Source organism: Sturnira hondurensis, unplaced genomic scaffold (assembly GCF_014824575.4).
Source record: "Sturnira hondurensis isolate 20B ecotype Veracruz unplaced genomic scaffold, ASM1482457v3 Scaffold0021354, whole genome shotgun sequence".
NCBI classification, from domain to species: Eukaryota; Metazoa; Chordata; class Mammalia; order Chiroptera; family Phyllostomidae; genus Sturnira; species Sturnira hondurensis.
Window position 1 is genome coordinate 6381433 of NW_028093985.1, and position 132351 is coordinate 6513783.

At 38.3% G+C, this 132351-nt stretch overlaps 1 protein-coding gene and 1 non-coding gene across 2 annotated transcripts; one reads left to right on the forward strand and one right to left on the reverse strand.

Annotated features, from left to right (window-relative positions):
• Positions 1-9456: 9456 nt before the first annotated feature.
• On the reverse strand, positions 9457-9639 carry LOC118977524 (U2 spliceosomal RNA). The gene has a single exon (XR_005064545.1). It is a non-coding gene; the product is annotated as a U2 spliceosomal RNA (small nuclear RNA).
• A 1346-nt stretch (positions 9640-10985) lies between these two features.
• JMY (junction mediating and regulatory protein, p53 cofactor) lies at positions 10986-118056 on the forward strand. The gene is made up of 11 exons (XM_037032409.1): positions 10986-12573; positions 44310-44483; positions 71832-71982; positions 79625-79794; positions 91731-91896; positions 92060-92247; positions 93850-93936; positions 105710-105805; positions 106948-107551; positions 108582-108892; positions 112766-118056. Exons 1-10 carry the CDS (start codon positions 11533-11535, stop codon positions 108887-108889), a joined length of 2985 nt encoding a protein of 994 aa, XP_036888304.1. The 5' UTR covers positions 10986-11532; the 3' UTR covers positions 108890-108892; positions 112766-118056.
• The last annotated feature ends 14295 nt before the right edge of the window (positions 118057-132351 follow it).

The following is a 132351-nucleotide window of genomic DNA, read 5'->3' on the forward strand; positions in this document are numbered from 1 at the left end:
ACACCTTTGAATGTGGGCAACTTCTAGAAGTGAGGAAGAGAATAGATTTTTCCCTAGAACTCCACAAGAAATGCAGCCTTGCCAACACCTTGACTTAAGTCCAATGAGACTCATTTTAGACTTCTGACCTCCTGAACTTCAAGATAATAAATTTGTGTTGTTTTAAGTCATGAAGTGGTAATTTTTTACATCAGCCACAGAAAACTAAAATATATATATAAATATATGTAAATATAAATACACATATATAAATGTAAATACATATATATATGTATATATATATATATAGGAATAATATAGGATACATTATAGGAAAGTAAGGAAAAATGTGTACCTGGGGATGTGTACACTCAAAAATATTTTTTTATTTTTTTTATAGATTTTATTTATTTTTAGAGAAAGGGGAAGGGAAGGAGAAAGAGGGAGAGAAACATCAATGATTGAGAGATACATCAATCGGATGCATGTCCCCAACTGGGGACCTGGCCTGCAACCCAGGCACGTGCACCAACTGGGAATCAAACCAGAGACCTTTCGGTTTGCAGGCTGGCACTCAGTCCACTGAGGCACACCAGCAGAGGCTCAAAAATATTTTTTAGAAATGCAGTTATTGTCTCATATCCTAGGGATTTTAATTCATTATGTTAAATTCACCCAGATTTTTTGTATTAGGTAAAATGAGTACAGGAATGAGTATTACTGAAAGAGGAAGAATACAAACCCCATCCTTAGAACTCACCTTAGAATCTGAAAAATCATTTCAAACAAAATAATGAAGCCATACTCTGAATATCTGCCTCAGGAGATTTTGGAAATCTATTTCTGTTTCTAATTTCTGAAACACTTATGATAATCCACTCAAAATGAAGCCAATTACTAGAATGTGAGCAGCACATCATCTTCTCATTTTGCCCTCAATGTGTTATGAATTAATGAATAAATAGTACCAAGGTTTTCTGTTTGTTTTTTAAAGCACAGATGGTGTTTGTGGAAGCCATGAGACTGCCTCTCAGATCTCTCAGCATAATACTGACACCCCAGCTGCTGCATTATGAACCCACCACACTTCCCACAGGTTGCTCCTAACCAAGAACTGAGTTGTGGCAGGGAGACTTAGGCAGGCTTGTTGCTGTCAAACACAAACCTCTGACAGGGGACTTTGGCTTGAAGACTCTCCATTGGCTTACCAAAAACTTTCTTACACTGCCTTGCATTCTAAGATGTGTTCCATTGAACACACCTTTCTCCTCCCCTTCACAATGTATCAGTGCTCTGCTTTCTTCTGGCTTTCTCTCCATTTTCCCTCACAGGTGTTTTTCCAAAAGAGCTCTTGAACATCTTATCTAATCCCATCTTGGTATCTGCTTCTTGGAGAATCTTAATTAACACAGTGGCTAAGAGTATGAGTCTCAGAATTCCCCACATAGAGCATTAAGAATGAAAGAGGAAAACTTTAAATTTAGGATATAAAGATTCTTTCAAAATAATATTAAAGATGCCTGTTACTCAAGATATATTATTAAGTAAAGAAGACAGTTTACAAAACAGTATTTATAATGGGATCCCTTTTTGTAAATAAGCATAAAAAAGTATGAAGAGATATACAAGGTTTTAAAAGTGGCTTCTTGGTACTATTTAAAGTTTCCTGTTTTAGTTTATCTACAGTTTCAAATATGTCTACAATGAACACAAATGACTTTTATTACAACACTTACAATTTTTTTTAAGCTTTAAAGAGATATTGATGTCCTTAATTAAGCATGCTACTCCTCTTAGTTCAGTCCAACATGAAAATTTTGTCTGATTTTTTAATCAGGCATAAATTTAGTTAACTTTCTCAGCTCTATTCGACTGCCTTTCTTTCTGAAGGTACTGCCTGTATCCCAAACCACCCACTGTTGCTGTCTTTGCAGAGCAGAGTGGCTCGCTCCTATCCGTGGATGGTTGTTGAATCTGCTGGTGCTGAGTTGCCCTCTATTTCCAGGTTTGGTTGAAATGCCACAGTCCAGGGCCCAAATTCTGGTTTCCTGAAGGGCTGGATAATGCAACTTAAAATAATGAGCTCCCCATGGAGTAAAACTTTCATTTTTTGGAAATGACAGATGAGAAGGAGCCAAGCAAACACATTTTCCCTTCTTTCTCCTTTCCTGTGATTCACTGAACATGGTGTTTTCTTGCATCCCTTCTGGAGAAGTTCCTCTTGCTGAGAGAGAACACGTTCCAAGTGACCTACTGTGTCTTATAAAGTGGTGGTAGAGCAGTCAGGCATCCCTTTGCAGGGCTTCACACTTTTCTTGAATCACTTTTTTCTTTTTCTCACTCTCACCAGTTTGTAGTTGTAAAATAAGAAAGCTTGGCCATAGTACATATAATGTAAAATACTAAAAAAGAGTAGTCATGAACATGCACTATTCAGAGCCCCTTTCAAGAAAATCCTTACTTTCTAGTTGCAAAAAGTGGCCTTAGTTGACAGCTCCCCACTGATTAGCACCTTCAGGATTCACCTTAGCTTTTGAAACTTGGTCAGACACTTCTCAAGGTGGACGCCAGCCTATGATGAATTGTGACAATGGCAGTTGAGATAATATTCTTATTGGTTCTTACCCAATGAGTGCATAAGGCTGTATATAGTATCAAGGTCTAGCCATTTTCATCCAGCTTGTACCTCATCTAATACTCCAGGTTTCCCATGGGGCTGGCAGATATTCCAGGCTGATGCCTCTCTACCCATCCTGTCTCCTCCCTTTTTCTTTCATGGATGTTCCTCTACATAAACCTTTTACATTCCTCATTCCCTTGGTGTCTGCTTCCCCAAAATCCCAGCTGGCACAGTTGGTAATAGAAGCAGTATGAGTAAGCAGGAAGATAAGGTTTGGAGACTAGATCACACCCCACCCGACTAGCTCTAAGCACTCCATTCCAAGTGATGGGTAGAGAACAGACAGCCCCAGCAAAAGGTGGAAGTTCTGTTTCTAAATTTTCACTGGTGGTGGGTTAGGACACTATACCAGTGGGGAAAAATGCATTGCCTGGTGCGTTTAACCACTTGAAATGTAAGGGGAATGTTAAATATAAGGATAATGGAATTGAAGGGTTGTTATGAAGTTTCATTGTCACCCTACAGACTGATAAAGAAAAGCTGTGGGTAACTAACATTGTGTATTGACATTGAGGTCACTCTCTCAGGACAAGAGAATTTAATATTTAAGCTAGAACCCTAGGGGATATTGTAACTTGCAGCCAGAGTGACTTCTAGAAATCTGGAAAAAGCAATAGCCATCACAAAGCCTGAACTGAAACACCATGACATACAGAAGAAGAAGAGAGTAAAAGACTCAGGGAAGTGGGAATGCTGGAATGGACATGTTACATGAAGCCAGAAATACTGTGTTTCCCAGGAAGGCCCAAAGAATAGACCCTTCATCAAGGGTGTTAGAAATGTGCTGGTAAGAGGGGCTGTCCTCTGCAGGCCAGGGTTAACAGCAGGAGAAGCAGTCACAGAATTTGACTCACTGAAAGCAATGGGGATAAGAAGGCCCAAGAGCAAGAGAGGCTGATGGTAGCATTTCACCATCAGAAGCCAGAGGGTCACAGTGTCCACAGTTAGGGGATGATTAATAGAACACAGCATCCCTAAGGGAAAAATAGCTGAGCAGCCAAAACGCACTGTTTAATACTTTATATAATCAAAATAGAGTAAGAGTGGATGAGCAGGAGGTTAAGGGAAGTTGCCACTAATGCCCACGCCCCTACCAACCTCTTGCCCAATTTCTGGACCTAATTGGTTTTTGACTGGGTCCCAATATGAAGAACCCTGAAATACATGATTTCCCCAGAGGGACCTGGGCCATGTACTTGAGTGACTGTTCACTGGAGAAAGGGAAGAACTCCGACATTTCAAGGACTGTTGAAGACATGGTCCAAGTTTACACTGATATCCAACTACCAGGAATTTCATCATAGGCTCTATGTTAGAGTAAGGGATACAGAAACCAGGTAATAAATGGAGTGGCCAAAGAAAGGGACCACTAGTGCTGTGAACTTACCTGGTACTCATTTTCCTTGTCCCTTAATATATCATTGACATTGACATATGTGGTAGTTGGAGTAACCCACACACTTGGGCCTGTTGGTGAGAGCTATAGTAGTTGGGGGGGGGGTCAAGTAGAAGCCTGTGAAACCGCATCCCTCAGACTATTCAGTATATCAAAGACAGCATAACCCTAGAGAGAAATGGAGAAATGGCAGAGATTTATGCCACTCTTAAAGATGCAGGCATGGTGGCCCCTGAGATATCTATTTAAGTCGCTGGTCTGTTTCTTGCAGAACCAAATAGATCCTGGAGACTACTGCTAGCTCAATCAAGAAATAGCCCTCATCTCAGCTGCCCAGCCAGATATAGTTTCTTTGCTACAGCAGATACTATGGTCTCTGGAAATGTACGCAGATTGATTTGGCAAATGCGTACTTTTCTGTCCCAATCAGGAAGATTAGAAACAGTTTCCTCCAGGGCCACGTTAACTCTTCCACCATCTGTTGTAATTTAGGCTGAAGACATCTGGACCACCTGGACACATTGCAAAACATCATATTGATTTTATTACATCATGAGTGATCATGTTGGTGACATCATGCTGATCTGGTAGCATGAGTAAGAGGGTGCTAGCATGATGGAAACTTTTGTAAGACACATGCACTGCAGAGGGAGAAAGATAAACTGTATAAAAATTGAAGTACTTGCCAACTCAGTAAAGTTTCTACACAGCCCATGGTCAGGTGCAAGCCAGGGCATTCCCTTCAAAGTAAAGATAGGTTGCTGCATCATGCATCTACTACTATAATGAAGGAAGTACAATGACTGTTAAGCCTCCTTAGCCTTTTTTGGAGGCTACATTCCACTCCTAGGAAAACTGCCCTAGTCTATATGGAATGTGCCAGCTTTCAGTAGGGCTCAGAGTACAGAATGGGTCTGTAGTAGGTCCTGGCTGAAGAGCAAGTAGTAAGTTTGCTTGGAACAAAAATCCCAGCATACTCTATAATATTTGAGATATCAATAATAGAAGATATGGCAAGTCCCAGTGGAAGAATCACAACCCAGGCACCTGTGGTTATGGAAGGTCACACCATCTGCAACCGAGGATTAGGCACCTTTTATAAAACAGCTCCTAGCATGCTATGGGGTCCTGATAGAATTGAAATGCTTCACCTTGGGATACCAAGTGCTCATCATGAGTTGGGAACAAATCATAAAATGAGATGGGTCCAGTAGCAATCCATCATAAAATGGAAATGGTACAGCTGAAACTGATCATGAACAGGAAGCAATGACACCTCTAGGGACATGAGCAGTGGATCCAGAACCCGTGGCATCCATTGTGTCTGGTCATGGCATCCACTATGTAGCAGTGTCTCTCCTCGGCTCACATGAATGACCACATAAGCCTCTCATTCAATCGGCTGAAGAAAGAGGAAAAACTCCTAGCTTAGTTTATGGATTGGCTGATTCAATATACGGTTGCAAAACCAAAAGTGGATGCTGTTTTCATTATAGACTTATTCAGAGGTGGCTGTGAAAGACAGTAATGAGAACCTGCATGAAAGACAAATCTTCCCAATGGGTAGAGCTTCAGGAGGTGAACCTGGTCATCTACTTTGTGCAAAAAGATAAGTGGCCTGAAATCAAAATGTACAAAGATTCATGGGCAATGGTGAATGATCATGGACCTTGAAGCAGAAAAATCAAAACATCACAGACAATGAAGTCTAGGGAAGAGATATGGACATGTGAGAGTGGGCCTAAGGTGCAAAGGTTTTTATTGCACATTAATGCCCAATGAAAGCACTGACATGGTATGGACACCAAATAACCAAGTGGATAAAATAACTTGATCAGCTGACATTCGCTGGTATGATAGGCAAGGAGATGACATGTCCACAATGTCAGAGGTGGAGGCTTTGCATGGATCAAAAACCATGGACTCCCACGTCCGAAGGCCAATCTAGTAACTGACTGCTTTGAATGTTCCACCTGCCAGCAACAGACAGCAATACTGAGCCCCCAGTGTGGCACTACTCCTTAAAAAGACTAACCAGTCACTTGGCAGCAAATGGTTTACATAAGAATTGACCAGAAAGAAACACTGATTTTTGTTACCAGAACAGATACTTAATCTGAGCAGAGGTTTGCCTTTCCCACCTACAGGGCCTCTACCAGCATCACTGTAAGGCCACTTACAGAATGCCTGATCTATAAACATGAAACAACTTAGTATCCAACCAGGGAATCCATTGTACAGATCTACTGGTTATGTCACATACTATATCATCTGGAAGCTGCTAGCTAAAAAAGTGTTGGCATGGTGTGCTGAATGAACAGCTAAAGCACCTGCTCAGAGGCAACACCTTGCAAGGATGGGGGTCCCACCCTCCAGAATATCTATAAATGTTGAATTACAGTTCTTTATATAGTACTATTTCTCCAAGAGAAAGAATACATAGGTCTAGGCACCAAGGGGTGAAAGCAGGAGTAGCTTCACTTACCACCACTTTCAGTGACACACTGGAGGCCCGCACAGCTCTGGATTCTGGAGGATTAAAGGTTTCCTGGTCCTCAAAATGGGTGCATTCTTGCCAGGAGATAGCAAAGATCCCATGGAACCATAAGCTACAGCTGTCACTTGTACCCTTTGGGAGCTATGTGGCCAGGAACCAGCAGGCAAGAAGAGGAATCACTATCTTGTCTGGGTAATTAATTCTGATCAGCAGGAGGTGGCAGAGATGCTTTTACATGAAGGGAGCAGGGAGGAATGTGTATGGAGCCCAGGTCACCTACTGGGTGCCTCTTGGTAGCTATTACCTATTGTGCGGCAAATGTAATGATACAGTAGGCCATACACAGGTAAAGTTACCAGGAGTTCAGACCCTTCAAAAGTGATGCTTTAGGAAACACCACCACACAAGCCACTGAGGGCAGCAGAAAATGAGGGATGCTAGAACAGATGAAGAGAGGAGGGATGAGTGTCAGTTGTGGCTGTGGAACCACTTACAGCCATGGAAGCTATAGTTCATCCCTCTAACCGCCCCCCCCACCATGTGCCAAGAGTTTCCCCTCAGGAAGAGAGGCCCACTAGAGCCCTGAAGGAACTGCTCCGTAAAGGTATTATGAAGTGGATCCCTCTGCATGGCACACAAAGTAAACTGTGGCAGATAGGAGGGGTATCAATCAGATCCTTCAAGAAAAGACTCATTCCTCAGCTTCAAAGGGTATGGCGGGCTGGCAGTCCCCAGCTATTTGTTACTTCAGAGTCAGCTTCAGATTTTCATCCTATGCTTTTCTCAGGGTGGTCTCCAGTCAGTCACTAAGTAAGGCCTAACAATTTCCATTAAATGGGGGAACTTCTTTAAGAAACAATTATTGCACCAGATAAATATAAATTAAAACAATGAGGTATCACTTCACACCCACCAGAATGGTTCTCGTCAATAAATGAACAAACAGAAAGTGTTGGCTAAGATGTGGAGATAAGGGAACTCTTGTGCACTGTTGGTGAAAATGCAGAATGATACAGCCACTATGGAAAACGGTATGGAAATTCTCCAAAATATTTAAAATGGAACTGCCTTATAACCAACGATTCCATTTCTGGGTATATATCCAAAGAAACCCAAAACATTAATTTGAAAGAACATACACATCCCTGGGTTCATTTCAGTATTATTTATAATAGCTGATTACCCATCAATGGACAAGTGCACCCTTGGCTGAATAGTTCAGTTGGTTAGAGTGTTAGCCCAATATGCCAAGGTTGTAGGTTCGATCCCTGGTCAGGGCACACACAAGAATCAACTAATGAATGTATATATAAGTAGAACAACAAATCAATGTTTCTTTCTCTCTCTCTCTCTCCCTCTTCTGCCCCACCCCTCCTGCCACCCCCTTCTCTCTAAAATCAATAAATTAAGAAAAAACCAAACAAGTGGATAAAAAAGCAGCATTACAAATGTATACAAGGGACTATTACTCAACCATAAAAAAGAATGAAATCTTACCATTTGTGACAGCATGGATGAATCTAGAGGACGTTACTGGTATGCTAAGTGAAATAAGTCAGTCAGAGAAAGACAAATACCATATAATTTCATTTACAAATGGAATCTAAAATAAATGAACAAATAAAATTAAAACAGATTCATAGATACAGAGAACAGACTGATGGTTGCCAGAGGGGAGGGCAATGGGGGACTGGGTGAAAAATGTGAAGGCATTAGGAAGTACAAATTGGCAGTGACAAAAATAGTCATGGGGATGTAAAGTACAGCATAGGGAATATAGTCAATAATATTACACTATGTATGGTACCAGGTAGGTACTTGAAATATTCAGGAAAATACTTTGTAAAGTATTTGACTATCTAATCACTATCTGTACACCTGGAAGTAATACAAAATAATATGGAATGTAAACTGTAATAGAAAAATAAAATTTAAAAAAAAGAAATAATTTTTGCTTTGAATCTCCAATCCTGCTTCGGCCCTTTCTCTTTCACAGGTGTTACACCACCCCCACCACCTTCCAGTAAATTTTGGCATTCCTGACTTCCTTTCAGTCTCTGCTTCTAACTGCTTTTTTCAGTCTCTGCTTTTCTATGAGAAAATCTAACTAGAACAGTTGTCCATCAGGGCCCTGAACTCAAGTTGTTCCCTGTTCCCAATCCTGAGATGTCTGACCTAATTAATCAGAACTATTTTCTCATATATAAAATTAAAGACATTTTTTTCATGCATACTTCATATGATTATTATAAAGATAGAATGAATATGGACAGGAAAATGCTATTTAATTTGAAAATTGTCATGTGAACTATTACAGTTTTTATTAAAAGTTCTAAAGATTTAAAGTATTTCCCAGATTACCTAACAATTCACAATAGTTTTAAAAAATTCAAACAGATAATCATTTTCAAGCCCTTTCAAAGCTAGTATGGTTATGTGGTTTTTCTGTAGCTTTACTTATTCCCAGGGAGTAATTTATACACTCAGACATCTTGTTCGACCATCAGATACAGACCTAAATAAAGAATTGTGGAGTACAACAGTAGCCTGCCATGGGAATTTTGGTTTGTTTCTTTTCATTTCTAGAGTAACAAGAACAATTGAAACAACCCTTTTGAGAAAACACAGCAACCAGAGTATTGGGGTGAAAATATTTAACACCAGTGTGTCCACCAACCAATTTCCTTTAGCACTACTGTGATAAGACATAATTTTATGTCTGTGGATAAATACTGCAACACATTTAAATAAAAAATATTTCCTCTACCCTTTTATTGTTCACTCTTATTCATACCTATCTGTAATGTATTACAAGAAGGTACTTCAAGATCCTGTCACCTCCCCAACCCCGCCAGCAGCCGCTTCCTCCTCCCTAATGTCATCATCACTTTGTTTTTGTCCCTGAGGTGCTGCACCGTGCCTGGAAGTAGTACAATACCAACATGGCATGGACAAAGTGAGCTCCTAGACCATCCCTCTGCTCTAAAAATCCATTTAATATGCTGTCCTCAATAGAGAACATATCAGATGTTAAACTGATAAGAACACATCTCTACACTCAATCTTAGCCAAAGGCCAAGAAGGGATCACGTCATCACTTTTTCTTAAAAAAAAAAAAAACTTTTAGTACTTTTCAGCAGAAAAGAAATTTTTTCCTAGTGTGCTATTGTTTGCTTAGATGGTGATACAGATTTCTGATGAGTTCTCTTTCTTCCTACCTTTTGAAAGGTGTATCTCTGATTTGGGTCTGAGAGTTGACACAGGTTTAGTTATAAGCTTTGAAAATGTGTGGTCCCCTATAAAGAACTCAAAAAGGTTTAAAAACCAGTCCTATTCCCTTTTTGGTCATCCTGCCCAATGTGCCCCTCCCTTTTTTTTTTTTTTTTTTTTTGTCAAAGCCGATCTATAGGTCTAAAATGCCCTGCTGAGCAACAGGGCTAAAATTTTGGGCTGTTTATTCAGAGATCAGGACAACATTGAAATAAAAGTAAGTGTAGCTGACAATGCACAGTTATTTCAAATGGTTTTGTATACATTTTAGAAACATGCATAAAAGTTAAATAACAAGTTCTTATTGTACTTAGTGTGGATGCAGAATACCTGCAATATGAATTGGACACTAATAGACAAAAATGCCAATGACATAGGCTGGACTATAAAATCCACCAGCCAGTTCTAACAATGTGTTTCAGAACAGTTCAGTAGGAATAACAAAATTCTTCAGGTTTACATGACTTTTTTTTGCATATGTTATTTTGGGAATTCTGATAATTGAATACAACTTCAAAAGGGCTCAAGACAGTGAGATTCACATAACTAGACAATGATGAAACCTGAAGCAATAAAACACCGATTAACTTAAGACATTCATACTTTAGGACATGACTGAAATTACTTTTAATTTTATTTTGTCTTGGGGTTTTATTGGGTTGTCAACAGACATTATCCTTTCATACACTGTGTCTCAAGAGTATTAGGGTAGAATCCAACAGTGTGGGGGAACCCAAACAGTTTAGCACATGGTTTGCATAATGTTCAGGGTATTACTGTATTTCTTTCCGAATGTAGGATTTATCGATCCCGACTCCTCCCCCCCCTCCCCTCAAGGGGGGCAATGGAGGCGAACTTACATTTGAGGGCCCCTCAGCCTTTGTTCCTTTTACCCCCCGGGGTTCGGGGGCCCGAAGCCCGTGGCCTGCAAGGCACACCTGTCACTCTCACCCCCTAAGACCCTGTGAGTCTCCACCTCCAGCCTGTGGGAGAAAAAAGCAGCTCGACAGAAGAAAAAAGACTGGAGCGCGGCTGCTCGTGTGGGAGGAGCCTGCAAGCGCCGAGGGGCGGAGCTGGCGCGCTTGTAGGCGGGGTGTGCGCGCCGCCGCTGTCGCGTCACCAGCGTGCGGCACGTGCCGGTGTTTACGTCCCTCCTGGAGCCGCCGACGTCAGCAACAGAATGGTAACATTGTGGCGATACTGAGGCTCGGAGTTTAGGAGACGCGTCCATCAGTCAGGCGGCCCTGGGCGGTCGGGAACAGGAGGAGGGATCTTGGCCTGAGCAACGGCAGAGACTCATACACAGCTGGCCCCAACCGCTCACCGGCCTGCCCGGCCCCGAGGGACCCACGCCTTACCTCCAGAGCGCCGTAGACGCAGCACCGCGGCCTCTCACGGGGGGCAGCCGGGGCGGGCTCGGGGCGCTGCCGCAGCGCTGGGCTTGTAAACAGATCCGGCCGCACGTGACCATGTGAACTACCTGGTCTAGGGACCTGTATTGTCTGTCTTTCCCGCGAGCCGCTCCACAAAGGAGTGCAGTGGATCTGACTGCGCAGGGACGGGCGAGCAAGCGAGGAGAGCCGGCTGGGACGCTAAGATGGCTGAAGGCGCCGGGCGAGGGTGAGCGGGGGGCGCGGCGCAGCCAGCCGGTGAGTCCTCAAGCGGGCAAGACCAGCGTCGCCTCTCCGGCGGCCTGGCGTCGGAGCCACCATGTCGTTCGCGCTGGAGGAGACGCTCGAGTCGGACTGGGTGGCCGTGCGGCCCCATGTGTTCGATGAGCGGGAGAAGCACAAGTTCGTGTTTATTGTGGCCTGGAACGAGATTGAGGGCAAGTTTGCCATAACCTGCCACAACCGGACGGCCCAGAGGCAGAGGAGCGGCTCCCGGGAGCAGGCGGGAGCACGAGGGGGCGCCGAGACCGGCGCAGCAGCGTCCGACGGGACTCGGGGTCTGGGCAGCCCCGCGGGCAAGGGGCGGCCAGAGGCCACTAGTTCTGCGACTCTGGGGAGGAGCCCAGGGCCCCGGAGGAGCCCAGCCTGGGCAGAGGGAGGTTCTCCCCGGAGCCCGCGCAATGTTCGGGGGGACTCACTGTTGCGGAACTCAGCTGGCAAAGGAGCAGAGAGCCCTCTCAGGAGCCCAGTGCGGGCCAAGTCCAGCCCTGTCCGGAAGGGATCTGAAGGCAGAGATGTGGTGGGCACCGCCACAGCGTCAACTCTGGCGGCGCCCAAGGAGGCCCCAGTGTCCTCTGTGCGGGTAGTGAGTGCCTGTGGGGCAGTTTCCGAGGAGATCGAGGTGCTGGAAATGGTGAGGGAGGACGAGGCAGCTCCGGCCTCCCAGTCACTTCCCGACACGGAGCTACAGCCACCCATCGGTGAACTGGAGTCTGCGGCCGAAGAGTGCAGCTGGGCCGGGCTCTTTTCCTTCCAGGATCTGCGCGCTGTACACCAGCAGCTGTGCTCGGTGAACTCGCAGCTGGAGCCATGCCTGCCCGTCTTTCCTGAGGAGCCCTCGGGCATGTGGACCGTGCTGTTTGGGGGGGCCCCTGAGATGACCGAACAGGAGATAGATACTCTTTGTTACCAGCTCCAGGTCTACCTCGGCCACGGCCTGGACACCTGCGGTTGGAAGATCCTCTCCCAGGTACTTTTCACTGAGACCGATGACCCCGAGGAGTATTACGAAAGCCTTAGCGAGCTTCGGCAGAAGGGCTATGAAGAAGTGCTTCAGCGAGCTAGAAAGCGCATCCAGGAGGTAAGTTTGGTCGGTCACACCTTTTCGTTATCCAGTACCGAAGGCTAGAATCTTGGTTTAGGCTGTGCACATTTGGGACACTCGTTTTTCTAGACCAGAGAAAAGAAAGACGATGGGTGCCTGTGACTTACCTCCCTCTTCATTCCTTTCAGTCAGTAGTAGGGAAACTGGCTTTCCTAAATTGGCCCTATGAAGGACCTTTGGTAAGTCTTTAGATTTCCTCTTTCATTAATTACATAGGTTTTATGTAATAAGTGCTCTGTTTACATACTGTCACTAAGATTAAAGCCACTTTGAAAAAAAAAAGATGGCTCGTAAAGGTAAGCTAAAGGAGCGTTTCTCTTTGCCCCTAAAGCTCTTTCCAGCAGTAACTGTCCAGGTATTAATTCTGGTGTCATTTCTTCGTGTCATGCTCATTTACTCAAAATAGTTTTACGGAGTAGAGTCTTCCTCTGTCTTTACCTCCAAACATAGTTTGGCAACTTGGGCAAGTTTTAAATACTTTGTTGTCCAAATAAGTGGCCTGTTCAAATGAAAAGGTACCAAGCGACAGTTGGATAGAAATGTATTTTTAAAGGTTTTATACCCACTTTAGAAATATCAAGTCTCTACAGATGTTTCATGTTTCACTCTTGTTTTAAGGAGAAAAAATGCTCTGGGCAGAAATGTTTAGTATACTGTTTACTTAAAAGCAGTGCAGTATGGTACAATATTGGGGAAAGGTTGGAATGAGTATACAAAAGCAGCTCTATCTACAATGTGTAAAATTTGTAAAATTTTTAACAGCCTACTTAACAGCTCTGAAAGAACTTCACTGAAACAGTATTTTCAGATATACTCAGTTTCCTCTAATGAACAGTAAAACATACTTATTCAGAGCAGCTTATTATTTTTAGTATTAGTACCAGTCTAGGTTGGACTTTGGGTGGGAAAATTCCCCTTTTTATGGTGTTTGTATTCTTGACATTGTGTTGTCATCTGTTAACTTTGCCTTTATTTATATAATATTTGAATCCTGCTATTAAGGTTAAGAAACTGGAGCCTTTTGGTTTCTAAGACCAGAAGGTCTAAGAAATACAGTTTTTCTTGCTAGATTTGAGAATTCGGAAATGAACTCTTTCTTACTTATTCCACAAGTGCTCTCTTAAAACTTCCGAATCCAGGTTTTCAACTCCTTCCAATTAGTTTATTTTATGTTAAACATCACGCACCTGTATATATGATCCTGGAGATTCAGAATGTTTTTATTTTCTTTTGGATCATCACCTTTCTGGAGTCTGTGTTCTATCTTAGATTGTTTTTGGAAGGAATTGACAGAAATCTTAAATGACCACATACATTTGCTGTGGAGTTTTGCTGATATTGCTCTGTATTTCATTGAAATTGGAAGGACAGAGTTAGTACTTCTTTCTTTTACTCCATTTACAGATACATATTATACTGTTGTTTTTTTAAACTTTGTATTTTTTTAATTCCTAAATCATGTAGGCAGGCGTGTCTGGTTTTAATTTGTTGATACTCAGAAAAAATTATTTTGTTTGAGTTTTTAAATTCAAATTGGGTTAAAAATTAGGGCTGCCAACAGTATAGTTTATTAGCAATTTTCTAGAAGTCTTTCATGGGGTGGTTACAATTTTAAAAAAATATCTTTTTCTAATTACGTTTATATTGACCATAATATTTTATTCTCTTTAACAGAGAAAAATTTAAAGTTTTAAACTGGATTTTGCATTTAGAGAAACACCTCAAAATAAATAAAATTTATTATAAATTCATTGAACATTAATTACATAAACTTTTGGTGCTTAATTTAGTTGACTTGATGGTATTTAAAAAAAAAATAGCTATCAAGGAAATCAACAGGTTCAGTTGTAATGCCCACCTTGATTTCTACTAGAAAGTTGTATTGAAATGATGAAGCTCAGTGTGGGCAAAGGATGATGTGATTAATTAGTGATGTCTGCCATGGACATGATAATGGAGGTATATAGCATACCAGGTGTGTATTTTTTTGTTCTCCAACTGCTTAAATTCTTTGCTATATTAATAGTTTTCAGTAACTTTTTTTTAGGTAAAATCTTCATAGAACTCATGTCATTTTCTATTACTGATTTTATTGAGTTTAAGAATTACATCTAACTGAATGATTTTATATTTCCAATTCTCAAGTTGACTTGTGAAATTGGCTATGGTTTTTTCAAGCTAGATATATTTAGTAAATCAAACACATTCTTAAGTCTATGATGCTTAAAAAATTAAGTTCAGTCATGTTTTTCCTTTAATTTCAATGAATCTATTTTCAGTGAATTCCCTTTTCCCATAGAGCTTCTTTTAAAGGCTTCAACTTAAAGACGACACCTGTTTTTGTTCAGAATGGTCAATCAGTTCTTGAGATGAGTTTTGCAGGTTTTTTTGTTTTGTTTTTTGTTTTTAATAGAACAGACTGCAAATAGAACTGGAACTTCTCAGGCACTGGCCTTGACAATATCTTGAATTTCTCTTCTTTGCCACCCCCTGGTTCGGGGCCACAGATTTTGTGAGCACTCTTAATATTAGTGGACAAAGTAACCAAACAAAAGGATCAGTTTGTTTTTAGTTATTGCAAGAATTTAAAGGGTTTGGAAAAAGTGTCCTTTTAATGTAAGGTTGCGGGTAAATAAGTTTTTATAAAATGATAAATGTAAATTACTCAAAGGACCATGCTATTGAAAAACTAGGAGAAGAATCTCTTAAAACTGTAAATGACTTCTTCAATAAGGAGTTTTTTTTATCAGGAGTTGGTGAATTCCCCATAAATTCCTACGAGAACTTTAATGAGCAAGTAAAGCTTTATATGCATAGGGATATTTGCATTTTTTTTTTTTGGATAGAAGGGCTTTTATCAAACTATTAAAGGTATTTTTTTCAAAAAGAGTTTTAAAACCACAATTGTAAATTACATGCTTTGTGAATTAGCAGCCTTGGCTGGTATGCTTTGTAAACCTTATTGGAGTTTAATTTTTGGAATATACTTATGATTAAATATAGATTAGGAAGTATTCCTATATTCTTATCTTAAGGAATGCTAAAGAATTAAACCTTAAGTTTTCTGCTAAAAGATTTGTTAATAACTCACAGATTTGGTCATCTGACTGTAAATAATAGTTTGTAAGGAGCTACAACTTACACAATACTGAGAAATTATTTTTAGGTTACGTAAGAATTATATACTACTTACTTAGGGCCTCAATCTTGAATGTAAATGAAATGTGAACTTTACTACAGGTTAGGTTTGTTTTGGACTTTTACAAGGGTTTGCTATAAGTAGTGCTATTTGTATAGGAGGCACTCAATCCCTAAATGAATCAGGTGCTACCAAGGCATCTTGGAATGGGTTCAGCAGTGGCCTTGGTTGTTGGTCAGAGTTGATGATTGTACAATAGTGTGTGTGCATGGGTGGCCCTACTGTGGCTTACCTTTGATGAGTAAAGTTTTGTAAATAATTATTTCTGTATAAGGATAACTATTTTTGAAATTTTTATTTATGGTCCTTTAGTAAACCTTAGTCACTGTGATTGTAGGCTTGATTGAGATTTGAAATCAGGGTTCACTTTGGAATTTATTATGTTTGTAAAACTGCCCTCAATTCTAACTTCTTTCCAGTTGAAACCACTGTTTGAGAATAGTGTGTATTTTCAAAAGTAGCCATCTACAAAAAGCACACAGTAACTAGAACCTGCCTAGGGTTTGGAGTCCAGAAGACTTGGATTTGAATACAGGCTTAATCACTTCTTTGACCTGCTTACTTATTTAAACTCTTTAAATCAGAGAAATTGGGAAAATGCTTAAAAGATATTTTAACATTTAATGAATAGAATATGAAAAGGTGCCTAACAAAGTGGCACTTATAAAGGAGATTTCAAAGGAGTGTTAATGATCTCGTCTGTCATGTAATAAGGATTCACCAGCATTTTCAACTGAATATACTTTTCAGGGAATGTATTGGGTTGGCCAGAAAGTTCATTTAGTTTTTCCCCTACAATGGCTCTAGTAGTGCTTAGTTGACTAACTTCATTCGAAACAATTTTGTTAGATTGTTTGGGGACAGGTGTTATATAAAAACTTAACCAAAATCAGTGAAATTTTATGCAGGCTTTTTAATGTTAAAGATGGAAGAAGATATGCAACATTTTCTGCCTATTATACTTTATTATTTCAAGGTAAAAATGCAGCTAAAAGTAAAAAAAAACATTTGCGCAGTGTATGGAGAAAGTGCTATGAGTGATCAAACGTGTCAAAAGTGGTTTGTGAAGTTTCTTGGCACCATTGACATTTTGGCCAAATCAGTCTCTGCTGTGGGGCTGTCTTAGGCATTGGAAGATGTTTAGCAGCACCGCCGGCCTCTCCCCACTAGAAGCCAATAGCGGGAGACAGCTGACATACTCAAAATATCCAAATCAATAAGTCAGTAACTTATTGACAATGTGAAAATAACAAATGTGTCTTATTTTACAGAAAAAACTGTAATGGACATTTTGGCCAACTCGGTAACTAATTTATTGGCTACTTAGGTATTGGGCGCTTTACATTACCTATCTCCTTCCTTCCTTCCTATTATCTTTTCAGCTAAGTGATGTTTTTTTTTATTGTTGTTGTTTTTGTTTTTTTTGACTATTTTGCTGAAGTAGGAGTTGAAACTTTAAGGTGTTACACAGATTTGATCAGCATTAAACAGTTAAAGAGTGACAAAACTGAAGATTCAAACCTAGATTTGTCTTAATCCAGATGTGCACCTTTTCTGCCAAGCATGGTTTCCCTGGACATTAGAAGGGATGTCAGTCTCCACTCCTGAGAATAGAGGAATGCCAGTATTTAAAAATTTTAATAAGTTGAATAATGACTTTTAAATTAAGTTGTCATTTGGTTTATTTCAAATTAATTAGGATAGGCATGGTGTGGGGCAGAGGCTGCATGTTGTGTTTTATTTTATTTTTTAAATATATTTTATTGATTATGCTATTACAGTTGTCCCATTCTTTTCTTCCCTTTATTTTCTTCTGCCTTGTACCCCCTCTCCCACCATCATTCCCCCACCTTAGTCCATGGGTCATATATATAAGTTCTTTGGCTTCTCCATTTCCCATACTGTTCTTAAACTCTCCCTATCTATTTTTTACTCGCAAATTATGCTTCTCGTTTCCTGTACCTTTTCCCTCATTCTCTCCCTCCCCCTCCCTGCTAGTAACCTTCCACATGATCTCTATTTCTGTGAATCTGTTCCTGTTCAAATTGTTTGCTTTGTTTTTGTTTTTTTAGGTTGGTTTGTTGATAGTTGTGAGTTTGTTATCATTTTACCATTTGTATTTTTTATCTTCTTTTTCTTAGGTAAGTTCCTTTAATATTTCATATAATAAGGGCTTGGTGATGATGAAGTCCTTGAACTTGACCTTATCTGGGAAGCACTTTATCTGCCCTTCCATTCTAGATGATAGCTTTGCTGGATAGAGTAATCTTGGATGTGGGTCCTTGCCTTTCCTGACTTGGAATACTTCTTTCCTGCCCCTTCTTGCCTGCAAGGTTTCTTTTGAGAAGTTAGCTGATAGTTTTATGGGAACTTCTCTGTAGGCAACTGTCTCCTTTTCTCTTGATGCTTTTAAGGAGCTTCTCTCCTTATCTCTCATCTTGGGTATTGTAATTAGGATGTACCTTGGTGTGTGCTTCCTTGGGTCTAGCTGCTTTGGGATTCTCTGAGCTTCCTGGACATCTACCATATTTTTTGGACTATAAGATGCCCTGCCCAATTTGGGAGGAAGGAGTGTGTGTCTTACGGTCTGAATGTAGCTTGACTGACTTGCTGTGGGTGGGGGAGGTGGTAGAGCAAGGTCACAGGTTATTAAATATTTTACCACATTTCTTGCTTCAAAATTTTTTTTTCTATTTTCCTCCTCTAAAACCTAGGTGAGTCTTATGGTCTGGTGCATCTTGTCCTAAAATATGATATTTCTTTTGCTCGATTAGGGAAGTTCTCCTTCATTATGTTTTCAAATAGTTTTTTATTTCTTGCTATTCCTCTTCTCCTTCTGGCACCCCTATGATTCGGATGTTGGAATGTTTAAAGTTATCCCAGAGGTCCCTAAGCCTTTCCTGATATTTTGAATTCTTTTTTCTTCATTGTGTTCCTGTTGAATGTTTCCTTCTCCCTTCTGGCTCCAAACTATTGATGTGAGTCCTGGTTTCCTTCCTGTCACTGTTCGTACCCTGTACATTTTCCTTTATTTCACTTTTCATAGGCTTCACTTTCTCCTCTACTTTGTAACGATACTCAACCATTTCCGTGAGCATCCTGATTACCAGTGTTTCGAACTCTGCATGTGATAGGTTGGCTGCTTCTTCATTGCTTAGTTCTATTTTTGGAGGTTTGATCTATTCTTTCATTTGTGCGATTTTTTTTTTTTTGTCTTGGTATACCTGTTACATAGTAAGGTCAGAGCCTTAGGTATTTGGCATGGCGGGGCAACCCACATCAATGCTTTGTGTTGTTGTATGTGGGGCAGGGGTCTGAAAGTTAACAATGCTGCTTGCTTAGCTTTCTGCCAGCTTTCAGTCACTTCCCCTGCTACCCACAAGCAAATTGGGCCCTTCTGGTGCTGATTCCTGGGTGGGTGAGTTTGTGTACATTCTAGGATCCTGTGGGTCTCTCCAACAAACTCTTCTCTGAGGCTGGGAGTTTCTCCTGCTGCCTCAATTGTTCCTCCTGGTTTATCCACACACAAATGTGGGACCTCCCGCTCTGCCAGCTGTCTCCTTTCCTGGTCTACCAGCCACTACTTTGCAGTGAGTCCTCTTTGCCCCAACTGCCTGTCTCGCCCGCGCACCCCACCCCCCTTGCTGGTCTGGGTGAATGTTTATTCTTTAACTTCTTGGTTATCCCACTTCCATACAATTTTCTGTCAGTTTTTAAATTTGTGGTTGTCCTTTTGGTTGTGCGAGGAGGGGCAATGGATCTGCCTGTGCCTGCATCTTGACCAAAGTCCTGCAAGTTGTATTTTAGAATAAAGCATTTGCCTAGGGGTGCAGGGATGGATTTATGGTAAGGCAAGAGTGCCCAATCACTTTTTTCTTTGTATTTTAAAATGATTCAGCGATAAATAACTCCTGAATTCTGGGATTATTTAACAGAAGGCTCAAGGGACTCTAGGAAGACTTTGCTTAATACCTCTCCTCCCAATTATGACTTCCCTAAGTTTTCTGGAAAACTAAGATTCATTATAAAACCCCAAAGCCTTGCTGAAACCCCAACTATATACATTAGAGAAATGACAGTCCTTTACGAGCCCTAGGATGCTGGTCTTTGATTGGGCCAGGGAGCCATGACCCCTGATATTAGGTAGGTGTGAATAGTAGAAGCAGGCCCAGGAAGGACATAATGTAGTTGCCGTGAAGAGAGCTGTTCTGCCTGTATATGCCTGTATAAAAATAGTACAAACTGCTCTCTTGCTGTAAAACACATTTAAGGAATAATGAAGCTAAGAGACTTTTGTGGGATTCTTGAGAATTATAAGTTTGATGAAAGACTTGAAAGCTGGGAGCTGTTAAAATAATGACTTAGGTACTACTCATTGTTTTCAATTCTGTGCTCAAGTAAACTTAGCCATTTTTCATATCACCAAAAAAAGAGATAAGTTTAGAAAAAAGATGAATATATGTCTCTAGGTTACTGCCTCTGTAAAGAAGGAAATGTGGAGGCTGGTGGCAGGATGGTAGTTTTCCTGATAACTAATTTATGTGGTGGTTTCTTTGCTTGCTGTTTACCATCACATGATGCCCAGTCCACCAGATACTTCACAGACATGAAATTGGGTGTGTTTCTTTCTTTCTAAAACAAGGTCAACTCGGATACTTTAGTAGTGTGAATACAAGGGGTGTCTGTGTGTTGAAGGGAGTTGAGTGAAAGGTTCGGTGTGTCAAACATAACAGCTGTGTTTAAATTTGCAATCTTCACTCCCATAATGTTCACGTAACTTTAATTAATCATTTTTTCACTGTTTTCCTTTGTTGCTTTACTTGACCTTTCATTGACTGTAGAATATTATTGCAAGTGGAACTCTAAAGCACAAGGTGGCCTTTATAGTTGGTTAAATGTATTTCTACTTATTTATTCACTTTTTTTTTGTAATGGGAAGTTTCCCATGGCTTGTTTTACTCTTTAATAGACCGGAATCTGCTCCCTCTGAATTTCACCTATTCCCTCAGTTGCTGATAGGAGAAAAATTAAGTTGCAAGGGTAAGAGGCATAGGCAGTGAAGGCTAAAAAATAATTCTTGGAGCTTTTTTGTTGGGGTGGGGTGGGTAGAGGTGGTAAAGTTCATTTGGTTTTTCACACTTCTTATGGGTAACTGTCAGTCAATATCAAGTAGCCTTAACATAGCATCTAAGTTATTAAAACCAGGGAAGATTTCATTCAGCAAAAAGCTAGAAAATTTTGTTTTCCTAAATGTTGAAATTGTCTTCTTATACTTGTCTTTGAATTTTAGATTTTATATGGTCATAATTGCATAATAGACTCTTTTCAGACCATAGTGAGGATTATGTAGACTAGGCTAGGAAATGAAAAGAAGCTTGATGTGCTATATATTTTATAGAGGAGAATAGTCTTAAGAATAAATGTATGAAGTTCCTTTAATGATTTGGGGTTTTATTTTTAACTTTAAGGTTTGAGGGTGATGGCTTGGAGCTTAGTTTATTCAGCAAATAGTGCCCTCATGTAATGTAGGCATTGGGAACAGACAGTGATGAACAAGAATGGTCATTTTCTGTGTGACAATAAAATTGGTTACCAGGTCATTCTGATGATAGACAGGCTTAGTCGAGGTAGAGTGCTTTTTAAGAAGCATCTCACTATATTGTCTTTAATTAATGCTTAGTGGAAAGAAAATTTTTTGGACATGGCTCAGGAAAATCTGTTTTTGTCCTAATTATGATATCTGTTGCTTGGTCTTAGGTTGTCTCTTAGCATCCTCTGGCCTTAGTTCCTTTTTGTTTTCTTTAAGGACTTTAGGGTAGTTTATAGACACAGTGTGCCAAGGGTTGGGACTTGAACCCCTTGTTTTATGTGTTTGTGTCCAAGTTTAGACTGACCTGCATTGATGTGATTATCGAAGTCATAGCACTTCTAATGTTGCTAGTTTTTAGGCTTTGAATGCAGAGGGCATTGGAAGAGGGAGGACTAGTGTTTCTTCCTGTTTGGGGGTTTGTTTTCTGTCCTCACTCTTTGTTCCTTAGCTGTACTTGAAGTTTTTTACGTGCTTTTTCCTATGGTTTTGGTATTAAAACTGCTTTTCCCATCAGTTTTTGATGACTTTTTGAAGTTACACTAATAAAATGAATGTTTAATTACTAACCTTTTCTTTTTCTTCCCCTTCCCTTTGTCCCCTAACTAAGAAGGTCATAACTGGAGTGATCTTTGTGTAGAAAGGTATGAAGGCTTTCACCTTTTTGAATGCTTCCTGTGGGTCAGGCACTGTGGGGAGGTCTTTAAATATATTATCTTGGTTAGCATGTAGATAGAAGTTAAGAGGTAGGGTTCAGGTGACTTTGAGCCAGGGCTTCTCTATTTAACAATGTTGTGAATTTCGGCCAGCCTAATTCTCTCAGTGCCTTAGCTTCCTCATCTATAAAGTGAGGAGAATAATACCACAGCCTCACAGTGATTTAAAAATAGGTTTTATGTAAAATAATTAGAATATTAAACACCTGGTAAATGTTAACTTTTATTTATATTAATCTTCACATCAAACTAAGAGGTAGGGATTTTGTAGTAGAGGAAATAGGTTCAAAGAAATTAGATAAATTTGCCAAATATAATATACCTAGTATATAGAATCTGATTCACATCTGAGCCTAACAGATTCCTGGCTCCTTTCTTAGCTGTTTGGACCATCTTCATCCCTATAGAAAGGGAATGAGGCTGATAAACTTAACCATTGTCAATTTGAAGTGCATGGTTAATGTCTCATCACTGGACAAAACATTTATGGTGGCTGGCTGTTTTTGATAAACTTTGATTATGTACATATATTATAATCATCAGTGTCTGTGATCAGAGAACCTTGTAATCCCAAAGGAAGCTAATTTAAATCTGTGTCTGCATTAAATTCCATTTTATATTAAGCTCCCTAAGGGTGAGTTGGTTTGGACTGTTTGATAATTTTCCTTAAAAGTCTTCATATATATTGGGTTGGCCAAAAAGTTCACTTATTTTTTTCTGTACAATGCCTCTAGTAGTGCTTGGTTGTCTTTAACTTCATTTGAAACAATTCTGTTAGATTGTTTTGGGACAGCTATTATATAAGATCACCAAAATTGATGAGTTTTTGTGCAGGCACTTCAATGTTGAAAATGGAAGGAGATACACAGCATTTTTGGCATATTATGGTTTATTATTTCAAGAAAGGTAAAAAACACAGCTAAAAGGCACAAAAAAGATTTGCACAGTGTATGGAGAAGGTGCTGTGAGTGATCAAACGTGTCAAAAGTGGTTTGTGAAGTTTCTTGGTACTGTTCACAGGTTGGCCAAATAATTCTTTGCTGTGGGGCTGTCTTAGGCATTGGAAGATGTTTAGCAGCACCCCCGGCCTCTAGAAGCCGATAGTGGGAGACAGCTGACATACTCAAAATATCCAAATCAATAAGTCAGTAACTTACAAATGTGAAAATGACAAATGTGCCTATTATTTTATGGGAAGAACTTAATGAACATTTTTGCCAACCCGATATATCTTAGTTTAAGGAAAACTTATTTTGTCCCCAAACATCTCTGAATCCTTTTTTCCACCCTACAGTAGGACTAGGGCATTTGGTGTACTCTGAGCTGACCTAAAATCTACCTCCTCCCTCTCACTCTTTATTTCCATTTGAAGTGATTAGTCTCCACCATTAAATAGATAATACTGTTCTCCCCTTCCTCTCATAACATTACTAAGTAATTGCCTTATTGACTAAAATTTTCTGGCTAGGTGGGCGAGGAAGACAGTTACGGATGTTAACTTCTCTTGTTTTATTTTCATTTGGAAATCCTGCCTCCTTTTTTTCCTTTTATATTAGGTCATGGGAATTTTGCTATTGGAGTTGCTAAAAGAAAATGGAAAGGTTATGACAAGTGGGATTAAAGAAAAGAAGAGAGAAAAGGGGCTAGAATTAACTTCGGAGTAGCAGTATTTAAACTTAAAATATTCATGGGAATGAATAGGACTCATTATTTCAGTAAAAGGAAATTATGTGCCAGCTCGTAGAGAAGCCTGTCTAGATTCTTGTAAATAATGTGTTGTGGAGTCTCTGGCTCCTGGGAAGGTGTTGGCTCATGAGCAGGTTTTACTCTATACATTGAGCCTTGTGAGACCTAAAATTTGAAATAAGACTTTTATTTGTTTTAAATGAAATTGCCTTTTTAAAAAAGTGCTGGCATTTGTTTTTTGTTTGCTCTTGCAAAATGTATTCTCATTTTTCACTGCACTTATACAAATTTATCTCTATTTTGGGTAGCCATTTTTGTGGGTTGTGTTTTTAAGGAGTTCGGCCACCACTTAAAATACTGTCTTTATGGGGAAAAACAAAAACACAAATGTGCCTTTAGGGTACAACTTGTTTAAAAATCAACTTTCCTCCATCTTTATTTATTTAGTATGTTTTTCAGAGGATTCAGAATTCTATTTCTTATGAAGAGAAATTAGGTATTTGTATATGCTGATTTTTTTTTCAAGTGAATTTATTTGAAATTTTCCATTCATGTTTGATTAAGAAAGAGTTGAAAATTAATCTGGTTTAGGACAGTTGGCACATATCTTCAGTATTTTTTTTAATAAATGTGATTAATTTTATCCTATAGATATAATATTGAATTTTATAAGTGTTCTTATCACAGGGAAGGTCAAGCATTTTAGGGTACAGGATCTAGATGGGTAATGTAGATTTTGCTTTATCTTGCCTCTGAATTATATACATAAATATAAGTACCCTGGCTAACTAAACCAGTCTTTCTGAAATGGGAAGCCATTTGTATAAAATATGTGCCAAGCTTACCCCAGTCTTGATCAAAGAACAGCACTGTCATTGCAAATGGTTTTTTCCTGGAGGTGATTCTAAACCTCTTTTCTAGCTTAATGACTTGAAAAGTGTAGCAGGGCTGGACATACTGAAATACTTGTAAGGTAAAGTAGCATCCTGGAAAGTACATAGTTGGAAAGAAATAGTTGGTAGATGGAGGGTTGTGCCACAGGTCATAGTTTTTGGAGTTGTTATAAATTGTTGATTTTTATTCATTTCCTATGTAATACATGGATAGGTTGTTTTTAAAACTGGTGTTTAATTCTGTATACATCTGTGTGTGTGTCCTCGGAGTCTTTTTTTTTTTTTTTCCTGGCGTCTTAAGATTTTAAGTTGTGTACTCTCTTTCTGCCCTGTGGTCATCTTTCATCCCAAAGCTCTAGTCCTGCATTTCCAGCTTTCCTTTGCACCTGGATATCCTGATGTTCTCCTATTCATTTCATTTATCCAGAGCACATACTCCACCTGCCCTCCCCGACTTGATCTGTGGCTCTGTCTGGTGCAGCCACTTTTAATCTGAGTCTTTGCCATTTCCCTGGAAATGCTTCACTCCCATCAGTTCTCAAAACTGTTCAGTTCTTCCAAATCTGGTGTTTGCTGGTTATTATTGATTATGTCAACTGATCAGTTTTACAACAGTTTTTTCAATGTGGGCAAAACAACACATTTTATGTACACTTTGATTTGTAAATGTATACCGATTCAGAAAAGTTAAATACAAATTTTAGAACTGAAGAACTGTGGAATCACACGTATTAGTTAACTGCTTCCCCATGTTGCTCCTGCAGCCATGTTAGCTTAATCTCTTACTCTCTCATCCCTAGACTCGTTTTAGCTTTCTTCCAGTGTCTTTGCAATGTAGACTTTCTATATTTTGCTCCCAAACACACACATGCACACCCAGTGAACGCTTCCATTCCTGTAGACAGAGTCCAAATTCCTAGCATTCAGGGTCATTTTGGTTAGCTAGCCAGTCTTATCTCTTCTCCATGTGAACCTTTTATTATCCTAGCCAAGCTTTTTTAACCATTGTTCACTGAACTCTTCATATGCCATGCTCTATTACAGGACCCTCCTCCTTCCCCCATGTCTTGAGTTTTTGATTGTCTAAGTTCCACCTATCTTTCAGGAGCTAGATAAGATGCATCTCCTGTAGAAACTCATTTCTGACCACTGTCAGAAATTCAGAAATCGAGAGGTCTTACGTTATATATCGTCTATGACTGCTGCCCTGTGGTTTTCTCTTTATGGAAGCTTCCTGCCATTTAAAATACATTGTAAGTCCCTAAGAGACAAAGATGTGTTTTGTTGTTGTAGGTTTCTAATGCCTCAAGTTCCTCAGTGCTTCTTTACACGGCAGATGTTCAGAATATATTCTTTGGTCTGTTTTAAAGTTGGTTTCTGTACATGACATGTTTGCATGTAGTTAACATTTTAACTAAAAGCATGTATTTCCCTGGGATTAAAATGAAGTCAAATTCACCACTTATCTATGAAGTAAAGAATCTGAAAATAAATAAATAAATATTTATTTATTTATTTAATTTTTTAGAAGATTTTATTTATTTAACTTTAGAGGGAAAGGGAAGGAGAGAGGGAGAGAAATACCAATGTGTGGTTGCCTCTCGTGCGTCCCCTGCTGGGAACCGGGAACTGGGAACTGGCCTGCAACCTAGGCATATGCCCTTTACTGGGAATCGAACCGTGATCGTGTGGTTCACAGGCCTGCGCTCAATCCACTGAGCTATACCAGCCAGGGCTGAAAATAAATATTTAGAATATCAGGATAAACCATTACTGTCAGTAGCCCTTACACTATGTAAAATTAGATTTTAGCATTTGTAGTTTTTAACAAATAATGATTAACATAGAAATAACATAAAAAGATTTTTTAACATATCCTCAAGCTTTTATTGTCACATAGTAAAACAAAATATGAAGCTTAGTACTGGCTCACTTGGCCCTTTCTCTCCTTATCTTCTCCCAGTTCAAAATGCTAGCATTTCTTAGTAGCCAGTATTATCTTAGGTATGAGTTGGGTGCCATGCATTTAAGCCTCAGCACAATCTTTGTAGTTTTAGTCTTTTTGTGGAAAATTGGCTTAGTCTGCTAACCACAGCCACTCTGCTTCCTGTCGTAATGCCACTCTCCCTGTGCATACAGAGAATCCTTGCCCGTCTTGTTCTGTTACTTCGTAGGGTTGATGCCTGCCATACTACTTACAGAAAGTCAGGCGGGTGTTAGGAACGTTTACCATTTTCGTGAGAAAGCTGTTGGCACGGAAAGCTGATTTAACACCTTTACAAAACAGTAACAGAGTTGAGCAGTGCTTTGTGAATGGAAAATTTGTGTGATATTAGTCCTTACTAGCCAGTTAAGGAAACAGGTAGATCACTACCTGTTTCTGGTAGATCTAAGGGATGGGGAGTTCCCAGGACCACACATCCAGCTTCACTGCTAGGATAGACCTATTCCTTTCGAGCTACCCCAGTGCTGGTCCTGAATCACCTCTTTTCATAATTATTTGCATGTCTTAATAATAATGTAATGGTGAAGATATTATTTGTGGAATATGTTGCTTCCTAAATACGGAGGCGTTCAGTTTTGGGTTTGACACATTAGAGATGGGAAGAAATTTATGAAGCTCTCCACAAAAGTGTCTAGCTTCTAAATTTTATATCTAGGACTTTGAAAATTATTCCAAGATCTTTGAGGATAGTAGCAGTTCTATAATCCTGAAGTCAGAGAGATGATCCTGGAAGTATGATGGGCAGTGTACAGGATGGGGACTCCTGAATCTAAGCACAGTAGGTGACTTCCTCTCCTATATTTGTAATGGGTTACTGGGTTAGAAACCAAGTTGACTAGCCCTAGGGAGAGGAGTAAGTGGCACAGGGTGGTTTTGCAGTTTTCTCTGTTGTAGTGATTATTTTAGGGTCATGAAAAAATGTTTTCAACCGTTATCAGCGACTCCTTTAAAGAGCCTGATAAAAGATGGGGGTCCTTGCCCTAGAGAAGTTTTGCAATAAGCTGAGCTTTATTTTAAGAATCAGAAATTGAGACCTCATAGGTTAAGAGCCTAGTATCAGGATTAAATCAGAGCCCCCCCCCAAAAAAAAAGGTATCCAGAGAACAAAATAACTTTCTGAAATTGCATGAGAGATGTGTCGGTTTTTGAAGCAGGAACTATCTAGGCCCCTGTCTTCAGCCTGCCCCTTCTTTCCTCTGCATCTCTGTATTGTACATCTTTTTGTTTGTTTGTTGTGAGTTCTGTTCTCTTTATTCTTTGTGTGTCCTTTTGTAGGTTTTTGGTTTGTAGTTACCATAAGGTTTTTGTATATCAGTCTATATCTATAGCAGTTTATTTTAAATGGTAGGTACTTAAATTTGAATATACTCTAAAAGTACTAAAAGTACCCCTTTCCACGCTTTAAGTTTTTGGTGTCATATTTTATTTTTATTTATTATTTATTTATTATTTAAAAATATATTTTATTGATTATGCCATTACAGTTGTCCTATTCCCCCCTTCACTCCCCTCCACCCTGCACACCCCTCCCCCACCATTCCCCCCCTTTCGTTCATGTCCGTGTGTCCCATGTTCTTTACATTCTGTATTTCCCACAGTATTCCTGCCCTCCCCGCTGTCTTGAAATGAAGGGAAATGCACAGGAAACCAATAGTGATGGAAGGGGGACTGGGACTCAAATCAAGGGAGTGGACCAGAAGGAAGAAACAGCCAAACAGAAAAGAAGGAAGAAACAAGAATTCAAAAAAATGAGGAGAGGCTTAGGAACCTCCAGGACATCTTTAAATGTTCCAACATCTGAATTATAGGGGTACCAGAAGGGGAAGAAGAACAGCCATGAGTGGAAAACTTATTTGAATAAATAATAAAGGAGAACTTCCCCAATCTGGCAAAGGAAATAGACTTCCAGGAAATTCAGGAAGCTCAGAGAGTCCCAAAGAAGTTGGACCCAAGAAGGAACACACCAAGGCATATCATAATTACATTAGCCAAGATTAAAATGGAGAGAATTCTAGAAGCAGCAAGAGGTAAAGGGACAGTCACCTACAAAGGAGTGCCCATCAGACTGCCAGGGGATTTCTCAAAAGAGACCTTACAGGCAAGAGGGGTTGGAAAGAAGTATTCCAAGTCATGAAATCCAAAGACCTGCATCCAAGCTTGCTCTATCCAGCCAAGCTTTCATTTAGAATGGAAGGGCAGATAAAGTGCTTCTCAGATAAGGTCAAATTTAAGGACTTCATCATCACCAAGCCCTTATTATATGAAATGTTAAAGGGACTTATGTAAGAAAAAGAAGATGAAAAATATGAACAGTGAAAGGACAGCAAACTCACAGTTATTAACAACCACACCTAAAACAAAAGCAAACTAAGAGGACAGCTAGATCAGGAGCAGAACCATAGAAATGGAGATCACATGGAGGGTTAGCAACAGGGGAGTGGAAGGAGGAGAAGCGGGGAGAAGGTAGAGAATAAGTAGCATAGACGGTAGGTAGAAAAAAAAATGATGTCATATTTTAGATGTTTTTGTGTTTTGTATCTTTTACTATGTACTGTAGTTTGAGTTGAGTTTAGTACCTTTGTTTTTTGGACCAAAATGCAGTAGCTTTTTAAATGTCTGATTTGCTGTATTTATTAACTGTTTGGCTTTATCTGTGATATTTTTCTTTTCTCATATTTTCTTATTTCTGGTTAGTGTATTGTGCTTTTTGATATTGTGTTGGTTGTACTTGAGTCCTCGTGAAGTCATCCTTTGAAGGCATGTTACATTCTCATTCACATCCACCTACATTCTGACTTGGTTTGTGTCCATCAGTGGGTTTTCTCAAATTGAGCAAACCTGCATTTTCCACATTTTAAATTCAGGCTTTACCTAACACCCCAAATATTCTTAATCCTAAATAATCCAACTCTCTCCATTTTTTCCTATTCTTTGTGTGTGCTATGCACACACATTTTGCAGTTTATATGACCTATAGATGCAGTAGCTTAAGTTTATTTCCTGGATTTTGTCAGTTTGGGTTAGCAAAATAGAAAAGCAAATTTTATTATAACAGGTTAGTGGTTAGGTTCTTTTACCAGTTGAATTCTCTCATCATGGGTTATAGGAAGTGGTTTAGACTAAAAAGTTTTAATCTTAGTAAACTGCATCTTTTAAAGTTTTAAAATGCATTTCCTTGACTTTAAGATTATTTGCAGGTATTTAGATTAAAATAGATTCCCAGTGGAAGCTGTAATTGGTTTTAAGGTAATCTAATGTTGGAAAAACATGAAACTTTATAGCAAAGAAGACAAATTAATAAATTAGCAGTGTTAGTTGAGATGCCTTGGGCTTCTCTGCAAGAGTATTAGGTTTAGTTGCTGCATAATAGCATTGTAAAGTACTATTCTGTTTGAGGATAAAAGGCATATGGGAAATAATATATAAATGTGTTTAAAATAACTGATTTTCTTTCTCTTTGAATGCACATAGTTGTGTACAGTGAAATTGTGACTTAAACATACAGTGACTTGATGTTTTTGTTGGCAGAAAGTTGTATCTGAACTGTTTGGAGAGTTAACATTTACTTCAGTGTCTGTAAGAAGAGCTCAAAGAAACCTAGTGTCTTGAGGATTATCTTACTGTTGAATCGTGGCATTTGATCACTTATAAATGACTGGGGAATTTTATTATTGACATGTTGCTGTTTTGGGTTTTTTCTCATTCTTTTAACAGTTCTGCTATTCCTAAAACTGTGTTGAAAATCATTTCAAAGAAAGTGTTCCTTTTTCTCCCCACCCCCCCCCAAGATTTGATTTTATTTATTTTTAGAGAGAGGGCAAGGGAAGGAGAAGAAAGAGAGAGAAAGAAGCATCAATGTGTGGTTGCCTCTCACATGCCCCCAACTGGGGACCTGGCCCACAACCCAGGCATGTGCCCCGAGTGAGAATCAAACTGGTGACCCTTGGGTTTGCAGGCCTGCACTGAATCCACTGAGTCACACCTGCCAGGACTGAAATTGCTCCTTTTTCATTCAAGTGGAATAAAAGCTAAAGAGCTTCTGTGAATGTACATTTTCTTGTAAGGAGAGAATTATTGCCTTTAAAACTATAAAAGAATAGCTTATAATTTATCATAAGGACTATCATTGTAGCTTTTTTTTTTTTTTTTTTTTTTTAGTTTTCTTGTTCTATCCTTCTTTAATTTGGTTATGATGTTTCTGATAATGCTGCAGTCTTAAGGTGGTAAAGCTGTGGTGGAAGTGAGTACCTTCACCACCAGTTAGAATTAATTTCTGGAACTTGAGAATAGTGTTGTCATTGTAAATTTAGCATTCACACAGATGCTATTACTTTCATAATCCTATTTTTCAACTGTAGCTTAACATAGCCGATTCAACACAAGATTTATCTATTTGTGAATAGTAGGCAGGTGGGCACAAAAAGAGAAGCATGTATTTTCTTATTTCTCACACCTTATCTTTTGGAAAAGTTGTGTAGTTTTGGAAATTGTGGCAAAGGGGATAACTTAAATTTTCTTTTCTTTGAAATTGTTCAGTTACACTTGTCCCAATCCCTCCCCTGCCCCACACACTACCACCACCACCACCCCTCAGTCAGTCCCCCTTTATACATGTTCCTTGTTAAATTTCCTTTTTTAAAAAATTTATAAGCCAGAAAAACCTTTCATTCAGGAAAGTAGAGGCGGAATAGATGCAGGGGTGTCCAACCTTTTGGTGTCTCTGTGCCACACTGGAAGAAGCAGAGTTGTCTTAGGCCACACATTAAGTACATTGCAACATGTAATCACAAAAAAGTCTCCTAGTGTTTTAAGTAAATTTACGATTTTGTGTTGGGCTACATTCATAGCCATCTGGAGCTGCATGTGGCTTGCAGGCCACAGGTTTGTTTCTAAAACCTTCCTTAAGACGTGCAGATGGCTAACAAACGTACAAAAAGATGTTCAGCATTACTAATTATTAGGGAAATGCAAGTCAAAACCACAATGATGGGCAGGGCTGGGAATACAAGAAAGAAAACTGTACTTGAACAAGAGTTAAATAAAAATAAAAAAACACAAATCACAATGAGATATCATTTCATACCTGTTAGAATGGCTATTATCAAAAAGATAAATAACATGTGTTGGAGAGGATGTGGGAGAAAGAGGAACCCCAGTACTTTGTTGGTGGGATTGTAAATTGCTACAGCCACTGTGGAAAACAGTATGGAGGTTCATCAAAGTATTAAGAAAGGAACTACCATATTATACAGCAATTCCTCTTCTGGGTATATATCTGAAAAACATGAAAACACTAATTTGAAAAGATACATGTACCCCTTTGTTCACTGCAGCATTGTTTATAATAGCTAAGATACGGAAACAATCAGTGTCCATGATGGACAAAATGGTTCAAGTTAAAGATGTGGTATATACAGTTAACCCTTGAACAAGTCAGGTTTGAGCTGCTCAGGAGGACTTTTCTCACCAAGGGTATATTCATTGATTTTAGAGAGAGATGATGGGGGTTGGGGTGGGGGAGAGTGAGTGAGCGAGTGCAAAACATTGGTGTGAGAGAGAAGCATTCATTGTTCAGCTGCCTCCCCTATGTGCCCCAACTGGGTTTGAATCCGCAGCCTAGGTTTGTGCCCTGACTGGGGAATCAAACCTGCAACCTTTTGGTGTATGGGAGGCACTCCAACCAACTTAGCTACCTGGCCAGGGCATAAACTTCTTTTGTTATACTTTAAAAAGTAAGCACACATAGTAAAATATAAAATTATGTCTTTTTTAAAAAATATTTTTTATTTATTTATCTTTAGAGGGGAAGGGAAGGAGAGAGGGAGAGAAATATCAATGTATGGTTGCCTCTTGTGTGTCCTCTGCTGGGAACTGGCCCGCAACCCAGGCATGTGCCCTGACTGGGAATCGAACCGCGATCATGTGGTTCACAGGCCTGCCCTCAATCCACTGAGCTACACCAGCCAGGGCTAAAATTATGTCTTTGTATAGGTTTATATCGTGGTTCAAAAATTGCTAGACTTTGATTTATATTAGCTTCAGGTTTACAGAAAAATTGATCCAAAAATACAGAGTTCCCATTTACTCCTTCATCCCTGTCTATTATTAACATTTTGTATTGGTGTGGTACATTTGATAGAGTTGATGAACCAATATTGATACATTACAACTAGTTCATGGTTTACGTTAGAGCTCATTCTTTGTGTTGTACAATTCTCTGGGTTTTAACAAATCAACAGTATTGTGTATCTACTATTTTACTATCATACAGAATAGTTTCACTGCTCTAAAAACCCTTGTTGCATCTATTCATTGGAATGTACCACCTCATCCAATCCCTGGTACCCAGTAATTTTTTTTACTGTGTCCATATTTTGCTTTTTCTAAAATGTCATATACTTAGAATCATACAGCATGTAGCCTTTTCGATTGGCTTCCTTTCACTTAGCAATGTGCATCTAAATTTTCTCCTCTTTTTGTCCTGATGGCTTATTTATTTTTATTGTTGGGTATTCTACTGTATGGGTGTACCACAGTATTATTTATTTATCTATTGAAGAACATTTTGGTTGCTTCCAAGTTCTGGCAGTTATGAATAAAGTTTTGTAACATTCATGGGCAGGTTTTTGTTTGGACATAGGTTTTCAACTCAGTTGAGTAAATATGAGGAGCATGAATGCTGGATCATATGGGAAGACTATGTTTAGTTTTGTTAAGAAAGATGATACGATGCCAATTCTAATGAAAAGAAGGCAGGGAGTAGCTCTATTTTCAGTCTAAGCAGACCTTTGGAACAAGGAAAATTGTCAAGGGATAGAGGGACATAAACAAGGGATAGAGGACATTACATAAAAATAGAAGGTTTAATTCTCTAAGAAGAGCCAATAATCCTTAATATGCCTGACAACAGACCATCAGAATATGTTCCCTCCTGCCAGCAGTCAGTGGGAGTTCCCTGCATTCTTGTTAGCATTTTGTCTTGTCAGGTGTGTAGTGACACATCATTGTTTTAATTTGCAATTCCTAAATGACAGTATGATGAGCATCTTCGCATATGCTTACTTAACAGCTGTATGTCTCCTTTGGTGATGTTTAGATCTTCTGAACATTTTAAAATTATGTTGTTTTCTTATTGCTGAATTTTAGGAGTATTTTGTATATTTTGTATAACAGTCCCTTGTCAGAAATGTGTTTTGCAAGTGTTTTCTTCCTCTTTTCATTTCTCTTGATTGTGTCTTTAATAGAGAGGTTATTAATTTTATGAACTCGAGTTTACCAGTTTTTTCTTTCATGGATCAGGCATTTGGTATTGTGTCTTTAAAGTCATTTTCAAACCCAAGGTCACCTAGATTTTGTCATGTATTCTTTTCTAGGAGTTTTGCATTTTACATGTAGATCTGTGACCCATTTTGAGTTAATTTTTGTGAAAGGTATAAGGTCTGTCTAGAGTAGATTTTTTTTGTGTGTAGATGGATGTCCCCTTGTTTCAGCCCATTTGTTGAAAAGACTGTCCTTTCTCCATTGAATTGTTTGTTCTTTTGACAAAGGTTACCTGACTAATCTTCTGTTGTATGGGTTTATTTTTAGACACACTGTCTCTCTATTATATATATAATATATATATATATATATATAAATATATATATATTTTTTTTACCAGTACCACACTGTCTTGATTACTATAGCTTTATAGTAGCTAATAAAGTTGCATAGTGTCAGTCTTCTGATTGTGTTCTTCAGTGTCCTGTTGGCTATTCTGGGTCTTTTGTCTTTCCATATAAACTTGAGCATTAGTTTGTTGATATTCACAAAAGAACTTAACCAAAATTTTGATTAACGTTACCTTGAGTCTGTAGATCAATTTAGGAAGAACTAACATCTTGATTATATTGACTCTTCCAATTCATATATATGGGATATCTGCCCATATAGTTATATCTTTGATTCCTTTTATCACAGTTGTATAATTTTCTTCATCTAGATCTTGTACATACATTAGTTTATACCTAAGGGTTTTTTTTTTGGGGGGGGGGGTGTTGCCTGAAAATATAAATGGCATTTGGAACGGTTTTTTTGGTCCACAGAGACAACAATGTCAGCTGGGAACAAAGCAGTTTTATTTCTCCCTTCCCAGTCTGTTTTTCCTTCCTTCCTTTTCTTGTTTTATCATATTAACTAGGACATCCAGTTTGGTGTTAAACAGGAGTGGTGAGAGAGGACCTCCTTGCCCTTGGTCCTCATTTTAGTAGGGGGAACGGGAACGTCTATTTTTTCACAGTTAAATGCGGTGTTGGCTCACGGTTTTTGTTGATACTTTTTATCAAGTCGAGGGAATTCCTAAGAATTCCTAGTTTGCTAAGTTTTTATCATGAATGACTTTTCCTTGCATCTTTTGATATGATCATGTGATTTTCCTCCAGCTTGTTGATACGGATTTCATTAATTGATTTTTGAACGTTGAACCAGCCTTCCATGCCCGGGATAAATCACATTTAGTTGTGATACATAATTATTTTTATACATTGTTGGATGTAATTTGCTAGTATTTTGTTGAGCCCTTTTGCGTCTTTGTTCATGAGAGATGTTGATTTGTAGTTTTCCTTTCTTTTAATGTCTTAGTTTTGGTATTAGGTCAATGCTGGCCTAATAGAATGAGCTAGAAAGTAATCCCTCTCATTCTGTTTTCTTGAAAGATTGTAGAAAATTGGCGTAATTTCTTCCTTAAACATATGGTGGAATTCACCAGTGAACAGCCTAGGCCTAATGCTTTTTATTTTGAAAGGCTATTAATTATTTATTCAGTTTCTTAAATAGATTTAGGCCTGTTCAGATCATCTGTTCTTCTTTGAGTTTCGTTAGATTTTTTTATCTTTTAGGGAATTGGTCCATTTCGCTTAAGTTGTCAAATTTGAGGGATAGAGTTGTTCGCAATATTCCTTTATTATCCTTTTAATGTCCATGGGATCAGTAATAATGTCCCCTTTTCCATGTCATGTATTGGTAATTTGTGTCTTCCCTCTCTTTCTCTTGCTAATAACCATGCTAGAGATTTATCAATTCTATTAATCTTTTCAAAGAACAAGACTTTTGGTTTTATTGATTTTTTTTCCTATTGATTTCTTTTCTACAGATTCATTGATCTATGCTCTAATTTTTATTTCATTCTTTCAGTTTCTTTGAATTTAGTTTGCTTTTTCTAATTTCTTAAGTTGGGAGATTATTTCTTAAACTTATTTTTTCCTAACATATGCATTTGGTGCTATCAGTATTTCTTTAAGTACTATTTTTACTGCATCCCAAATGTTTTTGAAAAGTTTTCATTTAGTTGACAATATTTTTAATATTTCTTTACTTTTTTTTGCCCATATATTATTTAAAAGTGTGTTTTTTATTCTCCAAGTATTTGGGGGTCTTTCCAGGAATCTTTGTTAATGATGTCTAATGTAATACCATTGTAGTTTTGAGAGTATATTTTGTATAATTTTAAAAAAAATTTTAAAGAATGTTATGGCCCATAATGTGGCTACTTTGGTGGATGTTCATGTGAACTTCAGAAGAAAGTATATTCTGCTATTGTCAGATGAAGTAATTAATAGATGTCAGTTATATCCAGTTGATTGCTATTGCTGGTCAGTTCAACTGTGTCCTTACTTGTTGTCTACCTGTTACATCTGTCCATTACTAGTGTAATTAGGATGTACCTTGGTGTGTGCTTCTTTGGGTCCAGTTTCTTTGTACTCTCTGAGCTTCCTGAATTTCCTGGAAGTCTGTTTATTTTGCTAGATTAGGGAAGTTCTCCTTTATTATATTTTCAATTTCTTCCTCTTCCTCTTCTCCTTCTGGCACCCGTATCATTTGGATGTTGGAATGTTTAAAGTTGTCCCAGAGGTTCCTTAGCCTCTCTTCACTTTTTCGAATTCTTGTTTCTTCATTCTGTTCTGGTTGAATGTTTCTTTCCTCTTGCTCCAAACCATTGATGTGAGTACCGGTTTCCTTCCCTTCACTGTTGGTTCCCTGTGTATTTTCCTTTATTTCACTTTTCATAGGCTTCACTTTCTCCTCTATTTTGTGATGATACTCAACCATTTCTGTGAGCATCCTGATTACCATTGTTTTGAACTCCGCATCTGATAGGTTGGCTATCACTTCATTGCTTAGTTGTATATTTTCTGGACCTTTGATCTGTTCTATCATTTGGGCCATATTTTTTTTTGTCTTGGTGCATTTATTATGTAGTAAGGGGTGGAGCCTTAGGTGTATTCACCAGGGACCCTGGTTGCTTAGTTGTGGTGCTGTATGTGGAGGAGGGGTCTGAGAGGGAACAATGCTCCTGTCTCAGCTCTTGGCCAGCTTTCACTCACTTCCCCTGCTACCCACAAGCAAATTTGGCCCTTCTGGCGCTGATTCCTGGCTGGATAAGTTTGTATACATTCTAGGATCCTGTGGGTCTCTCCAATGAACTCTCCTGTGAGGCTGGGAATTTCTCCTGCTGCCTCAACCCCCATAGGTTTTTTCAGTCTGAGGTTTTGAGCTTTATTTCTTTTTGCTAGAACCCGGGGTTGAGAAGTCTGTCTCGCTCCCCAGTTGTTCCTCCTAGTTTACTTGTACGCAAATGTGGACTTGCTGGTCCACCAGCTGCCACCTTGCCACTGCCTGTCTCCGTACCTCCTACAGGTCTGGATGAATGTTTCTCCTTTAATTCCTTGGTTGTTGGACTTCCACACAGTTTGATTTTTGGTCAGTTCTGGTTATTTTTTGTTTTTAAATTTGTTGTTGTCCTTCTTTTGGTTGTGCGAGGAGGCAAAGTGTATCTACCTACGCCTCCATCTTTGTCAGTTTCACCTAAGGTATTTTGATGCTCCATTATTAGGCACATATACATTAAGGATTATTATGTCTTCTTGAAGAGTTAACCTTTTTATTAAGAGATAATGCACCTCTCTGTCCTGATAATTTTTTCTTCTACAAAGCTGGCTTTTTATGAAATTGTTACAGCTACTCCAACTGTCTTCTGATTAATGTTAGCATGATATGTCTTTCTTCATCTCTTTCCTTTTAATATATATATGTGTCTTTGTATTTAAAGTGAGTTTCTTCTAAATAACATATATTTGGATCTTGTTTTTATATCCACTCTGACAGTCTCTGTCTTTTAATTGGTATATTTAGGTCATTGATGTTTAAAGTGATTATTGATAAAGTTGGATTAATAGCTGCTATACTTATTTTCTAGTCATCACCTCATTTTTTGTCTTTGTTTTTGTCTTCCACTCTTTTTCTGCCATTGGTTTTAATCAACCATTTAATATTATTTTTTCTTATTTAACATATCAATTATATTTTTAGTGGTTGCCCTTGAGTTTGCAATATATATTTGCAATTAATCCAAGCTTCCTTTCACATAATACTGTAGCACTTCATGTGTATTTGGTTAACCAAAAAGTTTATTTGGTTTGAGTAAAAGGACACATTTTTCTTTTTCACCAATAACTATATTGAGCAACATAGTCACCATTTTGTCCCACTACCTTTTGCCATCTTTTGGTCAACTTCATGAATCCGTCTTCCCCAAACTTTTTATCTTTTTGATCAAAGAACTGTTCCACGTATCTCTTGCAGTCTTCCAGGGAATTGGAATTTCTTCCATTAAGATAGTTTTGTGAACACTGAAAGAATGGAAATTCAAAGGCACCATGTCTGGTACATATGGTGGATGAATCAGAACTTCCCAGCCAAGTTATAACAGTTACTGCCTGATCATCAAAGAGATACACGGTCTTGGGTTATCCTGATGGAAGATTATACATTTTCTGTTGACTAATTCTGGACATTTTTGTCAAATGCTGCTTTAAGTTGCTCTAATTGGGAGCAGTACTTGTTTGGAATTAATTATTTGGTTTTCTGGGAGGAGCTCATAATAGAGAAATCCCTTCCAATCCCATCATGTACACAGCATCACCTTCTTTGGGTGAAGACCAGCCTTTGGTGCGGTTGCTGCTGGTTCATTTCGCTTGCACCATGATCTCTTCCTTCCCACATTATTGTAAAGTATCCACTTCCCACCATCTGTCACTATTTGAGAATCACATGTGGAAATGTGGTCACAGAGGTGGTTTTTTTGTTTTTGTGTTTTTTTTAACTTATGTGGAACCCAAAAGTCAAAGGAATTAACAAAAAAACTGGTGCAAAATACTTGATTTTTTTTTTTATATTGGTTATCTTCCACGTGGTGTAATGTTGCTTGTTCTCAATGTCCCCATTTGATCACTGTCAACTTCCACTGGTCTACCCGACTGTGGAGCATCGTCCAGTGAGAAATTTCCAGCACAAAACTTTGCAAAGCACTTTGACACATTTGATCAGTCATAGTACCCTCTTCACACACTGCATAAATCTTGTTTTGCATTCAGTTGTGTTTTTACCTTTCTTGAAATGAAGCATATGCTGAAAATGTTGCTTATTTTCTTCAACATTAAAATGGCTACACAAAAATTCACAAATTTGGACTTTTTTAAATGCACTGATGTGACAACTCTCACAGTACAGTCTAACAAAATCATTTCAAGTTAAGTTAAAGACAACTAAGCACTGCAATTGCCATTATGGAAAAAACCGACAGAACTTTTTGGCCAACCTGATAGTGCCAAGTTACTTTGTAAGTGTATTCCTGATTCTTCCCTCCTGTCCTTTTTTCACATTGCTGTGATTCATCTAATTTATCAATAAGCTATAATCATTCAGTGCATATGGCACTATTTTTAAAAAACTGTTATCTATTAGAGTTGTTAAAATAATAAGAAAATGTGTTGTTTTACCTTTATTTACTTCTCTAATGTTCTTTCTTTGTTATCTAGATTAAAGTTTCTTACCTACTGCGTCTTCTTTCTGACCAGTTTCTTTTAACATTTCTTGCAAGACAGGACTACTGACCACAAATTTTCTTGTTTTCTATCTGTTTAGGAAGTCTTTATTTCTCCTTCAGTTTGAAAATGATTTTGCTGGATACAGAATTGTAGATTGGTGAGGTTTTTCCTTTCAAACTCTAATTTCACTTTACTCTTGCTGGCATGGTTTCTAAAGGGAAGTTTGGTGTAATTCTCATCTTTCTATAGGCAATTGACTCATGCTTTTTGGATATTCTTTTTTTTTTATTCTCCTGGTATTTCAGTTTTGGGAGTTTCTTTTGCCATTTCTTCAAGTATATAGATTTTATTTCCTTTGCTTGTTTGCAATCTAATGATGAGCCCATCAGAGGAATCTTTAAATTTCTCTTATAGTGTTTTTGATTTCCAGCATATGCTTTTGATTATTTCTTAGTATTCCCAACTCTGTGCTTACATTACCTATCTGTTCTTGCATGTTGTCTATTTTTCCCATTAGATCCCTTAGCATATTAATCATAGCTCTTTTAAATTCCTAGTCTGATAAATTCTGCATCCCAGTTATATCTAAATCTGGTTCTTATGCTTGCTCTGTCCCTTCAAATTCTGCTTTTAAATATCCCTTGTTATTTAAATTGAAAACCGAACATGATGTACTAGGTAGAAAGAGCTTTTAGTGTGAGGTTTTGTTTATCTGGTTAGAGGTAGACTGTATTATTCTAGGCAGTAGCTGTAGGTGTGACAGGCTAACATTTCCTTTGGTGTGTTTTTATCTATCCTGTTGTTTTGGGTTTCCCTAGTTACTTTTTAAATAAATTCTAAGACACGTAGTTTTTAGTTTATATTGCCCTGTTACATTGTAGCCCTATTGGTGTAGTGGTTAAGTATTGGGCAGGGGGTAGGGAGGTGCTAATTATAGCTCTGTGATTACATTTCAGTCTTTTAGTGTACCCATGCCCTTGGGTTGTCTTCTCAGTCCCCTCTGCCGGCCTTTACCTCATTGGAGAGACAGAAAGGCTATAGGGAGGTCCATAGTTGGGCATTTCTCTTCCCTTAGGTCAGTTAGTCTCTGGTGACATAGTTTCTCTTGAGGGCAGTCCTTGTGCCTTGTTAAGAACAGATTGCCCCATGCACATTTCAAAATGGCTGCTTTATTTCTTACCCTGTCAGAAATACAAGGAGGTTTTCCTCCAGTTTCACTGTGAGAATCTGGTAGAGCTCATACAGGGTAAAATTCAAAACAAGTATAACCTGCCCAACCCCCCACCTCAACTCCTGGAGTCTTTAACTTTTCAAACTGTTAACAGTGAGACACTAACAAATTAACAATTACAGTTTAGTTTTCCCTACTCCAGTATTGGTTCCCACAGAGGTTTCTGTTACTTTGCTTCTACCCCAGTAATTGTGATTCTCTGTGTCTGCCTATACTGCCATCACAGGAGAAGCAGTTTGCCCTGTGACCTCAATTCTTTGATGGATCTAAGAGGGTTTGTTGATTTTCAGCTTGATTGACTTTGTTCTCTAAAAAAAAAAAAAAAAAGATTTTATTTATTTTTACAGGGGAAAGGAAGGAGAGAAACATCCATGTGCAAGAGAGACATCGATTGGTTGCCTCTTTCACACCCCTAACCTGGGACCTGACCTGCAACCCAGGCATGTGCCCTGACTGGGAATTGAACTGGCAACTTTGCAGTTTGCAGGCCAATGTCCAAACTATTGAGCCACACCAGTCAGGGCCACTTTGTTGTTAATGTGGATGGGAGTAATGATTTCCAGGCTCCTTACCTGATGGACAAAAAACTGTTCTATGAATTTTGAGAGGTTGTATTTTCATTATTAATCAGTTCAAAATATTTTCTTAATATCACATTTTTTAAGATTTTATTTATTTATCTTTAAAGGGGAAGAGAAGGAGAGAGGGAGAGAAATATCAATGTATGGTTGCCTCTTGTGTGTCCTCTGCTGGGAACTGGCCTGCAACCTAGGCATGTGCCCTGACTGGGAATCGAACCACGATAGTGTGGATCACAGAAAGTCACATACATTATTAACCCCACAGTATAGTATTAAAATGTTTTGCTTTAAATACTCATGCATTTTATAGAAATGAAGAAGGAAAAAAAGGCTTTTATATTTTCTTATTTATTTACCACTTCTAGTATTATTGATTCTCTTTTGGAAAATCCAGGTTTACATCTGTAATATGTCCCCTCAACCTGAACAACTTAAAAAAAAATTCTTAAAGTGTTAATCTGTTGATGAGGAGTTCTCTTAGTTTTTATTTATCCGGAAGTATGTCTACTTTGTCTTTATTCTTGAAGGGTATATTGTTTTGGGAATGGAATTATTGATTGACTTTTCTTCTTCTTCTCAACTGTAAGATGCCACACCTCTGTTCTTTGTTCTCCATCATTTTTTTCTAATTCAAAGTCATCATTCATATGTATGCTTGTTCCTCTTTATGCATTGTTATTTTTCTCTGGTTGTTTTAAAGATTTTCTCTTTCATCTTTGATTTTCAGTAGTTTGAGCCTAGTTTTGGGTTACTGCTTGGGGTTGTCAGATCTTCTTGAATATATAAATTTCACCAAACTTGGGGTTTTTTGGCCATTACTTTCTGAAATTTTTTTGGTCCCCTTTTTTTCCTCTTGAACTCCAACTAAATGTATCTTATACCTTTTAGTATTGTCCCATGGATCCTTAAGGTTTCGTTTCCCTTTTTTGTTATTTTTCAGATTGGATATTTTCTTTTAGTCTGTCTTCAAGATCACTGATTCTTTTTGTCTTTACTATTATACTGTATATCCATCAAGCAAGTTTTTCTAAAACTCAGGTATTGTATTTGTTTCTTTTTTGAGATTTTTCTATATGTTTATTCTTTACGAGCATATTCCCTTTGTGTCTATTAGTATTATTTTAGTAACCTCTTTAAAATCTTTGCTAAATCCAGATTTGTTTCATCTTGCAATTGGTCTTCATCGATTGCCCTTTGGGTATTAAGTTTTGTTTCCTATTTCTTTGTAGATCTGCTAATTGGGATTGAATTCTGGATGTTATAAATGATACCTTGCAGAGCCTCTGGACTGTGTTATATTCCTCCAGCAGGTGTTGATTTATACAGTTTTGTTTTCGCTTAAGCAGTTTCTTTAATTAGTTCAAAACTGCAAAATCTGCCTACCTTGCAAGGGCAGCAGCTAAAATATTAAGATTTTGTGTTTAGCTGCAGTGCTTTGAGCCTGTCCATGTGTGACAGTTTCAGTAATCAGCCTGAGATTTTAGTTTATTTATGTACATATTTGGGATTTTTCTCCTTTGGCTTTTTTCCTGTTCAGTATTTTCCTGTTAAGTATTTCATAGCTGCCGTAATTGCTCCCCAGCTCTGTTCTCTGATTCTCTTTGTGCCACCAAGGCTGTGGGTTCCTTTTCTGTGTTGTAGCCACACTCCTTTACTCCCTCAGCAGCCACTGGGAACTCTCTCCAAGCTAAAAGCCATAAATTTAAACTCAGGGCTTTCGCTTCTTCCAGTTATTGATAATTACTGATGGAGTAGGCAGAATATTAAATGCTCAGGTGCTGCTGGACTTTGGTCCAAGAATCTGTGCAGGAAGTGAATCCAAAGTATAGATTCTGCATAACATTGTATAGTACAAAATGTGATAGCCAAATCAAGAAGTTGGGGAAGGAAGATCGTAGTGGAAATTTTAGGTGTGAGAAAATAAAGCAGCATTTTGTGCCTCTGGGCAGATGACACTGTTACCAAGTAAATGGACACTAAGAGTAAGTATATAAAATATTTTTTTGCTACATGGTTCTTTTAGAGGTCCTTTGAATTTCAGCTTAAGCTTTCTCGGACAGCCTTCTGCTTACTCTAAAGTATTACAGGTCGCAGTTTATGTAACAGCACCTCCCTACCTCCAATTCTTTCTCATGGCACCCATTGTTTCATTGTGTCACTTTTATACTCTTAAAACATAAAATAACCTTCGTTACATGTATTAGTGTTCGTAATGTTTTTAAATAGTGTTACACTGTAAATTCCATGAGGAGAGGGACCATGTTTTTGTATGCGCAGCACCTAGCCCAGTGCCTAACGTGATACATGCTCAGTCCATATTTGTTGAAGAATGAATATGTAAATATACATACATGCATAGATACATACATGGGTGCCAAGTTATGCAAAGTAAGAGTTATACACATCTGTTATAGTCAATTTTAAACTCTTCAGTAGAGTTGAGGGTTTTTTTTTAACCTAGATTTTTAAGGAAGTAATAGGCATGAGTTTGAAGAAAGTTAATTCAGTTCCAAATTGGGAGGAGGAAAGGAGTGACAAGAAGATATGGAGAAATGAGTAAAATAATATTGGTAAGAGTTACTACTCTGTTGATTAGCAATAGAAATTAAAAAAATTTTTTTTAATATATAAATATGGAGAGAGGTATACTGGATGGTGGAGAAAGATTTTAAAGAGCTAACTAATTAGGCAAATAAGTGGTGTGGAGTCCTAGCAAATACAGAGAACAGGAGTAATATGGTGAAAGTTAGAAGAGGAGAATTGAGGCAGTGATCTTGAATGATAAGACACCTGAGGCATAGAGATGAGTGATAAAAAGAAATCAGTACTTTTTGTTCCCTCCTGCTTCTGTGTTTTAGGGTTCCCAGGTCCTCATGAAAGGGAGCAAAAAGCAAGTATTTATAGGCTTTTATAATCAGATTTCTTGGTAGTGAAACTTTCTTGTTCCACAGCTCTTGGATAAGCACAAGAATACAGAGAGCATGGTGGAGCTTCTGGACTTGTATCAGATGGAGGATGAAGCCTACAGCAGCCTTGCAGAAGCCACAACTGAACTCTATCAGTATTTACTGCAGCCATTCCGAGACATGAGAGAACTTGCCATGCTACGAAGACAGCAGATCAAGGTATTTTTTAAAACCTCTAAATAGTAGCCTGCCTGTTGTATAGTTCTCAATCTGGCTGGCCATGCATTTTAATTACTAGAGCAGCTTTTAAAAAATGTACATATCTCGTTTCTTATCCCCAAAGATTCTAGTTTCGTAGGTTTGGGTTATATACAGTGTGAACACACTGTCTTAAAGCATCTCAAAAGACAATTCTTCTGAATAGACAGGGAGAACAGACTAGAAAGTACAGTAAGAGATTCCCTTCCCTCTTTCCTATACTTCTCTCTCAACTCCTGTCTCCCTTATACTGTTTTGAGTACCATGTAGTCCTAGACTTCTTTACCAGCAGTTTTGGAACATTTGTTTTGGGAAAACCTTGTTTTGAAAGTTAAAAGGATTTAATGGTAGAGCTTTAAAATTCATGACATTTAATTTTCATATATAAAATAGACATTACATTATTTTGAAGCAAGTGTTTAAGGATTTGTTTTTATAGCTGACCTCAAATAATGATAACTCTGTTTAAATCCCATGGAATTTTTGTTGAACCAGGACATGAAAACTGTGTTTTTGCATAATGGGTTAAGTTGGAACAAATTACATAAGAAATGTGTGTTTGAGAAATTAAGCAGCAGGCTCTCTCTGAAGCACCTTTCTTCGCTCTCAGGTGTGTGGCTTAACTTAGGCCCTGACTTGGTAGCTCAGTTGATTAGAGCATCCTCACAATATGCCAAGGTTGAGGGTTCAGTCCCCATTTAGGGCACATAAAAGATGCAACCAATGAATGCATAAATAAGTGGAACAACAAATTGATCTTATTCTCCCTCTTTCCCCCTCCCTTCCTTGCCTCCTTTCTTCTCTGTCTCTAAAATCAAAACTTAAAAATTTGATTTTAGAGACAACAGGGTGGTGATTGCTGGGGGCAGGAGGATATAAGGGGACTAAATGGTAATGGAAAAAATACATAGTTAAGATTATAAGTTTAAAAGACTTTTTAAAAGAAAAGTTAGCAATTATTCTGGGAACTGTACAATTGGGAGCAAAGCAAGGTTGAATAGTATATTTGATAAGATAAGGCATGTCTTTGTATTTCCTTCCCTTCACTAGTGAATCAGGATATAGAGCAGCACAGGCTTAGTCACACAATTATTATACACTCTCCTATATTAATATTTCTGAATACTATTGGGTTGTCAGTCAGTTTATCATAAACTTGGCATTTTGGTTAAAATGGTAACTTGAAAATAAGCTACAATTTTTAGACACTAGAATATCCTCCAAATTTTTCAATGAATTGTGGATATTTGTCCATTGAGAATTTGAATGGGAGGCCAAGAATGAAGTGAATGACATGGAGGCCCCACCCACTTACAGACTAGGCAGGCATAATCTGTACAGCTCAGCACTATCAGAATCTATGTGCATTTTTACTTTCATATTAATTATGTCAAGATTTGTATTGAGTGTTAACGTTAGCAAATTGATTGACCCTACTTGTCCACTAGCATTACTTATTGCTCCATTTTTCCTGGGAAGCAGGACATTAGGTGAAGAGGGGTAGACAACATAATTTTTACATTTGTAACTTTTTTAAAGGTAAATATATTTTACTCTACTTTTATTTCTATGATATTACTCCTAAACGGCCACTTATCTATGACTCCTTTTTTGTTCTTTACCCTTCTTGTGAAGTTTTAAATAGACATACTAGATTTAGTTTGTGAGCTCGTTCAGTATGTCAGACAAGTGTGTTAAATGGTGCTATTATATAAAATATCTCATTTAATCCTTACAGCAACTATATAACTTAGGTGCTTTTATTGTCCCTACTAATGTTGGATTAGAATGATTTATGTAAGTTAGCTAGTTAGTAAGTGGCAGAACTGGTACAGTACTCAAATTTAAATCTCTTATCCCAAAGAATTTGTCTTTTGTTTGTTTTGTTTCTATTGCATTACTGACTACTAGTTACATTTAAGTTTGAAAATTCATACTCAGTAAAAAAGCAATTATAATTGATTCGGTAAAGTATTTGTTGTAAATAATACTAAAAACTATTACTTATTTTGTATGTTGTTATCCTGTGGATGTTTGCCATAGAAATACTTAGTTCTTATGAAGATTAACTTACAGCCAACTAACTTATAATTGGAGCATTTGTTTTTGTGTTTTAAAATGTATTTGTGTTACTAAATTGGGCTACTTCTATTAATAAAAATATCTGGTACAACCTGGCAAATTAATCTTCAAATCTTAATTTAGTAAGGTCAGTTTAATAGGTTTTGTGTTATCAAGGTATAGAATTGGTGCCTAAAGTAAAGGAAAATTTCATTCTGACAATAGTGCCATTGGTGTGGTGTGTTTTTTGTGCCCTGGCCTAATTTAAAAAGAAGAAAAAATAAGTGTAAAGTAGGGAAAGCAATTGAATGTGTATTTATATCAGCTGTAGTATTAATAGTATTCAGACTTACTCTAGTGGAATATTATTTTCTTAAGCTGCAGAAGAAAGGGGTGTGTGTTGAATTGACTATAAATGCTTTTTCTAAGTACTTACAGTGATTTTTACTTTCCAAAATTTCAGTGCTTCTATGTTTGAGGAACGATTTCTCTACACTTGCCCTGTGTAAAGCCTAATACAGTCTGGCAGGGCTAATAATTTTTGGAAGGACTTATTTCTTTCTGAGGTTTCTCTTTTCATGATTTTTTTCACCCTTTATAGAATAAGGGATGACACTAAAGCTGTGCTTATGGAGAAATTTATGACTTTAAGTGCTTATTAGAGAAGAAAGGTCTAAAATCAATCATCTAAGCCTCCGATTTTAAGTAAAAACAATTAAGAATGGGAATCAATGAAAAAGGAATCAAGTAATATATACAAATCAGTGAAACCAAAACCTGATTATTGGGGGGGGGGGGAGGGGGAATCCAATACATTTCATAAACCAGCTAAATTGATTTTTTTTAAAGAAGAGAACCACATGGCTGTATTAGTATTGACAGTATAGTTATTACTACCGATTTTGTCGATTTTAAATGGCTAACAAGAACATGAACAAATTTCTACCAAATTAAATTCTTAGATGAAATGGAACCTTTCTTTGAAAACTGTAAATTATCAATATGGATTCATGGAGAAATAGAAAAATTTGATAGCCCTTTATTAACAAAGTTGAACTCATAGCTTTTAAAACTTCCCTCAAAGAACCCCCCCCCAAAGAAAACCCCAACTCCAGATGACATCATTGGAGGAATCATCAAACATTTAAGAAATAATACCAGTTCTACACAAATTCTTACAAAAAACAAAGTAGGAAATATTTCCCAACTTATTTTTAAGGCCACTATTATGATAACAAAACCAAATGACATTTACAGAAAGAAAGATTACAGATAAATACCCCTTATGAATGCAAATGCAGTATTCATTAACATAATATTAAAATAGGATCCAGTACTCTATAAAAAGGAAGATATGCTCTGATTAGGGTTTATCTCAGAAATAGTATAACGTTGATTTAAGATTCAAAAATAAATCACTATAACTCACCATATACTCAGGATAAAGGGAAAAACAGTATATTATTTCAATAGCTGCAGAAAATCATTTGACAAATTTCAGTATATGTTCATCATAAAAACTCAACCAGTAGGAGAGAGCAACTTCTTCAACTTGATGAAGGGCATACATGAAAAATCTATGTAACATACATGACTGCTTTCCCCATAAGGTTGGGAATAAGGCAAGATCATCTACTTTTACCAGTTCAAGAACAGAAAAGACAAGGCATACAAATTAGAAAAGACAAACCTCTCTCTATTTGTACATGACATGGGCATGCATATAGTAAATCTTAGGGAATGTAAAAACTACTGGAAATAATATGTATAATTTTAATTATAGGGTCAGTATTAAAAATTTAGTTGCATTTTCTTCAGAAGCGAAACTGAAAATCAAAAATTTAAAAAATACCTTTTACATTAGCATCTCAGAATATGCAGTGTTTTAAGAATACATTTTACAAAATATATAAAAGCCCTTTATATTGAAAATTACAAAACCTTGTTGAGAGAAATGAAAACGTATTTAAATAAATGGAGAGATAAACCATGTTAATGGATTGGAAGACTCAGTCATACTTAGATATCAGCTCTCAGTTGATCTGTGGATTCTAATGAAAATTACAGTATGGTATTTTTTAAATAAAAACTGACAAGCTGATTACAAAATTTATGTGCAAAGGCATAAGAACCTAGAATAGCCTTAACATTTTTGAAAAAAGAAAAATGTTTTCTTTTTACCTGAAGGACTTATTACTTGATTTCAGAACTTACTACAAAGATAGAGAATACAGACAGTGTGTATTGGCATACAGTAAATATGTTAATCAAAGAAATAGACCCTTGGTTATATACTCAGTTTCCACAAAGGTGACAAGGCAATTCGATTGGGAAAAGGAGCCTTTTCAACACATGGTGCTAGAAGAACTAGATATTCACACAGAAAAAAATGAACTTCAGTCTTTATACTATGCATAAAAAATTAATTACAAAAGTCTTAGACCTAAACATAAAAGTTCATACTATAAAATGTAGAAAACATGGAAAATATAGCATCTTTGGGAAAGACAGGCAAAGGTTTTTTGTTTTTTTTTATATAGGATGCAGAAAATTTGAGCCATAAACCAAAAAAATAAAAGAGAAACTTCACCAAAATTAGAGATTTCTGGCCAAGATGGAGGCGTAAGTGACACACTGTGCCTCCTCGCACAACCAAAATAAGGACAACAACAAAGAAACAAAAAAACAACCAGAACTGACAGAAAATTAAACTGTATGGAAGTCTGACAACTAAGGAGCTGAAATAGACACATTCATCCAGACCAGTAGGAAGGGCAGAGTCAGGCAGCTGAGCTGAGAGGGGTCATGGCAAAAAATAAACAAATGAATAAATAAATAAATAAGCGGTGGCACTGAGCATGCAAGTTGGCAGTGGGTGGACCCTGGGCGCAGGGTGGCAAGGGGCAGACCCAGCGAGGCAGCAGTTGTGAAGCCAGGCACTGCACACAAGGCAGCTGGATGCCCAGGTGGTTCCACATTCATGTGCAGATCAACCAGGCAAAACTAGGGAGTGAGACAGACCGTGCAACCCAGGGTCCCAGAGCGGGAAAATAAAGCCTCAAAACACCGATTGAAAATACCTGTGAGGGTTGATGTGCCAGGAGACATTCACAGCATCACAGGAGAGTTCATTGGAGAGACTCACAGGGTCCTAGAATGTACACAAGCCCACCCACATGGGAATCAACACCAGAAAGGCCCAGTTTGCTTGGGGGGAAGTGTGGAAGGGACTGAAACCCTACGGAGAGTGGATCAAGCGCCATTGTTCCCTCTTAGACCCCACCCCCACATACAGCGTCACAATCCAGCAACTGGGTTGACCCACCCTGGTGAACACGTAAGGCTCTGCCCCTCACTAACAGGTGCGACCAGACTCCCCCCCCCCCGCCCCCGCCACCAAATTTGTCCAAATGAAAGAACAGATCAAGGCTCCAGAGCAAAAAGCAACGAAGAGATGGCCAACCTATCAGATGCACAGTTCAAAGCACTGGTGGTTAGTATGCTCACAGAATTGGCTGAATTTGGTCACAAATTAGATGAAAAAATGAAGGCTACCCTAAGTGAAATGAAGGAAAACGTACAGGGAATCAATAGTGATGGGAAGAGCCCTGGCTGGTGTAGCTCAGTGGATTGAGCACAGGCCTGCGAACCAGAGGATCATGGTTCAATTCCCAGTCAGGGCACATGCCTGGGTTGCAGGCCGGTTCCCTGCAGGCCAACTCCCAGCAGGGGACCCAAAAAAGGCAACCATACATTAATGTTTCTCTCCCTCTCCTTCCCCTCTAAAGATAAATAAATAAATAAAATCTTTCAAAAAAAAATAGTGATGGGAAGAAAACCGGGACTCAAATCAGTGGAGTGGACCAGAAGGAAGGAAGAAACAACCAAACAGAAAAGAATGTAGAAACAAGAATTCAAAAAAATGAGGAGAGGCTTAGGAACCTCCAGGACATCTTTAAACATTCTGTAATCTGAATTATAGGGGTACCAGAAGGTGAAAAGTAAGAGCAACAAATGGAAAACTTATTTGAATAAATAATAAAGGAGAACTTCCCCAATCTGGCAAAGGAAATAGACCTCCAGGAATTCCAGGAAGCTCAGAGACTCCCAAAGAAGTTGGACCCAAGAAGGAACACACCAAAGCACATCATAATTACATTAGCCAAGATTAAAATGAAGGAGAGAATCCTAGAAGCAGCAAGAGATAAGGGGACAGTCACCTACAAAGGAGTACCCATCAGACTGTCAGCAGATTTTCTCAAAAGAGACCTTACAGGCAAGAAGGGGCTGGTAAGAAGTATTCCAAGTCATGAAATCCAAAGACCTACATCCAAGATTGCTTTATCCAGCAAAGCTTTCATTTAGAATGGAAGGACAGATAAAGTGCTTCTCAGATAAGGTCAAGTTCAAGGAGTTCATCATCACACCAAGCCCTTATTATATGAAATGCTAAAGGGACTTATGTAAGAAAAAGAAGATAAAAAACATGTATAGTAAAATGACAGCAAACCGACAATTATTAACAACCACACCTAAAACAAAAACAAAAACAAGCTAAGCAAACAAGTAGAACAGGAATAGAACCACAGAAATGGAGATCTCATGGAGGGTTAACAACAAGGGAATGGGTGAAGGAGAGGGGGGGAAAAGGTACAGAGAAAAAGTAGCATAGGTGGTAGGTAGAAAATAGAGGGGGGGGTAAGAATAGTATGGGAAATGTAGAAACTAAAGAATATGACACATGGACATGAACTAAAGGTAGGGAATGTAGGTGGTAGAGGGTATCCAGGGTGGAGGGGACTGAAGGGGGGGATGGGACAACTAATAGCATCATCGATAAAATATATTTAAAAAATTAAATTTTGCTCTTTGAAAGATTGCTGAGAAAGTTAGAAGACAAACTACAGTTTGAGAGAAAATAACTTATACCTGAGAAAGGAAAGGTATAGCTTTATAAGACAACATCAAAACTTTTGAAAATGGGCTAAGTATGTTAAAAGACACTTAAATGGCTAATAAACTCTTGCAGAGATGCACTACGTGGTCATCAGGGATTTTCAAATTTGCACCATAATGAGATAACTATTTCATACCCATTAGAATGAATATAATTAAAAAATCTGGCATTCCCAAAGGCTGGTGAGGATGTAGAGTAACTAGAATCTCATCCATTGCTAGCGGGATTTTAAAGTAGTACAACCACCCTGGAAAACAGTATGGTGGTTTTTTTCAAAAGTTAAACATACTAAGTCTGTCCAGAAAAAGTCCAGCCATTGTTCATATACAAGAACAGATTGCACAGCATTGATGTAGCCTGATAGCCAAGGAGTAGACTGCAGTATGCATATGTGAACAGTGACAACTTCACTGTTCTGGTTGGTGGTGGCAGTAGATACCGCTGAGTGAGTATGTGTACTATGTGCTGTCACAGTCAAAAATGGCTAAGCTAGTAGAGCAACAAATTTGCATCAAATTTTGCATTAAGCTTGAACATTCCTCAACGGAAATATTTGGATGATTCGGAAGGCTGCAGGTATGGGCAACTGGTGATTAGCAGCTTCGCCATGACAGTGTGCCTGCTCATGCGTCACATTTTGTGTCGTATTTTGGTGAACCATCAAATCACCCAGATGACTCAGCCTGCCTACAGCCCAAATTTGGCTCCCCAAGACTTCTGGCTTTTTCCAAAGCTAAAATCAACTTTGAAAGGGATTTCAGATTATCGATGAGATTCAGGAAAATATGATGGGGCAGCTAATGGTGACTGGGAGAACTGTGTGAGGTCCCAGTGCTTGGGCTACCTAGAAGGGAAATGAGGCATCATTGTCATATGTGCAATGTTTCTTGTATCTTTTTCAATAAATTTTTCTAGTTTTCATATTACATGGATGGATATTTTCTGGACAAGCCTTGAATATTGGGTTGGCCAAAAAGTTCATTTGTTTTTTTTCCATATGACGCCTCTAGTAGTGCTTAGTTGTCTTTAACTTCATTTGAAACGATTTCATTGTATTGTATTGTGAGATCTGTCATATCAGTGTGCACTTAATTGGTGAGTTTTTGTGTGGCCATTTGAAGATGGAGAAAAATATGCAACATTTTTGGCATATTATGCTTTATTGCTTCAAAAAGGTAAAAATTCAACTGAAGTGCAAAAGAAGATTTGTACAGTACATGGAGAAGGTGCTGTGACTAATTGAACGTGTCAGAAGTGGTTTGTGAAGTTCTATTCTGGAGATCCATCGCTGGATGATGCTGCACTGTTGGGTAGACCAGTTGAAGTTGATAGTGATCAAATCGAGACATTAATTGAGATCAGTCCACGTTATACCTCAAGGGAGATAGCCACTATACTCAAAATATTGAAGTAAATAAAGTTATTGCTGAAAATGAAAAATGTGTCTTTTATTTTACAGAGAAAACCATATATACTTTTGGCTAATGCATTGCATACCTTGACAACTGAGCTGTTTGACTAATAGTTATTTATATAAAAGAAATGAAGACATCTTTAACAAAAAATTTTTGTGCACTAATTTTCATACCAACTTTATTCACAGTAAACCCAAATTGGAACACCCCAAATGACCAACAGGTGAATTAATAATCAAAATATGGTAATTCTATATGAAAGAATACTCTGTAATGCAAAGAATTACCTATTGATAGACACAGTATGGCTAAATCCCAAAGATTTAGTGTGTCATAGAAGACACACTAAAGGTGATACTGTATATAGTGTAAATGGGTGGTTGGCACAGGACATGAGGAATCTTTTGGAGGTGATGAAAGTCTCCTGTACCTTGATTGTAGTGGTTGTTTCTTAGGTGTATACAGCTATCAAAACTCATCAAATTGAGCACTTTGAATGGATTCATTTGACTGCAGGTAAATTAAACCTTAGTAAAGTAGACTATCAAAAATTCTGATGAGCAGAAGACACCAGATACAGAGTATAATAAACCAAGTGTAAATTAAACAGAAGATACCAGACACAGAGTATAAACTATTGTCTATTTCTGTGAATTCTAGAAATGATCATTTTGATCTACATTGACAGAAATGTAAACAATTTACCTGGGGTGGGGCAGGGAAGACTGAGAGGGAGCAGCTATAACAGAATCTTTTGGGGTGATTGATATATAAACTCTAAATCTCAGTTATAGTGGCTGTTACATGGGTGTATGATTTTATCAAAATCTGTACTTATAATGGGTACATTTTGTTGCATGTAAATTATAACTCAGTAGAGACAATTAAAACAATTGAGCAGTGGGTATATACAAGTTTAAGTAGAAGTACACAAATGGGGTGATCAGTACTGGGAAAAGGGGATTATGAAGAGCAGTTCAGTAGGAAGCAGTTACCTCTGTCCATGTTAGAGATTGGAATTCAGAACATTCCAGATAGACATAATATGAAAACAAGAATGGTATATAGTAAACAGGAGTAGTACTTGTGCTTATAGTCACAATAAGTTATTGAAACAAATTACTGAATCATCACACCAGTTTAGCACCATGAGTGGATGCCAGTAAGTGGCATNTAAAAAAATTGAGCAGTGTGTATATACAAGTTTATGTAGAAGTACACAAATGGGGTGATCAGTACTGGGAAAAGGGGATTATGAAGAGCAATTCAGTAGGAAGCAGTTACCTCTGTCCATGTTAGAGATTGGAATTCAGAACATTCCAGATAGACATAATATGAAAACAAGAATGGTATATAGTAAACAGGAGTAGTACTTGTGCTTATAGTCACAATAAGTTATTGAAACAAATTACTGAATCATCACACCAGTTTAGCACCATGAGTGGATGCCAGTAAGTGGCATGAAAAAATCAAAACACATGTCTGCTAAAATCAAAACACATGTCTGTCTGACCTGCAGTGCCGCCGTTTTAGTCACACCACAGAGTGTGAATTGTTTGGAATGCTTCGGGTCTAAGATATATTGTAGGAAATGAAAGGAAAGGTGGTCAGGGACTTGAATGCCATGGAGTTTGGCCTTTATTCTTTAGTGTCTTTAAAAAGAACTTAATTTCCGGTTGTTTACTCCCCTAAATATTAAATTATGATAGAAAAGAAGTTAATTTGGCATCCCAAATGTATACTGTATTTATTTACTTAATATTTTATGATGTTATGATATTTTATTTTATTCTATTACATTTATATAAGTGGAAGTTAATAAAGATTTTTCACTAATCCTCTGTCTCACCTGTAAGAATTAAGTAGCTAGCTCCTCCCTCCCCAGCATTTAAGTCTCGAAATCTTTCTGAAATATACACACCTTTAGGGAGCTCCCAGACTCTTAAGTCTTAATACATTTGTTCTAAAAAATGTCCCAGCCACCACTGTCCCCCAGANTATGATATTTTATTTTATTCTATTACATTTATATAAGTGGAAGTTAATAAAGATTTTTCACTAACCCTCTGTCTCACCTGTAAGAATTAAGTAGCTAGCTCCTCCCTCCCCAGCATTTAAGTCTCGAAATCTTTCTGGAATATACACACCTTTAGGGAGCTCCCAGACTCTTAAGTCTTAATACATTTGTTCTAAAAAATGTCCCAGCCACCACTGTCCCCCAGACTAGAAGCATCAGTATCACCTGGGATCTTGTTAGAAGTACAGATTTTTGTGCCTTACCTCACATCTCCTGTAATAAAATTCTAGGAAGGGGGGGTGGTCAGCAGTCTTTGTTTCAACAAGCCTTTCAGGTGATTATGATATACACTAAAGTTTGAGAAACACAAGTCTGATAAGAGTTGAAACACCTAAAGGATGGAGCACACTTAACTCAAAAGTTGCAGTCTTGGTGTCAGTTTTCTCTTCCAATAAAATGAGATTTAAACTAGATGGTTTTCTAGATTTTTAAACCCAGTGCCTTAATGAGTCTGGATTAGTTAGTGAGTTGGCCTCCTGGATCAGCTATAAGCACTTTAAACATACTTTCCTAAGTTATTTAATAACTTGCTGAAAGTAAATAAGCTAGAAACTAGAAGGGATCCTCAACTCTTCCCTCCCCTTTGTAGTCAGTCACTATACCTTGCAACTTATGTCCTAGTTGAATTTCAAATATGCTCTTCTTTTGCCACCTCCTTTGGTCCCCCAGGACCAAGCAAATCTATAGGTGTCTTTGTGAAATAGAAAAAAGATACCTATTTACCCCCAGTCCCAGCTGATAGATTAGAACCCCCTTCTTCACTGCTCCCCCTGCCCCTCTCCCCTGCCAGGCAGATTCAGTAGTACACATGGCTCAGCAAAGCACAGGCTGGATTTCAGTCTCTACTCTGACCCTTGGTTGGGTGCTCTTGTTCGGGGTACAGCTTTTATACCATTGGACCACTGTGTTCTATTATATGCACACTATATGCACAGTATAAATTGTATATTGCCACCACTATCCATTAAAGTCCTTATCTCTTACCTGAACTATTTTTTCCTTTGGTTTCCTTGCCTTTAGATTCCTTTCACTTAAAGAAATGCATTATTTCACACTCTTTCCTGAGACTATTACATCAACCATTTGCTTTGACTGTAAAAATTTACGAATATATGCTGTGAAAGTTGTCATGTCATTCTCTTAATAGTCACCTTCAGGTGACCCCGTAGCCTTAAAAATTTGCACTTACGGGTACTGCTACATCAGTATACTCACAAATTTATCTTAGCATTTGATTCACCTGCGTTTTTTTTCCCTTTTTCTCTCTCCCAGCAGTAGACAGTAACACTTAAGTTTCTCATGTAAAATCCAGTATCCAAGCAAATTGGTGTACTCTATAATAAGTAATTCTGTGCCAAGAAACTTGTATTTATAAACTAGTCTCACTGTCCTGGCTACCTAAACTGACACATACTTTTTTCCATGTTAAAAACAGGCACTGTTTTCTTTCTAGTTCTAAAATTAAAAACAGAGGTGTCATTGTTTTTAGCACATGATCCAGCTGACCAATGCTGTACATCTTCAAATTTGCCCAGTTAGGAAAAGAACTTAGTATCCTATCCTAGCTTAATGTCTTAGGTGCAATAAACTATAATCACATTTTTTAACAGTTGGCTGTGATGTTACTTACTAAGTTTCAGAAGTTACTTAAAAAACAGCATTACAAAAGCAAAGTGTGTGATATGTATATTTGAATATACATATGCAGTGAAACTAAAGATAATCCAACAAAGTACAAATAATCTTCAAATAATTACTAGATTTTTTTTACTTTTTCTCTTCAAAAAGCCATAACTCAAGTCTTCTCACTTCTATGTACAGTGTTTAATTGTGCAAGTGAAAAGAATTTCTATTTTAATGATCTAAGAGTTTTGAATTTTGAACACTGTTTATTAAATTTCTATTTCATAGTTGTCTCTGTAAGGGTCTGACTGGAAAATCAAACTAGTTACTTCAACAGAGGGACTTTAATGTAAAGGATTAGTAACTAGGTATAACGTGGTTAACCGCATAGTTAAGAAGGCAGGACCATAACTCTGTATCAGAGTTAACAATTGCCAAAACAGCCAGCACTGGTAGAATTGGAGGTCACAAAAGAAAGAGGTGGTAATTATTCATTCTTTAGTGAAGAGGTTGAGCCTGGGCCTGGAGAAACCAGTCTGTGGAAGAGGATATTGCTCCTCTAGTGCTGGTGTGTTTGAGCTGCACTTGTGGAGAGACCTTGATTTCTTGGGATATGGTACTGGTGAGCTTGTGCTAGTTTGTCTTTCTGGGATGGGTGGGTGGGTGGGTTGGCACATGATGAAGCTGTTTTGCAAACATGGGAAAATGGTAAACTGGATTCTGTTAGCTGCTTCAAGAAGGAATTGCAGGTGTGGATTGAAGAAGCAAGTCTGAGATGATGCTCACAGAAGCAGCAAACAGTAAAGTCAAGTGATGCAGTGATGCAGATGGGAAGAAGCAGCAAACATCTTTTTACCTTTTCTAACCCTGAAAAGCCCAAATGTGGTATATAGAGCTTGTTAGCAAAGGCCAGATATGGTCCATAGAGCTTGAACCATAGTATCACAAGGCAGGATGTTGAACTTGGAGGTGATGGACAAGAATTTATGTATGTATCAGATGTTCAAAGTTAGTGGGGAAAACCTAGTAATCTAGCTTATGGTTTTAGGGTAAAATAAACATACAAGTTCTACCCTGGCTGGTGTAGCTCAGTGGATTGAGCACGGGCCTGCGAACCAGAGGATCGCCGTTCGATTCCCAGTCAGGGCACATGCCTGGGTTGCAGGCTGGTTCCCTGCAGGCCAACTCCCAGCAGGGGACGCACGAGAGGCAACCATACATTGATGTTTCTCTCCTTCTCCTTCCCCTCTAAAGATAAATAAAATCTTTAAAAAAATAAAAATAAACATACAAGTTCTTTAGAGTACAAGGTTTAATCATGTCATTAAAAAGGACTTATATTCATAATATATGGAGTAAGAATTTAACATTTTGACTGCGGAGTTCAATTTATTAAATTTCTGTTCTATGCTTGTAAATTCTAATCTTAGGCTTTTTAACTTGTGTGTTTTTAAATCAGAAGTAATTACAACAAAAAGCATAAACCATGATGGTTTGTTGTAGCAAACAAGTCTTCTAGAACCCTTAAATCTAAGCTGTAGTCTAAATATGCTTCTTACTGCTAAGGATCCCACAGTGGTATCCCGTTGCCTGTCAAATTAAATGCAGACCCCCTCAGCCTGACATATAAAGGCCTCCTCATAGTGATAACAACCTCCTTTTCTAGTCCTGTTTCCCATTATGTTTATCCATTTTACCTAAGCTCCAGCCAGGCTGGACTTCTCTCTGTCCCTTATCATGCACTGAGCTTAGTTTTGCCTCCAGTATGCCTGTTGAAGGTGGTTCTCTTTCCTCACATACTCCATCTGTACCTGTCAAAATTCTGTCCCTCTAGCCAATGCGTCTGCAGTTGATCCTTGGTAAGTCTGTTCTAATCTGAATAGCTAGCTTCTCTCTCACCAAACCTTTTTTCTTAACATCATTCCCTTTAAAAACTCTCCCTGTACTTTGCACCCCAAACTCCACAGCTAGTGCTCCCCACGGTATCTTAGACACACTCTTTCATGACATTTTTCATACTCTATTGTAATTCTTTTTTTGGGTGTCTATGTTCTCCACTAGGCCGAATATCTTGCTATCTCTGGTGCCTCGTACAGTACTGGCACTGAGCAAATACTGTACCTGATTGTTTTGAGTGAATAATGGAATGTTGTGATCTGTCAAAGGTCTCCCAGCAAAGCTAGGTCTCCTAGTTTCAAGACGGATTTCTTAATCACAGATGTCTCTGCTCTACCACCCCCCACTCCCAGTTAGATTGTAAGTTTTGGGGAGGAGATTGCGCCTCTTACTCATATATTTCCTCTGAAGCACCTAGTATAGTACTCTCTATTCAAGTTATATAATTGAAATGATTTTCAAATAATAGCCATGAGGAAATCTCAAAGGAAAATAATCAACCTGTAGCATCATTTTAATTTGATTCCTACAGTATGAAACTGGATGTACAGTAATCATCTGAGAATTAAAAAAATCCAATCCAGATGAGTAGGAAATTGGCTATCAAGAATCCAAGCCGCTACTGCTGGCTTAATTGTCTTTGCTTGACACTATATTTACAGTCCTAAAGTGGTGTTTACACAATTCTGTTTCCCACTTAATAATGAAAACATAGATGTTCTAATCATATCTTCACATTTCTCTTCCCTATCCACAGGAAAAAGAGGTAAGTCTCATAATTTTGCCACTTTCTGGGACTCCTTTGTGAAAATATGAGCTCATTGTTTGTTGGGTTGACTAGAAATAGGAAACCCCTAGGATAACATGTCTTCAGCTTGTTAGTTGGTATGCTTTGTGAACCTAAGAAGAGAGAAAGGCATTTTTTCTTCTTCATGCTTATAAAAGGAATATATATGTAAAAGAAGATTTGAGAAGTGCAGATTTTAAACAAGAAGAAAAATATTACCCATAATTCATTACCAAAAGATGACATCAGTAATAATACACTTTACATATTTTGTCTTTTCTTTGGACTTGCATACCAAATGAAATTATATCTATGATTTTAACCTATATTCACTTATTAATACTATAACATAATCATTTTCCTGTTTATTAACTTCATAAACATTTATTTTTGCATAGAATTGTATTTTAAAGGTGTATCATACATAAATTTCTCTATTATTAGATATTTGGGATCCATTTTTTTATTCCAAGCAACATTGCCATGAACATCTTTGGTTCTTCTATGAAAGTATTGTCTTAAATACCTTTGGAAAGTATCTGGAAATTCTTCCCAGAAAATGTTTTAATCAATTTATAGTTCCACTAGCAGTATGTGAGTGTGTGTCTTTTCACCATTAGCACATTAACCTGGTTAGTCTCAAAATTTTAAAGATTTACTGAATGAGTCTTTCTAAATAGTTTGTCATCCTACTCTCCTCCCCTCCCCTGCGCCAACTATTCTTGTCTGGGCTCTTTTTTTCACATGGGAAAACAGATAATCCAACAGGAGTTTCCCTCATCCTTCCTTTACCAAATTCAAAACCACCTTTTTTTTGTGCTGTGGAGGAATTTTCTTTCCATTTATTTACCAAGAGCAAATCCCTATACTAGTCCTTTGATCCTGTCCTGATCATCTTCAAGGACCTTCCTGCTCTTGTTAGCCCCGCCTCATTCCTGCCTCTGTAGATTCTCCCTCTCCTGGGTGGTTCTTCTCAGTGCTCAGCCTACTGAATGATTTGCTATTAAAAGAAAACAAAAAGCAAAGGGTCTACCCTTAAGTCTTCTGAGTTGCTTAGATGACTTCATTTATTCTAATAGTTTTAAATGTCTTCTGTGTGTCATGGTGACTCAGATTTATATCTCTGGTCATGACCTTTTTAAAGTCAAACTTAACATATGCAAAAAGAAACCCTTGGTGCAAGATGGCAGGGAGTAGGATATGTCACACCTTTTCCCAGAACCAAATTGGAAATAAAACTAGAGTGGACTAGACACCTGAAATAAATCAAAGACTACCTCAAAAAGAGACTTTTAATGAAGATGGGGGGGGGAGGGAAACACCCTGATTGTTAGGAAGGGTCAGGTCATTAAAGAGGCTGGCCCAGAGTTGGAAGCAAACTAAGTGCCCATCAGTGAATGAATGGATCCAAAAACTATGGTACATATACACAATGGAATTCTATGCAGCAGAAAGAAAGAAGGAGCTCCTACCTTTTGCAACAGCATGATGGAACTGGAAAGCATTATGCTGAGTGAAATAAGCCAGGTGTTGAAGGACAAATACCATATGATCTCACCTTTAACAGGAAGCTAAACAACAAAACAATAAGCAAGCAAAATATAACCAAAGACACTGAAATAGAGAACAGGCTGACAGTGACCAGAAGGGAGGGAATTTCAGGGGAAATAGGGGAGGGATTTAGAGGAACATATATAAAGGATACATGGACAGCAACTGAGAAGGGTGGAAATGGAAGGGAGGGGGGGAGCACGGGGGGTGGGATGGGATGGGAGTAATAGAATACTGTACTTAAAAATAATTAAATAAATTAAAAAATATCTAAAAATAAAAAAAAATAGGCTGGCCCATTCACAAGGGAGGTGGGCAGAGGCAACTGTGACTGTGGGAGCTTCCCCTGGAAAGGCGAGAAGCGGAGACCCCAAACTGGGCTCCCAAGTTCAGAGCACTAGTGCTAGGATCAGCCAACCACAGAGCATCCAGCAGTGAAAGTGGCAAGATTGGTCTCTGCTGGGCAGAGAGGAGACCTGCTGAAGACAAAGCCACTTTTTTTTCTTTCATTTTCTTTCTTAGTTCTTAAAGGGGCCAAAGCACATGTTTTGTGCTTGTATCCACTCACCTGGGGCCTAAATAAAGGGAGGTGAAGTGGACAGGAATTGCCCAAAGAGACACTGGAGAGAAACATAGGGGAGTGGCTGTGGGGGATGTATGTGCTAGGATTATATCTGTATTTCTCAAGCCCCTTGAAAACAGCAAGCTCCTCCTGGGAATAAAGCAACTAAATTACCCTATGGGATACCACTCCCCCCAACCTCTGGAATCGTGCTCCCCCTACCCTGAATCTTTTTTTTTCCTTTCTTTTTTTGTTCTGTGTTTTGTTTTGTCAGGGTTTTGGGGTTTGGGGTTTTTTTTTTTTTTTCCTTGCTTTGCTTCTTTTTAGTCTCCCATCCTGAATCTTAACCTGTGCTGAGGAGACATGAACAATGCAGATTCAGGGTGTGTCAGAGATGGGCTGTAGGGAGCAGCTATATCATAAACTTTCCTGGGAAACAGACTGGTTCTTCCATCTCACAGGAGAGCCATACAAACACCCTTCTGGTTTCTGGCAGACCCAGAATCTGGGTTCTGGAGACTACCTGTTAGCTGACTAGGAGTCCTGCCTTGCCAAGTACAGGGGGGAAAAGTCCCAAGCAGACTCAGACTGGTGGTTTGGGCAGGGGAACACATCTACCATCTTCCCTGAAGTCTGGAAGATACCTGCCATGGGAGATCCAGGAATCCCAACACCCCTCAACTCCCCGCCTCCACTGCCTAATTCCACCAGAAGGCCCCTGAGAAACAATTGGGTCTGCAACTAGTCTAAACTTGGCAGCAGAACAGTAGGCAGAGACAGAGGCAGATCCTGTGGTAACTTGGGACTCATGCTGAGACACCCCTGGACTCAGTGCTGATAAAACTTAGCTTGGCAGGGTAGCTTGGCCCAACCTGGGCACAGCCACGCTCACAAACTGAATCAGTCACAAACTGAATTGATTGTAGTTTCAAACAGGCTGCTGAGAATTGGACATGGTCAACAGCTGACGGTGGTTTATACCAGCCTCAGGCACTTAAGGGTCATATCCAAAGGGAGAATACAGTGGGACCTCCACCCTCTTGAGTCCACCAGAGGTTCTCTCAGAAACAGGTCTGTGATTACTCTTAAGACTGACAGCAGCCTGATAGGCAGAGGCAGGCAGATCCTGTGGTGTCTTGGAACATTTGCTGACATACCCCTGGGCAGAGTACTGATAGAACTCAGCTTTGTAAAGCAGCTGGGTCCATTCTGGGTGCAGCCAAGCGTGGAGGAATCAGCCACAAACTGTGGATTGCATATAGCTTCAAACAGGCTGTGAAGGGCTGGATGTGGATAGCACTGACATTGAGTGATACCAGCCTCAGACTAAATCACAGCTGCATCGAAAGGGAAAACCCAGCAAACAAGCAAGCGCTAAACTCTGCTGGGACTAAGTCCACTTTGTTCTTTTTTTCTTTTTCATAGCTTTTTAATTTTTCTGTTTTTATCTCTGTTATTCTATTTTTTCCTTCTTTCACCTCTTATTTTACTCTCACATTAATTATCTCATGGTTCCCTGCCTTCCTATTCTTGTTTTTGTTATTCTTTCTTTTTCCTGTTTCCCTCTTTCAATTCATTATTCATATTCTCTCCCCTTTTCTCCTCCTGTAATCACTTTGCTGTCCTTTAACCTTCTCTCCTTACTCTTTTTCTTTTTACTTCCCCCCTTTTTTAATATTCTATTTCTCTTTTCATTTTTATTATTCTTTTATCTTTGTTATTGAAATTGCTCTTTTGGTGGTAGGTGGTGCTTGTTTTGATTTCATTTATTTGTGGTGTTTTGCTTTGTTCTGCTGGCACCAGTACAACAGCATATAAGATGTTGTGGGGGTTGAGCCTCTCAGCCAGCCAGCTGGAGGGCAGACCCCCACCAACAGGCCAACAACATTCAGGGTCCAAATACACCAGTAGAGCCAACATAATTGACATGAAGTGCATTCATAGAGCATCCAGATTGGAAAAGATAGTGGTGTAGGACTCTGCACCACTGGGTCCTACAGAATGCCTACTATGTAAGTCCACCCTACAATACAGGGAGTTGAAGCATATCTACTAATACATAGAAACAACCAAAACAAGACAGCAAAAATGGGGAGACAACCTCCAAACAAAAGAAAAGGAGTAATCTCCAGAAAAATAGCTAAGTGAAATTGAGGCAAGCAACTTATCAGAGATAGAATTCAAAGTAATGGATATAAGGATGCTCAAGGAATGTAGTGAGAGCTACATCAATATGAAAAGGGACATAGAAGCTGTGTTAAGCTGGAAATGAAGAAAGTAACATATGACAGGAAGAATATACTAGAAGTAATTAAAAGCAGACTGGACAAGGAGGAACAAGTCAGTGATTTGGAAGACAAGGTGGAAAAACACCCAATCAGGGCAACAAAATGAAAAAAGACTTAAAAAGAATGAGGATAGTCTAAGATAGCTTTGGGATAACATGAAATGTAACAATATTCACATCATAGGGATACCAGGAGAGGAAAGGGAACTAGGCATAAAAAGCCTGTTCGAAAAAATGCAAGAAAACTTTACTAATTTGGTGAGGGGGAGAGCCACAGACACAGGTTTAGGAAGCACAGAGAGTCCCAATGAAGATGAACCCAAAGAGGCCTACACTAAGACACACCACATTTAAAATAGCAAAGTTTAAAGACAAAGAATCTTAAAGGCAGCAAGAAGGAAACAATTACCTACAAGTGGTCTTCAATAAGGCTGTCCATTGATTTCTCAACAGAAACACTATAGGCTTGGAGGCACTGTCATGAAATATTCCAAGTAATGAATAGCAAGGACCTGCAGCCAAAACTACTCTACCCACCAAGGCTATGTTTTAAAATAGAAGGTGAAATAAAGAGCTTCCAGACCCCCACTCCCCTGAAAAAGGCTAAAGGGGTACTTTTCCACCAAATAAACAGGAAATTGCAAGAGATGCTATAGGGTCAGCGTTAAGAAGAAAAAAATAGAGGAACATAGACTCAAAGGGTAAAATGACAATAAGTACCTATCAATAATAGCCTTAAATGTAAATGAGTTAAATGCACCAATCAAAAGACACGGGGTACCTGAATGGGTAAGAATACATGATCCATATATATACTGTCTACAAGAGATCCACCTAATAGCAAATAATTTACAAGGGCTGAAAGTGAAGAGATGGAAAAAAGTACTCCATTCATATGGATGTGAAAGGAAAGCCAGGGTAGCAATACTTCTACCTGATGAAATGCACTTCAAAATAAAGATCATAACGAGACAGGAAAGGTCATGTCATTACATAATACTTACAGTTGGGTAATACCTCTTGTTGGGTCAGTCCAACAAGAGGCTATAACCGTAGTAGACATATATACACCCAACATAGGAGCACTTAAATATATAAAGAAAATCTTGGAGGACTTTAAGAAAGATTCACAGCAATACAGTCATCATAAGGGTTTTTAACACCCTACTGTCAACAATGGACATATTCCAGACCAAAAAAATGAATAAGGATATGGCAGCATTAAGTGACACACTACATCATATGGGTTTAATTGATATTTGCAGAACACTTCCCCCCAAAGAAGCAAAATATACATTCTTAAAGGCACAAGGAAAACTCTCAAGCATAGATCACATGGTAGGACACAAAATAACCCTTAACAAATTTGAAAAAAAGTCATATCAAGCATTTTCGTGGATCACACACACAAAAAGAAAACCTCAACTTCAAGAAAGAAACTCAAAAACATTCAATACATGGAGGCTAAGTAACATGTTATTAAAAAGTGAATGGGTTAACAATGAGATCAAGGGAGAAATCAAAAAGTATCTGGAAACAAAATGAAAACCCCCAAACCCAAAAATCAATGGAACACTGCAAAAGCAGTTCTGAGAGGGAAGTTCACAGCATCACAGGCTTACCTAACACAGATAGAAAAATCTCAAACAACCTAACCTTGCACCTAAAAGAACTAGAAAAACAACAAAAAAAGCCCAGAGCAAGTAGAAAGAAATAATCAAAGGAGAAATAAATGATGTAGGGACTAAAATAATAATTCAAAAGGTCGGTGAATCCAGGAACTACAAAATTGATAAACCTTTACCCAGACTCATCAAGAATAAAAGATTCACTCCTGGTCAAGGTGGTGGCATAGGCAGACATGGCTCACTTCTTCACACAACCACCTCAAAATTACAACTAAAATATAGAACAACCATCGCTCAGAATCATTAGAAATAAGAGTTGAAAGGAAGTCTGACAGTGATGGAATTAAATAAACCACATCCATTTAGTCTCATAGGAGAGGCACAGATATGGAACTGACTGGTCCTTGACCCACGTGTGGTGGTAAAAAATTCGAGAGGAATATCTCAAGACCAAGGAGTCCTCCCTCACATCTGCCCCCCCAATCCAGGATTCCAGTCCCAGGAAGATAAGTTCCCACAACTTCTGGCTGCAAAAAACAGTGGGGATTGAGTCAGTGGAGGAAACTGCTAGAGCCCCAAACAGTTGCTCTTAAAGAATCCACTCACACAAACTCACCTCCTCAGACTCACTACCTCTGAGCTCGAGCATCTGGTAGCAACTCAAAAGACAACAGTGGTATGCCGGGAGGAACTGAAGTGTCTGGCATCAAGGGGAACAGAGGCCATTGTCCCCTTTCTGAAGCTTCCCCTCATAAAACTGGCAAGCCAGGTGCCATATCTGAGACACTCTCAACCTGGCTAACATTGTTTGACCTGCCTTGGAGATCTCCAGAGACTCTGGCCCACCCAAGCTGCTTTTCCATATGAATGTCTGGTCTTGGCTTGTTTCATAACTTCCTAAATCCTCTCAGACAAGCAACAACTGGCATCAGTGAGCCAAGGCCCAGCAGCAGCAACCAGCATAGATTCAGAGCTTGGCTTTGCCTGGGAATCTCTAAGCCCAACACAAGTAGCAGCTATCTCAGATTGCTTTACAGCTCTCACAGGGTGCCACAGGCTAAACAAAGGTGAGGGCTGAACTTGATCTGTGCAGCCTGGGGTACCCCAGGGCCAACACACCCAGTGGTCAGCTACAGAACAGAGTCATGGATACAGAGAACATTTTGATGGTTGTCATATGAGGAGTTGGGGGAAGGGGTGAAGAGGTGAGAGGAATAAGTACAAATAGGTAGTTACAGAATAACCATTGGGATGTGAATACAATATAGAAAATGGAGTAGTGAAAGAATTTACATGCATGATACATGGACGTAAACAATGATGGGGGAATTGCCTGAGGGAATATGGGGTGCTGGGTGGAGTGGGACAAGGGGGAAAAATCAGGACAACAGTAATAACTATAATTTTAATAATAAACCTTGAGAAAAGATACAGTAAAAGTTGAATAATGGAAGAAAGAAAAATGAGAGGACCCAAGTAAAATTAGAAATGAAAGGGAAGTAACAACTGATACCACAGAAGTGCAAAATTACTATAAACCAAGTGTATGCCAAGAAATTGGACATCCTGGGCAAAATTGATAAATTTATAGAAACATTTAATCTTCCAAAGCTGAATTGAAAATAAGCCAAAAACCTTACTAGACCTGTAACAACTAGTGAGATCAAAGCAGTAATTTAAAAAGTACTGTCACACAAAAGACCTTTGGTTTTACCAGTCATTCAAAGAGCTAACACCTATCCTCCTCAAACTACTCTAAAAAATTCAAGAAGAGGGAAGACTTCCAAACTGTTACTTTGAGGTCAGTATTACCCTAATTCCAGAAGCAGATAAAGATGCAAGGAAGGAAGAAAATAACAGGCCCGTATTTCTGATGAACGTGGTTGCAAAAATCGTCAACAAAATATTAGCAAACTGGATCCAGCAATACATTAAAAACATTATACACCACAGCCAAGTGGGATTTATTCCAGAGATGCAAGGAGGCTACAATATCCGCAAATCAGCAAACATGATACATTACATAAACAAAATGAAAGACAAAAATTGCATGATCATAACAAAGGTTTCAGAAAAAGCATTTTGTAAAATCCAGCACCCGTTTATGATAACAGTGACCAAAGTGGGAATAGAGGGTGCATGCCTAAACATAATAAAGATCACACATGTGAACCTATTGCCAACATCATACTCAATGGACAAAAAGTAAAAGAGTTTTCAGTAAGATCAGGAACAAGACAGGGGTGTCTGCATTCATAACTCTTAACATAGTACTAGGAGTCCTGGCCACAGCCATCACACAAAAAGAAGAAATAAAAGCTGTCCAAATTGGAAAAGCAGTAAAGCTGTTGTTTGTGGATGACATGAAATGGTACGTAGAAAACCCTACAGGCTCCACCAAAAACACTACTTGACCTAATTAACTCAGCAAAGTAATGGGATACAGAGTCAGTATCAGACATAGGTGGTATTTTTTTTATTTTTTATTTTTTTAATATGTTTTATTGATTATACCATTACAGTTGTTCTATTTCCCCCTTCATTCCCCTCCACCCTGCACACCCCCTCCCCCACCATTCCCCCTTTAGTTTATGACCACGTGTTTCAAGTTCTTTAGATTCTATATTTCCCCTACTATTCTTGCCCTCCCCCCATCTACTTTCTACCTACCATCTATGCTATTTTCTGTGCCTTCTCCCCCCTTCTCCTCCTCCCACCCCCGTTTCTAACCCTCCATGTGTTCTTCATTTCTATGGTTCCACTCCTGATCTAGCTGTCCTCTTGGTTTGCTTTTGTTTTAGGTGTGGTTGTTAATAACCGTGCGTTTGCTGTCCTTTCACTGTTCATATTTTTCATCTTCTTTTTCTTACATAAGTCCCTTTAACATTTCATATAATAAGGGCTTGGTGATGATGAACTTCTTGAACTTGACCTTATCTGTGAAGCACTTTATCTGCCCTTCCATTCTAAATGAAAGCTTGGCTGGATAGAGCAGTCTTGGCTGTAGGTCTTTGGATTTCATGACTTGGAATACTTCTTTCCAGCTCCTTCTTGCCCGTAAGGTCTCTTTTGAGAAATCTGCTGACAGTCTGATGGGAACTCCTTTGTAGGTGACTGTCCCCTTATCTCTTGCTGCTTCTAGGATTCTCTCCTTCATTTTAATCCTGGCTAATGTAATTATGATGTGCCTTGGTGTGTTCCTTCTTGGGTCCAACTTCTTTGGGACTCTCTGAGCTTCCTGGAATTCCTGGAAGTCTATTTCCTTTTCCAGACTGGGGAAGTTCTCTTTTATTATTTGTTCAAATAAGCTTTCCACTCATGGCTGTTTCTTTTCCCCTTCTGGTACCCCTATAATTCGGATGTTGGAACATTTAAAGATGTCCTGGAGGTTCTTATCCTCTCCTCGTTTTTTTTGAATTCTTGTAACTTCACTTTTTCCTGTTTGGGCATTTCTTTCTTCCTTCTGGTCCACCCCCTTGATTTGAGTCCCTGTTTCCTTTCCATCACTATTGGTTTCCTGTGCATTTCCCTTCATTTCAATTAGTTTAGCCTTCATATGTTCCTCTAATTGGTGGCTAAAATCAACCACTTCTGTGAGCATCCTGATTACCAGTGTCGTGAATTGTGCATCTGAGAAGTTCGCTATTTCCTGGTCACTTAGAGTTATAGGCTCTGGGGCTTTGAGTTCTTGTGCCATGTTTTGGACTGTTCGTGCCTGTTACGTATGAGGAGCGGAGCCCTAGGTGTTCATCAGGGCCGGGTGACCCAGTCGCTGGGTTTTGACGCTGTATGTGGGGGCGGGGCCAATGGAAAGCAATGGCGGGCACCCTTTGCTTCCTCCTGCCACCACCAGGGGCCGCTCGATTCGTCCCTCTGAGCACGAATGGGCATCGCAGTTTGTCCCACTGCTCGAGAATGTGTGACTGTGGCTAGCCGCTGCTGGGTTCGTTGCTGGAGGCTGCGAGGTCCGTCTCACTTCTCACTCCCGCCGTCTCGAGCCCTCACTGAGTCTGCCGGATGCTACCCCAGATGCCTGGGCACCTGGGGTCAGGGGATCTTTCCTGCCCAACCCTGCTCCACTGCTGGCTCTGGTAGAACGGTTCGTTGTTGTTGCACTTCCGTATAGTTCAATTTTCTGTTCTTTGGCTCCGTCTTTGTTCTCCAAACCTTTGTTGTATTCAAACTTGGTTGTGGGAGAAGGCACAGTATTTCCACCTACGCCTCCATCTTGGCGGAAGTCCTTTTAGGTGGTATTTTTATACACCAATAGTGAACTAGCAGAGAAACTACAAAAATAATCCCATATACTGTTGCAACTAAATAAAATATCTTGGAATAAACTTAACCAGGGAGGTAAAAGAACTGTACTTGGAAAACTATAGGACACCGAAGGAAAAAATAGAGGAAGATAGAAAGAAGTGGAGAGCATGGATTGGAAGAATTAACATCATTAAAATGTCCATGCTACCTAAAGCAATCTATAGATTGAGTGTAATTGCTGTTAAGAGGCCAGTGGCATATTTCACAGATTTTGAACAAATATTTCAACGATTTATATGGAACCAAAAAAGACCCCAAATAGCCTCAACAATCTTGAGAAAGAAGAACAAAGTTGGAGGGATCACAATACTTGATACCAAACTATACTATCAGGTCACTGTGATGAAAACAGAAAACAGTCTGATACTGACATAATTACAGACACAGATCAATGGAACAGAATGCAGAGCCCAGAAATAAACCCACGTCCTTGTGTTCAATTAATACTTGACAAAGGAGGCAAGAGCATATAATACAGACAGTGTCTACAGTAAAATGGTGTTAGGAGAACTGGAGTGCTACATGCAAAAAAATGGAACTAGGCCCATTGTACATCATACTAGAATAATCTCAAAATGGATAAAAGACTTAAAAATAAATCATACCATACAAATCTAGGAGGAATACATAGTAAAATTTCAGATATATTGTATAGCAATTATTTTTGCTGAAATATTTCTTATGGCAAGAGAAATAAATGAAAAAAATAAATGGGACTACATCAAATTAAAAAGCCTCTACACAGGTGAAGAAACCGACTATATAGCAGAACATTTTTGTCAAGGATACATCAGATAACAGTTTAACCTCTAAAATATATGATGAACTTATACAACTCAGCAGCAGGAAAATAAATGATTTAATTAAAAATGGGAAAGGACCTGAATAGATAGTAATTCAAGGACATACAGGTGGTCTATAGACATATGAAAAATGGCCAACATCACTAGCCATCAGAGAGATGCAGATTAAAACCACAGTGAGATATCACCACACACCTGCCAAAATAGTTGTCAATAAATCAAGTGCTGGCGAGGATGTGGAGAAAAGGGTACACTACTGCACTGTTGGTGGGGACATGGATTGGTGCAGCTGCTGTGGAAAACAGTATGGAATTTCCTTCAAAAATAAATGGAACTGCCTTTTTACCCAGCGATTCCACTGCTTGGAATATAACTGAACTATCCCTGAAACACCAACATAAAAAAATACATGCACCCCTATGTTTATAGTATTGTTATTTACAATAGCCAATGTTTAGAAACAGCCTAAGTGCCCATCAGTAGATGAGTGGATAAAAAAACAATGGTACATTTACACAATTTATACTACACAACTGTAAGAAAGAAGAAATTCCTACCTTTGTCAACAGCGTGGATGGAACTGGAGATTAATGTTAAGTAAAATAAGCCAGTCAGTGAAAGATAAATAGCATATAATCTCACAAGAGGAATCAAATAAGCAAAATGAACTACTGAGAAAAATAGAACCAGAGGCATAGAATCTCAGAACAGGCTGAGATATAGGAAGGGAGGAGGGAAGAGAGGGCACTGACTGAAAGAAGGTGAAGGCCCTGGCTGGTGTGGCTCAGGATTGAGTGCTGGCCTGTGAACCAAAAAAATCACTGTTTTGATTCCCAGTTCAGGGTACATGCCTGGGTTGTCTGCCAGCGTCTCAGTAGGTAGATGGGTTGATTTTTATATATTATCAGTCTTAAAATCTAAGTTTTTATTTTATTTTTCAGTTATTCAGTAAGTATTTTATTAGTATAAAATTATTAACCTGAAAATTTAGTTAGGACAAAGGAAGAAATAGATTTCTCATTATCTCAGCACCCCAAAATAATTAGTTATAACATTTTGCTGTACATCTTTTGTTTACACATGGTAGAAGAAAGGATAAAAAAGATTCAGAAGGATGAAGGGGGAACAAATTTTATGTCAGTATCAACATTATTGTTAATTTACTTGTTTTATGCCTTATTAGCTCCCATTCTGAAGCAGGGAAAAATAAATACTCTTTGTTTTTAGATCCAAGCACAATGCCAGATACACAAACATGCAGTAAATGTCTAAGAAATTAATAAAAGAAAGAAAGAAATGAACTGCTTAATTTTGTTCTCTCTCTCTCTCTCTCTCTCTCAAGATTTCCATGGAGAATGATTATCTGGGTCCACGAAGAATTGAAAGTCTACAAAAAGAAGATGCTGATTGGCAGCGGAAAGCTCACATGGCTGTGCTCTCTATTCAAGATCTGACTGTCAAATATTTTGAAATAACAGCTAAAGCTCAAAAAGGTGAGTTTCCCAGTAAAATCCTTGTTTACTTTTGAGAATAAGTGACTTAAATATTTTATGTTCATAATAACTATATTGAAAAGTATCTAAATACCACTCATAATCCTAGCAGTTAAGGAAGATCACTATTAACAAATATTTCCTTTTGGTCTCTTCTAGGGATATGTGTTTACATATACCAATTGTAAGAAATAATTGTAATGGGGTATTGGTATAGTATAATTCAGTTCTGTGACTTAATTTACAGTGACTCCCACAGTTTAGAGGCACAGCCACCACCAAGATTATCCTCACCTCAGACACTGGTCACTGATTTGGAGGTTGTCTTTACATCAGCTGAACCTCTAACCATGTGCCTCTAACCAGAACTCAGGAAAGTACATAATTAGAGTTTATAAAGGATACAAATCAGGATAAGCCAAATGAAGAGACACATAGGGCAAGGTCTATGAACATTCATTTCTTTCAGCTTCCATCCATAGGCGTCTATAAAAATCATTTAATGGCTCCTTAATATGCAGGTCAAAATCAGTGCTGTTCATTATTTTAATAATTGTCTATCTCTTTGGCAGTAATATCGATTAATATCCAGGATATTCTTTCAGTAAGTCCAAGGTTTCTTAAAAATTTCACTTAAAGCACTTTATTTCTTTATAATGCCAATGCTGAATGAGAATACTTTGCGTAATTCCTCAGCATCATTTGGCATTGACATTAAAAAAAATATGACCAACAATTTGGTAGGTGAAAAATATAATTAATGTTTTTAAAGTTTGCATTTCTTGGGTTATTATTGAGTATAAATCTTTTCTGCTTTCATTAATAATTGGTATTTGTACATTCTTTTTATTCAGTTAACTTTTTTGTGTATTTTAATGGTATTTTTTGTATGGCTCTGTAAGGGCTCATTATATTCATTGATTCTTTAAAATATTTATATTATAGTTGTATATTAACTTTCTGATATCTCTTTCAAATATCTATTACATTTTTAACTTTTTGTTATACAAATTTTGTTTGTAAAAACTTTTAAGAATGATTTCTTTTGAAATCTTTGTTACTTAGTTGTATTTTCTAAAGTAAGTTTCTGTTTTCTTCCATACAGTTAAAGCCCTAGTAAAAATCCTTTTGTCTACTTGTCATATTTTAAAAGCATTTGGCAAAATACAACATTATATGTGCTAAAAACACTCAGAAAACTAAATAAAAATGAATGTTCTTAACTTAATAAAGAGCTTCTACAAAAACTCTAAAGCCAGTATCTCAATTAATGGCGAGAGACTGAATGCTTCCCCCCTGAAATATGTAAAAAGTCACAGTCACAGATGTTCACACTCATCACTGCTATTCAACTTAATGCAGTAAATCTTAACTAGTTGTAATGAGGCAAGAAAAAGAAATAAAAGCATATACTTTGGAATGGAAGAAATAAAAATAGTCCCCATTTACAGATAACATTGTATGAGGTGTATTTTTCAAAACTCTTGGAACTAGCAAATTACTTTCTCAATGTCACAGGAAATAAGGTCAACACACAGAAGTGAATTATAGTTATTTATACAAGCAATGAAGAATTGGAAATAAAAAAATGTACAATAATAACATTAAAATAACTCTCCCCAAACAAAATATTACGTATAAATCTAACAAAATGTACAGGATTTGTATGCTGACAGTTACAAAATACTGATGAAAGAAATTTTAGACCTAAGTAAATGGGTAGACATTTTGTGTTTGTGAATTGGAATATTTAACATAGTGGTGATGTCAGTTCATCCCAGAGTGATCTATAGATTTAATACTGTGCTCTTCTGCAGAGGTTTGTTTTGTTTTTATGTTGTTAATAGATTTACATGGGCTGTTCTAATTTATATGGAAGGACAAAGAAACTAAAATAGCTAAAACAGTTTTTGGAAAGAGAATATTGGAACAATCGCATTACCTGACTTTACAAATTACTATAGAGCTACTGTGGTGTAGTGGTGTGGAAGGGATAGACTTGTAAATTGATGAAAGCAAATAAGGAATACAGAAATAAACTCATGATACATGATCAGTTATGCTTTGACAAAGCAAATTAGTGGAGGAAAAATAATATTGGAACAGTTGGTCATCCATATATGGAAAAGTGAACCTTGACCAAAGTCTCATACCTTATACAAAGATGAACTCAAAGTGGATCTAACTATAAAACTTCCAGAAGAAAACATAAGAGAAGTTTTTTTAACCTAAATGTAGGCAGAAAGTTATTAGCAGTGACAACACAAATATACTCTAAGTGATAAAAGTGATGATGGCTGAATCATAAAAGAAAAAACTGATCAAATGAATTTCATCCAAATTAAAAACTTTTACTCTGTTAGTTACTACTAAGAGATTGACAAGACAAAAGAGTATTTAAGAGAAAATATTTGCAAATAACATATCAACAAAGAACTTGTATCTGTAATACATAAAATATCTTAAAATTCAGCAAACAATCCAGTGATTAGAGGGGGTAAGAAAATAAACCATCCAGTTAATAAATGAAGAAAGTACTTGAACAGATAGTTTACCAGGGAATAAAGATGGTAAATAACACTGAAAAAGATGTTCAGCATAATTTGTCCTTAGGGTAATGCAGATTAAAACCACAATGAGATACCAACAATGACTATTAGATTTGTTAAAATTAAAAACACTAACAAAGCCATGGCTGGGTAGCTCAGTTAGTTAGAGCATCATCCTGATACACCAAGGTTGTAAGTTCAATCCCCAATCAAGGCACATAAAAGAAGCAATCAGTGAATGCATAAGTATGTGGGGCAACAAATTGGTGTGTTTCTCCCTTCCCCTCTCTCTAAAATCAGTGTGAGTGGATCAGAAATGTGGTACATCTACACAATGGAATACTACACAGTAGATAGAAAGAATTCCTACCTTTTGTGACAGCATGGATGGAACTGGAGGCTATTATGCTAAGTGAAATAAGCCAGTCAGAGAAACACAAATCCCATATGATTTCACTAATAGGTGGAATCTAATGAACAAACTGAACTAACAAGAAAAATGGGGACGGACTCATAGATTGAGAGCAGATGACAGCTAGGTGTGGGAAGGTAAGGGAGTGAAAGGATTGAGGAGAAAGGGACTCTAAATGGACAACAGTGTGGTTATCGCTGGGGAAGGAGGCTATAAGGAGATTAAATGGTCGTGGGAAAAAATACAATAAACATTAAATAAAAAAATAAAGAGTTCAGAAAACTGAAGTAAAACAGAATAGGATAATTAGTTAACTACTGCTCTACCTCCAGCTTTTAGGCTTTCCTAGCATTCTGTAAATATTTTGATAATTACTAAATGATGTCTGCATTCTTCCTGGATGACCTATTTCAACTAAGTTATATGTACAGTAGTTAAGACCCAAGTACTGAAGTTTCTCTAGTTCTACTGACTTCATTTTTGAGATGAAAAGAACAATTGCAAATATTAATATATTTCTTCCTACTAATAAAGTTGATTAATTTTTTAATTAGAATCGCAGACCTAGAAAGCTCTTAAAAATTCCTATATCTAGGCTCTACCCAGACCAATTAAATCAGACTTTGGCTAAAGCTTTAAAAAATAATAATACATAAATAAATTAAAATTAAAATTAAATCAATAAATTTAAAAAGAAAATTAAAAAATTACCAACAATACCAAGTGCAGACCGGATACAGAGTAATGGGAACAACCCTTCTTGCATTGCTGACAGGAATGCAAAATTGTACAGTGTCTAGAAAATTATTTTTCATTGTCTTATGAAATTAAAGATATGCTTACCATATGACCCAGCAGTCTCATTTCTAGGTATTCACCCTAGAGCAGTATGGTAATTTTTTAAAAGAAAAAAATAATACATTATACTAATAGTAGTTTTTTTGAATGTTTAAAGGTGACTCCCTACTATAAACTATTTTTATAAAAACTGTGTGCTTGATTTAGACTGCCTTCTAGATGCACTCTTTTCTAATGTTTGAAAAAAAAGTTTTTGTATTGTGATTAAAGAATATATATATCCATTACAGAAAATTTAGAATATTAGAGGAAAAGAAACTCCATGTCTACCATCCTGTCAGCCTTATGCCACCACTTTGTGTCTGTTAATTTTTTTTGGCTTATTATATAATTGCCATCATTCTGTATATATTCTCATATATAGTTCATAGGTCACTGGTTCTAGTTGTATGTAATTTTTGATGATTGCTCTTATTTTATAATATGTTTCTCCAGTTTTAGGCAAAACATTTTTGCATGATGAGTGGCATTCTAGGGTTCCAATTGCTTCCTCAAAGTCATTGTGACTAATATCTCAGTTCTGGTGATTTTATTCTAGCAGGAAGATTTGAGCCCAAACAAGAGGAGATAATTTAGTTTGCTTGATCTTTTCTTTTCTTTTTCTTTTCTGAGCATGTTTTCCTCTTCCTATGTAAGAGAAACAGAATGAAGATTTCTCTGTGGCTTTGTGCTGTTGAGAGTAATAGCCTTCCTTTATGTTTGCAATCTGAAGGTAACTTCTCTTTTTAGAAGAAAAGTAAAAAGTACTATTTTATTTCTTTTCTTATACAAAGCCAGATATAACCCAATTTTTATACATTACTACTTAGCTTTTAAAAACATCTTAAGTGGGCCTGTTTCTGACAAGTATGTGGAACATTAAGGTTTTTTAAAAATAGATTTAACATGGTACCTTGTAAACACCTGGACCATGTCACCTTCAGAGATTTTTTTACATTTAATGATCATCATAGGGTATTTGTACAGAGTTGTATCCTCATACTGTAAATGGTCTCTGAGCAAGAATCTTTTTTTTGCCAGCAGAGGAAGAGAAAAATCTGTTTTAGAGGTATTCCAATACAGTTCTTAGGGGTATTCCAATTTATTCACAAATAATATTTCTCATTACCTTTTATATTTCTGAGCTGTTCGGAAATAATTACAGGTGATGTGAACAGCAATTAGACATAAGAATTCGTTCCTTGTAAAGATGTTGGAACACAAAGTACTGTCTAGGTCTTGTGGTAGGTAATAACCTGAGACTGAGTTAGGACAGGGAGGTGCTCCCTAGACGTGGTCCTGAAGTGGGGAGCAAGAGAAGAGGCTCCTGACTGTTTGCAAGTATGTAGAATGTTTGACTATTTGCTGTGATTATAGTTTCATGTAAAAATGGTAAAGATAGTAGACTAGGGGCTTAAGCAAATTGGGTACCTGTTTTCACTTTACTTACTATAGGTATGTGACCTTGCTTTTAAGTTAACCAAACTCTTCAGATATGTGTATCTATGTAGAAGGTGTTAGTAATTCATACCTTACCTATTCTATAGGATTGGTGGGCAGATAGAGATAATATATGAAAAAATACTTTGAAAATAATATAACTTCATAGAAATGTGAATGGTTGTGGTGGTTGTGCATGAGAAAGAAAGAAAAGAAATAGAACAGATTATATATTCAATTAATGTTGCCTTGTGAAGTGGGAGAGACATTTGAATACCTATCATCCTCATTTAATTCCCATAAAAGCCTTCTGACTAGGTCCTATATGTCCTTATTTTGCTCACTCAAGGGAACTGAGACCAAGAAGTTAGATTTCTTGCTAAAAGTTACATGTCAATTATGGTTGGAATTGGGAATTTAACTCAAAGCTCTCTAACTCCAAACCTCCTGCTGTTTTCTTTTCCTGTAGTGCACTACTACATTGATCTTGTATTTGCATAAATATTATAACACAATTTTAAAAGATGGGCAGAAATTTAAAAGGCAGAATCATTTCATATTTAACCAACATGAGTAGAAACGCTAAAACTGAGGTACGGAGTATGATTATGAATTAAACATTACCTCTTATATGTTAGTATTTATTGGGTTGGCAAAAAAATTCATTTGATTTTTTCTGTAAGATGGCTCTAGAAGCAGCACTTACTTGTCTTTAACTTCATTTGAAACAATTTTGTTAGATTATATTGTAACCGCTGTCATATCAGCGTGCTTTTCAAAAAATTCACACAAAATTGGTGAATTTTTGTGTGGCCATTTTAATATTAAAGATTGAAGAAAATATGCAATATTTTCAGCATGTTATGCTTTATTCGGGAAAGATAAAAACACAGCTGAAATGTAAAAGTTTGTGCAGTGTGTGGAGAGGTGCTTATAACTGATGGAACATGTCCAAAGTGGTTTGTGAAGTTTCGTGCTGGACATTCCTCGCTGGACGATGCTCCACGGTCGGGTAGACCAGCTGGAGTTGATAGTGATCAAATTGAGGCATTAATTGAGAACAGTTAACATTATACCATGTGAAGACGGCCAATATCCTCAAAGTATCCAAATTTAAAGTTACTGATGAAAAGGAAAGATATGTCTCTCATTTTATGGAAAAAACTAAATGGACTTTTTGGCCAACACAATAAAAGGCACGGAACAAGGAAACTGAAAGAACTGATAACTTATTGAGAAGAGATTCTAAGTAAGCAAGCTTCTTATCCATCATAGTAGGACTTAAACAGATAATTTTTTTAAACTGTGAATCAAATAGCATTATTTTTATATGGAGGTAACCACCAGAAACAATTAAAAGTTGGTTGATTTGGGCACTGGATTAAGAGTGGGGAAGAGCTGACTGTGAAAAATTGCTGTTTTTCATTATAAGGCTGTCTACAGTTTTACTTTTTAAGAATATACATGTATTATTGTAAAAAAAATTAGGATTTCATAAAAGTCTGAGGCAAAGCTTACAAGATATACTTTGTAAAAGATGGTAGGACATAGTATCAGTACAAAATATTTATCACTTAGAACATATACAAGAAACTACTATTGAATGTAAACTGACTTAAAGGTGACAATTAGATACTAATCAGATTGTGATTGGGCATAAGGATGGTTGGGCTAATTGTGTAACAACCCAGGATGAGCCAATACCATACTATTATCAGTCATAAGCTTTTTTAACAGGAAGATATTACCTGTTTGATTGTCAAGAAGTACCTCTTGACCCAGGCCTCTGCTGTGGCAAACTAACATGTTTTCCCTTTCTCCGTGTGTGTATGTGTGTGGGTGTGTGCAGGGGCTGGGTGGTAAGTTGACTGTCTTCCTTGGGACTTGTACCACTTTAACTCTAACCTTCATATAATAACCTCCATGGTAACATCCAGGGTTTATTTCTTTTTACATCAGATCATTGCAATATTGTTGAAGAAGGCAAAATGATAAATTTAGCACATGGTTTAAATAATTTTAAATAATCTTGAATATTTCAACTAACATACCCAGAAAAATGTACAAACGTCAGAAAATAAAGTTTTTTATAGAAACTTTGAAATTTAATAACACTAGATATGTGTAAAAGTATTTTTTAAAGTTTTGAAATTAATCTGATAGCTCAGTTTCATTTTCATAAAGTTATTTTTGAGGATGATTACTTAAACTTTTTATTGAAGATATTAAAATGTAAGATTCTGTTGAATTATATTAAAGGACTGTTACAGGTAATTTATCCTGGTGGTAGGATTTTTATGTTTATCTTTGAGTGCGTGGTTAGTGAAAGCTAAGCCTTACAAATTCTTTAGTATCAAATTGCTGTATGTCTTAATGTCTTTTTTAAAAAATTATTTATTAATAGCTGTGTACGATCGAATGCGAGCAGATCAGAAGAAATTTGGTAAAGCATCTTGGGCAGCAGCTGCTGAACGGATGGAAAAACTCCAGTATGCGGTTTCTAAGGAGACTCTGCAGATGATGAGAGCTAAAGAGATCTGCTTGGAACAGAGGAAACATGCACTAAAAGAAGAGGTAACACAAAACTCAGAAAACTATTAAAATTTTTAAAAATTAAGTTTGATTTTTACCTTTGTACAAGACTGACGTATTTCTGACTTCACATGCAACTGTATATTTTGCACCAATCCATGAGATGGTATCACTCATGACAGGGCCTATGACTTGGAAGAGTTAGAAACACATCGTATTTTCACAGCATCACAATAGGAATGTAGGCAGCAATTTACTGTTAAAACAAAAAGGAGGCTGATGTCAGAATTTCTTTGCTATCTTTTAAAATTTTTATACTGTAACATTCAAAGCTTTCAGACAATTATTAAGAAATTTTCACCTCCTAGAAAAATTTAGCAAAAATCCTAAGTCAGTAACATTTTGTTAGACTTGATTATACTATACTCAAACCATTACCTTTGTGGGTTTGTTTCCCAGTCAGAACCCATACCTAGGTTGCAAGTTTGATCCTTGATCAGGGTACTTAATGGAGGCAACCAATTGATGTTTCTCTCCCTTTTCTCTTACTCTGCTCCTCTTTTTCTCTAAAATTAATAAACATATCCTTGGGTGAGTATTAAAAAAATTAAAGTGTACAATTCAGTGGTTTTTAATGTATTTAAAGAATTGTGCAACTCTCAACACATTGAACTGTAGCATTTTCGTAACCCCTCAGATAAATCTGTGTCTACCAGTAATCATTTCTCATCCCCACTTCAAGGCCTCCCAGCCCTAGGTAACAACTAATCTACTTCCAATATCTATAAATTTGCTATTCTGGACATTTTACTATAAATGGAATCAGAAAATATGTTTTTTTGACTTAGCAACTTAGCATAATGTTTTCAACCTTCATCCATGTTATAGCATGCATTAGTGCTTATTTTCTTTCTTTTTCCTCCTCTTCTTCTGCCTTCTCTTCATTTTTCTCTTCCTCCTCCTTCTCCTTCCTCCTCCTCTCTCCCTTTCTGCCTCTTTTTTATGACACTTTATTACCTGATTATACCACATTTTGTGCATTCATCAGTTGATAAACATTTGGGTTCTTCTTTTGGAGCTGTTACGAATAATGCTATTATGGACATTCATGTGCAAGTTTTTTATTTAACCTAGGAATGAAACTATTTAACCTTTTGAGGAATTGCCAGTCTGTTTTCCAAAGCAGCTGAACCATTTACATTCCCTCTAGCACTGTAGGAGGGTTAAAATTTCTCTACATCTTTCTTTACATTATCACTAATACTTCTCATAATTTGTCTTTTCATTGAAGCCATCATGGTGGGTGTGAAATGGTATCTTGTGGTTTTGATGTGCATTCCCTGATGGCATTGATGTTGAGTGTCTTTTTGTGCGCTTGTAGGCCACTTTAGATAGCTCGTTTGGGTAGACATTAAAATCTTTTGCCCATTTTGAAGTTGTTTTTTGTTATTAATTTGAAAGAGTTCTTTGTATATTCTATATACAAGTCTTTTATCAAATAATATATAATTTATAAATATTTGCTCTCATTCTGTGGATTGACTATATTGATTTTTAAAACATTTGATTGCATATTTGTTAAAGTAGTACATTTTTGTCTGTAGAGAAGAACAAAATATTATCTCTGCTTTTATTAATATAGCCTTATGAAACCTTTAGGGCTTAGGAGGAATACCAAGACAGTTCTCATTGACATTTTTAAAAGTGCATATGTTTATCTCATTTAAAAAATGGTTTATGACCTACTCTATAATGGATTATGGCTGTGATCTAGAAGGAAATCTTTTTGTGAATGAATTTTAAATTGTAGTTTTATTTTTCCTTTACAATTTCTTTTTTGATACTGTTGTGAAAGATAAAATTGGAGCTTGTCTTGCCCTGGAACTTCTTCTCATTTCATATGCTGAATCTCTTTACAAGGATTTCAGCCTCGTCTCATGTTCCTCTGAGGCATTTCCATTGCAATCTCCTTTCCTAGTTAGTTTTCTCTTTATGTTACAAGTTTTCTCGGATTTTCTTAAATTCTAAAACTTTTAAAACTTAAAATCCTAGCACTGTATTGCCTGCCTGTGAGGTAGCTTTATTACTCTAACCAGGTTGATAATGAGTTGTACTAACAACATAGAGTACCTGAAAGAGCTGCTGGGTGAGAGTTCTGACCACCTGCTTACTGCAGGAATGTTGTCCTGACTGGAATTGGCTGGGTGATAGAGGAGGGGTGAGGCGGAGTGGGCCTGAGAATCGGGCGTGATGATTGCCTATGGGTTCATTTTCCCTAAGGCCATCCTGTTTCCTTCATAGTCTGTTTTTTAAATGTTCTGTATGGTGTTTGAATTCTTCAAAGGTTTTGGTAAAACTGTCAGTTAGTCATTGTTGCCAGGTTTATGCTTGTTGTGTGTATATAATATATGCATTGTGTCTTTTATATGTATCTGTGATGATATACTCTACCAGTTTTATTAGCATTAATATAAGGTGACCACATTACTCATGAGAAAGAGAACAAATGTTGGTTATTATGCCCATCCCAAACAAATTTGCCAGCGAAGGCTTTATCATACATTATTACCCCATGATTTAAGTTAATGGGGCAACTTTTCTTTTAAAAATGTCATTATGTTGTGTTTCCTTAGGTTATTTTAAAGACAAAAAACTTCTTCATGATGTGACAGAACACTTTAAAAATTAAAAACAAATTAAATTGAAAATATTGAGTAATATTTACCATGAATATAATGCTAAACTTGAAACAAAATTTCTAAATTAATGCTGAAATATTAAATGTCACCTGTACAAGCAAAATTCTGTTTAACTTTTTAAATTTTCTTTCACTAGACTAACTAGTACTTAGGAATAAGTACGATCCCTTTTAATCTGTATCCTTTTTAACTGTTACTGAGTCTTTATTGTAACAGACTACTTGCTCCTTTAGTAACTAAAGCTGGGAACCCTGTATTCAGAGAAATGCGCCATGCACAGCTTTGCACAAACCTAGTAGGTTCCCAGATCATCTATCTGTACCTGAGCCTCTGACCATATTGTCTGCTGGTATTCAGACTTTCCCATCAAAAACGCTTGAAAATTCCAATGTCTTTTTGGCCTGATACTTTTAAAAGGGTGAGTTTAATTAGTTGTGATTACCTTATTCCATCCTTTCAATAGTATACTCCACATCAATTCAGATTTAAAAACAATAGCACAATCTGAGTATCCAAATACATCTTTACTTTCAGGTCTTTATTATTTACAGATCATAAAAGATACATTTTGAACCACTGGATAAGACTAAGTTACATATAATCACACAGGGTTAGGATTGTAAAATAAGAGATTCTCTTTATAGATGTTGATTGAAATAAGAGATACTAAAATTAAGGTGCCATCATGAAACAGATCATGGAAAATAGTTATGTCTCAATTAACTTATGGACTGTTATCTTCTGTTAAGGATGTTCTCTGGTTAATGGGGAATTAACCAGAAAACCCTCTGGATTTCAGTGTTTCTGGTTGAAAGTTCTAAAAATGTATCAGTGTGCTAACTTGTCTTGGCAGAGAATTTTAACCATTCCCATTCATTTTTTAAAGACTGTGATTCTGAAGTCATCTCTGTGAACATACATAAACATCTGGAATATTGAGCTGAACACACACACACACACACAATCCTGAGGCTAGTTCTTTTTATTTCATTATTTTGTCTTTCTCCTAAAAGCATGTGGCTAAATTATTAATTAAGGTTATAGCCTTCTGGGTGAGTTTCTTTAAATCATCAAGTATTTATTGAGCATTTACAGTATGCTGTAGTGGGCATGAGCTAATGATGTAGAGACAGCTATTCAGCAGGACTTCCGTCAGTGATTGAAATGTTCTATATCTGCACTTTCCAATAAGGCTAGCTACTAGCCACATGTGTATTGAGACTTATGTGTCATAGGAACAGAGCTTTTCATTGTATTTCATTTAAATAGGCATATGTGCCTTGTGGCTGCTATATTGGACAGAGTTATAGATTTCCCCTTAAATGAATTACTTAACCTGTCTGTAAAATATCAGTAATATATGCCTTCTAGGAGACTTATGAGTTATTGTGTATAAATCATTTAGCAAAGTGCCTGGCATAAAGTAAGAACTCAAAAATAAATATTAGATATTATCATTCTGAGCTGCGTATCAAGTATTCTGATGTATGTATCAAGTATCTTGGAAGGGAATACAAAGGTGGGAAACATGTAATTTCCCATGCTTAAAATGTTTATTTGAATTTTATATGGGCCTTTCCAAAAAGAACATAGGTTGTGAATCTGGGGTGCTTGTTGAGGGAAAGAGGCTGACTTTGTATTTTTTATTTATTTATCAATAAGCAGAGTGTGTTTCGTATTTGCACATTAGAAATTTCAAAGCCTCTAAATCCAAAAAGCTAGGTTCCACTCTAAAAACTATAATATTACTTAAGTATGAAATTCTGTTTTAGCTATCTAAGCCACATTTCGATAGTGGTTGCAAACAAAAGAAATATAAAAGTTTTAAATGTTTCAGGCCTTACTTATCCTTAGTGCTTTATGTATATTATCTCATTTAATTTTCAGACATAACCCTGTATGCTGTAAGCCCATAGCTATTATCTGAAACCCTTAAAACCACATACATATGTTTCAGAATTCTCAGTTTTTCAGATTTTTGAAAGCCAGTTAGGGCATATAACTACTAGACAAGTGTTAGTATTCCAGTGATGAAACATATAGATGTTTACATTAAATAGAATAAATAGGGACTCATATCAGTTCATATCATCTTCTCGAATGGATTGTGAGATCAGGTTTAGACGTCAAAGAAATTGTGGATATTTTCCATTTTTTAAAGATGTCTGAAATGTGGAATTTTAAATAATTCTGTCAGTTTGTATGCGTCATCAGTATTTGTACAGCTGTTATTGGTGGAACCCCAGGTTTGACTGGTTCTAAGTCTCATGTTCTTCCCATCTTTCCATATAAAAAGGTTAGTCTTTTTTTGTGTGTGGGATAACAGTCTATTTTTATTTTATTTACACTGTCCTTCAGTTTCTAAATTATCTACATATCTTTCTGTGTATATGTATATAATTTTAAAGGCATGAAGACCTTTTTTAAAAATTTGTTGTTCACTTACTATTGTCCTGCCATTTTCCCCGTTGCTCATCTCTGCCATCCCCACTCTCACAGTCTGTCCCCGCCTTGCCTGTGCCCATGAGTTCTGTTTGTGTTCCTTTGCTTGCCCCTTCCCTTTCTTTCCCCCATTATCCCTCTCCCCCTCCTCCTCTGGTCACAGTTAGTTTGTTCTTTATTTCCAAGTCTCTGGTTCTAGTTTGCTCATTTGTTTGTTTTGTTGGTTAGTGTGGGGGTGACTTTCCCCACAAGTCGTCCATCCCCACACCCCCACACCCCCCACCGTCTGCCATGGATGAAAGTAAACAAGACATGATCTGCTTGGGGAGGAGGGGTGGCCAATCCCTCAAAAGGGAAGAGCCTCGAGCCCTTTCCTCCAGTGGCTTTTATTGGGTTGTAATACACAGGAATACAGGGTGGCAAGGATCAAACAGTAGATAACATTTCAAAGAAATCTGAGGGCTTAGTCTGAGTCAGTGTCTGTTAGGAAGAGGGTTTTGCAGAAACTTTAGGGTTTCCTGCTCAGACCCTTAACATATGAATGAAAGCACTCTTAGCAAAGCAGGTTTCACAGGATTTTGAAGGATTCTTTGTGATGCCAGATTTTTCCCCAGGATCCGCCCTGGCAAGGCAAAGAGTTTTACCCCTCCCCATCAGGTAATCAGGCTTAAGTGGATTAGAGCCAGGAAGCGCTTCTCCCAGAGGACCAGGGGACTGGGCTATGTCACATAGCCAGGGGGCAAGGGTCCATTGCAGTCCCTCAAGTCCTTCCATGATGGCCTCCCAAGTGATCGAGTCTGGCTTAGGTTGCCCCTCCTTTGAGGGGTGTTACCCATCTCTGACTTTCTACCATGCTTTGGGGGCAGGGAGGAAACTTGGGCAGCATTTGCTACCAGAGACAAGCTTTGTCTCCTGTAGCTCAAATTCCGGAGGTCACTTGCTCATCCTTAGCCACGGGAGGTAGTTACAGTTCCTAGAACCAAGCAGAGCTGTCCACAACAGGTTAGGTTCAACTTACAGGTGAGATCATATGGTATTTGTCCCTCACTGCCTGGCTTATTTCACTTAGCATAATGCTCTCCAGTTCCATCCATGCTGTCACAAAGGGTAGGAGTTCCTTCTTTCTTTCTGTATAAAACCTCGTCTTGATTTGAGTGTTTGCCAAGCTTGCTTTTAATGTTATTTCTCTTACGCTGTGCATGGTTTTATTAACTAATCTGAACCCTTGCATCATTTCTTGTTTACTGTCATGTTCTCTGTAACTCACACAGTGGTGAGTACTCAGTATTTATTGGCTACTGTGTTGGCTCCACCCACAGTATTCTGAAAGTTTTGTTTTTTCACAGACCCTTGCATGTCAAGGGATTTTCTAGCACAGTGGGGTGAAAGACAAGACAGGGGCATAATTAGTTTATATAAATTGCTTTCTGTTTATTTTTATGGTATAGTACAGTCAGTAAAGTAGGTACACATGAAAACTATATCTTTATTGTGCATGGGAGGAATGAACGATCATCTGTGGGGTCAACAGTGTATGATGTACTTACATGGATATAAGATGTCAACTAGTATTTCATGTATTTCAGTTTCTTGCTAGATTTACTGCAAAAACATACTTCTTTGTTTCCTTTTTCATATGTACTGGAATGATTCTCCCCACTTTTGTCTAGTGGAAAGACCACCACGCTTGTAGGAACTGGGAGAACTGGGACTCATTTCAGCATTAGTAGAACTACCTGGTACTACTTACATTAGAAAGTCACAGATTGCTTTGGGGTCTTGATATCCTAGTGTCAAAAGATTAGGAGGGCGAAAATTGAGCTGAGTAAAATTTCAAGGTAGCAGTTTTCATTGGCAGTGATTTTATTTTATTTTATTTTATTATTTATTATTAATTAATTAATTAGATAATTTATTTATTTTGTGTTTAGCCTATTCCTCAGGCTTCCTTCTTGTCTGGGGAAGCACTGCCTCCAGGTATAACAAAGATGTCTCATCTATGGCACCTGCCCTCTCTGCCTAGCTCCATTGTCTGTAATTAGTGCTTCTTCCACTCTGGCTTCCCTTTCCCTTAGTTCTGCGGCTGTCAGCTGAGTTAGGTACCAGGGAAAAAACAGTCTGGAAATTTCAAATGTTACAGGGAAGAGATTTGGAGCAACATAGCCTTTGTTCCATTGCTACCTACGTGTTCATACCTTTTACTGAAGATATCACATCCGTACTGAAGTTTATTTATTTTCTTTTATATATATTTTACTGATTATACCATTACGGTTGTTCTGTTCCCCCCCCTTCATTCCCCTCCACCCTGCACACCCCCTCCCCCACCATTCTCCCCCTTTAGTTTATGATTACATGTCTCAAGTTCTTTAGATTCTATATTTCCCCTACTATTCTTGCCCTCCCCCCTATCTATTTTCTACCTACCATCTATGCTACTTATTTTCTGTACCTTCTCCCCCCTTCTCCTCCTCCCACTCCCCTGTTGCTGACCCTCCATGTGATCTTCATTTCTATGGTTCCACTCCTGATCTAGCTGTCCTCTTGGTTTGCTTTTGTTTTAGGTGTGGTTGTTAATAACTGTGGGTTTGCTGTCCTTTCACTGTTCGTATTTTTTGTTTTCTTTTTCTTAGGTAAGTCCCTTTAACATTTCATAGAATAAGGGGTTGGTGATGATGAACTCCTTGAATTTGACCTTATCTGAGAAGCACTTTATCTGCCCTTCCATTTTAAATGAAAGCTTGGCTGGATAGAGCAGTCTTGGATGTAGGTCTTTGGATTTCATGACTTGGAATACTTCTTTCCAGCCCCTTCTTGCCTGTAAGGTCTCTTTTGAGAAATCTGCTGACAGTCTGATAGGTACTCCTTTGTAGGTGACTGTCCCCTTATCTCTTGCTGCTTCTAGGATTCTCTCCTTCATTTTAATCCTGGCTAATGTAATTATGATGTGCCTTGGTGTGTTCCTTCTTGGGTCCAACTTCTTTGGGACTCTCTGAGCTTCCTGGATTTCCTGGAAGTCTATTTCCTTTGCCAGACTGGGGAAGTTCTCCTTTATTATTTGTTCAAATAAGTTTTCCACTCGTGGCTGTTTCCTTCCCCCTTCTGGTACCCCTATAATCCGGGTGTTGGAACATTTAAAGATGTCCTGGAGGTTCCTAAGCCTCTCCTTATTTTTTTGAATTCTTTTTTCTTTATTCTTTTCTGGTTGGATGGAGGCGTAAGTGGAAACACTGTGCCTTCTCCCACAACCAAGTTTGAATACAACAAAGGTTTAGTAAACAAAGACACAGCCAAAGAACAGAAAATTGAACCATACGGAAGTCCGACAACAACGAACTCTTCAACTGGGACTGGTAAGAGGAGCGGAGTCAGCAGAGGAGCAGGGTCTGGCAGGAAAGACCCCCAGACCCAGACACGCAGGCAGCCAGGGTAGCAGCGCGGACCCAGTGAGGGTGCGGGGCAGACTGACTGTAGTCACATTCGCGCGCAGATAAACCGGCAGAGTGAGCAGTGAGAAGGACCGTGCAGGCCCCAGCGGGCGAACCCAGCTGAGGAGGGCTGACCGTGGTCCCACATTTGCTCGTAGTGGGACAGAATGCGCAGGCCCCGGCGACAGTGGCAGCAGCAGTGGGAGGCGGTAGATGGGACCGCCGTTGCTCCTCTTTGACTCTGCCCCCACGTACAGCGTCACAACCCAGCAACTGAGTTGCCCCGCCCTGGTGACACCTAGGGCTCCACTTCTTATACATAACAGTCCAAACTGTGGCTCAAGAAGAACTCAAAGCCCCAGAGCTGATAACTCTAAGTGAAAAAGAAATAGCGAGCCTCTCAGATGCACAGTTCAAAATACTGGTGATCAGGATGCTCACAGAACTGGTTGATTATAGTCACAAATTAGAGGAATATATGAAGGCTAAACTAATTGAAATGAAGGGAAATGCACAGGAAACCAATAGTGATGGAAAGGAAACTGGGACTCAAATCAATGGAATGGACCAGAAGGAAGAATGAAACATCCAACCGTACTGAAATTTAGATAAACTTCAGAGCACTGTTTTGCCCTCCTGATTTCCCTGACTTGTCTTTTATGCCCTTCCCCTTAGCCTATCCCATGAAAGTCCTTTCCACAACCCCTTAACTTTTCCTGAGGCCCACCACTGCCCTATTGTTTGTTCTCTCAGAGGTTGGTGTTAAACAGATTCCTTGTCTACTTCTGTCGCTGATGAGGTTTTGTCTCCTTTTAACCCTGCCATGGCAAATACACCTCTGAACTCTCCCTTGTTCTGAATGGAAGTCACTCAATCAGAAAATTGGTGGTGAGGTCACTTTTGTTAGAGAACACCTTCTTCCTTTTCTTAGTTTGCTATTTGATATTTGCTGTATTGTGGTATCACTGTGCATCTCCAGTGTTTTTAAGGTACTTTGACCCCGCTCAGCAATCAAAGTATCATTCTTGCAGTTGAGGCATTTGACAGTGGAAAGGTATGCCAAGTCAGAGGATTGGATAGGAGAGTGGTAGGGTAAGCTTTATTAGCCCAGTGTCAAAACGTGGCAGATGATGGTCACTTCTAGCTGACAAGAACTAGAAGTAGTAAAGATGGAACTAACAAGCCTAGGCTGGACCTGAATAAGTATCAGTGGAGAACTGATCATAGATGAAGGCTTTTAGACTGATTCATACCAAGGCCTTACTGATTATAATTCCCGCTTAGAGAATAAAGCCTTCTAATATTACATGTTTTACCTATTTGCATGCTGTGCTCACAGAGGATGTGGGTGCAGATAACAGAGGAAGATGCATCCTGGGCTTTGGTCTCCAGACATGTACAAGAGCCCCAAGATAGTGTATAAAGAGATGTTTGTAATTAAAAGTGAGAGTAACCCTGGCTGATGTGGCTCAGTTGGTTGGGTGTCATCCCACAAACCAAAAGGGCATTGATTTTCAGCCAGGGCACATGCCTAGGTTGTCGGTTCAGTCTCCAGTCTGTTGGGGCGCATACAAATGGCAACTGATCTTTGTTTTTTTGTATTAATATTTCTCTCCCTCTCTTTCTCCCTCCATTCCCTTCTCGCTGAAGTTAGTAAGTGTGTTCTTGGGTGAGGGTAAAAACAAAAAAATAAAGTGAGACTAGGAGTTTGAGGAAAGAAATCACTCTTAGATTCCTTTTATGACTTAGGACAAAAGCATCAGGATTGCATTTTGTAAAAGTTCTCTTCCATGAGCCACTATAATTAAACCCATTTGGGATTTGTTCTATATTTATTGTTTGTTGCTCATAACATGATGTTGCAGGGTCACTGATTTACAGCTTATATAACTTACTAAATATTTATTTATAAAATCTTTATAACTTTTATTAAATAGCACTGTATTTAATTCATCTGGTTATTTTGAAAATGTATACTGTTGCACATTTAGACAACATCCTAACTGTTGGCTTTGAAGTTCCAACTTGATATTAAAGGAACTGGAAATTGTATACTAAGACAAAAACATTAAAATGATTGGGTAGCACTGTGTGGATATCTATAATGTAAAGGAAGGCTGAAATCTTGTTTAAAAATAGTCTTTGTATGTGCTAACATGTTTCACCAACCTCACCAGCCAGAAGGGATTATTTTGTAGCAATAAGGCTTCACTGTCTTTGATGCCATGGCTCACCCAGAACTACTAGTCAAGTATGTTGCTGGCATTCTGGAAGCCCCAGATGATGTCTCACTTGAACTCTTAAAGATTTCTCTCGTTTTCCTCTCTGTTCTTCCCTCACTTCCTTTGGTAGTTACTCCCTGACATGCCACCTGAACCAATGCTTCTAGTTCCCAGTAAACCCATACCTGTGCCCCAAGTCTCCTGGACTTCTAAGCATGAAACTTTAAACTCTGGAAGGGGTGATGCCATGTTCTTATAAGAACTGTTCTTGGAAGAATGCTTATTCTCTCACACCAGAAAACTGTGCCTATACTTCCCACCTTAGAGATGCATGAAAAGCTGTTTCTTGTCCCTTTCTCCAAAGAGCCAAATAAGTATATATAGGACTAGTGGTGTTAGGAATCATTATCTGATTTATACCTTCCCCTACAGTGGTTTTCTTCTGATGCCTGGCAAAATATCTTTTCCTTCTCACTTCAAGACTAAAAACCAATCAACCAACCAAACAAGTCTCATGCAAGACCACCCACCACTTCATGAGACATGCGCAGAAATTTCTGAATCCCACCTTAGCTTCATTGTAGGACTCTAAGCCTCGTCTACTTCATAGTAATAGTGATCATTATGTACCTTGTAAGGATTTCCACTGAAGGCATTTGTCATACTGCTCCAACTCACATCTACTCACCTTGTTCTCCAGGCAAAAGATCCTACCAGCTATCCAGGCTGTGACCTTGAAGAAAAAACAAAGCCCCAGATGTGTTGAGGTTGACCAAACTTTTACCCCTCTGTTATAACCGAGTATGGCCTAATCCTACTCGTATACTTTACATGAAAAGGATAAATGTATAACTAGCAACCACTTTTGAGAGTGAAAGGGACACCATTAATATTTATGTCAGGACAATTCAAATATTAGTATCCTAAATATGGATGAGCTTAAAATCATAAAATAAGATTTAAGATCTTATTTTTACTGTTTGCCTAATTATTTTTAAAACTGTATGTTTTAATTATTACTGTTTTACATCATTTTAAAATCTTTATTCTTGTGTATAAGTTTCTTTCTTAAAATAGTTGCTTTATGGGTATATCCTGTCTAATTAGTTTTCATTTCCAATTATAACTTAAATGTGATTTTTTTCTTTTCCCCACCAACAAGAAATGTCATGTTATTTTTAATGCAGATGCAGAGTTTGCAAGGTGGTACAGAAGCCATAGCCCGACTGGATCAGTTAGAAGCTGATTATTATGATCTGCAGCTTCAGTTGTATGAAGTACAGTTTGAAATCTTGAAGTGTGAAGAGTTACTATTGACAGCACAACTGGAAAGCATCAAAAGACTTATATCGGGTATTGTGTACATTTCACCACATACGTCCACAAAAGATTGAGTACTTAATAAGAGATAATGACTTTTCCTGAGGTGACAGAGCCAGTACATGGATTAAAACCCTGTTCTGTCTTCTACAGTCCATGCACTTAACCATTACCCTTTGTTGCTGTTCTGTAACAGAAAAGAGAGATGAAGTGGTGTACTATGACACTTACGAAAGCATGGAGGCCATGCTGGAGAAGGAAGAGATGGCAGCGTCGGTGCACTTACAGAGAGAAGAGCTGCAGAAACTTCAGCAGAAAGCACGCCAGCTGGAAGCAAGACGTGGACGGGTTTCAGCCAAGAAAGCCTACCTCAGAAATAAAAAGGTATAATAGGTTATGTATTTATTGAATATATAATCTTAATTTTAATTCTTGTATTTGTTAACTAATCCTTGATCCATAGCTACTAGTCCTACTTTGTCACTGATACTTACATATCTTTTTAAATGAAGTAAATTATTATGGGGTGCTCAGTCAGATCTTGCTGGAGTTATTTGGTAATATATGATATCACCTTTTTAAAATCTGGAAAAAATTTAATTTCAAAACTCATCTCACCTTTGCTCTGGGTAAGGGAATATGGACCTGTATTCTCATGACCAAGGAAACCAAGACATAGCAGTTAAATAAATGACCCAACCAAAAGTGGTTAGTATGGGGCAAGGTAATAAGATTCTATCTTAAGTCTGTATGACTTAGAAGCCTGAGTCCTTATATCACCATATCATGTCACTATATAATACTACCTTTGTTTCCCCCTGGAGACTACCTTGGACAGGTTCATTTCATGATCAATAAATTTAACCTAGCATGGGTGAATAATATAACAGTTGATTAAAAAATAATTTACTGGTTTCAAAGGTTATTCCTTAAATGCCTTTCTCTGGTTAGAAGAGTAATCTTTTGGTATAGCTCTGATAGTGTTGGAAACTAATATGAAGCCTTTTATGTGAAGGACTTTTCCAGAGGGACACAGAGAAAATGAAGATTTGGCGGAGTGCCACCAAAAAGTTGCCAGATAATAGTGCATTATTTTTTAAAGAAGCACATGTATCCCATTTTATTATTGTATTATTTTCATGTGATTAGAAGCAGCATACCTATATTTTCTTTATAATTCTGACATTCTAGTCTTTAAGGTCTTTTTTAGTTCTCAAGTCTGTGCCCAGAAGTTTTGAGAGATTTTAATGATATGGATTAAACCATTCTGGGCAAACTCATGTTCTTTAACTCATCAAAGAGAGTTTAAGAATACAGCTTTTCAGCCAAGAGTTGTATATCCTTTCTGCCCAGACAGTTTAAAGAGTACAATAAGACTTTGAATCTTCTGGCCACGGACTTGAGAACTGCAAGAGACTTTTGAGATTATATAAGGACACTCCTTTCCACTCTACCTTGCCCCATCCCTCTCCCTCCAAAAAAATAAGAGAAACGAGAAGGGTCAGAGAAGTTTTAATAGTTTGATAGAAGAATCTTTTTAAGATCTTCATGATTTGACTTATGCAGCTTCAGAATTCCTAATGAGAAACCAGAGGTAGTTTACTTGGTATTTTGCTATGTAGGTATATGTTAAGATTAAAATTTAACTTTATCAAGTAATCACTAGGTTATATTTAATATAAGTTAAATATAAATATATATGCCATATTTTTCAGACTATAAGAAGCACTCCCCCCCCCCAAAATTTGGGAGGAATAATGGTTGTTAATGCCGCTGTTGAGTTCTGTTTACATTTACATTGGTGAAATATTATGTTATTTATGTTATTAAATATTTTACCGCATTTTTTGCTTCAAAAAATTTTTTTCTATTTTCCTCCTCTAAAAACCTGGGGTGCGTCTTATAGTCTGAAAAATAGGTTATGTAGTTTCTAGATTATATTAAATATGTTTCACTTATATTAAAACACATTTTATGTATTTATAGGAAATTTGTATTGCAAAACACAATGAAAAATTCCAGCAGCGCCTTCGGAGTGAAGAGGAATATAGAACCCATCACACAGTACAACTAGTAAGTTTGGATTCTTGGGGACTTGGAATAAAACTTCGATTTTTACATGTATCAAAGTGAATTAAATTTATAGAGAATTTTAAAATGTTTTAACTATAAACATTAGCATTATTTCACTATATATATGCACATACTGTATAATTTAGAGTACTTTTGGCATAAAGCCACACACGTACAGCTTTTCTGTTAGCTAAAACCCATACAAGTGTGGTACGTTTGTTACAGTCAGTGAACCAACATTGACACATCATTATCACCCAAAGTCCATAGTGTACATTAGGATTCATTCCTGGTGTACACATTCTATTGGTTTTGACAAATGTATGATGACATGAATTCACCATTAGTAGTATCATACAGAATATTTTCATTGCCCTAAAAATCCTCTGTGCATTTCTTTCTGTCCCGAAACCACTGGTAATTTTTACTCTCTCCATAGTTATTTATTCCAAAATGTTTAATTGGAAACATACAATAGGTAGCTTTTCATATTGACTTATTAGGTTAGTAATATACATTTAAGGTTCTCTCATGTGTTCATGACTTGATAACTCATTTGTTTTTAGCACTTAGTAATATTCTGTTGCCTGGAGGTACCACAGTTTATGCATTCATCTACTGTTGGTTGCTTCCAAGGTTTGGTAATTATGTAAAGCTCTTGTCCAGATCATACAGATACTTGTACATACATAAGTTTTAAACTCTTGGGTAAATACCAAGGGGCATGATTGCTGGATCATATGGCAAGAATATTTAATTTGGTTAGAAATTGCCAAATTGTTTTCCAAAGCAACTGTACCATTTTGCATTTCCACCTCAGTGAGTAAGAGTTCCTGTTGCTCTACATCCTCACTGACATTTGGTATTGTCAGTGTTTTGGATTTTAGCCATTACAATAGATGTGTAGTGGTATCTCATAGTTGTTTCAGTTTGCAATTTCCTAATGGCATATGATGTTGAACACTTTTTCATGATACTTATTTGCCATCTGTATATCTTCTTTGCTGAAGTGTCTGTTCAGACCCTTTGTTCATTTTTTAACTGGGATGTTAAAAAATTGTTTAAAGAATTTTTTTGCCCTGGCTGGTGTGGCTCAGTGGATTGAGTGCAAGCATGGGAACCAGAGGTTCTCCCAGTTCGATTCCCCATCAGGACACATGCCTGGGTTGCAGGTTAGGTCCCCAGTAGGGGGCACATGAAAGGCAACCACTGATGGTTGCACCATCAACAACCATTGATGTTTCTCTCCTTTTATTTCTCCCTCCCTTCCCCTCTGTCTAAAAGTAAATAAATAAAATCTTTGAAATTTTTTTATGCTTTATGACAGTCCTTTGTCAGATATATCTTTTGCAGATATCTTCTTCAAATCTATGCCCTGTCCTTTCATTCGCTGGAGTATCTCTCACAGGGCAAAACTTCTTAATTTTAATAAAGTCCAATTTAACCAGATTTTCTTTCATGGGTTCTACCTTTGGTGTTCTGTCTAAAAAGCCATCATATTTCTTTTCTAATTATATTCAAGGAACTTTATAGTTTTGCATTTAGGTCTGTGATCCATTTTGAGTTAATATTTGTGTGAGTTTGGAGGTTGTAAGGTCTGTGGATAAACTTTTTTGTTTGTTTGCATGTGAATTTCTAGTAGTTCTGGCACCATTTGCTGAAAAAACCTGTCCACCCTCCATTGAATGGCCTTTGCTCCTTGCTAAAGATCAGTTAATTATATTAGTGTGGGTCTTTTTTTTGAGCGTTGTATTCAATTCCATTGATGTAAGTCTTTGCCTTGGTAAAGAAGCATTTTTAACTTATATTTTATTGATTATGCTATTACAGTTATGACAATTTTCCCCCCTTTGCCTCACTCCACCTAGCAACCCCCACTCCCTCAGGCAATCCCCCCACCATTGTTCATTCCATGGGTCTTCTGTGTAAGTTCTTTGTCTACTGCATTTCCTGTACTGTACACTACGTCCCCATGGCTATTCTTCTTTTTTTTTTTAATATATTTTATTGATTATACCATTACAGTTGTTCTATTCCCCCCCTTCTTTCCCCTCCACCCGCACACTCCCTCCCCCACCCTTCTCCCCCCCTTAGTTTATAACCACGTGTCTCAAGTTCTTTAGGTTCTATATTTCCCCCACTATTCTCACCCTCCCTACCATCTATGCTATTTTCTGTGCCTTCTCCCCCCTTCTCCTCCTCCCACCCCCGTTTCTAACCCTCCATGTGTTCTTCATTTCTATGGTTCCACTCCTGATCTAGCTGTCCTCTTGGTTTGCTTTTGTTTTAGGTGTGGTTGTTAATAACTGTGCGTTTGCTGTCCTTTCACTGTTCATATTTTTCATCATCTCTTTCTTATATAAGTCCCTTTAGCATTTCATATAATAAGGGCTTGGTGATGATGAACTCCTTGAACTTGACCTTATCTGAGAAGCACTTTATCTGTCCTTCCATTCTAAATGAAAGTTTTGCTGGATAAAGCAATCTTGGCTGTAGGTCTTTGGATTTCATGACTTGGAATACTTCTTTCCAGCCCCTTCTTGCCTGTAAGGTCTCTTTTGAGAAATCCGCTGACAGTCTGATGGGTACTCCTTTGTAGGTGACTGTCCCCTTATCCCTTGCTGCTTCTAGGATTCTCTCCTTCATTTTAGTCTTGGCTAATGTAATTATGATGTGCCTTGGTGTGTTCCTTCTTGGGTCCAACTTCTTTGGCACTCTCTGAGCTTCCTGGATTTCCTGGAAGTCTATTTCCTTTGCCAGACTGGGGAAGTTCTCCTTTATTATTTGTTCAAATACGTTTTCCACTCGTGGCTGTTTCTTTCCCCCTTCTGGTACCCCTATAATTCGGATGTTGGAACGTTTAAAGATGTCCTGGAGGTTCCTAAGCCTCTCCTCATTTTTTTGAATTCTCATTTCTTCATTCCTTTCTGGTGGGATGTTTTGTTCTTCCTTCTGGTCCACTCCATTGATTTGAGTCCCAGTTTCCTTTCCATCACTATTGGTTTCCTGGACATCTCCCTTCATTTCAATTAGTTTAGCCTTCATATGTTTCTCTAATTTGTGACTGTACTCTACCAATTCTGTGAGCATCCTAATAAATAGTGTTTTAAATTGGGCTTCTGAGAGCCTGGCAATCTGTTGGTCGCTTAGAGTTATTGGCTCTGGGACTTTGAGTTCTTCTTGAGCCATCCTTTGGGCTATTTGTGCCTGTTAAGTAGCAGGAACGGAGCCCTAGGTTTTCACCAGAGCAGGGCAACTCAGTCGCTGGGTTGTGACGTTGTATGTGGGGGCGGGGTCAAAGAGGGACAATGGCTTCTCTCCAGTGCCCGCCGCGACCCCCACCAGCACCGCAGCCACCACCGTCACCAGGGCCACGCGCCCCACTCCTTGGCACGCGGGTGTGCCACCGCTGTCAGCCCTCCACCACTGGGTTTGCCCCCTGGGGCCTGCGTGGTCCGTCTCACTGCGCGAGAGTGTGCGACCTTGGTCAGTCTGTTCCGCACCCCGACTAGGTCCGGGCTGCCTGCGCTCCTAGATCTGCCCTGGCTGACCCAGCTCTGCTGCTGGTTCTGCCTCTTACCGTCCTCGTTGAACGGTTCGTAGCTGTCGGACTTCCATATAATTCGGTTTTCTGGCTCCTGGATGTGTGGTAGTTCACCAAAACTTTTGTTGTATCCAAACTTGGTTGTGGGAGAAGGCACAGTGTTTCCACCTATGCCTCCATCTTGGTGGAAGTCCCCCCCCATGGCTATTCTGTAACTACCTATTTATATTTAATCCTCTCACCTCTTCAACCATTCTCCATACCCTCTTCCCATCTGGTAACCATAAAAATGTTTTCTGCATCAATGAATCTGTCTCTGTTCTTCTGAATCTGTCTCTGTTCTTCTTGTTTGCTTAATTTAGTTTTTAGATTCATTTATTGATCAGTATGTACTTATTGCCATTTTATTGTTCATGGATTTAATTCTTAAGTAACTCCCCTTAACATTTTATATAATCGGGGTTTGATGATGGTGAACTCCTTTAGTTTTTTCTTGCCTAAGAAGCTCTTTATCTGTGCTTCAATTCTAAATGATAGCTTTGCTGGATAGAGCAATCTTAGCTGTAAGTCTCTGCTTTTCATGATTTTGAATATTTCTTGGCAATCGCTTCTAGCCTGCAAAGTTTCTTTAGAGAAATCAGCTGGAAGTCTTATGGGAACTCCCCAGTAGATAACTATTTGCTTTTCTTTTGCTGCTTTTAAGATTTTCTCTTTATCTTTAACCTTTGGCATTTTAATAATGATGTATCTTGAAGTGGGCCTCTTTGCATCCATCTTGTTTGGAACTCTGTGATTCCTTGACTTGCATGTCTATTTCTTTCATTATTTTTAGGGAAGTTTTCTTTCATTATGTTTTTCAGATAGATTTCCAGTCTGTCTTTTTGCTCTTTCTTTTCTCCTTCTGGTACCCCCATGATGCAAATGTTGATTTCTTGAAGTTGTCCCAGAGGCTGCTTATACTGTCTTAATTTTTTTGGATTCTTTTTTCTTCTTGTCCTTGTTGGGTTTTTTTGTTGTTGTTCCCTTATGTTCCAAATCATTGATTTGATCCTCAGCTTCATCCACTCTACTGTTGTTGCCCTGTAAATTGTTCTTCATTTCAGTTAGTATATCCTTTGTTTCTGACTGGATCTTTTCTTTATGCTATTCGGGTCCTTACTAAGTTCTTTGAGCATCCTTATAAACAGTGTTTTGAACTTGGCACCTGACAGATTGTTTATCTCTGTTTCATTTAGCTCTTTTTCTGGAGTTTTGATGTGTTCTTTTATTTGGGCCATGTTTCTTTGTCTCCTAGTTTTGGTAGCCTCCCTGTGTTTCTATGTATCCAGTAGAGCTGCTTTGACTGTGTGACTTGGTAGTGTGGCCTAATGTAGTAGGTACCTTGTAAGGTTCAGTTGCGTGGTCTCCCCTATTATCAAGCTGAGTACTTAGCTATGCCTTTTGTGTGGGCTGATTACACCCTCCTCTTGTAGTTTAGCCTCAGTTGCTATATGAGATCAACAGGAGAAATTTACCCGGATCAGTCAGATGCAAGGACTGGCTGTGACTGCTAACCACCAGCCTCCATCCTCCATGGAGGATAAGCTATGCAAAGGCAGGATCATAGTGCTCTGATGCGATCTGCTCTGTAGCTGTCCACTGGATGCACTGGCCCTGGGGTTTCCCAGGTAAAATAGGCCAGGGTCAGCCTCCACCTGTGCTTTACCTGGGGCCACCCTTCCTGAGCTATAAAGCAGTCTGAGGTGACTGTTACTTGTGCTAGGCTTGGAGATACCCAAGCATAGCCAAGCTGTAAAATCGAGGCTGACTGCTGCTGGTGCTGGGCCTGGGGCTCACTGAGAGCAGCCCTTCCTCATTTGAGAGGATTTAGGAAGTTGTGAAGCACAAGCCTAGACCAGCCATTCATATGGAAAAGCTGCTTGGATGGGCCCATAAATTGGATGGGATAGAGTCTCTGTGAATCTCCCAGGTGGGTCAAACAGTGTTAGCCAGGTTGATGGAGCCTCAGACATGGCACCAGCTTGCCAGCTCTGTGGCTATGTGCAGGGAGTGTTTAGAAAAGGGGCATTGGCCTCTGCTTGCCTTGATCACAGACAGTTCAGTTTCTCCAAATATGCTACTGGTGCCTTACAAGCTACTACCCCATTGCTGAAGTTAAGAGGGAGTGAGTCTGAGTAAGTCCACATGTGGGCTCTTTAAGAGCAACTGCCTGGAGCTTGAGAAGTTTCTTCCACCAACTCAATCCCCATTGGTTTTGCAGCCTGAAGTTGTGGGGACTTACATTCTTGGGCTGGGGACCTTGTTTGGGGATGGGACTTCTTCCTCCTGAGATGTCACTCCTGAATTTTTATCCACCACACATGGTTGTGGGACCAGCCAGTTCTGAGTCTGTGCCCCTTCTACCAGTCTGGATGGATGTAGTTTCTTTAATTCCATAGTTGTCAGACTGCCATTCAACTCAGTTTCTGATGGTTCTGAGTGATGGTTCTGTATTTAAGTTGTAATATTGATGTGGTTGTATGAAGAGGTGAGCCATATCTTCCTACAGCATCATCTTGACTGAAAGTCCTCTGTAAAGAAACTTTAGAATCAGCTTGTCAGTAACCATAAAATACGCAGCTGGGGTTTTGACTAAGATGGCATTGAATCTGTAGATCAAATTGGGAATAACAGACACTGTAACAACACTGAGTCTTATCTATCCATAAACAAGGAATATATCTCCATTTATATAGTTATTTGATTTTTTATAAGAGTTTTATAGTTTCATATAGATACTGTACCTAAATTTGTTTTATTTAATTTGTATTCTATCCTGGCTGATGTGGCTCAGTGGATTGAGTATCAGACTGCAGAACAAAAGGACACCAGAGTTCAATACGCAGTCAGAGTACCTGCCTGGGTTTTGAGCCAGGTCTCCAGTTGGGTGTATATGAGAGGCAACCAATCAGTATAACTCTAACACATCAGTGTTTCTTTCCCTTTCTTTGTCCCTTCCTTCCCCTCTCTAAAAATCAATAAACTAAAGAAATAAAAATTAAAAATTGTACGTAAATTTTTTTCTTTTTTAAAGTATAGTTTATTGATTATGCTATTATCATTTCCCCATTGTTGTCCCTTTTATCCTCCTCTACCCTGCATCATGCCCCCCCCAGCATTCCCCTCCTTTAGTTCATGTCAATGGGTTGAACATAGAATTTCTTTTGACTTCTACATTTTCTATACTATTCTTTACCTCCCTTCTCTATTTTGTACCTACCAGTTATACTTCTTATTCCTTGTACCTTTTCCTCCATTCTCCCCTTTCCTCCCTCCCCAGTGGTAACCCTCCGTGTGGTCTGTATTTCTCTGCTTCTGTTCCAGTTCTAGTTGTTTGCTTAGTGTTTTTGTTTTTTAGGTTTGGTTGTTGATAGTTGTGAGTTTGTTGTCATTTTACTGTTAATATTTTTATCATCTTCTTTTTCTTAGGTAAGCCCCTTTAACATTTCATATAATGGGGGGGAGGACAAAAAAACATTTCATATAATAAGGGCTTGGTGATGATGCCGTCCTTTAACTTGAACTTATCTAGGAAGCACTTTATCTGCCCTTCCATTCTGAATGATAGCTTTGCTATCCAGAGTAGTCTTAGATGTAGGTCCTTGCCCTTTCATGACTTTGAATACTTCTTTCCAGCACCTTTTGCCTGCAAGATTTCTTTTGAGAAATCAGCTGTTAGTCTTACAGGAATTCCTTTGTAGGTAACTCTTTCCTTTTTTTCTTGTTGCTTTTAAGAGTCTCTCATCTTTAATCTTAGGTAATGTAATTATGATGTGCCTTGGTGTGTTCCTCCTTGGGTCCAACTTCTTTGGGACTCTCCGAGCTTCTTGGGCTTCCTGGAAGTCCTTCCTTTACTCTCTCCTCCCCCCTCTTCCTTCCCCTCCCCTTCTCTCCGTGTGTGTGTGTGTGTGTGTGTGTGTGTGTGTATGTGTGTGTGTGTGTTATAACATGTAAGTAGTTTTTCATTTCAAATCCAGTTCTTCACTGGTACATTGGAAAGCAGTTGACTTTTATATGTCAACCTTGTATCTTGCAACTTTTCTAGAATCACTTTCTATTTCCAGGAGTTTTCTTTTTCCTTTCTTTTTTTTTTCTTGTGTCAATTCTTTCAAATTTTCTGTGTAGATAGTGATGTCTCCTGCAAGTGAAAGAGATTTATATCTTCTTTCCCAGTCTGTATACTTGTTTTTGTTTTTCTTTGCATTAGCTAGGATTTCTAATACAGTGTTGGAAAGGAGTGGTCAGAGGGGAACATCTGTCTTTTCATGTTTTCAACAAGAAAGCTTCCAGTTTCTCACCATTAAGGATGGTATTAGCTGTAGGGTTTTTGTTAGTGTTGTTTGTCAAGTTGAAGAAGTTCTCCTCTATTGGCAGTGTGCCCCTGCATTGGCATTACTAGTTTTTTTTAAAACCTTCCATTCCTGGTATTTTTTGTACCTCGTCATGCCTGCAGTATATTATTCTGATAGTAGTCCTTTGAGACACATCTTAGGTGAGTCAACACCATTGATTTATATTTCATTAAACAGTAGTAGTGATGACATGACCACATCACTATATATGTTTGCTTAAAAGTTTTCTTCAGTGTAACACACAGGGCCAAATTTGTCTATATTATCACTTAAGCTTATTTTGGCACATGTTAGCTGAAGCCCCTTACTTTTTATATTAAGTACATGAAAGTAGCCAAACTACCCATTAACTGTTTGAGTCTTCTTTTTCTTATTTTATTTTATTTCAATTCATTTTATTTTATTTTATTTTTTAAATATTTATAGTTGTTTTATTGTTGACCAGCTACAGTTGTCTCAGTTTTTCCCCTATCACTCCCCACCACGTCAGCCATCCCCACTTCCCACCCTTGACCCTACCCTTCTTTGTTTTTTTTCATATCACTTTCTTTTTATTTAATTATTGTTCAAGTACAGTTTTCTGTCTTATATTCCCAGCCCTTCCCCCCCCCCGCAGTGCTCCCCACCTCCCTCCCATTTCTACCCCCCACCTTACTTATTGTCCATGTGACCTTTATACTTGTTCCTGTGAATCCTTCCCCTTTTCCCCTGTGATTCTCTCCCCTCTCCCCTCTGGTCCCTGTCAGCCTGTTTTGTATTTCTATGTCTTTGGTAATATTTTGCTTGCTTGTTTGTTTTGTTGTTTAGGATCCTGTTAAAGGTGAGATCATATGATTCTTCTTTTTCTTAGCAGCTAGAAATAGGTAAATTAATTATTTCAATTCTGTTTTTTACTCTTTTCATGGGTCAGAAACTGGTTGATAAGGAAGGTTAGACTTAGCAGAACACATGTGTCAGAATGCCCTCTACTATGACCATCAGCACCTACACTATCAGCTTGCTATTTGTTCCTTATTACATGAAGGTTTGTTCCTTAGAATTTGTTTCTTATTACATGAAGATTTGGGCTTCTGATAAAAGGCTAATACTTTCGTGGATGGCATAACTAATTACTTTAAAAAGGAATATTAGCCCTGGCTGGTGTAGCTCAGTGGATTGAGTGCGGACCTGCGGACCTGCGAACCAAAGGATCGCAGTTCGATTCCCAGTCAGGGTACATGCCTGGGTTGCGGGCCACTTCCCAGTGGGGGATACATGAGAGGCAACCGTACATTGATGTTTCTCTTCCTCTCTCTTTCCCTTCCCCTCTATCAATAAGTGAATAAAATCTTTTAAAAATGAATATTAAATCCTTTCTCAAAGAGTTTTATGTGACAAAGAAGAGTAAAAATAAGAAAATGAATACTTGGGGGAATCTCAAAGATGAATGTCGTATGTGTAATGTCATTTGCCTAACACCAGCTTTGGGTGGAATTCCTCATTGGGTGGGAGAATGAATTTTTAATTATCTAGTCCTCTTTAATATGTATAGATAGTGGAGAGTGAAACTTGGCTTAGATTAGGATAAATCATTGTTTTTCCATGCTGGCTTTATACCACCTTTTTCAACAGTTGGGTGGTAGATTATTTAAAATGTAGATCCCTAGATGTTAGCCTAATATTGTTTCAAAAATTTCTTCTAGAAATCTTTGCAAATTAAATATGTAAGTAAGATTATGGAAGTTTAATATTTGATTGTAAGCTCTAAAGCAATAGTTATAAATGTAACATTACTTGCTTATTACTTTTTTTTAAGCTCAAACATTTTGGGTAAACAAAGGAAATGGTGGTCAGGAAACAAATCAGATCTTCCCATTAAAAAATGCATTCTTGTTTTATGTAACCACATGCATTCATAATTCATGAGTTTCACTTCAAGAAAGTACACATGTGCCTTGACTGGATGGGTCAGTTGGTTGTAGCATCATCCTGTACAACCCATAAGGGTCCAGGTTCAATCCCAGGTCAGAGCACACATGAGAGGCAACTGACTGATGTTTCTCTCTCACATCTGTGTTTTTCTCTCTTCTCTCCCTTCCTCTCTCTCTAAAATTAATAAATGTTTATATTCTTGGTTGAGGATTTTTTAAAAAGGGGAAAAATAAAAAGAAAGCACTCCTGGAATACATGCTTTTAAGCTGTAGTTTATAGAAATTGATCAGAACTTTTTTAGTTATTTTGCTCATGATAGCTTCTTTTAATACTACCTACTTTCTTCAGGCTCTGATATGTGCCCTGACTAATCATTGTCTGTTCTTATCTTTTTTAAAAAATACTTTGTTATGAAAACCCTTTATTGATTTTTGAAGCATAATATGTACATAATATACATACAGAAAAGTCTATTGCTCATAATTATATAACATGAAGAATTTTCACAAGATGAATATGCCTATATAACCAGCACCTAGACTGATAAACAGAATGTTACCATGCACCCACTTTGGGTTGCCTCTGTCACCATCCAGTAAATAATCCCCACCACAACTTAACTTTTCCTGGGTTTAGTTTGATTCATCTTGGAGACGATTAGATTTCATTAAGATACTATTTCAGGAAAGTTTCGTGGTTGCTATATTTTTTTAGTCTGGTGTGTTTTGGGAATGCTTGTGTTTCCTTTATACATAAAGGACAATTTGGCTGGATGATGCTGTTATATTTCCTCTTCATCTAAATTTTGGAGACATTACCACACTCTCACCACACTCTTACCACACTGTCTTGTAGCATTTACTGTTGCAATAGAGAGGCCTGAAGTAACCTCTCCCAATCTATACCTGCTTAGGAGACTTGATTTTTTTGCCTGGATATCCATAAAAAATCTTTTTTTACTCTAGAAATCTAGTCACTGTACCACTTGATCACTATGTAGAAGGGTTTCCTGAAAAAATCATGTACACTTTAGTCTGAAGATTCAAGTAATCCTTTAGATTTTGATATAAGCATCCAAGGCAAACATAGCAGTAAACCGCCATCAGAATTTATATTGTCCAGGACAAGTTGGTGGAAAAAAAGAAAGAGGTACCAGAAAAGAGAATAATGGAGAATTGAATTTGAAAAAGCAGACAAATGGAAGAAAGGTTAGACAACTTATAGTTGATTCAGGAACACAAGAAAAAAATTTAACTTTTGTGCAGATAAATGTCAACTGTAAGTTGAGATAGTTCATTCAAATGATTCATGTATAGTGCTGGAAGTACTTCTCTTCCCCCCCTAACTGCTAGCTATATTGGTTGAACTAATTTGTAATATGTAAATTACTGACCAAGTGGTTGCTGATTTTATTTTTAAGATCCATTATTTGAGTTAGAATATAGCAGCTATAAGTATTTCATACTAAAATTGGTTAAGCCATAACCCCCAAAATGAAACATTCTTTAGTTAAAAGATTTTATTCTATTTTACAGAATCAACATCTTTAATTGGGAGTAAATACAAAAAATAAAATATTTTGTTTAGCCCTAGCTGATGTGGCTCAGTGAATTTGAGTGGTGGCCTGCAAATCAAAGGGTCACGGGTTCAATCCCTAGTCAGGGCACATGCCTGGGATTCAGGCCAGGTCCCTAGTAGGGGGGCCCATGAGAGGCAACCACACATTGATGTTTCTCTCCCTCTCTTTGTCCTTCCTTTTCCTCTCTCCAAAAACAAATAAATTAAAAAAAATTTTTTTGTTTAATGTATCATTCTTTGGAATGATCCAGATTACTAATATCCTGGGAGAATACTCTTCTTTTTTCCTGTTACCAATAAAAAGAAATGTGAAACATCATAATGAAATTACTATTAATTTTCTTACCAGAAGAGAGAAAAATTACATGATGAAGAAGAAAGAAAAAGTGCCTGGGTTAGCCAAGAAAGACAAAGAACACTGGATAGACTTCGAACTTTTAAACAGGTAACATAAGTATGATCATTGTATTGTTTTTCATTACTACATACATACTCCTATTGTGAATTTATTTGTATGAGAAAAACTTAGTTTTCCCCTTTGTTATTTAGAAAACAATTATATCAGTCCTTTTATGTTTTTAAATTAGTGGTTTTATTACATAGCTACCTTTCCTCTGGTTGTTTCCAGAATTAATATTCTTGTGACCCTTGGCCTACCACTTCAGTGTAGTAGTATAAGGAGAATGAATGGTCAAGGCCTCTGGAAGCCTGGATTCCTCTTGAGCTTTATAAAAATAATTAGTTAACAACCAACTTCATTTCATACAAATGGTAATAATCTATACAAATGTCCAGTGACAGAAATAGAGGGTGGATCAGTATACCTGAGAAATGCCTCAGCAGTTTCCTTACCAGGCTGACCCATGACTCTGGACACTGATATCAGAGCAGCTAAATGTTTCCTTTTAACTGTGTGTAAGCTGAGTGATTTTAGTTATTAAGGTGCTCAGGAGCCTTACTTCAACTGTCTGTGGTGAGGGATCATCTTAGAAGTGAAGGAAGCTTTTGATAAAGTCCTCTTAGTATTATAGTAAAAGGGGGAGGGGCCATAGATGAACTAGCCCTTAATATAAGGATAAGCCTTGAGTTAAGTAAATGTATTAACTCAATGCATTTCACTATAGTAGAAGTATAGCATTAGAGTCCTGTATGTCAGTTACTATTCCAAAAAATTTTATCTGTAAGCAGTTGGAAATATATTTAAGAAACTAATAATTAGTTCCTTAGCTTTATGCATATATATTTGTGTGATTGACATCATTTATGTTGCATAATTTACATTGCTATTATTTTCATCTAAATGCATACTTATGCAGTAAAGACCTTTTTGTAATCATGGTAATTTTGAATAGTTGCTTAAATCAATAAGAGGATACAAGACCTTGATAAAGAATTTGATAATAAAGAAATAATAGTTTGGTCATAACTGTTTGAAAAGTACTCTGGTTTTCTGTATATATTAAAGAATTTTCCCTGAAAATTACAAAATTTCCAAATAATATCTTTCATTTAAGGGAGAAAATAGCCGTTTGTTCATAAATTGTTTGAATACAATTTAACCAGTTATGATAACTTCTGATTTTTTAGAGGTACCCGGGTCAAGTTATACTTAAATCAACCAGATTGCGACTGGCTCATGCAAGAAGGAGGAGTGCCACCAGTCCTGTGCCCTGCGAGGACCAATGTGACTCTGTACCAGGAGTGCTGCAAGTAGAAGAGAAGAATGAAGAGGTAGAGGAAGGAAGAGGCAAGCTTGGGTCATCAGAGAAAACAGAAGCCCAAAGCCTCATACAGCTCGAAGATACTTCATTAGTACAACTTGAAGACACTTCATTACCTCTCAGTGGTGTTACCTCGGAACTGTCTCCCACTGTTTCTCTTTCACTTTTGAATAATAATGACCCTGAACCAGGTTCTGGTACCACAGATCCACTCCCACCACCTCTTCCTCCAACACCACCTCCCCCACCACCACCTCCCCCACCTCCCCCCCCACCACCACCTCTGCCTGTTGCTAAGGACAGTAGTGTCCCAGAGACACTGGAGACAGGTCTGCCTAGAACGGAGGGGACCGAGAAGAGGATCCCGAAGTCTGCGAGTGCCCCTTCAGCACACCTCTTTGATAGTAGCCAGCTGGTCAGTGCCAGGAAGAAGCTCAAAAAGACTGCTGAAGGTTTGCAGAGAAGGAGAGGTGAGTTATAAAGAGATTCCATGTCTGTTGAATAAAGCAGAACATAATCAAAGGATTTTTTATTTCATGGGATCTTACAAAGCTTAAAATTCTCTTTTATTTTTGGACATTATTTGATAGCAGGTAGGTTTTCAGGGTCACAGCAAGGCAGAATTCTTACCAACCCGCATCAGTAAATGTGTACAAACACAAAAATGTGTACCTTTAGCTGTTACATGTGTTTTTAAAAATATATCTTCTGAAGTGATTTTTGATGTATTTGGTAATATTTAGTATGTGGCTCCTTTTGTGAAGAAAGTCTGGTTTTAAACTTTGGAAACACAAAAAAGGTATTCACTTCGGAAAGCTTAAGCCATCTGGTCAGAACCGTCACATCAGGATGACGACGTTAGCAGGATGGTGTAACACTTGGTCACGTGTTCACTGATGACCTTTGTACACTTTTTGTATAAAGAAGCGAAGAAGAACAGGGAGTAATATGTACAATTTCTTGCATGTCATTTATGCCTAAAAGCTATTTTTGAAAAGAACAGAATAATCCTGTCCCTTAAGGAGCTTTAGCTTGTTTGCATAAGGAGAACATATAAAACATTTTGCATGTTTCATTTTAATCTGAGAGACTATGCTGTAAAATATTTTTACTATAACCCAAGTAGAATTTTATGTGTAAAACAACTAAATGAAAACAAGTCACTATAATAAACCAAAATTAAATTTTTAAAAATTGAACGTGTTGAAACCCAGTCACTGTCTGAATTTCGATTGGGCTGTTGCATTACAGAAACTTTTGGAGGCCTCATGCGTGCTAATGCCAAATTATACCTGACATGGAACTTGAGTCTTAGGATTTCTTTTTATAAGCCTAATAGATCTCCTGTGCTTTGGCAATCTTTTCTGTTCACACTTCTTCATGGCCCATTTTATAGATGGTTTTTCCAATGTCATGGGGTATCACAGTCCTAAAGTCTGGAGGTTATACTGTAATTTAAGTGCGATCCTAACTGTAATTGTTCTCTTTCTTTTTCTAAAGTGAGCTCACCTATGGATGAGGTGCTAGCTTCCTTGAAACGTGGTAGTTTTCATCTGAAAAAAGTTGAACAGCGAACTCTGCCTCCTTTTCCTGATGAAGATGATAGTAATAATATCTTGGCACAAATAAGGAAGGGGGTAAAATTGAAGAAGGTGCAGAAGGAAGTTTTGAGAGAATCCTTCACGCTGCTGCCTGACACAGACCCTTTAACACGGAGCATCCATGAAGCTCTTCGAAGAATCAAAGAAGCATCCCCCGAGTCAGAGGATGAAGAGGAGACTTTGCCTTGCACAGAATGGGAAAACTAGCAAGTAAATGGTCTTTCTTTCTTCAGTAGCATTTGATAACACAGCTTATATATTGTATAATGATGTCTGTTATATTTTACTGAGTCTGAGGTTTATTATTAACTATACAGTTTAATTGTAGTTAAGTCATAAATTTGTAAACTTCAGGTTTTACTTCTATAGTTTCTAGAAACTTAATGGAAAAGCACTTTTCAAAGATACTGTTATGTAAATGCTGTTTTTTACATCCGGCTCACTAAAAATTCTGCAGTATAGCTTTATCCCAAGTAAAGAAGATAGTCTTATTTGAATAACAGGATGTCTTATTCTAGCTGTAAAGCACAGAAAAGGCTTTTTCTAATCGAAGTATTTTGATTACAAACTTATACATATTGAATTTTGATGTCTTAGTAGCTTCCCACAAAGGAATTTTTAAAGATCAGTCTAGAAAAGTAATTGTATTATCTGATTATTTAGCTTTCTAAGCCTTTAAAACAAGTTTATTACAGTTAGTGCATTATTTAGTTACAGTTGCAGTTAACATAAATATAAAAATTACATGTATATAGATACACACACATACCTTACTGAGTACCCCAGTTGGGTATTGGTTACACATTTGGCATTTTCCTAAGGTAATGGAGAGTTACACTGCAGTATATTTTAATAAGCTAATTACATATATTAAAGAGTATATAGCTTTACAACATTCACCAAAAGGTGGAAGACTCAGTGCTGGAGGGAGTAAGGAAAGGAGTAATAAACTTATTCATTAGCACAGTTAATTCTTAAACATGCTTGAGATTACCTGGAAAGCTTATTAAAAGTGTAGATTCCTGGCCTTTACTCCCTAGGATTCTGACCAAATACAACTGATGTATATGGAGGAATACATCTATATTTTAAAGACTTAATACAAAAAACATAACTCATTAATTTTTATATTGATTACATGTTCAAATATACTATTTTGGACATCAAACATTACTAAAAGTAGTTTTACGTGTTTGTTTTGGACATGGGTTCATCAAGAGAATGTTCCTCTTCTACACTCCCAATTTCACCTCTCCCCAGCAGCATCTGCAAAGATCAGTAGTTTAACAAAATGGGTGAAAAAAATCATATTCCTCTTGGGAAGTCGTTGTGTATTATCTTTAATGTGCCGGAGCCGGCATTCCACAGTACCATGGTCCTCCCATGGGTCTTGGGCTTTTGGTGTCCTCTTTCCCAAGAGCCTTATTTATAGAGGTCCTAATTAACAGTTAGTCTGTAGGACTTACTCTTTTTAGATCCTCAGATAATTTCAAAGCATTTGTGCTTGTACATATGTGCACTGTGCTTTGCAGAGGGATGTAAATATATTGGTGTGTCTACTTTTTGTGTTTCTGTCCAGACACCCAGCTGTTTGACTGGGAATCCTTTCCCCTCTGGATATTTGTAGATTGTCTCCTACATTACAGTGCGTGCCACCTACTGCCTTGTGTCCTGCTCCTCAGTGAGCTTCTCTGTGTGCTAGCTCCTCAGCCTGTGCCTGACACTACCATCTTAGTGCTGATTGGTTGGTCCACAGTGGGGCCTTCACATAGATGAGTTTTTTTAGTCCTTTTATTACAGTTGCCTACAGTGGCCCAGTTCGGGTACATGGCCTGCCAGCAGTTGCTGAGGCCAGCCCATTCTCGTTTGTCTTCTTCCATTCCACCAGATCCTGCCCAAACACATAGACACTGCAGCAGTAGTTCCTATATTCAAGTGGCTGGGCTGTTATTTGTAGCTTCGGCTGCTAATTTAGCTGTATATCAGATGTTAAGAATATGTTCATGATAAATACTAATTTCAAAATTGTCTAAAGCTTTTCTTTATTTGACAGTATTTTTCATGGCTGGTGTATGTAGTATAATATTAAGAGAAACAGTGAAACACTTCCAGACAATCAGTAGACAGGGTGTACTCCCCACACGTGGAGCAGGTGGAGGCAGAGGAGCGGTATTTCACTGCCTGTTGTGTGCTCCCGGGAAATCCTTTTTAAAGGTTCTGGACTTGTAGATACTTCCCTGCAGATAGCTTAGAAGGCTATAATTTGTATTTCTTATTTTAATTAGCATCATTCTTAGAGATTTTAAATCATTAATGTAATTCATACTTCTTTGACGAGCTAATTTCTCAAAACTTCATGAAGTGAAACAAGAAGATTCCCCATTCTACTCTTTTCATAGGTAACTATAGGTAATACTGTCCTTAAAGGGCATTTCTAAACATAAGGAAATTTGCAGATTAGATAGACTTTTTATTGAGTTTCTGTTTTGTTTCCTGTGGGGTCCTTAAATTTATGAAGTCATTATAATGACGTTGTCCAATAGAAATACATAGTGAGCCACAGGTAAGATTTTAGAAGTCATATTTTAAACAGTCATATTTTAAAAAGGTAAAAAAAAATGGGTGAAATAGATTTTACTAATACTTTATATGATATATTCAAAAACAGTATCTTTCAAGATGTTTTGAATATAAAAAATTTGATGTAATTTACATTCTTTTGTCCTGAGTCTTCAAAATCTATCTTGTATTGTATACTTACTAGTATAAATTACAATGTAGCACATCTCAGTTTGGATGATAAATAATCAGTGGTTAAAGTGAAATGTACTATCAAAACAAAACTATATTTAGTGGACAAATACTTTACACTACTTCAGGTTTTAATTTAAATAAAATTAAAAATTCAGCTTCTTAGTCACACTGTCACATTTTTAAGTGCTCAGTAGCCACACATAGGTAGTTACAGTATTGGATAATGTAAGTCTATACAATAAGTTAGTACTGGGTTGGCCAAAAAGGTCAATTGGTTTTTTCCTCATAGTATGGCTCTAGTAGCACTTAGTTATCTTTATCTTAATTTGAAGCAATTTTGTTAGATTGTGTTGTGACAGCTGTCATATCAGCGTGCATTTATTTAAAAAACTTAACAAATTGATAAATTCTGTTTAATATTGAAGATGGAAGAAAATAACAGTTTCAGCATATTATGCTTTCTTATTTCAAGAAAGGTAAAAAGCAACTGAAAAAGCAAAAAAAGAAAAAGATTTGTGCAGTGTGTGGAGAAGGTGCTCCGACTATTTGAACACGTCAAAAGTGGTTTGTGAAGTTTTGTGCTGGAGATTTCTTCCTGGACAGTGCACCATGGTGCATTGAAGTTGATGGTGATCAGATTGAGACATAATTGAGAACAGTCAATGTTATACGACATAGGAGACAGCTGACGTACTCAAAATATCCAAATCAATAAAGTTATTAGTGAAGAATGTGTCTTTTATTTTACAGAAAAAAACTAAACAGACTCTTTGGTCAGCCCAATACTTTATTCCTGTGCATTGTCAGCTTTCATCTGATAAGTGGGCCTTTTATATAAATGCTCTGTGCCATAGGTAAGCACATAGATTTCAAACACAACTATTTTGAATTTTTAAAAGTCCTGGTAAACATCCATTTAAAAACTAGTATTAATTCTATTCTTTAAGTGTCAATATAACAGAAATTGTCCCCTAGTGATTTTTAAAGATGTCATTTAATAGTTATTACGCTGGCAGTTTATGAGGCAACTATTCTTAGGTTGTATTTTTCTTTGACATAAATGTTAGGGTAAAAGGAATAAAAATGAAAATAACATACAACCTTTTAACAGAGATCAATATCCGTATGTAAAGTTTTTGTTGCTTTTTGAATACAAGCATATCCTTTTTTTTAAGAGTCTCGTACACTGGCTGTGTAAGTGGCCATTTATAAGGAAAAAATATCAGTGTTCATTCTGGATATTGCAAAAGTATGAGAAAGCATATATACACACTTTCCTTTAATAGGTTGTCCTTTCATAATGCACTTTATTATTTTGTTTGTAAACAGGTGACTCAACAGAAAGAAAAATATCTGCAGTTGAAGATTGATTCATACTCTTTTGGAAAACAAATTTTAAGCACTTGGGTCCACAATTGGATTCCATTAGATCCAAAATGTATTGGCTCAGTGGTGTGAAAAAAAAGGAAGCACAATTGGCAAGTTATCACTTTTCCAATCATTCCAATAGATGGTGGAGTGTTAGATGTGGATGCTCCTGACTACAGTGAAGAAAAGGCCTTTCAAGGAGATTCTTGGGTGGTTGTTTTTTTAAAACTACCTTCCCTTCCTGTCCACCCACTTACATACTTGTGGTGGCCAGTAGAGGTAGTGGTCACTGTGAGCTGGAAGAACACTGGTTGACAGAGGTCTACTGTGAGCTGTATTGGGACTGCAGTGAGTAGGTCAGTCATCCGCTTGAAAATTGTAGAGCTTCTTCCATATCAGCGTATATAAATAGTGTGACACTGAAAAAGAAGTTCATCTTGATAGCTGTAGGACAGGAATTGAAAGAAAATCAGAGAGAAATATATCTGATGAAAATTTCCACATTACTGATCTCCAAAGGAATTTTCATAAAGATGTTAAACAACATCTGGAAAGATATATAACTATGGAGACACATCTGTTCATGTGTTTACCACAATATGATACATTTAACATGGCATATTTTTAGAAGACCACGCACTCTTACACTTTGTAAGTTTTCAAAGAAAAAATTCCCGTGCTTTTAAATAGCTCTTCATAATTGTGAATTTATAATAGTTTGAATTTTATGTGCAGCTTTGTTTATGAGAAGCAATAAATATTTCAAATTATTTTTAGTCTTTTTGTTTGAACTATTGCTTGATTACTATAATTCAACATGACTTTCCTATTGAGAATCAAAAATCACGATTCTGTAATAGGGATGCAGATCTTAAGTCTCTTTATCATGCACCATTTAAGTTTTTATTTTTATGCTCCACAGTGAAAAAATGTGTGCTCAGTGTTCAACAAATATGCAAAGAAAGTTATAGAAAAGTCTCCTTAGCTGGCATTTTACTGTCTTCACATGCTTCGAGTGGAATTGTGGGAGAGAGCCTTTGTCACTAAATTTTTAAACAGTAACTCTAGGTGCTGATTTTGCAGTGATGGAGTCCTGAAGGCCCAGTTCCATAACAGACAGTACTCTGTAGAGTGTAGTTCTTCATAAGACAGCTCTTGGCCTTTTGTGAAGGGAGTTAAGGACTAAAGTACCAAAAAGAACTTTTATTTCTTATGAGGCAGTAATTCTCTGGCCTAGACTCAGAAAGCAGTCTCAGTGTAACAGCCCCGATGAATTGGTCTATCTCAGAGTAAAAAGGAAATGCATACATCTTTGTCATTTTAAAGAGTTATTTTCTTCAAAATAATTATGGAGGAAATTTTCCAGCTACAGATTATATAAAACAAAGCCTCTCTGCTTAAATATTGGTAATACTTTTATTGATAAGACTGGGAGCTTTTGTATGGCATTTGCACAATACATTGGTTTATTCTAACGCTATTCTCACATCTGGGAAGATTAGAAATACAGATCTAATATATAAAACTAATCTTCATCCCACGATGGGGAATGGAGGCAGGTATTTTTTTCGGTATACCATCATCAGTAAAGCATTTAAGCATGTTTTTTAATCCAAAGAATGGTTGGTTTGATTGTTAATGTAGTTGAAAAAATGTTTAGTACATTTGTAAACCTTAAAAATATCATGTATCAATTTTATGCCTTTGGATGCTTGTTGACATGTTTTGTTTTTTCTTCGGTGACATTTAGAAAACACTGGATGATATAGTGTTAAATTAACAGAAAACGCACTAGAACTCTCATAAGTCTAGAGGGAATTGCTACCCATTTATGTAGTGTTACTGCTGAGATTCCTTTAAAAGACAGGCAGGCTCACTTGTAAAAATGCCCTGCAATCGGTCTTACTGAGCCATGTTATAATAAGTCTCCAGCAAGTCATGGAGGGTAGGTAGACACTCCACTATTCCTTGTAGGGGTGTGCCCACAGCTCTTAGCACGTTCCACTGTAGTACTTGGTGGAGGTTATCTCATGCTTGAAGATGAGTGGGTTAAAGCAGCCAGCTGTGCTTATTTTCTGGTAAACAGCTTCGTCTGGCACATTCACTTCCCTTCAAGGGTCAGATTCCTTCTTCCACAAAATTGCATGTTACCATAGGTCATCAACCTTTTAGAGTTCTCACAAATAGTATTAAAATTTAAAATAACTATGGTTGGGTTATCCATCAAGATGAGATGACCAGTTGAATCCTCATTTTAATTTTAAAGCAGTTTCACAACCCAACAACAATTACGTAGGCATAGTTAAATTCTTTCTTTTTTCTTGCCCCTAATCTGATAAGCTTCTTTGGCCTTAGTATTGCATTTGTATGTGTTTAGTTATGATGGTATTTACAGATGATATCAGTTCCAAAGTTGTCTGTATTATTCATATGGTTTTAAATATTTGACAGTTATATTTCTGATAAGGTATCATTTCCATTTTAAGAATCCACAAACAGCTGCTTGTTTGTGCCTAACACCATATATAAGTTAATCTACCAATCTAGTCTTGACTGCACCATATTTAAAAATAGGGAAACAAGTAGATGATGATTGGGAGATGTTTTGAGGCTAATGTTACTGCTCACTTGAATGTCAATTTTAAATATTTCTTCTAATGCAACTTAAATTATGTGTATCTAACCCATGTGGCATGTACAAAAAAGGTATTACTAATGGTTTAAAATCCTAATGGTACTGTAGTGTAGTAGTATGAGGAAATGCCTGGCTAAAGAGGATTTTTAAAAAATAAGCAGTTGTTTTGCTTGTTTGATGTACATTTTATAGGCTTACTGAGTTTGTGAGCAGCATAAAAACAATGGTTCCTTAATTCGGCATTGTGAAACGGAAACATTTCTATAAAATGCAATTTTCAAATCCATTTTCAGGTGGACTCTTTGACACACCTGGGACAGGTGATCAGGTAGAGTATTTCCACAGTGGGAATGTGGGGCTTTTCTTACATGAAACCATAGAAAGTTTTCAGCACTTTTACATATAATGAGAGGGGGAAAGGTCTTGTTTTTCCAAAGCTGAATTTGGTGGCAGTATCTGGTAACATAGGGTGTGGCCACTTCTGTAAAGCATGCTGTGGCCACAGCAGGCGTGAAGAATCAAAACTCTGGTATCGGTGGAACAGAAGTGAATGGGGAGCATCCTCTGTGTTTGCATGGGACCAGTATACAATGAATACAATTTAATTTTATACATTCCCTAAGACTCCAGTTTTTAATTACATTCACTGAGTATGTATATATATTTAAGTCAATGCTTTTAGCCTAAGAAAAGTTGTTTCTTTCACTAAATATAAGGATTTTTTTTAATCTTTATAATTTCATTATTATGTATTTAACATCAGATATCAACCTGTAAAGTACTAATGGGTCCTTAAAGGCCTTATCAGGGAGTTGAAATTTCCTATATTTCACCAGGTTACTTGTAAAAAATCTTTTTTGAACAGTTGTAAAACATTTAAAAACGGTCAGACTCATTGTTAACATGCAGCCATTCGATAGTGAAAGCAGAAACCTTAAGTTTTGCCTAATTCTTGCACTGAATTTAATTAATATAAATGTGCGTTTTAAACAGATTTTATTCCCCATTTATTGCTTCACATAGCAGAACTCTGCTTAGGGTCAGAGGACTGACTGGCAAGATTTATTTCCGAGGGCAGAGAGGTAGGAAGGGAGAAGCACCTTACTGTCCGAGCGGGTTGCGTTTCTGTAGTGCTGCTGAGCAACGCAGGACTTACTTCGGAACTTTGCTGCAAAGTGCTCTTTAGTTAAAGCACATGAAAAAAATCTCTGCGTAATTGCTTTGTAAAATGAAGCAACAGTATTTTTATTCTATAAATAAAGTCTAATTTAAAAGTTTTTCCTAAAAAATGAGTTTATAATGCTGCCTAAACTATCATATATGTAAACAGATTTTTTAAAGGTGAGAGGGAGTCTGGATTCTGTGTGTGCCTGTGTATGTGTGTTAAATGTTTGCTCATTGAGTTATTTCAAAGATGTGTTCATTCTGAAATTTTCTCTTTGCCCACAGTAAGTGTACAGCTTGGTATTTGAGGAATTTAATTGAATTCCAAATTTATAAATATTTCTCCCCTTTGTACATTTATTATGACACTGTAAGGTGCATGTACAGAAAATACCTCTGAGATTGACATATTGAAATATCAATGTTATATCACACTGAATCTCAAAGCAATCATTTGTTTTGAGGGTTAGAGGAAAGTTTTGGGTTTTTTTTTAAGTCAGGTATAACTAAGAGTGGCTGATTAGGGGGAGTTAAGGAGGGACCAAGGAGAAAGTGATAATGTAGACATGTACAAAAGGCATAGGTGTTGGTTATAGAGTTCAGTTTCAACAAGGGAAGTTTGGGGCTTTTTTTTAACTTGCATGATTTATGGTTAACTATCAAAGAGTGTAACGAGTTATTCTAGCTTTTCCCAATACTAATTATATTTGTTTTGAGTATCCATACAATCACAAGGTGGCATTTTCCCTTAAGAACCAAAAGGAGTAGACAGTACAACCCACACAGTGACTTCAGCTTGGGTGGACTCCTCACAGTCTCATTGATTCTCTCATTTGTACTGTATGTATTGCCAATGTTGAAACCATAATACATAATTAATAAAAAATTGAAGGCCACACATCATTTTGCATGAATAAAAGCCCATTAGGGCTAATGAAACTGATACGTTTTTTATCCTTCCTGACAAATGAAAATTTTAATGGCAAACCAGTTCCAGCTTTGTGCAATATTACAATGGTAGAAGCAAAACACTAGCACGTTGTGCTTGGCTTTCAAGGATGGCTTTAACACTGTTACATTACATGGGCAGTGTGCACAGTGTATTGTAAATGCCAACTCTTGCAAATTTACAATACTTAAATATGCTCAATTAACACTCTGAAGTATTAAAAGTTTAAAGAAAAAATTAAGCAAGCATTTATAGCAATACTCTGATATCTCCAATAATTGTTTTGACTGTTGCCTTTTGCTCTTTAGTGCAACTTTTCTGCATTGTAATTATCATACTGCTTTGTATTTCATGTTTTTTACACTCGTGACTTCAGAGTTAAGTACTTGTACACCAAGTATTGCAATCATCTTTCTTTTCCTGTACATGCTATGTAACAACATACAGTTTTGGTGCTTAACAATATTCTGGTTTTTCTTTAATAAAAGATATTTATTGAATTAATCTCCTTTTGTTTGTTTAACATGGATGGTAGATGCTGTCACTTCATTTCAAATGGAAGGCGCCTGGCAAGTTGGACACTTTTTACATTGAACAGGATTCAGAGACTATTTGCCCTGGTACTTCCGGCTCTTCCCAACCATTATTTATAATGAAATACTTTAATGGCAGCTTTATTTGTGCTACTAACAGCCTTATTCATGTCATCTGTGTTCACTATGCACAAACTTTGAAAATACTGGCTTCCAAAATCAGAAGGTCCTCAAGTGCCTTTCATTATGGCAGACCGTCTGTGATTATCTAATTGAGCAAAAGCATTAGCTTTATGCTTAAACATAGGACTAGCTCGGCTGGATCCCAGCAGATGCTCTCCCCCACTGCCGACTTGATGAAGCTCACACACAAGGGCACACGTCCAAAGGATGCGTCCTTTAGTGGATTTGGGTCCCAGATGTTGCCAAACCCTCCTTTTTTTCCAAGCCCTCATTTATAAAATAATGGTCTAAACAGGTGAGCTTTGGACTTGTTTCCAGCTCCATGATTCTGTATTTAACCGTATTTCCCAAGCGCTCAATCTCTCTGCCAAGGGGTCCCCTTTCCACAGGGAGCCCCACCACCTTGTCGTACACGAGAAACAACTTCTTCACTATTAGCATTTTCTCCAGATCTCTCCACTAGTAATCTTCCTCACCAGTTGCGTACGCTCGTTTTTCTCTAAACCTGTTCATCAACTGCTTAACCTCTAACAAACCTCTACCAAATTTTCCTACAAGTTCATACAAGTCCATCCTCATCCTAGCAGCCTCCTCCTCTCTCCCCCAGCCTCCTCCATTTGCTCTTGGTTGTGGCTCTGACTAACTCTATATGCCCAGACCATCAAGCATCTTTCTAATCTCCGATTCTTCCCCGTCACTAATCCAGTGGGCGGGCCCTGCGGTACATTCAGTAGAGCCCAGGACTTGCTGCCTCCACACTGGCTAAGGAAAACATGCACCGATGCTACAAGGCTTTCTTCAGGGAGGCGGGTCTCCTTTTCATGCATTTACTGCTGGGATCTCCACTCTACAACAGGCTCATGTCGTGCCTTTCCACCAGCACAGTGTCGGTCTGAAATGCTGCTCTCATCTCACCACCATCTAACCTCTATCCACTGGGAGTTAATCTGGAAAGCAGATGGGGGATGTGTGTGGCCCTCCCTGTCTGTCAAAATCCTTAATCAGAACATTGAAAGAAGGAAAATAAAGTTAAGGTGTGAAAGGAAGAATTACAGAACTTAACCTTCACAGTTCTACAAGTACTACTGACCATTTGAGGTACAAGAAAGGAGGTTAGATTCTGAGTTGTCCACGGTGATAACTACTAAGTGGCAGAGAGCTTTGCTTAACACCCCTCCATTGCCCCTGTAGCACCTTCCCCTTCACTCTCAGCCCTCCTGAGGTCCAGCCAGTGCTCAGCTCTCTGTTCAGATTGTCTGCAAAGCTCCTCTCGTCCTGACTAGTTTCTCTTTCCCATGTCTCTAAATGACATCGGTGTCATGACAATCCCCAGTCTTGTTGAAGTTTTTTTCTGGCCAATACCTTACCTCTTCTCAGAACACTAGCTCTGTTAGTATTCAGCTGCCTGGTGATGTCTCCATTTGGATGCCTCATACCTGTCTCAAATAGAACATGTCCAAATAGTTGCTGTAACCCACCCCTTCCTGGCTTGGCTTTTCTTTGACAAGTCATACAGTTTTGCATTTGGAGCCTGGAAGTTATCCTTGCTGCCTTCCTCAGCCTCTACTTCCAATCTTCAACAAGTCCTTTCAGGCCTGCCTCCAGTTGCACCTGGCACACATCCATTGCGTTTTCTGTCTCTCAGTACCCTCTGGTCCAGACCATCTTTACCTTAACTAGACCAATACTCTAGCCACTTAACTGATCTTTTCACTGTTGCTCTTGTCCTCCTTCCAACTTACTCCACCCACAGTCAAAGTGGTGAGATCGTGTCACTCTCCCCTGCATAAGACCCTCCAGTTGCTTTCCATTGCACTTAGAATAAAACCCAAATCCTGAGTAGGCAATTCATAAAGGAAAAAAGTCCACTTCATTAATAACGAGAACATAAACCAAAATAAGATACCATTACACTCAAGAATGGTTAAAACTGAGAAGGTTGAAATTTTGAATATTGTCAAGGATTTAGAAGAAAACAACTTTTTCATACACTGCTGGTGGTAGTGTAGTGACACAATGATTTTGGAAAACTGCAAGGCATTAGCTACAACAGTTGATGTGTGCTCACCCTGTGACCTAGCAGAAATATTCAAATCAGGAGTCATCTGCAAGAATAGTATTCTTCATAATAGCCAACAACGGAAGTAACCTAAATGTCCACCCACTGATGAGTAGACAGGTGCGGTACAATATGCCTGCAATGTGGTGGCGTCATACAGTGGAGCGCTAGAGAACAATAAAAGTGAATACAGCTACACAGTTTGGATGAGTCTCACTGACAAAAGTTGAGCAAAAGAAGCCAAAAGGAATAATGTGTGATTCCAGGCATGTAAAGTAAAAAAAAAAAAAACCAGGCCAAACTAAACTATGGTATTTAGGATATTGTTTAGGCAATAACACTTTAAACAGGCAAGATGATTACCATAAAAATCATCACAGCGGTTTGGTCACCATCGGGGGCAGAGCCAGCTGCAGGACTGGAAGGGGCTGGTGGAGCTGCGTTGGGCCCTCAGTCTCCTATGTCTTGGCCAGGGCGGTGCTGGGAGCAGGGGTCCACTTTACAATAATTCAGTAAATGTTACATTTATGTTTCTGTATTTTTCTGAATAATTTCATAATAAAGGTTTTTAAAAAAAATCTTAATGTAGGGTTTTTTATAATTATAGAAATTGTTTCTAAAATACAAGATGCCAAAACCTTTTTCTCCACAAAATGCATTGCTTGTTCCACAAAAGAATAATGGAAAAACTGGCCCCTCTCAGACTTCGGCTCTGCAGCGCTCTGTGTACCATCCTTGGCTGTGCGTGTGATTGTGTTACACTTTTCTAGGTGTTTTACTATTTGAGTTTCTTATGAGGAAGCAGGTAGGAAAATCTTTGAAAATTTCATGAAGTAAAATGTCACAATGTCGCAACATTGCATAGCATCATGATTAAGAGCAAAGGCTCTTGAGACACCTTTGTGTCTACTCTGTGTCTACAGATTTCTGTGTGCTTCAGTGTGTTCATCTGTAATACGGAGGCAATGATTTCTACTTCGTATGGTGGTTGTATGGATCAAATGCATAAATAAATGTTGGCTATTATTCTGAACATAGAATGCCAAAATTCTCTCACACACAAACCACAAAGATTTGAGGAATTTAGAAGCAAGAACATCTGAAACTAGACTAGATGCTCCTGACAGTCTGAAAAGACAGCAATAATCATCTACATTCCCTTCTTTAATAGAACATAATTTCATTCAAGATTCACAAAATGAATATTTTGCAATAAGCATTTTAAATTAACAATAGACTTTACCTTAACATTTGCTCTTTGTAGGAAGAATTGGGTGCAGCTGAAAAATTCAGGGATATCTGTTTGCTGACTCACTTTGTGTGGAAACGCAATGGTAAAGAAACAAAAAATAACCCCAGGGAGCATTACAATGGTATCAAGCATTCAATGAGTAGTTGGGATGAATGTGTTTTTCTTTTTTAATTCAATAAAATTATTGCTTCAGTCAGTATTTGCACAGTTGATCAAACTTTGGGCCAGGGTTTCTTTTAAATAAAACACAACTTCTGAAAAAAATAATAATCCAAGCATATTAATGTCAATGAACTTTCCATTAAACATGGTGGCTTAAAACATTGAATCTCCTTCCTAAATTCCTAACATGGCAGTAAAGGAACAAAAAACAAAAGAGAAAAGTATGGACAAGAAATAAGACATATGGGAGGTAACTGACCTGAGTGGAGGGCTGACCTTGAGAGGCTGCGGCCGGATACTGAGAAGCAAGGCAAGTCCCGAGGGGGTAGCTTTGAGAGGCACTCTGTCCTTTGAAAGGTAGGGATGAGATGTGTGAAAAGAGAGCTATAAAGTCTCAAACAAGCAACAGTTCCAACCTCCATCCCCGCATCTCCCAGGCCCTTTTTTCCCACTGCAAGATACTAGAGAAGTTCATCCTCTGGATAAAATGAGCCAGAGAAGCTCAGGACTCAAATAGCAGGCACAAGATGGGGGCAGAATTACTGCCTAACACCTGAGGATTAAGTTACAATCCTTTAGAACCACAAGGAACCTCAACTAGGCTTCTACACCCCAGTCCCCAGATGAATCTAGAAGATCCCTCTGGAGAAACTAAGTGGCCCCAGAGAAAAGAGGATTGATTTGGCTAGTCAAATATCTGATTAATGCCGGGAGGAAGAGCAAAGTGGAGGAAAGAAAATGAGTAAAGAATTCAAGAAACTTACTGTTTTCTTTGCCACAAATTGAGTTTTCTCTCATGCGCAATAGAAGGATTTTCAGAAGGGCCTCTGAAAAGCTCTCCACTCAGATGAGAACTCAGAAATGCTTCCTGGAATGGGCCACAGGGAGGTACTGGGTACCTTGGAGAGAGCACTTTTGTCGGAGGCAGAGGCAGAGGGCTGAGCCAAAGTGGAGAAGTCTGCAGAACAAATGGAAAGTTAGGAAGTGGAGATAATTCATGAGTACACCATTCTTTCAAAACATTTTCAGTGAAAAAGAAGAGAAATCAACTGATAGCTCTTAAGGATTAAGAGTGGATTTTTTTGTGTAAAGGTAAGAGACACTGGAGTATGCTTGTATGCTAATGTACTGATAAAATAGATAAAAAGTGAAAGTGACTTGAAATAACAATTGTATTGTTTCTTAGGTAAACAAAAGAAACCTATTTTATAATGAATAAAAAGAAAATGGAGGAGAAAATTAAATATCCCATTCAAATATCCCAAATATCCCAGATATCTTTGACCTCAGTGATAGGAATGATTTCAGTTCAAAGGTTTAGAGGAGGCCAGGAGCAATTCTCCATGGGTATATATATGTATGTATGTATACACACACACACACACACACACGAAAGTAATCACAGACCTAGTCTGGTCATTAATGGACTTTCTAGAAAAAGGTTCCCCCACAGTGTTGTCACTGACTTCTTGTCACTAGCACACCAATTTGATTTGTCCACATTTAAGGTCACTACTTACAATATCCACTTGCTCAACAAGTAACCATTCAATAGGATTCACTGCACACCGACAACGTGCCCTTAGGGATACACAGGTATCGACCATTCCAGGGCCTGGAAATACATCGTGAAGAAAAGCAAGTCTCTGCACTCACAGGGCTCGGCCGCATTTGACCCACGTTAGACCCGTCCACCGCGTCGCCACGTGTGAAACACAGGTTTTTGCTACGGCCATCAGGATGAGACCACATGGCCCAGAAACTGTCCCCTCGTGAAGGGCGGGGCCTCCCACTGGCCACACCTCCCAGAGTCTCTCAGGGAAGCAGAGGCGCTGTTTCAGTTTAGGGGATTCTAACACCCTGAAGTCATCTTCTTTAAGTCACCGTCCTAATTATTCTGCCAATCTCTGCAACTGGTATTCTGGGGAATTTGCACGAAGAGCAAAGCACGTTACCAGCACAGCAGACGATCCCAAGGGCCAAGACCCCTGCTAAACTACCCAGCTGCCATCTTTGTCTCCCTGAAATGGCACCAGCACCGGCACCAGCACTGTGGTGCTGTCCGGGTGCCAGTGCTGGGACACCGCCACAAACCCGGGGGACCGGCTCCGGCCGGGCCCTGCAGAGCGGGCCGTGAGAGGAGCAGGCTGGGCACACTGCTGAGACCTGGGCATGACGAACCACGCTTCGGGAATTTAAGAGCCATGCTGGTCTGAGTGTTAGTGGACCCTCCAGAAGGACCTCACTTACTCCCTGGCAGTGACGGCTTCACTGGAAGAGTCTGATTCAACTTCAGTCGAGGATTTGCTGCCATGAATGTTCTCTCTCTATAAAACATCTGCCATTTCAGTTGCATCGGGGACTGTATGTGATGAGTGAAAGGATTAGTAACAACCAATAAGCATGTCCTATCCAAGAAGAAATAACTTTATTCGATTGTTGCAAATGCAAATAAGAATGGAAATTTAACTTGAGTATTTTCACCGTGGAACAGGCTTCTGTCATTGCTGCCAAGTTCTACAATGATCATAAATGCCTCTCATTCATTCCCATGCTGAGTTTGGTCCTTGTATTTCATCACAGTAAGTCAGAACTGAGAATTTGTTGCCTCTCTCTCAGCTAGACTCCAGCCATTTTACAGCATTGATTTTTTTCAAGTGTAGCAGGATAAGAGGTTGGATTTAGGATGTGGCTTTAGGCAGCTAGACATCTTAAGCTGCATGTTTGCAGAGAATTGTGAGCGAGTCTAGTGAAGTGGAAAGACTTCTGGAGGGCGATGGTTCTGATTCTGGTCTGGCTGTGTGAGCTGAGGCCAGTCATTTACCTTCTCTGGACCTCAGTTTCCCCCTCTGAGAAGCTGGCCAGGAGAATCTCCGAGGTCCCTTCCAATTCCATAGCCTGTGGCTCTGTAAGTGGTGTCAACCAAACTGGGTCACTCCAGGTGGCCTATAAGGAAAGAATGTGCCCTACAGCTTTCTGGTTCCTGAATAGAACATTCAAAAAGAATGGAATGTACCCTCCAAGCAGACATATGCTGCCTCAGGCAGAAGGAAGAAATCTCTTGTAAAAAGCTGGACATGTCGGAACGGACGCTGCCTGCCACTGTGACTTGCCTTTGCTGCTGAGCGAGGGACCCACAGAGGGCTGGAGAAAGAGAGTGAGTCAACCAACCCAGCCTGTTTGCCACTGGGTCCCAAAGGCAGTACTCTGTTGGACCGTTTCCCTGAAACCAGAAGATAAATTATTTTCCTAACAACTCACATATGCTGCCTAGAAGCTAAAGGTCTTCCTAGAATGTTTAAGATTGTTCTCTTTGGTTCACCAACCCTATTTTGATATCATGGCCTCACAAATTTTATCTGCTGCCCATTTTGTATTTTCTTCAAGCTTCAAATGTTGTAGTCTGGAGCTTACAAAAAAAATTCCCTAGTAGCTCTGAGAAATAATTGACAGCTATAAAGTGTTTGATCTGATGAGTGTTGACCATTGCCCACAATGGCAAAAGTGCCATCACAATCCAGACACAGACGTTTTGTCACCACTCAAAGCTCCCTTGTCCCCTCCTGCAGCCTACAGACTGCCACCGACCTGCCTTCTGTTGCCATAATAGATTAATTTAGTTTGCATTCTCTAGAATTTTACATAAATGGCATCATACAGCATGTACTTGTGTCTGGCTTCTTTCACTCAGCATAATGAAATTCATCCACGTTGCATGCGTCAGCAGTTTGTTCCTTTTTATTGCTAAGTAGTGGTCCGTTGCACGGAAGGTATTACATTTTGTCTATTCATTCTTCTGTTGATAGGCATTTGGGTTATTTCCAGTTTGGAGCAATTGTGAGGACACTTTTTGTTCTTTCAAGTAAAGGAGTAGAATGTCTGGATCATGTGGTGGGTGTGTGTTTGAAGAAAGCTCACAAAACGTCAAGACAACAAACAATAAACGATTGCCAGGCATGCCTTTGCTCTCAGGTGAGAGAAGCCTTAGCTTCTTTAGAGGCATTGATTTTTCAGCCCATCCTCTTAGTATTTTGAACATTCTAGAGATGGAAAGGAGAGGTTGGACCAAGTTATAGAAAATTTTTCTCATTTGCAGAGGAGGAAATTGGGGCCGGGGAGGATGAAAAGCCCTGCCACGGAAGAGTCAGGGCATGTTAAAAGACGTCAGCAGGCCCTGGCTGCTGTGGGCCAGTGGGTTGGGCTCTGGGCAGTGAACTGAAGGCCGCCAGTTGGGTTCCTGATCAGGGCACATGCCCGGGTTGCAGGGCAGGTCCCAGGTTGGGGGTGTGCAAGAGGCAACTGATGGATATTTCTGCCACACATCGATGTTTCTTTCTCTCTCTTTCTCCTTCCCTTACCCTCAATCTAAAAATAAATAAAATCTTTAAAAAAGATGTCAGCAGGCCCCACGTGTTTGAAGAGTGCTGTGCAGCACACAAGAGTGCAGAGTTCTTCATGGAGGGACACCACGAAGAGAGGCACAGCCCTGGGGACTGGCTCGCACTGCTCCTGTGGACTGTCATGGTTAGAGAGGGTCTCATCATGATCTACACTGGATGACATACCTTCTCTACCTAGATTCTGGTGGGAAAAAATAGGTTTAGCATGAGCTTCTGACAAAGGCCCAGAAGCCCCTGGGACTTACCAACCCTGTGCAGAGACCAGCACTTCTCCCAAGGCCGACATCACCCACTCTCAGAGCTGGGCAGCACCGCTATGGGCGCACTTTACACCTAAGCCAAATGCATGGCCACTAGCAATGCACTTGGCTTGAATTCACTCAAGAGGAATTTGTGGAAATATTCGTTTCCAATTCATTCTTGTTTGTAATAAACACAGAATAAACTCATTGATTGACCACATCTCTTCCTTAATCCAAAATATAACCTAACAAAATTCTAATTAAGAAAATTAAATTCATGTTTCTTCTCTACTGTCAATACAATACATGGTTCTTGGAGGAATATCTGTAAAATCATCTTAAGCAGTAACAGCAAATCTTACTCTAGATGGGATGGTATTTTAAGTGTTGCAATCAGGAAGATCACAAAATGTGCATTTAAAGAAAAAAAATGTGTCACTTGAAGGCACTTAACCATAACCCAACAAATAAAATTATTTTCATTTCTCTCAAAAAAATCAAACAACTTTGAGAAGAGAATTTGTGATATGAAAATAATACTTTGGTCAAGTATTTCTCTGTATGACTTTTTCTTCACACACAAAGTGAAGAGAATTGGAATAAAATTCAAAAATTCTTTGAATCAAATAACAAAGAGGAAGAAATGGCGGCTTACTGAAAAATGTCATTTATTACATTTATAAATTTGTCAGTTTTCTCAAAGGAAGCCCAGGCTCAGCAGAGAAAACAAAGTCCCCATTATCGCTGCAGAGTTTTTATGGCCTAAAGATTAAGACGAATCGCAAAAGCATGTCTGTGGTTTTCATGCTTGAACCACACTGCATGCTTATAAGGAAGCGACCCATGGGCATCTGGCTCTGAGGAGACACTGCCAGCTCCCAGTCTGCAACCAAAACCTGTCTTGGTATTCAGACGAGGTGCAGCTGAAACCTTCATTTTGAAATCGGGGAATGGCCAAGAATGCCAGGAACGCCAAAGTGGAAGAGCATTCCTAACTGGAGAATGTGTTTGGCGAAGGCTGAGCAGGTTCTCCGGGTGGGAATGGGGGTGGGTGGGTCGTCACCTCTATCACTACTGACCCCTCTTCATCTGATCTTGACTCCCACCACCCTGGAAGCTTTCCAGAGAGATGTGGAGGCAGGAATGGAGTATTCAGAGTATTCGGAAACTGCGATCATGTTTCTGCCAGCTTCCTTTGGAAGCTTAAAATGGTTCCTCTGAGGTTCCATCTGAGGTTCCTCTGAGTCCACGTGAATCAGCTTCACCTGCCACAGGAGGAAATTATATTTAGAGGATAGTTCACAACTTTTTACAGTTATGCCTCACGGATGAAGTAGGCTTCCCAGGAATCAGGGCATCACATGGGAGGCGTGCGCACTGCACAGACTCCTGATTTTCACCCCGAAAGTCATAGCAGTCTTGGGATCAGACAGTAACTCAGGTAACAGAAAGGGCTGAAGGAACCCAAGTCAGCAATTCAGGAACCTCCCCAAGGCCCTGCCCCAGAGGCCCAGCCAGCAGCAGCCACCCAGCTCCAGCCTTGGTACAGCCTCTTACACTAGCCACCAGCGCCATTGTTTTCATTATCTGTCTGTCTCTTTGTGATTGCTTAGGTTGGCTAAGAAGAATACGCCTCGTAGAGAAAAATCGGAGCTTTCTGAGCTCAAACTGGATTTTACCCTTTGCCATTTACAAGGCACTGGGTGCTCATCCGTGAAGCAGAGCCACTGATCGCCTTCCTGCAGCTGCTCGAAGGGCCAAATGACGTAACTCATTCGCCCTGTGAGAAACACAGTTAGTGTTTGCTTTCTCCCCTCTTACAGCTGTAGCTCTTTCAAATACTATGAAATGATTACAGCTAGAATGATAGGTTCGAGGCCTCTTGGTTTGAGGAACAAATCATTAGCCAAAAGGAGAGTTTGGACCTCTTCTCCTTGTTGAGACCCAAGCTGATCTGCAGCAGGCAGTGGCTGAGGACCAAGGCCGCGTGCAGCTCTGTGACAGACGTTATTCAAAGGACAGTCTCCTCCGACCCTCACTTCAGGTGGGAGCTATTGTGAGGACATTTTTTGTTCTTTCAAGTACAGGTTCAGGTTACTCAAGGCCAATTCAGTTGAATTCACTCTTGATACTGTGGCCAGTGATTTGCTTTTTCTAAAATGTAAATCTAATCACGTTCCTTCCTCCCTCCAAGGTTTCAGTGATTTCCCACTGCCTTAGGAAGTCAGAACTGCCAAGGACATGAAGCACGGTCAGTCTGGGATCTGTCCGCCTCATCTGCTCTGGTGCCCAGGCTAAGCCGCTGATGGGTCCATCAGGAGTCGGCCTGAACTTCATATATGGCTCCTTGTTCTTGTGAAGCATCCTTTCCCCTAGGCTTTCAGGCCATCGCAAGACTTCAAAGGAGACATCTGTTCATCTTTCACATCTCAGCTCAGATGTCAACTTCTCCATGGCCACTAACTCCTTCCTCTGTGTATTCACTGGAAGCTATGACTCTTTTTATAACAACATTGTCTCATCGCATACACACATTTAACACATGTGCTTTCTTCACTAGACTGCACGTTTCTTGAGAGTAGGGACTGTGTTTTAGATCTCTGCATTCCCAGTACCGAGTGACACGGTGGGTGCTCACGAAATGTTTGAATGAACAGCCAGATAGCCGGGATGCTACTAGAAGCAAAGCCAACAATAAGGTGACAAAAGCCTCCTGACATACGAGGGAGCCATGGCTATACCACAGTTCAAGAATCTCCCTAGTTCTCCCTTTTTAATCCCATCCCTCTCTTCCCTATTAAAGGCTATAGAGCACAGCACTTTAGGTTTGTCCTACATACCCTTGGAGGTCCCCTAGTCACCCTGGTGGTGGACCAAGTCACTCAGCAAGGTTCAAGTCACAGTGGGCAACCTCTCATTTCTAAGGCAGTAATAAGCACATGCAGTTATTCAGCACATTTACTGAGCAACTATTTGTCCAAAGCATGTGCTGGGTGTGCTCATATCATTTAGAAATATTTTCATCAATATCAGTTAAAACATTCTTAGAAATTTTCAGACAAACCTGTCCAGAGTTTATCCTGATTTGGGATATAAGAGGCAGTGTAGAATATTTGTTAACTGGGTACTAATCAATCCTGAATACGCCTAACATTTTACAAAGTAGCCTAATGGTCAGGAAGAAAAATGGTGGTGTTAAAAAAAGGAAAGAAAAAAATATGCAAATGCTTCAACTGTGACATATTCATAAAATGCCATATACACTACGAAGGAGCAAAAAAAAGTGAGGTAGGTCTATATCTACCAACTTCGATACATCGTCCAAGGAAATTCAGTAAAAAATAGCAATTGTAGAACAAGACACACCACATAACACTGAAGCATTCCTTGCGCCCAAACAGCTAGATATACCTAGCAACAAATACACGTGTTATATAAACGCATATAAAAATGCTGACAGGACAAACCTAGCTAGATTATAGTAGCAATTTCTATGGATGAACCTTAAGTGAAGGATGATAGTGCTTTCCCTATACTATTAAAAACACTTGCAAAAAGAAATCACCTAAGAACCAGTTGCATAATTAAAGTTTTTTTTTCCTAAAAAAAAAAGTAGATATGTAAATATTCAAAGGCGTAATGCTATTCTAAAATGAAAAAATATTTTTTTCATTGAGTGACAGGCTGTTAAATAATGTGAACTGGTCAATTTTGTACCCGCGCCCACCTTCTTAGAAAAGGCCTGTGGTCGCTGGCTGGGGCACTGTGGCGTGGTGTGGACATGGGGTTAGAGGGCCCGTGTTCTATTCCTGGTTCCGCCTCTGACTTGGCGGGCCACTTAGTCTTGCTGGGTCTCAGACTCTGAAATCTGCAACATGGGGATAACAAACACGGTTAGGTCACGACTTAGTCGTGCCCCGCCAAGAGAAGGCCACACGCCACAGGCTGTAAAGTTCTACGTTGTACACCCCTGACATAACGCGGGACTTTAAAGCACAGAATGTGCTCTAAACAAAGGCCCTGCTGAAGGAATCCGAGGTCAATCACTACACAGAAAAATATGAACAAAGCTGGTTTAAACGTTAGTTTATTTGACAATTCACAAGTGATGTGTAAATTTTATGGATTATCTGGAGCCAAACTTGAAACCAGTAGCTCCTTCTCTTCCTGGAATGTCTAACATGCTCTATTTTGCCCAAGTAGTGCAAGTCGTGTCTACGTGAGGAATTCAAGCTCATTCGAACTTAAAGTAGAAATAAAAATCAAATACCATACAGCAGGCTGACACCAAATACAAGGAGTATTTTGTTGTTTTTGTTTGAGCTCATTTCTACCAGAGATCATGGTATACAGTTACCTATTTGTGAATCAATGTAAAGAGAAGACCAAGATAACAGAAATGTTAATTCTCTCAAGTTTTCTCTGGCTATTACAAACACAAAATCACTGGGTCCTAGTGGTGAATTCAGTAGCAAAGAAACATATTTTAAAAGACACATGGAATACACCTAAGCCTCTAGAACTTGACTTTCAGGAGAGGTAGGTGAGCCACATTGAGATAATAAGCCAAGTTCTACCAGGAAAACGTTAACTTCGTTTTGTCTGTAGCCCCTCCCCACCCCTCACCCCCACCACCTTTTAGAAATGATAGCTATAGCTACATGGAAGTCCAAAATGTTAACAGAAAGAATGGTAACATTTAATTTTATCAACAAGTCCATAAGAAAAGTGAGGTCATTTTCATAAACAAACATTGGGAATCGGGTTTATAGAAGAGAGCAGTTCAGCCCGCAGACCCCTGCACCGTTCCGGTTGCGCAGTGTCGGAACATCCTGACTGCCACCCACCAACGGCCCGCCCGTGAGCACCGAGGTGCTCTCCAGTTCACCAGAGCCGGCTGGCCTCCTGCCGGCCTGTGTGCGAAAATGCTTAACCCGGTGCTGATGTCTGCTGGATTTTGACGTTTCAAAAGGTTATAAAAGGTGTATTTGAGCTTGCTGATGTTAATTTTTAACGTTAAAATATACTTTAAAATCAAACATTAATGAAGATCTCACAGAACGGTGTGAATATCATTGCTTCAAGACATGAGTTTATTTTTATGTGAAATCTGGCTTTCTGAAACTCTGCTCTAGGCTTCCACGAGTTCCCTACTTTGTCTGCTCGCCGCCCTTGGCCATTCCTTCCGTTTGTTCCACAAGCCCCGTCCTGCCCTGCACTCTGCCCTCAGTGACACTTGTATCTCGTGTTCTCTCCCTCTCTCGTGCCCTCAGTTAACATTACATGTGCTGACAGCCGCCCCCCCCCCAGCTCATATTTCTCTCCTACGCTGCACTTAGATGTGTATCTCCACCTGAACACTCTGTAGACATCCTGAACTCAAAAGAGCACTCATGGATCATCTTGCTTTGCTTCACCTCCCCCAAAACTAAGTCCTTCCTCCTCTTGAATTCATTCTCTCAATAAGTGGCACTGTTTGCCAGATTGTCCAACTCCAGAGTCCTAGGAGTTATCCTGCATTCTTTTGCCTTGTCATCCCCGTTAGCCAATCAGCCTCGCTAATTCCCCCTCCCAAACATTCTCTAAATCCATTCTATCTTTCTGCTCCTGCTACCACTGCCACAGTGCAGCTTCTCAGTGGGGGTTATTGTGATTTACAAAACTGTCAAGACTTACAAAACATATCTTTTGTTGTATCACTTCTCTACAAAAAAAATCCTTAAGCCCTGGCTGGTGTAGCTCAGTGGATTGAGCACAGGCAATGTGAACCAAAGGGTCACAGGTTTGATTCCCAGTCAGGCCACATACCTGGGTTGCAGGGCAGGTCCCCAGTGGGAGGTGCACATGAGAGGCAATCACACATTAATGTTTTTCTCCCTTCCCCTCTTTCTGAAAATAAATCTTTTTAAAAATCCTTAAATATCTCTGTATTACCTTCCGAATAAAATCCAAATTTCTCACACCATTT

Bases quoted from the DNA above. Each gene is read 5' to 3' on its own strand.
- JMY (XM_037032409.1), top strand. From the start codon at position 11,533: ATGTCGTTCGCGCTGGAGGAGACGCTCGAGTCGGACTGGGTGGCCGTG. The intron at 79,795-91,730 runs GTAACACAAAAC...TTTTTAATGCAG, and splicing joins AACATGCACTAAAAGAAGAG to ATGCAGAGTTTGCAAGGTGG. The intron at 105,806-106,947 runs GTAACATAAGTA...CTGATTTTTTAG, and splicing joins GACTTCGAACTTTTAAACAG to AGGTACCCGGGTCAAGTTAT.